The sequence below is a fragment of the Oncorhynchus mykiss genome, chromosome 12 (genome assembly GCF_057628025.1).
Source record: "Oncorhynchus mykiss isolate SJ-2025 chromosome 12, ASM5762802v1, whole genome shotgun sequence".
In the NCBI taxonomy this organism is placed as follows: Eukaryota; Metazoa; Chordata; class Actinopteri; order Salmoniformes; family Salmonidae; genus Oncorhynchus; species Oncorhynchus mykiss.
Genome location: NC_143033.1, coordinates 26,598,882 through 26,743,060, shown reverse-complemented (window position 1 = coordinate 26,743,060; position 144,179 = coordinate 26,598,882). Strand labels below are relative to the sequence as shown.

At 40.7% G+C, this 144,179-nt stretch overlaps 2 protein-coding genes, 1 long non-coding RNA gene and 1 pseudogene across 10 annotated transcripts in view; all 4 read right to left on the bottom strand.

Annotated features, from left to right (window-relative positions):
- rnf128a (ring finger protein 128a) overlaps positions 1–28,852 on the bottom strand; it is a 32,362-nt gene extending 3,510 nt beyond the window's left edge. Inside the window, exons 1-3 of one of the 2 annotated variants that reach the window (XM_021623184.3) lie at positions 27,530–28,852; positions 4,512–4,759; positions 879–950 (exon numbers count right to left, since the gene is read on the bottom strand). In XM_021623184.3, the coding sequence (XP_021478859.2) occupies positions 879–950; positions 4,512–4,759; positions 27,530–27,956 (747 nt within the window). In that variant the 5' untranslated portion in view covers positions 27,957–28,852. Of the gene's footprint in view, positions 1–878; positions 951–4,511; positions 4,760–9,669; positions 10,307–27,529 lie in introns of those variants that run through there. The other variant, XM_021623185.3, reaches the window with a different exon arrangement.
- A 16,218-nt stretch (positions 28,853–45,070) lies between these two features.
- On the bottom strand, positions 45,071–47,500 carry LOC149979110 (uncharacterized). Its single transcript, XR_016484960.1, has 2 exons — positions 46,059–47,500; positions 45,071–45,851 (listed from the first exon to the last, which is right to left on the bottom strand). It is a non-coding gene; the product is annotated as an uncharacterized LOC149979110 (long non-coding RNA).
- A 1,268-nt stretch (positions 47,501–48,768) lies between these two features.
- Positions 48,769–49,950, bottom strand: LOC118937880 (RPA-related protein RADX-like; annotated as a pseudogene). The gene is made up of 5 exons (XR_016484773.1): positions 49,660–49,950; positions 49,384–49,490; positions 49,142–49,233; positions 48,942–49,056; positions 48,769–48,783 (listed from the first exon to the last, which is right to left on the bottom strand). The product of XR_016484773.1 is annotated as an RPA-related protein RADX-like (transcript).
- An 8,447-nt stretch (positions 49,951–58,397) lies between these two features.
- On the bottom strand, positions 58,398–132,745 carry npas2 (neuronal PAS domain protein 2). 6 transcript variants are annotated; one of them, XM_036937284.2, is made up of 22 exons: positions 132,537–132,745; positions 103,156–103,360; positions 100,118–100,174; positions 98,401–98,555; positions 92,542–92,633; positions 92,236–92,325; positions 90,287–90,407; positions 83,004–83,117; positions 81,479–81,597; positions 71,983–72,065; positions 70,656–70,762; positions 70,221–70,368; positions 69,691–69,775; positions 69,238–69,367; positions 68,914–69,020; positions 68,714–68,800; positions 67,954–68,142; positions 67,476–67,685; positions 64,145–64,338; positions 63,480–63,572; positions 61,388–61,598; positions 58,398–61,263 (listed from the first exon to the last, which is right to left on the bottom strand). In XM_036937284.2, the coding sequence occupies exons 2-22, from the start codon at positions 103,209–103,211 to the stop codon at positions 61,066–61,068; spliced, it is 2,646 nt and encodes an 881-aa protein (XP_036793179.1). In that variant the 5' UTR covers positions 103,212–103,360; positions 132,537–132,745; the 3' UTR covers positions 58,398–61,065. The 6 variants fall into 6 exon arrangements, with proteins under 6 accessions (XP_036793179.1, XP_021478857.1, XP_090048231.1 ...); XM_021623182.3 differs by lacking the exon at positions 132,537–132,745 and adding an exon at positions 107,936–108,597; XM_090192105.1 differs by lacking the exon at positions 67,954–68,142.
- Between the last annotated feature and the right edge of the window lie 11,434 nt (positions 132,746–144,179).

Genomic DNA, 144,179 nt, shown 5'->3' with positions numbered 1-144,179 from the left:
ACGTTAAACACTATTCGAGGAGCTATTACTGGGCTATTCAAAATCATATACAAATTCACTATAATTGTAAGCCGCCTTGCACAATCAATGAACCAACAGCCTCGCCTAGGGCTTTACCTTCTCTCCCAGACTCATGGATAGAAAGTTTGGAGCCTAACATAAGGTAACCAGTCCATCCAGTATCGATAATAATACAGTCCACACTCATAGGCAATTACTAACATTTGGTGTAGCCTATACTCCCAAAATTAAACAATGTGCCAAAGACATCTTAAATCAGTTTTATTGTGTTTTTCCTGCCATTTGTAATGGGCTATGTATTGGATAACAGCACAACTTGGGCTCATAAGCCTATGCATAAGCTCCAATATGCATATGGGTGTTCTTTATGAATCACCACCTTACAAAGCGTTGTCCATTTTGTTGTGTTAGGCTTTAAAACATCCACAATGACCATGTTTTACACTCCGTTTCAAACTGATCATCGCAGTGAGGTGAGTTGATGATACTGTTTTGATAAGTGTTTGATGTGATTTTTGTTCAATTTTTGCAGTGATGTCAGAGTGGTTAGAGGGACAATAGAGCCCTGAGTACCAGGCCATTAGGACCTGATGGTCATTAGGGGAACAAAGACAGTCACTTCTCCATATGTAGACCAACAAAGTAAAATTGTTTAAAATGTGCAGTAGTCTGAGTAATGGGTTAAAACAGAAGCTTACAATACTCTGCATGTCCTCAGAACAATAACCATACAACACACATCAGTAAGAATTGCGTATGCCATATGTTACCAGTTTGAAACAACCATATTTTTCAAATTATCCTCAGTGATGCATAATAACCATCAACACATCTGTATTATACTTAAACATGTTAACCTCATCTCCCCGTTTCACAGTCCGGACTTGCAGCTGACCAATGGCTTTCTTGGCATCTGCCTTGAGACGTTTCTGTTGGAGAGAAGAACGTGTTCAGTATTAGACCGTGAGCAGGCTACTGTTTAAATGACATTCATCTGCTTCCTCTGACAACTAATTTAAATCAAACACATTCAGCAACCCACTACGTGGGTGGACAACTGAAAAACATCACTATGTAATAACTAGAATGCAACAACAAAGCAAACAAATAAAAATATTTCCTATACTGTGACCAGAAACAACTGAAATAACAAGGAGCAGGAGAACCGTATGCGACGAGGTCATGTTAGAGAGCATGGGTGATCTGGGAGAAGCAGAGCGTTCATTAGAGGAGCCCCTGCCTGTGTCATTAAGCCGTTCCTCTGAGATCATGTATTGGAAACGTTACATCAGCTTGCATATAGGATGGCAAAACAGCAGATTTACGTAGATCCGGGACTTTTCGTATTAGGCATAAATAATCCTGGAGGGACAGTCTTGACAGATTCAATTCTAAAACTATAATTTAGGAAATAGAATAAAATCATGCTTTGGACATATTGTACATACACAATTAAAGACTACTCTCTCTGTGCTCATGCAGCCTCCCCATGGCAACAAGACAAAATGTGCACAATTGTACACAGGAAGAATCAACGTTATGTAAGGGGATTTAGGAGACAGAGGATGAGTCAGGGTCAATATTGGCTTTGAGGATTCTCTGGAAAATGTCATTATGTAGATGTTTTCTGTGATATACACTGAACAAAAATATACTGAGTTACAGTTCATAAGTAAATCAGTCAATTCATTAGGCCCATAATATATAGATTTCACAACTGGGACTACAGATATGCATCTGTTGGTTACAGATACAAAACAAACAAAAAAAGTAGGGACATGGACCCAAAAATCAGTCAGTTTCTGGTGTGAGCAACATTTGCCTCATGCAGTACGACATCTCCTTCGCAGAGAGTTGATTAGGCTGTTTATTGTGGCCTGTGGAATGTTGTCCCACTCCTCTTCAATGGCTGTAATAAGTTGCTGGATATTTGCGGGAACTGGAACACGATGTAGTACATGTCGATCCAGAGCATCCCAAACCTGCTCAATGGGTGATACAGCTTATGCCTGCGCATACCATAACCCACCACCACAGGGCACTCTGTTTACAACGTTGACCTCAGCAAACCGCTCACCCACACAACACCATAAAACGCTGTCTGCCATCTGCCCCTGCACAGTTAAAACCATCCATGAAGAGCACACTTCTTCAATGGCCACTGGCATGCCGGAGGTGAGCATTTGCACACTTAAGTTAGTTATGACGCCAAACTGCAGTCGGGCAAGACCCTGGTGAGGATGACAAGCACGCAGATGAGCTTCCCTGAGACAGTTTCGGCAAAAATTCTTCAGTTGTGCAAACCCAGTTTTATCAGCTGTCCGGGTGGCTGGTCTCAGACTATCCCCCAGGTGTAGAAGCCGGATGTGGAGGTCCTGGGCTGGTGTGGTTACACGTTGTCTGCAGTTGTGAGGCCAGTTGGACATACTGCTAAATTCTCTAAAATGATGTTGGTGGCAGTTTATGGTAGAGAAATTAACATTCAATTCTCTGGCAACAGCTCCAGTGAACATTCCTGCAGTCAGCATGCCAATTGCACACTCCCTCAAAACTTGAGACATCTTTGGCATTGTGTTGTGTGACAATACTTTTATTGTCCCTAGCACAAGGTGTACCTGTGTAATGATCATGCTGTTTAATCAGCTTATTGATATGCCACACCTGTCAGGTGGATGGATTATCTTGGCAAATAAGAAATGCTCACTAACAGGGATGTAAACAAATTAGTGCACAAAATGAGAGTAATACGTTTTTTGTGAGTATGGAACATTTCTGAGATCTTTTATTTCAGCTGATGAAACACTGGGCCAACATATTCACAACAGGAAGTGTTTTTGTTCAGCATAGAAAGAGTTTGGTTTTGGATATCAAAGACTAACATGGCACAGATGGTTTCGATGCTTGACAACATTCTTCATAATCCTTAAAGGGGCAGATATTAAAGTGAATACTGTTGCATGTTCACTTGACCGATATGTAGATTTGAGGGAGGAAAGTTGCGGCCATTCTAGTTCACAGGGCAAGCACGAAGCTGGAGTTTTGCATATGATTACGGCCTGAACAATGGTGCCCTGTGCCCTCTGAGCATAAGGTCCTAGCTCAGTGGGCGAAGTCAGCTCTGCTCTAACTGCTCAGCTACCCACTCAAAAATACACTTCTCTGTATCAGTCTGTCTACCCAGCCTCCCTGCAGAAAGCATTGGATAATCAGCCACGTGAACAGACACCCCTTAGACCACCGGGTGCTTCAGACAACACACAGCTTCACTGCTTCTGGGAGTGATCATGAAGCAAGGACAATACGTGGTACACTGCTAATAAGTAAACAGAGCCTGCAAGCAAGCACTTGAGACCAGTCAGTCTTCAAAGTCAAGGTTACCCCCTATATGCAGGAGGAAACGGTGCTGAGAAAAGTACTGTAACTTTGAAAATCATGGGCCTGTTCACGTGAGTGGTTTTACCTTGCATAACAGCCCAGATCCAATCAGATGAAGTAGAAATACTTGTTGCGCAGCAGCAGGTTCAAAGGTTTTTTGGAAACGCTACCATTGAGTAGAACTGAGCATTCTTCCCATAGTAAACTTTTCTCCACCATATAAGCCTGACAGTTCAGTTACACTCAGTGAATACAATCTGACAAAACCTTTGGACAAAGAAACTTTTCCTTTTTCCTTCAGGGTTCTTGTGTTAAAAGAATATAAAGAGACAAATAAACAAGCTGCTTGGGACAGACACCTGCAGACAAAGAACGTGTGCAAAGCTGTAAGGGCAAAGAACTGTAAAAGACAAAACACAAGGTGGGATCTTGTCACCATGTGAAAGAAAACCAGTACAGGTCAGGACTCCTACCATGCCTTTTAGAAGGGAAACTCACTGCCGCTCTATCCCAACACAGATTTCAGAAAGAAGCTAAAGCACAAGATCCCAAAGGCAGAAAACAGGAAAACAACATAAAATATTATAATAAGATACATTGCTGTCCAGGGGTTCTCTGGTTGGCTGGATCCGTGTCATGCAACAATCAAGTGATTAACAGTAATATATATATATATATATATATATATATATATATATATATGAGTCACCTCTACATACACTGACTCAACAGGAAATGTTCTCTTTATTTTAGTTTCGCCTGACTCCCTCTGTATTGCTGAGGAATGCTGACACACCCCAAACTGTGTAGCCCAACTAAGTGTTCCATAATGTTTCAGGTTCGTTGAAACACACACATAAGAGAAGGCATGTTTGACGCAGGAAAGGAAAACAACTGTTTCCAGTGGAATTTCCCCAGTCATATTGTTCTACAGATCAAAAGGTGATAGTGCTGCAGTATTCTGTTTCATCACAAACCACTGAATTGTTTGATTTGACCTTTATTTAAAATAAAGAGAGTAACCATTGAGACCAGGGTCTCTTTCATAAGGGAGCCCTGCATATATAATTCAGGGTAAATAATTGTCATCATTGTTCGAGAGACTGGAGACTGACCTGTTTGCGGTTTTGTAGACGAACGCTGTTGAGGCGGCGAGCTGAGTAGAAGATGAAGTAGCCCACAGTGGCTGCTGTTACCACGAAGAAGGAGATGGAGACAAAGAAGACCGAGTAGTGGCTCATCCAGGGACCATGCTGCTTACCCACTTCAATAGTCATCGAGACCGGAATCCCTTGCCTGATTAGCTCAACAATCTCCATGCCCCGTCGGTGACCAATCATGATAGCAACCATACCTTCTGTTCCTGTAACCAGGGGGAAAACAAAGTATGAGGAAACATCACACTATCCTCACACATACAGGCTGGGCCTTAAATATGCCCCCAAGTGCCCTCAACTGAATTTCACTATAGGCCTAATGTGTCTATCAAAAATATTTAACGAGCAATGTATGAATATGGTGTAATTTAATGTCAAAACATATCTATTGCAAAGTATCCGTGTTTCCCATAGTTTTTTTCCTCCAGCAGTGGTGGCAATGGTGGGGGGTGCATTGCTTCTAGCGCAATGACATGCTAGCTGTTCCCATTGACTTCCAGTCATTGAGCCAATGACAACATACACTAAGTATTTGGTAGCATTGCCTTTAAATTGTTTAACTTGGGTGAATTGTTTAACTTGCCTCTCCCTTTTTCCTCCAAACATAACAATGGTCATTATGGCCAAACAGTTCTATTTTTGAATTGTCAGACCAGAGGACAATTCTCCAAAAAGTACAAGCTTTGTCCCCATGTGCAGTTGCAAACCGTAGTCTGGCTTTTTTATGGTGGTTTTGGAGCAGTGGCTTCTACCTTGCTGAGTGGCCTTTCAGGTTATGTCGATATAGGACTAATTTTACTGTGGATATAGGTACTTTTGTACCCGTTTCCTCCAGCATCTTCACAGGGTCCTTTGCTGTTGTTCTGGGATTGATCGCACCAAAGTACATTCATCTCTAGGAGACAGAACACGTCTCCTTCCTGAGCGATATGACGGCTGCGTGGTGCCATGGTGTTTATATTTGCGTACTATTGTTTGTATAGATGAACGTTGTACCTTCAGGCGTTTGGAAATTGCTCCCAAGGATGAACCAGACTTGTGGAGGTCTACAATTTATTTTCTGTGGTCTTGGCTGATTTCTTTTGATTTTCCCATGATTCAAGCAAAGAGGCACTGAAGGTGCTTTAGAAACTTCTAAAGCCCTGACATAATTTCTGCTGTTTAAAGGCACAGTCAACTTAGTGTATGTAAACTTCTGACCCACTGGAATTGTGATAGTGAATTAATTATAAGTGAAATAATCTGTCTGTAAACAATTGTTGGAAAAATTACTTGTCATGGACAAAGTAGATGTCCTAACCGACTTGCCAAACTATAGTTTGTTAACAATAAGTTTGTGGAGTGGTTGAAAAACGAGTTAATGACTCCTACCTAAGTGTATATAAACTTCCGACTTCAACTGTGTGTGTGTATATACACTGCTCAAAAAAATAAAAAGGGAACACTAAAATAACACATCCTAGATCTGAATGAAATATTCTTATTAAATACTTTTTTCTTTACATAGTTGAATGTGCTGACAACACAATCACACAAATGATCAATGGAAATCAAATGTATCAACCCATGGAGGTCTGGATTTGGAGTGACACTCAAAATTAAAGTGGAAAACTACACTACAGGCTGATCCAACTTTGATGTAATGTCCTTAAAACAAGTCAAAATTAGGCTCAGTAGTGTGTGTGTGGCCTCCACGTGCCTGTATGACCTCTCTACAACGCCTGGGCATGCTCCTGATGAGGTGGCGGAAGGTCTCCTGAGGGATCTCCTCCCAGACCTGGACTAAAGCATCCGCCAACTCCTGGACAGTCTGTGGTGCAACGTGGCGTTGGTGGATGGAGCGAGACATGATGTCCCAGATGTGCTCAATTGGATTCAGGTCTGGTGAATGGGCGGGCCAGTCCATAGCATCAATGCCTTCCTCTTGCAGGAACTGCTGACACACTCCAGCCACATGAGGTCTAGCATTGTCTTGCATTAGGAGGAACCCAGGGCCAACCGCACCAACAAATGGTCTCACAAGGGGTCTGAGGATCTCATCTCGGTACCTAATGGCAGTCAGGCTACCTCTGGCGAGCACATGGAGGGCTGTGCGGACCCCCAAAGAAATGCCACCCCACACCATGACTGACCCACCGCCAAACCGGTCATGCTGGAGGATGTTGCAGGCAGCAGAACGTTCTCCACGGCGTCTCCAGACTCTGTCACGTGCTCAGTGTGAACCTGCTTTCATCTGTGAAGAGCACAGGGCGCCAGTGGCGAATTTGCCAATCTTGGTGTTCTCTGGCAAATGCCAAACGTCCTGCACGGTGTTGGGCTGTAAGCACAACCCCCACCTGTGGACGTCGGGCCCTCATACCACCCTCATGGAGTCTGTTTCTGACCATTTGAGCAGACACATGCACATTTGTGGCCTGCTGGAGGTCATTTTGCAGGGCTCTGGCAGTGCTCCTCCTTGCACAAAGGCGGAGGTAGCGGTCCTGCTGCTGGGTTGTTGCCCTCCTACGGCCTCCTCCACGTCTCCTGATGTACTGGCCTGTCTCCTGGTAGCGCCTCCATGCTCTGGACACTACGCTGACAGACACAGCAAACCTTCTTGCCACATCTCGCATTGATGTGCCATCCTGGATGAGCTGCACTACCTGAGCCATTTGTGTGGGTTGTAGACTCCTACCACTAGAGTGAAAGCACCGCCAGCATTCAAAAGTGACCAAAACATCAGCCAGGAAGCATAGGAACTGAGAAGTGAAGTGGTCTGTGGTTACCACCTGCAGAACCACTCCTTTATTGGGAGTGTCTTGCTAATTGCCTATAATTTTCACCTGTTGTCTATTCCATTTGCACAACAGCATGTGCAATTTATTGTCAATCAGTGTTGCTTCCTAAGTGGACAGTTTGATTTCACAGAAGTGTGATTGACTTGGAGTTACATTGTGTTGTTTAAGTGTTCCCTTTATTTTTTTGAGCAGTGTATATAAAATGTATTCGATGAAACATTTCAATTTGGCCTTCAATTTTTTTTTTTTTTAAATGAATCACAAGTTAAATAAAGGTTAAATAAAAAATATGTAAAATTAGGATAAGGTTTTGAAGTGTCTGTTCTATATCCATGAGATAAGAAAACTCAGGGGGAAAGAAATACATATTTTAGAACCATGTTTGGTCATGTAATTTGTGGCACATTTTACCCCATATGAACCTCCTGCAATTTTTACAGCCCGGTACTGGGTTACTTTCGTCTGCATCATAGAGCAGAACAGACACCTTCGTGTTTGTGAGTCTTCCCTTTTGATATTGGTGACATGAGTTTGTAGCTCCAACGGTTTGGTCTAGAGGGTCAGTTTTGTGAGAAATGAGGACATCCGTGACAGAGTTCAGACGACTTCCTCAAGCTTGCGGATGTCGTAGAGCAGTGTTCGTGAGTCTCCTATCTTTAGATGGTGGTACTTATGAGTTACTAGGTCACACGGTTAGGGTTTTCCCAGACGATTTCGTGATGATTTTCTTGTCCGGATCCTCATGTGTAGACAAACTCCACTTGTTATGGAATATTAGTGTCAATGTGTATTGTTCTCTGTGAAAGCACATATCTTCAGAGTTTTAAACAATAGAATGATCCATTACACAGGTTGTCATCCAGTCCATCTCAGCAAGTGTTAGGACTTAATGTTAATTTCTAGTTGGATTCAACACAATGAAAATTATCTAAATTGGAAATGACAACTGGTGCATAAAGCTTACACCAGTCAAGCACAGATGAGCGACGTTGAACAAGACTCAATTGTTTTAGCCAACAATGTCAACTTGGAATATTTCTTACTTTTTTTAGGTTAACAAGTACTTCACTAGAATTTAATTATAATTCTGAGTACAGTACTATTTAGATGTTTACACACAGTTGACTTCAAACCTTACTTATCACACTAGAACAGAGGCCCCTCGTTTCTGACAACCATGTGACTCATCCAAACAGAAACAACATTTCATAAATGTTGTCCGTATTCCCTAAATTAGCAGAGTCACTGTACAGTTCATAGGGACTAAATATTACAAGGTTAATTGCGGTTTCAGTTCAAATCTAAAATCAACCAACTTGTCTTGACCATTAGGCTATGAGATCGTTTCATTTTAAAAAAATTAAAAAGTAGAGTGAATGAAGTGGAACACATGTAGAGTTGTTCTCCAGAACCCAAGGCATAAACAAAGCATTCTGCAATATTTAACTTTTTGGGTGACTGGATCATATTCACATAGAATAGTGAGTTATATAACGTTTCATTCTAATTGCAAGTAAGTTAAAAGAAGCTGTAGATATGTTCTATATGCGATATTTATATGCTTCCCGTTCTTAAGTTTCGTTTTTTCGTCTTGTACTTTCGGTTTTGTACACCAGCTTTAAACAGCTGAAATTACAATATTTTTGTCTATAAAAAATATTTCACAGCGGTTTAGATGGTACAATGATTCTCTACACTACACTTGCATTTTTTGTAAATCCGTTTGTGACAATTATAATTTTAGCAACCAGGATAATGCGGAGCGATTTTTGCATAGTGCATATTTAAGAGTTGTCAGTTAAACACCGATTCAGTGGGACCATGCTAACTACAATTCCGACGCTCTGTCGTTTAGAAACGTTAATAACAATCGCTTGTGATGTCACAAGATATCAGCGAGAAATAACAAGTTAAAAAAGGTACACTAACATGTTTGCACAGATCCATACACAAAGCTGACGAACTACACTTCCTCCCCAGTTACCCTTACACACAGGTGTTAGATCATGCTAGGTAATTAGCACAGGTGAGCTCTGTTTTCCGCCTGTTTTACGTAAACAAGCGCTGTAAACTGAGATATGACAGGGTGGAACATTAACCCTATAAAAATGTGATTAGTCATTTAACCTTTTGTTTGTATTATTATGTATCGCTTATATGAAAGATAGTCCATATGTTTCCAAAACCGTACCGCAAGCGATGCATTTTAACTTCCAGAACGAGTGTCGGGGCTCTTAATAACAAAACTCCACCGGATAAAGGAACCTTCGTGAAGACGCTCAAGGTAGTTAATAACGTCTATGGGCTAATAGTTGCCAATGTTGATGTAGGCTACATACCTGGGTGCGACATTTGGATGACTCGATTGTCTGTACCAAGATCATTAAAAATTACAGCAGCAATAGCTCCTTTACTGGCCGCAACATTGATCTTCTCTGAAAAAGAACATAGTTGGCCGCGTTGAATTAAGGCGATCCAGCCCTTTGACCCACTGGGTACATCATAAAAAGTATTACTTTCGCAACTGTAAATCGGATCAGGTAAATACACGTCGCCCATCACTGTGACTTTAGGAGATTGTTGTCCATATAGTCCGCTTTCCTCTTGTCGCCATACGGTTTCGTTGTTTACAGAATCAATAAACGACACATTCAGGTAGGCTGTACATATGTAAGTCGCATCCGCAAAATGCAAACTCGTCACCTGAAGACTTGAAGCCACAAACAGCCATGACAATAGATACCGTTTCGCTAAAGGTTCCATAATCCTGTTTACGACGTGGGTTTCTATAGTGCCTTTCCGCGTTCAACAGTCGATAAAAGGTATGAGGTTTATTTTTATTTTTTTAAGTTGCAGTGTAACTAGGAATATAATGTCAGACCCCGCTGACAGGTGAACTAGTTTGAAGTCTTACAGTCCTCTACGTCGAGGTCAAATTGAGTAGTACACTCCCATCTTCATGCTTAAAGGAGAAGCACACATTTAAACCAAACCTCGATGGTTATTTACGGCGAAATAACAATGTTAACGATAAAATGCTTGCAAATTTGCTGATGTTAGGCTAGGCCGTAGCCTATGTTGATGAAAGGACAGTAATTGATTGAACAGTGCAATAATAGGCAGGTTTCCATTGACCCACGTTTATTCGACAAAAAACAAAAAAATAAACATTGTGAGATGTGTAATGAAACGACAGAAAGGAGATATGTTCTTAAGATCGACAACATTTTTATTCGTTCGACAGGAGTGCATGTTTATTTGGTCGAACTTTCTTAATTGCGACAAATTATGATGGAAACTGTGTTTTCGAATAAATGATGATTGCCAAATAATTGATGTCATCACATTACTAACTATAAGGCTTCACTCAACATTTAATTATAAATACCTACTGCCTGAAAAATACATTTTTTTTGTTTGTAATGACTTTCAAAAATGCCTGAATTGCTTCGTCTTGCTTTTCTGGTTGGCTGGCAAGTTTAACTATCCAATTCTTTCAGATCTACAGGAGTACAAGATTCAACATGGCACTGGCCGTTGGCACGTGATAATTATTAGCATATGGCAAATATTAGTCCATTATTGTATTCTGTCCATGCTGACTTTCGCGGGTTAGGCCTACCTGAGACGTGAAACAGATAGGTGGGAGGGGCAAACAGGTAGGGAGGGATGTTATGTTTTATTTTTTATTATTTTTATTAACAAATATCAACAAACAAGAGGAATAGTCACATGCAAACAAGCATACATACAAACATTTACATTGCCAGGAATCCTAAACAAACAAATCATATTCATTAATTATACAACAAGTTTTAATTGCCTTTTTGTTTTTCATTTTAGTTAAAGTAGTGCCATATTAGGGATGTTATGTTTGACACCAGAGGCGCTCCGAGGCATGGGTCTAACGCTATAGTGCAGAGGGTGTCATCATATGCTGAGGCAGTGAAGAAAGTAGAAGATGGGTCAAGGGGGAGGGATCCTAAGAGGATTCGTGTGAGTAGTCGATCCAGTATAAATTTTAGCATGTACATCTTGGTTGGGTAAACTCCCGAAAAAGGTTTTTTAATGCATACCAGCAAAGCCAGTATACAAAACTAAACAATACATTAATTGCACTACAACGGGGACCACAAACTATTTAGGAACTACATAAAGCTGTCCCAACAGCAGAGATTTATTTTCAGCACCATGGGATGAATCCTTATCACTGCTACACCTGGTTATCAGCAGAGCCTTGTTTGGCAGCAAAACAGTTCATTCAGACTCATTTACTGCCTTTAAAAAAAACATTGCTGATATGGATGACTTGTTTAAACAAATTTGGTTTCTACTGACAATTGAGATGTACAAACTATGGCATAAGGGGACGACGAGTGGATAAGAGGCAATCCATAATTTTGATTAAGACAGCGAGCTAGGACCGACATAGTCGTAGTATTTGTTCAGCACTTTTGAAATGTACAGCGACAGAATTCAGAACATGGGCTGTTCTTACAGTATTCTCCCTGTACACCAAGTCAGAAACCTAGGATAAATAAAGGGGGCATATAAGCAGACAATGAAAGCTCTTACAATATTCGATGATGACATTTCTCTAAAACAGGCTATAGGCTACATGTGCACCACCAAGTCAGAGCAGTAAGCAAAATTAAGATGGGAAAATAGACCAAATTATTAGGGTGAGCTACTAACAGCTTACTACACAACGTACACTTAATATTACTTTATTAGCTACAGTATACATATCTCCCTGGCATATTACATAATTTATGCAGCAGCATACAAGACATTTTTGGACTCACCTTGTGCTGTGCTCACTTGAACAGGAAGGTGGTGCGGCGGTCTTTCTTGAGGGCAAATTCTGTCATCAAAGTCTGGCATTCTCTGGATTTATGGTGCTTTCAAGACAATTGGAAACTCGGAAAAAAATAAGGTTGAATCAAGACGTCAGTGATCTTCCGGTCGGAGCTCTAGAAAGAGGCCCGAGTTTCCGAGTTGGATGACCGTTCAAAATTATTTTCCCAGTCAGCCTCGTTTTTTTTTTTGTTTTTCTGAACTCACTGAATTCTGAGTTTTTAGTTTCCAGTTGTTTTGAAAGCGGCAGAAGTCATGCTGGATTGACAGCATGGCCAATGTATTCAACCTTTACTGTCCCATGGTGTTCCGTGTGAATGTTTATCCTTTTAAGCTTGGAAAAAAGAGACCCTTTCAGACAAATGTTTTAAATCCTTAAACCCAGACTTGGACCACACACCCTATCCACTGAATAGCAGGCAGGGGAAGCAAAATAGTGATTGCTTTGCGACGTTTGCCGTTAGCCACTGATTCCTACCAAACCATTCGTTGGGCTCCCGAGTGGCGTAGTGGTCTAACATACTGCATCTCTGTACAAGAGGCATCACTGCAGTACCTGGTTCGATCCAGGTTGTATCACATCCGGCCGTGATTGGGAGTCCCATGTGGCGGCGCACAATTGGCCCAGCGTCGTCTGGGTTTGGCCCGGGGTAGGCCGTCATTGTAAATAAGAATTTGTTATTAACTGACTTGCCTAGTTAAATAAAGGTTAAATAAAAAAGTATATAAATAAAAAATAAAAACATTTTAAAGTAGAATTTCTGACTTGTGAAATGTTTACGTCCAATGGCCGCTGAGCACCGACACGTTTTATCTATGATTTCTCTTCATATGACATATGAGAAGGATTTGCCAGCAGATTGTCAACATGATTCATGATGATGACTGCTTGCCGAGCTAAGATTCTGAAAGTATGATGTTGACATGATCAGTCCAATCAAAGCTAAGGTAGATATAACAGGAAGTATCAGTGACTCGCTCAGTAAGGAAGTGGTCAGATGACGCAGATGCTAAGCTACAGGACTGTTATGCTAGCACAGACTGGAATATGTTCCAGGATTCTTCCGATGGCATTGAGGAGTACACCACAGTCACCGGCTTCATCAACAAGTGCATTGATGATGTCATCCCCACAGCGACCGTACGTACATACCCCATCCAGAAGCCATGGATTACAGGCAACATCCACACTGAGCTAAAGGGTAGAGCTGCTGCTTTCAAGGGGCGGGACTCTAACCCGGAAGCTTATAAGAAATCCCGCTATGCCCTCCGACGAACCTTCAAAGTGGCAAAGCATCAATACAGGACTAAGATTGAATCGTACTACACCGGCTACTCGTCGGATGTGGCAGGACTATTACGGACTACAAAGCTGACCAGTGACAATTAGCCTACCAGATGAGCTAAATAACTTCTCTGCTTCAAGGCAAGAAAAACTGAAGCATGCATGAGAGCATCAGCTCAGATGACTGTGTGATCACGCTCTCCGTAGCAGATGTGAATAAGACCTTTAAAAACAGGTCAACATTCACTAGGCCAGGTGGATTACCAGGACGTGTACTCCGAGCATGGGCTGACCTACTGGCAAGTGTCTTTACTGACATTTTCAACCTGTCCCTAACCGAGTCTGTAATGCCAACAGGTTTTAAGCAGACCATAATAGTGCCTGTGCCCAAGACCACTAAGGTAACCTGCCTAAATGACTACCAACCCGTAGCACTCACGTCTGCAGCCATGAACTGCTTTGAAAGGCTGGTCATGGCTCACATCAACACCATTATCCCAGAAACCCTAGACCCACTCCAATTTGCATATCGCCCCAAAAGATCCACAGAAGATGCAATATCTATAGCACTCCACACTGCCCTTTCCCACCTGGACAGAAAGAATACCTTCGTGAGAATGCTATTCATTGGCTACAGCTCAGCATTCAACTCCATAGTGCCCTCAAAGCTCATCCCTAAGCTAACGATCCTGGGACTAAACACCTCCCTCTGCAACTGGATCCTGGACTTCCTGACGGGCTGCCCCCAGGTGGTAAAGGTAGGTAACAACTAGGGTTGCAAAGGGGATGGACATTTTCCATGGGAAGTTAAGCTTGGAATTTTGGGAATTTTGCTTAAATTCATCAAAAAAGTTAGCTTATAACAGTGAACTTTTTTTGTGGGATACACATAAGGCAATTCTAGGTCTTGTGGCATATTTTGGTGAAACTATTCCCAATTCATTGGAATTGCAACCCTCTGCATACACAATGCATTCTTCCATCACATGTGCAGCGAGTGCATTCTTCCATCACATGTAGAGCTGATTCTCAAGATCTTGCACACTAATGAGATGCTATTGAGCCCAAACTACTACACTGTCTGAGACAAGGACTACATGCTTTCTGGTAAGTTTTGATTACAATACTGGGTGGGGTGAATATATTTTATGACATGTTAACTAATACATAGTAGCCTACAGCAAAGTGTGTTTAAATAATTTCTAACTTGTTAACAATTTCTGCTAGTTAGTTTTGCTACCATGTGGGTTTTAGCTTGCTTGATCCTGCTAACTGAGGAGTGTTAATTTACCTGTTTCCATACATGTTTCATTTTAAAACATGTATCTTACAAGGGAGTTGTTTAATCTAACTACTTAACTATTTATCTGTACATGGAATTGTATTTAGGTTTTTTTTGACAATTGTTTTCTAATCTTTAGAGGAAAATGCCACGGCACTATCTGATGTGTGGAGACATTTCACTGCAGCTAATGTAAAAGGAAATGCTGTGTACATTTGCAAATACTGTGCCAAAACATATTTGAAGAATGCAACAACGATGCAGAATCATCTGGCCAAGTGCATAAAGTTGCCTCAGTGCTCACAACAAGCAACCTCTGACAAAAGTCCCTCTACTTCTATTCGAGGTGAAAATGTTGAATCAGACACCTTATCAATAGCAACAGCTCATGGTTCTCCTTGAATCAGAAGTTTTTTTTTACTCAATTGAGGAACGTAGTCAGAGAAATGCTGATGAATGTCTTGCACGAACTCTGTATGCAACTGGTTCACCTCTGATGCTCACAGGCAATGTGTATTGGAAGAGATTTCTGAATGTTTTTCGCCCAGCATACATCCCTCCAGCCAGACATGCTTTATCTACTCATTCGCTGGATGCAGAGTTCAACAGAATTCAAGTGAAGGATAAGCAAATCCTAGAGAAAGCAGACTGTATTGCAATCATCTCTGATGGGTGGTCAAATGTTCATGGGCAAGGAATAATTAACTACATCATCTCCGCCCCTCAACCAGTATTCTACAAGAGCACAGACACAAGAGACAACAGACACACCGGTCTCTACATTGCAGATGAGCTGAAGGCCGTCATCAATGACCGTGGACCACAGAAGGTATTTGCACTGGTGACAGACAATGCTGCGAACATGAAGGCTGCTTGGTCTAAAGTGGAGGAGTCCTACCCTCACATCACACCCACTGGCTGTGCTGCTCATGCATTGACTCTGCTCCTCAAGGACATCATGGCACTGAAAACAATGGATACACTCTACAAGAGAGCTAAGGAAATGGTTAGGTATGTGAAGCGTCATCAAGTTATAGCAGCAATCTACCTCATAAGAGCACCACATTGAAGCTGCCCAGCAACACCCGTTGGGGTGGTGTTGTCATCATGTTTGACAGTCTCCCAGAGGGGAAGGAGTCTCTCCAGTACATGACAGGGGCCAAACTTCCTGCCATCTAGGACCTCCATAACAGGCGGTGTCAGAGGAAGGCCCAAAAAATTGTCAAAGACTCCAGCCACCCTAGTCATAGACTGTTCTCTCTGCTACCGCACGGCAAGAGGTACCGGACCGCCAAGTCTAGGTCCAAAAAGCTTCTTAACAGCTCCTACCCCCAAGCCATAAGACTCCTGAACAGCTAATCAAATGGCTACCTGGACTATTTGCATCCCCCCCACTCACATTTTTACACTGCTGCTACTCTGTTTATTATCCATGCATAGTCACTTTACCTCTACCTACATGTACATATTACGTCAATTCCCTCGACTCTGACTCTGTACCGGTACCCCCTGTATATAGCCTCGCTACTGTTATTTTATTGTTGCTCCTTAATTATGTTATTTTTCTATTTTTCTTTATTTTAATTTAGTATTTAATTATTTTTTACTTATGTTTATTTGAGTAAATACTTGAACACTTATTTTTATTAACTGCATTGTTGGTTAAGGGCTTGTAAGTAAGCATTTCACTGTAAGGTCTACCTACACCTGTTGTATTCGGCGCATGTGACAAATAAAATATGATTTTATTGTTTTATTTTATTTGATCTCATTTTAGTTGTGGCCTTCTTGGATGGGCACTTCTCATGTAAATTTATGACAGCACCCAATGGGGCTTGAATTGCCTAGCTCTCCCTGTAGATTCTGAGGTGACGTAGTGTCCCCAATCAGTTACAGAACACCAGAGCCAATCACTGCACAACTAGAGAAGATTACCAACGCCTACACTCTATTTTCCACTGGCTGCCCCTTCACCACAGAAAGCGCTGAGCTAGGCTGAAACACCTGCATTTTGAAGCTGCCTTACTCAAGAAAGCAAGAAAGAGACCATGTTTGTATGTGTCTTTATTCATTCAATACATTCGTCTTTACATTGTTTGCAAACTGATATGCGACATGAATTAATGGCAAAATAACATACAATAACATTTTTAGCTAAACAGGTGGGGCTCAAAACGGGTTGCCACCTGTCAGTAGTGGAAAGACATAGGAAGAAGACAGACCATGATACAGAAAGCAGTGGACCAACTAATAAAGTAAGCATAAAAAGGGCCAAGGTAGGAAGCAAGAGTAATGATGTGTCGGAGTGAAAAGTTGTGATAGTGTTTGATGAAACCACAGGGGCTCATTTACACCCTATCCGACTATCTAATGCCGTAGCGTTGAGAAAGAGTTAGGTACACCACCGGTCAAAAGTTTTAGAACACCTACTCATTCAAGAGTTTGTCTTTATTTTTACTATTACTATTTTGCTATTTCAGTGCACTACTTTTGTTTTAAAAAAAGTATTTAAAAAACAAATATATATAATATATATATATATATAGATATTACAGTACCAGTCAAAAGTTTGCACACATTTACTCATTCAAGAGTTTTTCTTCATTTTTAATATTTTCTCCATTGTAGAATAATAGTGAAGACATCAAAACTATGAAATAACACATTTGGAATCCTGTAGTTACCAAAAGTGTTTTAAAAAAATCTAAATATCTTTGAGATTCTTCAAATAGCCACCCGTTGCCTTGATAACACCTTAGCACACTCTTGGCATTCTCTCAACCAGCTTCTTCTGGAATGCTTTTCCAACAGTTTTGAAGGAGTTCCCACATATGTTGAGCACTTGTTGGCTGCTTTTCCTTCACTATGCGATCCGACTCGTCCCAAACCATCTCAATTTGGTTGAGGTCGGGGATTGTGAAGGCCAGGTCATCTGATGCAGCACTCCATCACTCTCCTTGGTAAAATAGCCCGTACACAGCCTGGAGGTGTGTTGGGTCATTGTCCTGTTGAAAAACAAACGATAGTCCCACTAAACCCAAACCTGATGGGATGGAGTATCGCTGCAGAATGCTGTGGTAGCCATGCTGGTTAAGTGTGCATTGAATTCTAAATAAATCACAGACCGTATCACGAGCAAAGCACCTCCACACCATAACACCTTCTCCTCCATGCTTTACGGTTCGGAGTACACATGCTGAGATCATCCGTTCAACCACACCACATCTCACAAAGACACTGATCTAATGATCTAATGTCCATGTCTAATGTCCATTGCTCGTGTATCTTGGCGCAAGCAAGTCTCTTCTTCTTATTGGTATCCTTTAGTGGTTTCTTTGCAGAAATGTGACTATTTGGCGGGATTCACAATGTCTCCTCTGAACAGTTGATGTTGAGGTGAGTCTGTTACTTGAACTCTGAAGCATTTATTTGGGCTGCAATTTCTGAGGCTGGTAAATCTAATGACCTTATCCTCTGCAGTAGAGGTAACTCTGGGACTTCTTTTCCTGTGGCGGTCCTCATGAAAGCCGGTTTCATCATAGAGCTGGATAGTTTTTACGACTGCACTTGAAGAAACTTTAGTTTATTGAAAATGTTATTGAAATTTCCCGTATTGACTGACCTTCATGTCTTAAAGTAATGATGGCCTGTCATTTATTTTTGCCTATTTGAGCTGTTCTTGACATAATATGAACTTGGTCTTTTACCAAATAGGGCTATATATATGTATACCACCCATACCTTGTGACAACACAACTGATTGTCTCAAACGCTTTAAGAAGGAAAGAAATTCCACAAATTAACTTTTAACAAGGCACACCTGTTAATTGAAATGCATTCATTGTGGCTATTTGAAGAATCTCAAATATAAAATATAATTTGATTTGTTTAACACTTTTTTGGGGGTTACTATATGATTTCATGTGTGCTATTTCATAATTATGTCTTCACTATTATTCTACAATGTAGAAAATAGTAAAAAATAAAGAAAACCCCCTGAATAGGTGTGTCCAAACCTTTGACTGGTACTGTACCTCTACTGGTATGCAATCAAGCCCTTTTCCAGACTGAAATAATTGAATTGCCTTGAAGTTCCTACTCTGTAAGTTGGCCTTCACACAGGTATTTCTGTACAATTTGTTAATTTTACATTATTACTAGGGAAAAAATCCTTACTGTTATCATTCAGTGGAAATGGAGGAGACATTTGCTTAAAATATTTAGCTTCCTCATTCATACTATAATTTGGTGAATCAATTACTCCATAATTTGCAATGAGTATCTGTAAATTATTTTTCATAGCATTTCTATGTTGAAGATTTAAGACATTTTCCATCCAGTTCGCTTTATTTTTGTATTAAATTAAACTTCACAATGCACTCATGAAAAGCAAAGCACAACCTAAATGTTTTTTAAAATATTTTATTATTATTGGCTGCCACCTGTAGCGCCAAAACCGTAAAAGCTACCAACACCCAAACTACTTTTAAACGTCCAGACCGCCACTGGTTAGCGTGCTTGAATTTTTTTTTATACTACTAATACTTTTTACACTACAACCATATTTGGGACTCGTTTCAGTAAATTGGTCGTATGTCGCACGTCACTACTTCCCAGGAGAGGCATTTGAATGTAAACTTTTATTTTTGATCAAAATAATTTTTTCCAGATGCCTTCTGGAACATGTGAACTTTCATGTGCCTTAATAACAAACGTGTATGCCATCTGTAAATACAAATGTAATCGTTAAATTACGAGGCTAGTTGGTTTAGCCACGGAAAAAGACAGGAACATTCCCGCTAGGCATGATTGGCTGAGATAATGGATGGGCTAGACATGCTGAGACATGAGTTTGGATTGGTCTGCCATGCTTCTGTCTATAACATGAGCTGCTCAGTATGTCTAGGTAATCATTTCTAATGTGGCTTTTTTGAAAGATATCACGAAGAACTGCAAAAGTGATGCTAATGCTCTCCACTTTCAACAACTTAATCCGATGATGTGGCAATCCCTGATTTTAGGTAGAAATATTTTCATTGAACCAGACGTTGTAGAGTCTTCTAAAACAGCGATCAACAGTGTTGTTGTCACGGAAGAAGTTGACCTAGTTTTGAAATCAGTGCAATGCCCGGTCGAAGCAGAGTATGATAGTTAAGGAGATGGAGAAAATAATGCTGTTTGATTGCAAATATGCAGAGTGAGTCGAAAAGAGAACACTGTTGTATAAAACACCTGTCTCCGGATTACATCTTCAAACTAAAGGCAGCCATGGCATCCGTGACAGAGAGAGAGAAGCGTTCAGCCATGTATATGGGTAAGAGTGTCTAGCTAGCTACATTTTCAGATATTATAATTTTCTAATTTTGTCAAAGTCGTTTTCATTGGAATTTAAAGTGTGCTGTTAGCTAGCTAGCTAGCTACATTTTCAGATATTATAATTTTCTAATTTTGTCAAAGACGTTTTCATTGGAATTTAAAGTGTACTGTTAGCTAACATTCACTGGCTGGTTCGCTAGCTAACGTTACTTGTATGATCTGTGTAGTAATATTATTTGTATCTCAGAAAGAAAAATTCTTGGGTAGAATGCCCTGCTTTTATTTTGTCACACTCACAATCGTTAGCTATATTTTGTAATTTGCTTGCCATTAACTTTTAAATAATACTATTGTTGTGAGTTAATTTTCCTGTAATAATCAATAAAAATATGCTGAAGTTAAAACTTTGTCAGCTATGATATTGTTATTATTTGAACTACCTAGCGAGCTAACGTTTGCTAGCTAACAAGCAAGAAACGAACCAAAACATTGTTTAGAAAGTTACTTTTAGTTGCCTGGTTTGCTAGATTGACATATACTAAATTCATTTTTAAACGGATGGGTTTATTGGTGTTAAAATACAACATTAAAGCTATTATGGACCACCAGGCTGCTGATGTCATGCAGTCTGTCGTATTTGGGTTTATACTTTTTTATAATGATCATGACAAGTTTGATAACAGACAACAATAGATGTCTCTGCGACTGTCTACAGACTTGTGTATAATGTAGACGTATTATAAAACAGTCTTTAGTCTTGAAATCTTTGGTTGTTTATTACACTACCGTACTCACTCTGTTTAGCACATGGCCTCACGTATGAATCCTTAAAGAAATTGGTGGGGTTTAGGCTGAAGAGGGTGTGAACGATGCTGAATGGGCGTAGACCAGTGGTTCCCAAACATCATTGTAAGCCTGCCATACACATACTGTACGATACATTTATTAAACATAAGAATGAGTGTGAGTTTTTGTCACAACCCGGCTTGTGGGACGTGACAAAAAGCTCTTATAGGACCAGGGCACAAATAACAATATTATAGTAATCAATCATTTTGCTCTTTATTTAGCAACCTTACATATAAAACCTTATTTGTTCATCAAAAATTGTGAATAACTCACCACAGGTTAAGGAAAAGGGTGTGCTTGAAAGGATGCACATAACTCTGCAATGTTGGGTTGTATTGGAGAGAGTCTCAGTCTTAAATCATTTCCCACACACAGTCTGTGCCTGTATTTAGTTTTCATGCTAGTGAGGGTCGAGAATCCACTCTCACATAGGTACGTGGTTGCAAAGGGCATCAGTGTCTTAACAGCGCAATTTGCCAAGGCAAGAAACTCTGAGCACAGCCCTATCCAGAAATCTTGCAGTGGCTTCTAATTAAATTCAATTTTCACAGAACCGCTTGTTGCAGTTTCGATGAGGCTCTCTTGTAAGTGGACTGGAGGCAGGGCATGAAAGGGAAAACTAATCCAGTTGTTTGTGTCGTCCATTTCGGAAAAGTACCTGCATAATTGCGCACCCAGCTCTCTCCGGTGCTTCGTTATCACATTTGACATTGTCCGTAAGCTTGTTCATTTGCATAATTGCGCACCCAGCTCTCTCCGGTGCTTCGTTATCACATTTGACATTGTCCGTAAGCTTGTTCATTTGCACACAAAAAAATCATGCCATCATGGTGTGTTGTCCTTGTTAATGCAGACAGAAAAGACCTGCAACTTCTTAATCATAGCCTCAATTTTGTCTCGCACATTAAATATAGTTGTGGAGAGTGCCTGTAATCCTAGATTCAGATCATTCAGGAGAGAAAAAACATCACCCAGATAGGCCAGTCGTGTGAGAAACTCGTCGCCATGCAAGTGGCCAGACAAGTGAGAGAAAAAAACTTTAAGCTCATCTCTCAATTTTAAAAAACGTTACATGGTCACTGCCCATATCATTGCATAATGCAGAACATACAAGAGTGTTCAGGGGCCTTGCTTTAACAAAGTTAACCATTTTCACTGTCGTGTCCAAAACGTATTTCAAGCTGTCAGGCATTCCCTTGGCAGAAAGAGCCTCTTGTGGATGCTGCAGTGTACCCAAGTGGCATCGGGAGCAACTGCTTGCACGCGCGTTACCACTCCACTATGTCTCCCTGTCATGGCTTTTGCGCCATCAGTACAGATACCAGATACCAACACATGTTGACCACCAAAGTCAATTTGATGTCACAAAGCTGTCCAGTACTTAAAAAATATCCTCTCATGTTGTCCTTGTTTCCAGTGGTTTGCAGAAGAGGATGTCTTCCTTAATTGACCCCCCATAAATGTAACAGTCATATACCAGGAGCTGTGCCAGGCCCACCACATCTGTTGACTCATCCTGCTGTAACGCATATAATTCATTGGCTTGTATGCAAAGAAGTAATTGTTTCAAAACATCTCCTGCCATGTCCCTGATGCGTCATGAAACAGTGTTGTTTGATGAAGGCATTGTCTGTATAGTTTTTTGGGCCTTTCCCCCATCATTGTCCCAGCCATATCCGCGGCAGCAGGAATAATTAAGTCCTCCACAATAGTATGGGGCTTGCCTGTCCTAGCCACTCGGTAGCTTACCATATAAGACTCTTCTAGACCCTTCTTATTAATGGTATCTGTTGCTTTTATACATGTTTCACTACTCAAAAGTCGTCTTTATTCTCGCTCAAAAACCCCCGTGGCTTATTTTTCAAATGGTCATGTGTTGTTTCTAAATGTCTCCGCAAGAGTGAAGTTTTCCCGCGAAAGAGTAATGGTTATTGTGATTGGATGTTCATTATTTGACTACCTGTATTTGACATTGTGTTGTTATTTCGCTGAACACTAAATGGTTTAATTTTATTTTTGGCAGTGAAACGAGGCTACTCAGGCGAGAAAAAAAACTCACCCGAATGTATACCCCCGTTGGAAAATATAAATGTACTGTTTGAAAATGTGAATCCCATTTTTATCTGGCGTACCCCCGACGGCATTGCACATACCCCTGGGGGTACACGTACCCCAGTTTGGGAATACCTGGTGTTGACAAAAAAAGAGCTCTCCAGTAGGTGTGCTGTACCAAAATATTCAAGGGACATTTTCTCAAAAGTGGGGTAACAAGTTTATCAACTATCAAAGCAGAATTACCTTACCATTGTTCCTCAACTGTAATGTATTATATACCATTTTCTATCTCTGAGTCTCTACTTTTATCCAATGTAAAAAACACAATTCCAAATGTTGCTACATAAGACCAAATCGAGCAGGTTGGTAACATTTGCATAAATACCAATCCCAATGTGTTTACGGACATATTCAATCTCTCCCTATCCCAGTCTGCTCTCCCCACATACTTCAAGATGGCCACCATTGTTCCTGTACCCAAGAAGGCAAAGGTAACTGAACAAAATGATTATCACCCCGTAGCACTCACTTCTGTCATTATGAAGTGCTTTGAGAGACTAGTCAAGGATAATTTCACCTCCACCTTACCTGTCACTCTAGACCCACTTCAATTTGCTTACCGCCCCCAATAGGTCCACCTACGATGTAATCGCCATCACACTGCACACTGCCCTATACCATCTGGACAAGAGGAATACCTATGTAAGAATAATGTTCATTGACTATAGCTCAGCATTCAACACCATTGTACCCTCCAAGCTCATCATTAAGCTTGAGGCCCTGGGTCTCAACCCCGCCCTGTGCAATTGGGTCCTGGACTTCCTGACAGGCCGTCCCCAGGTGGTGAAGGTAGGAAACAACACCTCCATTTCGCTGATCCTCAACATAGGGGCCCCACAAGGTTGCGTGCTCAGCTCCCTCCTGTATTCCTTGTTCAACCATGACTATGTGGCCATGCACACCTCCAACTCAATAATCAAGTTTGCAGACGACACAACAATAGTGGGCTTCATTACCAACAACGACGAGACAGCCTACAGGGAGGAGGCGAGGGCACTCGGAGGAAAATAACTTCTCACTCAACATCAACAAAACAAAAGAGATGATCGTGGACTTCAGGAAACAGCAGAGGGGCACCCCCCTATCCACATCGACGGGACAGCAGTGGAGAAGGTGTAAAGTTTTAAGTTCCTCGGCATACACATCACGTACAAACTGAAATGGTAAGAAGGCCAAACAGCACCTCTTCAACCTCCGGAGGCTGAAGAAATTTGGCTTGTCACCCAAAACCCTGACAAACTTTTACAGATGCACAATCGAGAGCATCCTGTTGGGCTGTATCACCACCTGGTACGGCAACTGCACCACCTACAACCGCAAGGCTCTCCAGAGGGTGGTGCGGTTTGCACAATGCATTACCGGGGGCAAACTACCTGCCCTCCAGGACACCTACAGCACCCTGTGTCACAGGAAGGCCAAAAAGATCATCAAGGACAACAACCACCCAAGCCACTGCCTGTTCACCCCGCTATCATCCAGAAGGCGAGGTCAGTACAGGTGCATCAAAGCTGGGACCGAGAGACTGAAAAACAGCTTCTATCAAGGCCATCAGTGTTAAACAGCCATCACTAACATTGAGTGGCTGCTGCCAACAGACTGACTCAACTCCAGCCACTTTAATAATGTGAATTGATGGAAATTGATGTAAAATATATCACTAGCCACTTTAAACAATGCTACTTAATATAATGTTTACATACCCTACATTACTCATCTCATATGTATATGTATATACTGTACTCTATATCATCTACTGCATCTTTATGTAATACATGTATCACTAGCCACTTTAAACTATGCCACTTTGTTTACATACCCTACATTACTCATCTCATATGAATATACTGTACTCGATACCATCTACTGCATCTTGCCTATGCCGTTCTGTACCATCACTCATTCATATATCTTTATGTAAATATTCTTTATCCCTTTACACCTGTGTGTATAAGGTAGTAGTTTTGGAATTGTTAGGTTAGATTACTCGTTGGTTATTACTGCATTGTCGGAACTAGAAGCACAAGCATTTCGCTACACTCGCATTAACATCTGCTAACCATGTGTATGTGACAAATAAATTTGATTTGAATGGTAAGTATTTGGATACGCCACTGGTCTTTAACCGTTCAAGCTACCAAAACAACTTTATAATGTGCAGACGGGCACTGTTGCTTGACAAACCTTTTGATACTACTTATTATTTTCACACTACCACGGTATTTCCATAAATCCCAATGCATTTCAGGGACTTGAATGGTAAAAATTCCAGTCACTACTAGTCTTCCACCAGTTAACCTGAAAGTCTAAGCCTTTGTGAATTATTTTAAGGTGGTCATACCATGGATCATTTAGCTATTTGATTTAGAATTTTAGGACCCCTGTAGGTATCCCCCCAAAAATTGACCTTTACTACTATTGCCCATAGAAATGCATTAAATAACACATTCATAAATGGTAAAAAGACAGTTGCATTGTCTGTCCTGTATCTAGGATAAGAAAGCTCAGGAAATATTTTTTTGTTGTTGTCACGCCCTGGCCATAGAGAGGCTTTTATTCTCTATTTTGGTTAGGCCAGGGTGTGACTAGGGTGGGCATTCAATGCTCATTTTCTATGTTTTGTATTTATTTGAAGTTTGGCCGTGTGTGGTTCTAAATCAGAGGCAGCTGTCGAGTGTAGGTCTTTCGGAGCATGCAGTTGCATGGTTTGCTAACTATCTGTCTGATAGAACTCAGTGCACTCAATTTGATGGGCTTATGTCTGTTAAATTGTCTGTCTTGAATGGTGTGCCCCAAGGCTCTGTACTTGGTCCTCTCTTATTCACTATTTATATAAATGATTTAGACAAAAATGTCCAAAATGCACAACTTCATTTTTATGCTGATGACACTGTTATTTACTGTTGTGCCTCGTCTCTTACAAAAGCTTTCCAGAACATGCAAACTGCTTTTTACACTGTCCAACATACCTTGTGTCAATTGAAGCTTGTGTCAATTGAAGCTTATCCTCAATACTGACAAAACTAAACTAATGGTGTTTTCTCATGCAAGAAATAGACCTCTGAACCTTTCACCTGTAAGGGCAAGGAGATTGTGGTTGTAACCTCATATAAATATCTTGGAATTTTAATTGATCACGGCCTCTCTTTTAAATTGCATATTCAACAACTTACAAAAAAATTGAAGCTGAAATTGGGATTTTATTTTCTTGTTTTTCTTTTGAAGCCAGAAGGAGGCTAGTGTCAGCTACATGTATGCCTTTACTAGACTATGGGGATATTTTATATATGAATGCTTCCGCTCAGTGTTTGAGATCAATTGACACTCTTTACCATGGCACTTTGAGATTTATTTTAAACTGCAAAACCCTTACACACCACGGCACTTTATATACCAGGGATGGCTGGCCTTCTCTAGTCACTCGTAGGCTCAGTCACTGGTATACTTTTATTTACAAAGCCATTTTGGGTTTACTACCTTTTTATTTGTGCATTTTTATTGTTCAGAAATGTGGTGGGTACTCTCTTCGTTCGCTGGACTTTATCCTGCTAACTGTTCCAAATGTCTGAACTGAATTTGGTAAAAGAGCTTTTATGTACTCTGCGCCATAGTTTTGGAACACCTTACAAAATACTTTTAAACTGGAAGAACTTGTCCCGATTGGTGTTTTTAAATCACTGATGAAGGATTTTGAGGCTGATTCCCTGACCTGTCAATGTTTTTAATTTGCTGTTTTATACTATTGTGAATTCAATGGTTTTTACTAGATTACTTGTAGTTTTTCATGTTGTCTGTCTGTAATTTTTTTGTAATGACTTGGTGCTGCCTATCTTGGCCAGGGCGCTCTTGAAAAATAGATTTTAATCTCAATGAGCCCTTCCTGGTTAAATAAAGGTTAAATTTAAAAATAAATAAATAAAATAAAATAAGCTGTCTATCGTTGTCTCTGATTGAGAACCATACTTAGGTAGCTTTTCCCACTGTGTTTTTATGGGTAGTTGCTTTCTGTTTTTGTCTGGACCAGACAGAACTGTTTTGGTTGTTCTCTTTGTTGTTTTGCATTTTAGTGTTCAGCTTCGAATAAATAATATGAACATGTACCACTCTGTACCTTGGTCCTCACCTTCTTCCACCAATGGCTGTTACAGTTGATAACAAAACTACCTCAATTTTTTTTAAACTCACCACAGGTTAATGAGAAGGGTGTGCTTGAAAGGATGCACATAACTCTGCCATGTTGGGTTGTATTGGAGAGTCTCAGTCTTAAATCATTTTCCACACAGTCTGTGCCTGCATTTAGTTTTCATGCTAGTGAGGGCAGAGAATCCACTCTCACATATGTACATTGTTGCAAATGTGCATCAGTGTCACCACATTTAATTCAGTTTACTTAAGTAAATGGCATTTTCTAGTTAGTTATTAAGCTTGCAATTCTGTAAGGAATAGAAAAACAAAAAGGCTGAAGCACTACCAATTGGAAGGTAACCGAATTACTCACCATGGTGCACCATGGGGGTTACCTCGTCGCCTGTACCAGGAAGGTTGTAAATAACCACACCAGTGGCTCCACTTTCAGCAGCAGTCTTGATCTTCTCAGCGAAGGTGCAGTTCCCCCTCTGAATAAGGGCGATCCACAGCTCTGAGCTGTTAAAGCCTATCTGGAGACCACAGGCTAAGGGATTTGAATTAGGAAGAATCACCTCTCCGGAAACCGAGGTGACAGAAGAGTGGAGCCCATATAATCCACACTCACAGCTCTGTAACACCGTTTGGTTGTCACTTGTGTTAAAGTAACGCGTTTGAACGATCGCTTTCGTAAATATCATGTCCGCCCCAGCATGTTGAGCAGTTATCAGGCAGAGCAATGTGAGAAATCTCAAGCCAAATCTATGTGTGCCTTTCTTCTCCATTTTCCTCTCAAACATACTCGCAACTCCTGTAGTTCAGTCGAGCCCCGTCTTCCTGGTCAACGGCTGCCTGGAGCGCTGTACTATAGTGCAGTAAACTGATACCTCCCTTCTCTGTAACATAAACCAAGTCTACGTCAGTTGTGGTCTCTCTTATCTCAGTGGACCTTGCTCACAAGCTTTAAGTCCAGGTTTACCTGTGAGTGTTAGCCTGTTGATTTGACACATGCTTTTGTTTGCAATATTGCAGTGTTGTATTCCAACACACGATCTGTCTTCATTAGTTTCGGGCCAGTGCGCTATTAAATGTGTATAGGAGGACATGTTCTAGCAGGATTGAAAATGAGCAGTGTCAACAAACGCATTAAATGTCAATACAATACTGCTGCCATAAAAGTCCACAAGATAATGTGATACCGTAGGCTTAAAACACAGATCTAGCAAAAAAACTTTGGCAATTCTTTTGTACATATTTGCAGCAGCATCAATAATTGAAAAATGAATCCCAATGTGAAACCAGTTAAGGTGGTTTACTCTAAACATTTGAGCCATAAACTATATCCTCATTTTCAGGATGTTTACTCAAATATTCTACCTTCTGTATAGTTTTTCCAGAGCCCATGTAGCTTGTTTTTATCCTGTGGCATAAGGAAACATTAAGCATGTGCATATGGAAGACGAGTTGACAAGTCAAAACCCTTGCAATTTAAAACAAAATCCTCTTTAAAATGTGATTATTTTATTTAATGGTTTAATTATACTTAAAGTAAAATTCCACCCTGAAACTATATTTTGGTATTCATTTCATTAGTCCATTGTTGATATAGTCCCAAAATGGTTTTCATGTCAGCAATAAAATATTCAAGATATTTAACTTAAAAAATACAGAAATACTGCTGGTATGATTCATGCCTGCTGTATTTCTGTATTTTGGAAGTTATATATCTTACACTTGATTGCTGACATGCAGCTCAGAACAGCTGAATATGGATTTTAAAGAACTGATTGGGTCTTTGCTTGACACCAACAAACGCCCCATATTATCTGGCTCTGTGCCCCCCCTAAATCTTGACATTATACTTTTCAGGAGACTTTTATCCCTCCATAATTGGCTCTGTGGGTGTAACATTTATTGACAGTTTTGATACCTTCTGGAAACAAAGCTTGTTTCATAAGGAGGATGGGATCCACCCAAACAATTTTGGTTCCTGGATCCTTTCACAGCCTTATAAGGCTGCATTGAGACAATGATTTATCAATGACCCAAGCCCAGCTCAGTTAATCCCTACCATTGTGTCACTGAGTTATCATAATGCATCAGAAAATTTACATTTTTCAAGGGGCATTGGAAAACACAATGTAAGTAACCTAATTTATGTCCCTCTAACTGCCCTGAATGCCCCTGCTGGTCCTGCAACTATTGTATGCAGTAATAATTTGCCTATGAACCAGAGTTATACTGTTAGCACTAAGGCGGTGTGCCCTAGCAGGAAGTCCACTGTGTGCAGCTCACCCTGCAATAACATAAATCACATGAGCATGTCTACTTCTGCTTTGCTTCCAAGTAAAGCAATGAAAACAATCAAGCATCCCAGAAAAGTTCTGAAAATAGACCATGTTAACATACAGTTGATGTCGGAAGTTTACATACACTTAGGTTGGAGTCATTAAAACTCGTTTTTCAACCACTCCACAAATTTCTTGTTAAGTTAACAAACTAATTTTTGGCAAGTTGGTTAGGACATCTACTTTGTGCATGACACAATACTTTTTCCAAAAATTGTTTACAGATTATTTCACTTATAATTCACTGTATCACAATTCCAGTGGGTTTGAAGTTTACATACACTAAGTTGACTGTGCCTTTTAACAGAAAATGATGTTATGGCTTTAGAAGCTTCTGATAAGCTAATTGACATAATTTGAGTCAATTGGAGTGCGGATGTATTTCAAGGCCTACCTTCAAATTCAGTGCCCCTTTGCTTGACATCATGGTAAAATCAAAAGAAATCAGCCAAGACCTCAGAAAATAAATTGTGGACCTCCACAAGTCTGGTTCATCCTTGGGAGCAATTTCCTTACACCTGAAGGTACCACATTCATCTGTACAAACAATAGTACGCAAGTATAAACACCATGGGACCACGCAGCCGTCATACCGCTCAGGAAGGAGGAGACGTTCTGTCTCCTAGAGATGAACGTACTTTGGTGCGAAAAGTGCAAATCAATCCCAGAACAACAGCAAAGGACCTTGTGAAGATGCTGGAGGAAACAGGTACAAAGTATCTATATCCATAGTAAATCGAGTCCTATATCGACATAACCTGAAAGGCCGCTCAGTAAGAAAGAAGCCACTGCTCCAAAACTGACATAAATAAAAAGCCAGACTACGGTTTTCAACTGCACATGGGGACAAAGATTGTACTTTTTGGAGAACTGTCCTCTGGTCTGATGAAACAAAAAAATAACTGTTTGGCCATAATGACCACCATTATGTTTGGAGGATAAAGGGGAGGCTTGCAAGCTGTAGAACACTATTCCAACCATGAAGCACGGGGGTGGCAGCATCATGTTGTGGGGGTGCTTTGCTGCAGGAGGGACTGGTGCACTTCAAAAATAGCTGCATCATGAGGAAGTACAATTATGTGGATATATTGAAGCAACATCTCAAGACATCAGTCAGGAAGTTAAATCTCGGTTGCAAATGGGTCTTCCAAATGGACAATGACCCCAAGCATACTTCCAAAGTTGTGGCAAAATGGCTTAAGGACAACAAAATCAAGGTATTGGAGTGGCCATCACAAAGCCCTGACCTCAATCCTATAGAAAATATGTGGGCAGAACTGAAAAAGTGTGTGCGAGCAAGGAGGCCTACAAACCTGACTCAGTTACACAAGCTCTGTCAGGAGGAATGGGCCAACATTCACCCAACTTATTGTGGGAAGCTTGTGGAAGGCTACCCAAAACATTTGCCCCAAGTTAAACAATTTAAAGGCAATGCTACCAAATACTAATTGAGTGTATGTAAACTTCTGGCCCACTGGGACTGTGATGAAAAAAATAAAAGCTGAAATAAATAATTCTCTCTACTATTATTCTGACATTTCACATTGTGATCCTAACTGACCTAAGACAGGGACTTTTTACTAGGATTAAATGTCAGGAATTGTGAAAAACAGAGTTTAAATGTATTTGGCTAAGGTGTGTGTAGACTTCCGACTTCAAGAAACAAGGTTCATGAAATCAAAAATGTACTAGTAACAGATGACATTCATATTCTGACAATCTCTGAAACTCACTTAGATAATACCTTTGATGATAGTGGTAGCAATATGTTTATAACATCTACAGAAAATATAGAAATGCCAAAGGTGGAGGTGTTTATATTCAGAACCACATTCCTGTGAAGCTTAGAAAGGATCTCATGTTAAATACTGTTGAAGTGATATGGTTATAGGTTCATCTGCCTCACCTAAAGCCTATTCTAGTGGGAAGCTGCTATTCCAAGTGCTATCAGTCAGTATCTGGATAACATGTGTGAAATGCTTGATAATGTATGTGATATCAACAGAGAGGTACATTTTCTGGGTGATTTAAATATTGACTGGCTTTCATCAGGCTGCCCATTTTAGAGAAAACTTCAAACTGTAACCTGTGCCTGCAACCTGGTTCAGGTTATCAGTCAACCTACCAGGGTGGTTACAAACAGCACAGGAATGAAATTATCAACATGTATTGATCACATCTTTACTAATGCTGCAGAAATTAGCTTTAAAGCAGTATCCAAATCCAGCGCATGTAGTGATCACAATATAGTAGCCATATCTAGGAAAACCAAAGTTCCAAAGCCTGGGCCTAATATAGTGTATAAGAGGTCATAGAATACGTTTTGTAGCGATTCCTATGTTGTTGCTGTAAAGAATGTTTGTTGGTCTGTGGTGTGTAATGAAGAGAAACCAAACGCTGCACTTAACACATTTATGAAATTGCTTATTCCAGTTACTAATAAGCAGTGGTATTAAGTACTTCAGTAAAAATACTTTAAAATACTACTTAAGTCTGTACTTTACTAGTTATATTTTTTGACTACTTATAATCCACTACATTCCTAAAAAACATCATGTACTTTTTACTCCATATATTTTCCCTAACACCCAAAAGTACTCATTACATTTTGAATGCTTAACAGGACAGGAAAATGATCCAATTCACGCACTTATCAAGAGAACATCCTTGGTCATCCCTACTGCCTCTGATCTGGCGGACTCAGTGTGTTGGAGTGTGCCCCTGACTATCCATAAAATAAAATTTAAAAAAGAAAATGGTGACATCTGGTTTGCCTAATATAAGGATATTGAAATAATTTATACTTTTACTTTTGATACTTGAGACTTTTACTCAAGTCGTATTTTACTGGGTGACTTTCATTTTTACTTGAGTTATTCTCTTATCTTTACTTTTACTCAAGTTTGGCAATTGGGTACTTTTTCCACCACTGCTAATAAGCATGCACCCATTAAGTAAATGACTGTAAAAACTGTCAAATCCCTGTGGGTTGATGAGGAATTGAAAATGTTTATGGTTGAGAGGGATGAGGCTAAAGGAATGGCAAATAAGTCTGGCTGCAGAACCGATTGGCAAACGTACTGCAAATTGAGAAATCATGTGACTAAACTGAATAAAAAGAAGAAACTATACTATGAAAAAAAGACAAATGACAGAATGATAGTAAAAAGCTTTGGAGCACCTTAAATGAAATTTGGGCAGAAAGGCAAACTCTGCTCCATCATTCATTACAAAACCCAGTGATATTGCCAATTACTTTAATGATTTTTTCATTGGCAATATTAGCAAACTTAGGCATGACATGTCAGCAACAAATGCTCACACTACACCAGTATAACTGATCAAATTATGAAAGACAAGCATTGTACATTTTGAATTACCTACCGGGGTCTGACAACTTGGATGGAAAATTACTGAGGATAATAGGGGAAAATATTGCCACTCCTCTTTGCCATATCTTCAATCTAAGCCTATTAGAAAATGTGTGCCCTCTGGCCTGTAGGGAAGCAAAAGTAATACCGCTACCCAATAATAGTAAAGCCCCCTTTACTGGGTCAAATAGCCTTTGGAAAAAATGGTGTTTGACCAGACACAATGCTATTTCACTGTAAACAAATTGAAGAGACTTTCAGCACGCTTATAAGGAAGGACTTTCAACAAGCACGGCACTTACACAAAGTGAGAGAAATAGATAAAAAGATTGTGGGAGCTGTTTTGACATTATCTGCTGATGGAAAAACGTATGTGTTATGGCTTTACACCCCCTGCTATATTGTAGATAAAAAGATACCTGTCAAACAGAACACAGAGGGTGTTCTTTAATGGAAGCCTCCAACATAATCCAGGTACAATCAGGAATTCCCCTGAGCAGCTGTCTAAGCCCCTTGCTTTTTCAATCTTTACTAATGACATGCCACTGGCCTTGAGTAAAGCCAGTGTGGCTATGAATGTGGATGACTCAACACTATACACATCAGGTACTACAGTGAGTGAAATCACTGCAACACTTAACAAAGAGCTGCAGTTAGTTTCACAATGGGTGGCAATGAATAAATTAGTCCCAAATATATATATTTTTAAACTAAGAGCATTGTATTTGGGAACACACTAAATTTATTGGATAAATGAAATGTCATGTAATATTTTTAACTGTAAGTAAATGTCTTAATGTTGCTGGACTCCAGGAAGAGTAGCTGCTTCATTGGCAGCAGCTAATAGGGATCCTTAAAAAAAAAAAATACAAAACATTTTGGGACTATATCAACAATGGACTAATGAAACAAAAACCAAAAGTTTTCCTTTTTCTCCAGATACTCAGAAAAAAATGAAAATTGCCACAAACAATATCTACAAAAATATTTCCAGAATTTAACAATAAAATGTGACTGCCTAATCATGTTAACAAAGAACAAATTAATTTCAGACATATTGTGGTCCAATATATTATCCAAAGCCATGTCTGTCATTCTATACACCTTGGTGATGAGAACCTCTTCTTTCTCTTCTCCCAGATGACAGAGGTCAGGGATATGCACAAAATGTGTCTTTCAGCTCCACAGCAGTTGACAAAATTGATTCTGAATGAACAAAAAAGAAAAACCAGCATACACAAAGTAACTGTCCAGTTAAAATCTCACTTTTAAAAGTTGATAAACTGTTACCTCCATACCCAAATAATGTTGTTGACGCATTCTATACTCATATGTGGCCAAAGCATAAATTGGAGAAAAAAACATCTGAAAAACCCCACCTCAACCTTGTATCTCAAACAGACCGCTTCAAAAATGCTTGCCATTTCCTCAGAGGATGATGTCATCCTCCTATGGAGGATGAGCTGACCAATCAGAGGAATACTCGCATTAATATTTTTAATGACCGCTATACACCCACACCATTCTGTTGTTGGGGTACGCCAACACCACTCTAATACAGAAAATCTGCTTTTTAACATCCTTTATTACACTTTTTTTTGAAGAAAACTATTCTACTCTTAGTGTAATTAATTATAGGTCATATTTCATAGAAATCTGGAAACACTGGACAGTTACTTTAAGTTGTAGAAACATTATGCATACAGCCCTCCTGATTACAGTGTCTACATTTTACATAATTAATGAATCAATGCTTAATATTATGTGTAGACAGAATGTACCATGAAAATCATGTTTGATTTGAACCTGCACTGTACCATGTAATCAATACTCAGTCTAACCTCAGGAATGGACAGCATGTTTGCCATAACTGCTCTCTTAAGTGGACTCTTGAGTTTTAAAGTTGAAAGCCCCACTTGAAGGTCAACATTAGGAAATTTGATATTGTAAATATGCTTGTGAGCAGGTCATGAACCACGAATAGTTGTCGGCTTGAAAATCCGCCTCAGCTAAAAGCAGTGCCCCATATCTGGCTCCAAGGGGTGTGTCTTTATCCTCCCCTCCTGTCCCCCTCTACCAGGTGTGTTACCGGGTTCGCGGAGAGCAGCTTCACTCAGGCTCAGGGGGTCTGCGAGAGGGCAGAGTAAGCCTGCAGACAGACAAGACAGAAGTGTGTTGTCATGGGGGTCTTGAGGCAGACCTAAGGACCTGCGGTCCCCAGATGGCATCACAGGAACAAAAGCAGCATTGATGGCCATCCACTGGTTTATAGAGAGAGAGAGAGAGAGAGAGAGAGAGAGAGAGAGAGAGAGAGAGAGAGAGAGAGAGAGACATGGTAGTGTGTCCAACTCCTGTACTCACAACAATACAGTGAGTATAACATACACAATTATACATTCATGCATGTCCTACTTTAACAAAGGGAGATGTATAATGAATCAAATCAAACTATTATACTATTTAAAATAGTATACAATCAACACATTTTAGAGTAAAACAATGAAAGAAGTAAAAGCAAACAAGCAATAAAATATTAATAAAACAAAAACACGAAGGATGTATAAAACAAAATCCCTGATTAACTCAAGTCAAATGAAAGAAATGCAAATAAATGATGAACATTACCAAATATTGTGGTTTTATAGTATCCTTTGCAGGCTACTGGTGAGAAGGTGTCTGTGGTTTGCTCTAGTATTCACCTGGCAGCATGGAGGTTACTCTGCTGCAGCAGAAGGGTCTTGTCAACAAATCTGAATTTCTGAGAAAGGCAATCTGGGTAAACACAACTAGAATGTAAATGGGTCAATGGTTTGACGTGCATATTTTGGTGTCCGAATGAAATATTTTACAAAAATCAACAACCAATATATATACATTTGATGTTATGAAACTACGTTCTTTCTCTTTTACTTTGTCCTAAAAGAGTTAATGGTTAGATGTGAAAAGATTGTCATTTTTTCATTCTGTGCACCTGTCCCCAAAAAATTATACAATCTATAAGTGTTAATAAAACATCTTAAATCATAACAAAACCGTCAAAAGATTATTCTGGCATGATTTTATAATGGTCTACTGCACTACATTTTAATATGGGTAAGGCAGTTTAGGCAGAAAGGTTTTAAATACTTTAAATACTTTTGTCTGGAAAATTAGCCTTCATGATTATCATTCGTTGCAACTGACATAAAGTCACCATTTTGGATCAAATCACATGATGATATACTAGTGACAATATGTCACATCATTAAGATGCCTGTGAGGCACAATGTAATAAGTTCACATTTCCACTCCCTGTCAGGTTTTACCCCTCCCAGAAAACGCTAAAAAACAATAACATTTTTCAATTATCTGAAAAGCTTGTATATTATTTTGATACTCAAGATGCATACTTAAGGTAAAAGTCAAGTTCTCACATGGGTATACAAGCAGTTGCCTGTAAAACATGTTTACGTGAGAAAAATCATATGGTACAGCCAAAATTATCATTCAGTCACCAGAATTTCCAGTTGCACCATATGACTAAACAGTTATACTGAATGATATCAATCTCTTTGTCTTAAGTTATCTATTCATCTATTTAAAAAAAAAAATTGTACACAGAAATACATAATATTATTTACTTTTAAGTAAAAACAATTTTTTGAAGGATAAGGGTGTTTTATGTCTGTGTTGTACAGTTTTATAGTAGTGCACATCAAGAAGCTAATAATGAAAATATGTGTAAATAAAAAACTACTATCCTATTAATCTAGATATACATCTTATGTGTGTGCAAAGTGTTGCTACAATTAAGTTTCATTTGCTGAGACGGAGGAGACATCAGAGACATCAAATAGGCCTATCTATCTCCTGGCAACAGTAGAAGAGGGTGACAACTGTTGAGGAGAATGTATACACACATTTTGTGAAAGTGTCTCAACCTGGATCCCTTAAGGACCTGAAAGAGGTCTTCAACCAAAATCTATATGTTCCAGCAAAGCACCAGTTCAACTGGATCCACCAAGTAGAGAACTGTAGATTTCTGAAGGAAAGTCTCACAGAGGAAGAGGTGGTCGTTCACATAGATTTCTCTGAGAACTTTGCATGTAAATTGGCCACAGAAATCCAGGTGTTCCACTTTGGGGGAAGTAAACAGCAGGCTACGATCCATACAAGTGATGTGTACACATCAGAGGGAAGCCAGTCCTATGCCACCATATCTGACTCCCTTAGACATGATGAGAGAGCAGTATGGGCTCACCTGGAGCCTATCCTAAGAGATGTAAAAAAACAAGAATCCACAAATTGTGACACATGATGAGTGATGGTCCGGTTACCCAATACAGAAACGAGAAGAATATGTACCTACTCAGCATTCATATATCTTCGGATTCAAACAAATCACCTGGAACTTTTCTGAAAAGACCCATGGGAAGGGGTCACCAGATGGCATGGGCAGGGCTGTGAAACGTTGTGCGGACAAACACGTTCAACGGGGGGAGGATGTGCAGACTCCCAAGGAGCTATTCAAACTACTTGGGAAGAGTGGATCGAGCATAAAAATTATTTTGGATTGCAGATGTAACTAAATATGACAAAGCCGTGCCCAACAACCTCGCTGGAGTCAAAGGAACCATGAAATTGCACCAGGTCACCTCCACAGAGGCACGGAAAGTAAAACACTGAAGTATCTTTCTTCTGTAGCATACCAAGCATCTGCAACATCTGTTTCAGTCCTGAGGAAGTGAACTTCAATGAAGATCACGATCAAGAGGACACCATCACTGAGGTACAGCAAGATGAAGCTGTGGCCAAGTCAACACTAACTACAAGTCTAAGCAGATTTGTCATTGTCAGCTACGAACACCGCCCCTTTGCAGTGGCACGTATTCATGGACGCAAAGGGAAGCCAGGCTTCCTCAAATATTTGACAAAAAAAATAAAAAATTACAATATATATATAAAATTGATATTTCATCTCTGTGTTTTCATAATTTTCCATCAATTCGCAAGTGGCTGAATCTCACTGGAGAAATCATCAGTGTTGGCATTTGGATGGCATTTGCGGTCAACTTGTCTACAAGTAGGGCAGTTTTTTTTATATACACAGTACCAGTCAAAGGTTTGGACACACCTACTCATTCATGGGTTTTCTTTATTTTTATTATGTTCTACATTGTAGAATGAAGACATTAAAACTATGAAATAACACATATGGAATCATGTAGTAACCAAAAAAGTGTTAAACAAGTGTTACAAATACTCTGTGTCTCAAAGACACAGCGGTGGGAACCAAAAATATAAAATTTGTACTCATCAGACCGAAGGACAGATTTCCACCGGTCTAATGTCTATTGCTGTCATGTATTGTCATGTTGTGTGTTTCTGTCCTTTCCTTTCACCCTGTCTCCCTCTGCTGGTCGTATTAGGTTACCTTTTCTCCCCCGCTTTCCCCCAGCTGTTCCTTGTCTCCTCTTGACTACCTCGTCACCCCTTCTCCCACCTGTTCCCCTTTTCCCTCTGATTAGTCCCCTATATCTCTCTCTGTTTTTGTTCCTGTCCTTGTCGGATTCTTGTTTGTTGTGTTTCATGCCTGAACCAGACTATCGTCATGTTTGCTGTAACCTTGTCCTGTCCTGTCGGAATCTGCCGGTCTATCTGAGCCTACCTATGTTTGGTTATTAAAGAAGCTCTGTTTAAGTTAATTCGCTTTTGGGTCCTCATTCTCTCACCGTAACAGAAGAATCCGACCAAGAATGGACCCAGCGACTTCGGATCCTCTCCACTCAGCCGTCGAGATCCAGGGAGCGATGCTAGGCAGACACGAGCAGGAATTGTCTGCTGCTCGACATGCCGTTGAGACCCTGGCCACCCAAGTCTCCAACCTCACAGAACAGGTTCACCATCTCCGCCTCGATCCACCGGCCACTTCCAGGGCTTTCGAATCTCCGGAGCCCAGAATCAATAACCCGCCGTGTTACTCTGGGGAGCCCACTGAGTGCCGCTCGTTCCTCACCCAGTGTGATATTGTGTTTTCTCTCCAGCCCAACACTTACTCCAGGAGCACTGCTCGTGTCGCCTACGTCATATCTCTCCTTATTGGACGGGCTCGTGAGTGGGGCACGGCAATCTGGGAGGCAAGGGCTGAGTGTACTAACCAGTATCAGGACTTTAAGGAGGAGATGATACGGGTTTTTGATCGATCTGTTTTTGGGGAGGAGGCTTCCAGGGCCCTGTCTTCCCTATGTCAAGGCAATCGATCCATAACAGACTACTCTATTGAGTTTCGCACTCTTGCTGCCTCCAGTGGCTGGAACGAGCCGGCTTTGCTCGCTCGTCTTCTGGAGGGTCTCCGCGCAGAGGTAAAGGATGAGATTCTCTCCCGGGAGGTTCCTTCCAGCGTGGATTCCTTGATTGAACTCGCTATTCGCATTGAGCGACGGGTTGATCTTCGTCACCGAGCTCGTGGAAAGGAGCTCGCGTTCTCCGTTGCCCCCCTCTCCGCATCACTACCATCTTCCTCTGCCGGCTCGGGAGCTGAGCCTATGCAGCTGGGAGGTATCCGCATCTCGACTAAGGAGAGGGAACGGAGAATCACCAACCGCCTCTGTCTCTATTGCGGTTCTGCTGGTCATTTTGTCACTTCATGTCCAGTAAAAGCCAGAGCTCATCAGTAAGCGGAGGGCTACTGGTGAGCGCTACTACTCCTGTCTCTCCTTCAAGATCCTGCACTACCTTGTCGGTCCATCTACGCTGGACCGGTTCGTCAGCTTCCTGCAGTGCCTTAATAGACTCTGGGGCGGAGGGCTGTTTTATGGACGAGACCTGGGCTCGGGAACATGACATTCCTCTCAGACAGTTAAGGGAGTCCACGGCCTTGTTCGCCCTGGATGGTAGTCCTCTCCCCAGGATTCAGCGTGAGACGCTACCTTTAACCCTCACTGTTTCTGGTAATCATAGCGAAACCATTTCTTTTTTGATTTTTCGTTCACCTTTTACACCTGTTGTTTTGGGCCATCCCTGGCTAGTTTGTCATAATCCTTCCATTAATTGGTCTAGTAATTCTATCCTCTCCTGGAACGTCTCTTGTCATGTGAAATGTTTAATGTCTGCTATCCCTCCTGTTTCCTCTGTCTCTTCTTCACAGGAGGAGCCTGGTGATTTGACAGGGGTGCCGGAGGAATATCACGATCTGCGCACGGTGTTCAGTCGGTCCAGGGCCACCTTTCTTCCTCCACACCGGTCGTATGATTGTAGTATTGATCTCCTTCCGGGAACCACTCCCCCCCGGGGTAGACTATACTCTCTGTCGGCTCCCGAACGTAAGGCTCTCGAGGATTATTTGTCTGTAGCTCTTGACGCCGGTACCATAGTCCCCTCCTCCTCTCCCGCCGGAGCGGGGTTTTTTTTTGTCAAGAAGAAGGACGGGTCTCTGCGCCCCTGCATAGATTATCGAGGGCTGAATGACATAACAGTTAAGAATCGTTATCCGCTTCCTCTTATGTCCTCAGCCTTCGAGATCCTGCAGGGAGCCAGGTTTTTCACTAAGTTGGACCTTCGTAACGCTTACCATCTCGTGCGCATCAGGGAGGGGGACGAGTGGAAGACAGCGTTTAACACTCCGTTAGGGCACTTTAAATACCGGGTTCTTCCTTTCGGCCTCGCTAACGCTCCAGCTGTCTTTCAGGCATTAGTCAATGATGTCCTGAGAGACATGCTGAACATCTTTGTTTTCGTTTACCTTGACGATATCCTGATTTTTTCACCGTCACTCCAGATTCATGTTCAGCACGTTCGACGTGTCCTCCAGCGCCTTTTAGAGAATTGTCTTTTTGTGAAGGCTGAGAAGTGCACTTTTCATGCCTCCTCCGTCACATTTCTCGGTTCTGTTATTTCCGCTGAAGGCATTAAGATGGATCCCGCTAAGGTCCAGGCTGTCATTGATTGGCCCGTCCCTAAGTCACGCGTCGAGCTGCAGCGCTTTCTCGGCTTCGCGAACTTCTATCGTCGTTTCATCCGTAATTTCGGTCAGGTGGCAGCTCCTCTCACAGCCCTTACTTCTGTCAAGACGTGCTTTAAGTGGTCCGTTTCCGCCCAGGGAGCTTTTGATCTCCTCAAGAATCGTTTTACATCCGCTCCTATCCTTGTTACACCTGACGTCTCTAGACAGTTCGTGGTCGAGGTTGACGCGTCAGAGGTGGGCGTGGGAGCCATTCTTTCTCAGCGCTCCCTCTCTGACGACAAGGTCCACCCTTGCGCGTATTTTTCTCATCGCCTGTCGCCGTCGGAACGTAATTATGATGTGGGAAACCGCGAACTGCTCGCCATCCGGTTAGCCCTAGGCGAATGGCGACAGTGGTTGGAGGGGGCGACCGTTCCTTTTGTCGTTTGGACTGACCATAGGAACCTTGAGTACATCCGTTCTGCCAAACGACTTAATGCGCGTCAGGCGCGTTGGGCGCTGTTTTTCGCTCGTTTCGAGTTCGTGATTTCTTATCGTCCGGGCTCTAAGAACACCAAGCCTGATGCTTTATCTCGTCTCTTCAGTTCTTCAGTAGCCTCCACTGACCCCGAGGGGATTCTCCCTGAGGGGCGTGTTGTCGGGTTGACTGTCTGGGGAATTGAGAGGCAGGTAAAGCAAGCGCTCACTCACACTCCGTCGCCGCGCGCTTGTCCTAGGAACCTTCTTTTCGTTCCCGTTCCTACTCGTCTGGCCGTTCTTCAGTGGGCTCACTCTGCCAAGTTAGCCGGCCACCCTGGCGTTCGGGGTACGCTTGCTTCCATTCGCCAGCGTTTTTGGTGGCCCACCCGGGAGCATGACACGCGTCGTTTCGTGGCTGCTTGTTCGGTCTGCGCGCAGACTAAGTCCGGTAACTCCCCTCCTGCCGGCCGTCTCAGGCCGCTTCCCATTCCCTCTCGACCGTGGTCTCACATCGCCTTAGATTTTGTCACCGGACTGCCTTCGTCAGCGGGGAAGACTGTTATTCTTACGGTTGTCGATAGGTTCTCTAAGGCGGCTCATTTCATTCCCCTTGCTAAGCTTCCTTCTGCTAAAGAGACGGCACAAATCATCATCGAGAATGTTTTCAGAATTCATGGCCTTCCGTCAGACGTCGTTTCGGACAGAGGTCCGCAATTCACGTCTCAATTTTGGAGGGAGTTTTGCCGTTTGATTGGGGCTTCCGTCAGTCTCTCTTCCGGCTTTCACCCCCAGTCTAACGGTCAAGCAGAACGGGCCAATCAGACTATTGGTCGCATCTTACGCAGTCTTTCTTTTCGCAACCCTGCGTCTTGGTCAGAACAGCTCCCCTGGGCAGAATACGCCCACAACTCGCTTCCTTCGTCTGCGACCGGGCTATCTCCTTTTCAGAGTAGCCTCGGGTACCAGCCTCCGCTGTTCTCATCTCAGTTCGCCGAGTCCAGCGTCCCCTCCGCTCAGGCTTTTGTCCAACGTTGCGAGCGCACCTGGAAGAGGGTCAGGTCTGCACTTTGCCGTTATAGGACGCAGACTGTGAGGGCTGCTAATAAGCGTAGAACTAAGAGTCCTAGATATTGTCGCGGTCAGAGAGTTTGGCTCTCCACTCAGAACCTTCCCCTTAAGACGGCTTCTCGCAAGTTGACCCCGCGGTTCATTGGTCCGTTCCGTATTTCTCGGGTCATTAATCCTGTCGCAGTTCGACTTCTTCTTCCGCGATACCTTCGTCGCGTCCACCCGGTCTTCCATGTCTCCTGTATTAAGCCCGTTCTTCGCGCCCCCGCTCGTCTTCCCCCCCCCCCCCCCCATCCTTGTCGAGGGCGCACCCATCTACAGGGTCCGCAGGATTTTGGACATGCGTCCTCGGGGCCGTGGTCACCAGTACCTCGTTGATTGGGAGGGGTACGGTCCTGAGGAGAGGAGTTGGGTTCCCTCTCGGGACGTGCTGGACCGTGCGCTGATCGAGGATTTCCTCCGTTGCCGCCAGGTTTCCTCCTCGAGTGCGCCAGGAGGCGCTCGGTGAGTGGGGGGGTACTGTCATGTATTGTCATGTTGTGTGTTTCTGTCCTTTCCTTTCACCCTGTCTCCCTCTGCTGGTCGTATTAGGTTACCTTTTCTCCCCCGCTTTCCCCCAGCTGTTCCTTGTCTCCTCTTGACTACCTCGTCACCCCTTCTCCCACCTGTTCCCCTTTTCCCTCTGATTAGTCCCCTATATCTCTCTCTGTTTTTGTTCCTGTCCTTGTCGGATTCTTGTTTGTTGTGTTTCATGCCTGAACCAGACTATCGTCATGTTTGCTGTAACCTTGTCCTGTCCTGTCGGAATCTGCCGGTCTATCTGAGCCTACCTATGTTTGGTTATTAAAGAAGCTCTGTTTAAGTTAATTCGCTTTTGGGTCCTCATTCTCTCACCGTAACAATTGCTCACGTTTCTTGACCGAATCAAGTTTCTTCTTATTATTGGTGTCCTTTAGTTGTGTTTTCTTTGCAGCAATTCAACCATGAAGGCCCGATTCAGTCTCCTCTGAACAGTTGATGCTGAGATGTGTCTGTTACTTGAACTCTGTGTAACATTTATTTGGGCTGCAATTTTTGAGGCTGGTAACACTAATGAACTTATCCTCTGCAGCAGAGGTAACTCTGGGTCTGCTTCTTTTTCTGTGGTGGTCCTCATGAGAGCCAGTTTCATCATAGCGCTTGATGGTTTTTGCGACAGCATTTGAAGTAAATTTCAAAGTTCTTGACATTTTCCGCATTGACTGACCTTGACTGACTGTCTTAAAGTAATGGTGGACTGTCATTTCTCTTTACTTACTTGAGCTGTTCTTGCCATAATATTGACTTGGTATTTTCCCAAATAGAGCTATCTTCTGTATACCACCCTAACTTGTCACAACACAACTGATTGGCTCAAACGCATTAAGGAAAGAAATTCCACAAATTAACTTGTAACAAGGCACACCTGTTAACTGTTCATCCAGGTGACTACCTCATGAAGCTGGTTGAGAGAAAATAGTCAAAATAAAGAAAACCCTGGAATGAGTAAGTGTGTCCAAACTTTTGACTGGTACTGTATATGTTTTACTTGCGCACGCACACACATAAATCAGTTCCATGGACAGCAACATGATATTTGTCATCTTTAAGTTTGATTTCAGTGTATTAAACTAAGCTTGTTGATTTGATGATGTTTAAATGTTTACGTTGAAATGGTGCTGGAATTGCGGTGCTCCTGTTTTCTGCTGACTTACAGTAACTCTATGGTGATAAATCAGTAGTTGTTTAGTAAACTGTCAAACTTAAACTTTCTTGACCATGCTACAGGTGATAATTGCTACTGCCGGGGCGGCAGGTAGCCTAGTGGTTAGAGCGTTGGGCCAGTAAACGCAAAGGTTGCTGGCTCGAATCCCTGAGCCGACAAGGTAAATCTGTCGTCCTGCCCCTGAACAAGGCATTTAACCCACTGCTCCTGGGTAGGCTGTCATTGCAAATAAGAATTTATTCTTAACTGACTTACCTGATTAAATAAAATAATAAAAATAACTGTTTGTATGCTATATTTGCTTTGTGGACTTCACCACACAGATGTTGCTCTCCAGTTTTGTGATGAAATAAACGTATGTGTAGTTGAATTTATTCCGTGACTGTTGTCACGGCCTTATTGTATGGTGGCGAATTAACTAATGGGTTTGAGCAAACAACCTAATTATCACAACATAGGTTATAATATGATGTTTTTACTGGCTTGGCTTTCTCAGTGATTTTACTCACGCAACGCTACCGCCCCTTTGTAGGCCAGGTACTGAAGGTGATTGGGGAGGAGGTGCTGATCACTTCTATGCAGCAGTATGGAGTGAGGAATGTTTTTGTCTGGTCATCTGTGCCAGACATTACCTTGTACTATGAAGGAGATGTGAAGGCATCTCGGCTGTCCGACACAGACTGGGCTGCTTTCTTGTCACATTAGTGACATCATCAAACAAACTGAGGAATGCAAGTTTTGATAATTGTCAACTTGAGTTTCTGCAAAGAAATAAGTTGTATTTAAATGGTTGAACCTCATGAATTGTTTTCACATTTATCATTTTTTGAATTGTCAATTTTAATATTGCACTGTTCTGCACAAACTTAAAAACACATCGGTGGATGTTTTAATGGTACATTAATGTTTTTACAAGACATTGCACAGAGCAATTTCATTTGTTTTTAATCAAATGAGTAATTGATGTAATGTAGAAGAACACTTTCTTATACGTTTTGTATTTTAATGTTTGAATGTCATTACTGTACTTCAAGAACTTTACTATGTATGTATTACATTGATCATCTTAACTGTTTTAACATTGTTTGAACAATGTATCATAATGCAGAATTTTTAGCATTTTTAGAAGTTCATTGCCATGTTCATGATGAAATGTTTCTGCGTGATAAACATTTGAGTCACATTTTTTTGTAATTTATTACGCATTAAAGGCATCATTGTTGTTGAATAAGAAACCATACTGTTTATGTATGTGTGTGTTTCTGTAAGAGGGAAAGAGATCTGCCTAAAAAAATGACACTGTAAAATAAGTCATTCGGTGCAACCAGCAATGATCATTAGGTACTTAATGGTTAAAAACAATAACATTATTATATTGTCTAATAAAATGCAGAGAAGCTCAGTCTAAGAGAAAAATGCATTTTTTGTCAAATTGTATATGGTTTTAATTTCTCTAACAGAAGTTTCAGTTGACAGTCATTCAAAATGTGGGATCTTTTTTTAGGAGGTAAATTTAAGTTGCATAAAAAGCGACAAATCCTGAATGTGCATACACATTGTAGGTAACACTCAAGGGAGCATAAAAAGTGTTTTTCGAAATTAATATTTTTACCTTTTAAAATGTTTTTGAAAACCTTATTCGTCATTGACACAAATATTCTGACACTTCTCGTCTCTGCTTCAGCCACGAGCAGCTTTCCCACGATGATCCATCACAGTCCGTAACCACTTTCTCTTGGAGCGCCGTCACTCTTGTGGGATATCTTAGAAACAAAAGAATAGTAGGCATATCAGTGTCACTAGCCTTGTTGTAACACCCCTCATTAATGGCAAGCAGTTTCCATGGTTCCAGACAGACAGCATAGTTAATTTCTCAGGCTAGCCATGCTTAGTTCATAAAGAGAGGAATAGAAGCTAGGCCACAGATAAATGTTGAGATAGTATGTTCATGTGACACAGCACTCTTATACCTGATGGACTTTGTTGTCCACTGGCTCTGGTTTGGTCTCGGTTTCTATCTAGTGGACCAACTTCTTCCTCTGATTCAGAATCACTCTTCTCTTTCTGCCCCACTAGCTCCTATTCTGTAAAGCCACGGCCAGCTTCTCTGTGAACAGACCAAGCTCTCATAACCTGAGCTACTGGGTGGGTCCCTGATGGGCATAGAGAACTGATTATGGCAGATGATAGAAGTTGATTCAGTACATTTTCTCTTGCATCCTGGCCTGAGTGATGTAGCATTGCTTTATCACTCTAAAAGACTAAATACAATTATTCTAAAACACGCAAGTGACGTCATCATGACAATGTAAAATATACAAATACAATTTCAAATGCCGTAGTAAAGGGGAGTTACTAAACATTTAAAATTGTACTTGTAATGTTGACAGTCATATAGCCCACCTGTGTTTTGAAACTCACCTCTTCTTGGGTTGTTTTTCCCCCGTCTGCTGAGTGAGCTCTGCACACCAGAGGGCGCTGTTTCCATGTTTTTCTGCGTTTCAGTTACGTCTACAGTTTTCTGATCACCGTGTGGGTTAGGTACAGCCACAACAGTCTCACCCACAGACTGAATCGTATTCTAAACTTGACTTACCAACGGCAAATCATTCATGTACAGGTAACAGTTTTTTTTTTTTTGTCTTTCAATGTATTTCAATGTCTTTCAATGTATTTCATCGACTTTAGATAAAGATAATTAGTGTGTTAAAATAACATGAAATGTGTTATATACACTGAGTATAGCAAACATTAGGAACACCTTCCTAATATTGAGTTGCGCACCTCTACAAGGCGTCAAAACCATTCCACAGGGATGCTGGCCCATGTTGACTCCAATGCTTCCCACGGTTGTGTTAAGTTGGCTTGAAGTCCATTGGGTAGTGGATCATTCTTGATAAACATGGGAAATTGTTGAGCGTGAAAAACCCAGCAGTGTTGCAGTTCTTGACACAAACCAGTGTGCATGGCACCTACTACCATACCCTGTTCAAAGGCACTTAAATATTTTGTCTTGCCCATTCACCCCCTGAATGGCACATATCCACAGCACACCACCCTGCAGCACACCACCCTGCAGCACACTGCTGGCTTGCCAGATGCTGTTGGAAGTGGTGTTAGAGGGCCAGTAAGAGGCACCCTTTCCTTTGGAAAAAATATCCCAATTCCCCAGGGCAGTGATTAGGGACATTGCCATGAGTAGGATGTCGTCTTTCGGGTGGGACGTTAAATGGGTGTCCTGACTCTCTGTGGTCACTAAAGATCCCATGGCACTTATTGTAAGAGTAGGGGCGTTAACCCTGCTGTCCTGGCTAAATTCCCAATCTGGCCTTCATACCATCATGGCCACCAAATCATCTCCAGCTTCCAATTGGCTCATTTATCTCCCCTATAACTATTCTCCAGGTCGTTGCTGTAAATGAGAATGTGTTCTCAGTCAACTTACCTGGTAAAATAAGGGTTAAATTGAAATGTCTCAAAGCTTAAAAATCTTCTTCTTTTTTTACCTCCGCTTCATATACATTGATTGAAGTGGATTAACAAGTGACATCAATAAGGGATCATTGCATTCACCTGGTCAGTCTGTCATGTGTTCTTAGTGTTTTGTGTACTCATCTATCTAGAGTTATCTAGAGTTAGAGAAAAGTATTGACGTGTCACTCCACCATGATACTATAATACAGTTGTTTTTTTTAAAAACCACATTGTGGACCACTCAAACTGAGTTTTGAAACACTAAAAACAATCATAGGCAAACATGGTACAGGCGTAATATCTAATGCCTTACATAATCTATACACATTTATGCATAAAGTACAGCGGCTAAAAGGACAATTAGGCTCTTTTAAAAATAAAGTATCCGTTGGAGGATAAGGTGGCAGGCTTTGGCACAGGCATTTACATTATTGTTACCTGATAAAATGTCACATAATTGGTTATTTCATCAAGACTGTTAAAATTTAGATTTTGTCCAGACAGCTGACCAAAAGATCCTCCTTAAGTTCATTGTATAACCCACAGTAAAGCAATCAATAAAGCCTACCTGGTCTGACAGTGCCTCCTCTGGCCATGCCACATACTGCACAGCAATGATCTGACCTTGGATTGCCAGCTGCTTGTGCTAACGATAATGCAGACCCTCCATCTCCCTCTTTAGGTCATTTGCAGCAACCAGAAGAACTTGAGCTGGTGAATGGGAAATAAATATGAAAATGATTAAATGGTGATGTCTGCTGTGGTTAAAAAACAACAAACATACAAAAACCAGTGTTGCATATTACAGACATCTTTCCTTCATGAAAAGGTTCACCTCACTCATCTGCCACTGACTGTGTGAATATCTGAGGGGTGTGAGGGAAGCAATAATGGCCACCAACAACAGTCTTCTTCAGCATAATGCTGTCCTTCAGTCTTGGTCCACTGGTCGAAGCTTCACCCTGGGGTCTGACAGGTATGGCTGGCCCTTGTGATACCCTGAGGGAAAACTACATCAATCAAGTGAATCAATACATTCTAGATTATATTAACATAATGTCGCATTGTGTCCATATATAATTTTTTAAATACAACAGTTGTACTGTTTATCTTTTCTTTGTTTCTTTGCAAATGACAGCTGCACTTACCGGTATTAAATATATGTGTCTTGCAGCTGCTGGTGAGGTAAGGCAGTGAGTCTTGCTCTTAACACTTTCTCATCTGAGTGCACACCAGGTATGTTACAATGGGATATGGGGAGGGTACAGAGCAGGGAGAAAATTAGTACAATTAGGAGAGTTCTGTTGCCGTTTACCTATGGAATTGTTTGTATTATAGCTACTAACTGTTATAGCTATTACTATAGTAAAAATATTTGCTTGGTATATCCCATGGTATATTTATGGTTGTGAAGAAGCAGAAAGCTCCAAAATAAAATGACTATTGGATGTTCCACTGCATTTACCCAGCACTAAGTCCAGTATTTTTCTGGGCCTGCAACAGATGGAAACAAATCATGAGTATTTGTGTTACATTTTCAGAATAAATGACTAGTCCAAATCTAACGAACACCTCTGACCTGCGGACCCCTTACTCTTGACTCTCTCCACCCGACCCACAAAAGTTACCAAGCCAATGACATCACATGCAGAATTGTTCTTCAATTCTTATCTAGAAGAAAAACATTTATAAGAAGCAAGGAATGAGTAGTTCATGCATATGATAAAGACTGCTTAGTAATGTTGTAAATGTTACCCAGGGAAAGGCCTTTGTTTTTACATACAATCTCATTTAAACTGCATAATGTGGTTGTGAACTTACCTGGTGGTGAACTGATAGGAAGCCTTAGGCAAGCCCCATTGAGACTGCACACTTGGCTGGAACCACAGTAAGGAGTGCAGTGGGATTCCAAGGATTCAGACAGATTTCTACAAGGCCATGCATAGTAAAAACGAAGAGTTTCACAGTATTCAGTATACAGTGTTCAGACAGAATATTATTTCAAAATGACCAATCGGGAGTATCTGTCTGGCAATGTACGTTGATGTATGTTGATTTGCTAAGTTGTGAATCACTAGGTTAGGTTGAGTTCAGTACCTACTGAGTGAAAGCTCTTCATTCTGTGGTTGTCTATGTCAGGTCGAGACCTGTTTGGATGACTCTGCTTGAGGGTGTAGTTTTGGAGGTAGAGCACAGTTCCAACATTCAGTCTCTGGTACCACTCGGGCCACAGCTCATTCTACATGACAAGGGGCATGGTGACACTTTGGTCTGCTCCCTCAAAGTAAGTCTGGAGCATGGAGAAATACACAAAGAGCGCCAATCCTGATGAGACACTTCATAAAGACAACATTCAAAGAAACGTTAATTATATTGTCAGGGTTGAGTAGAGAAGAGATGGTATATGTGTAAAGTGTTATTATGATATAGATACTACTCACCTGGTTCAGGTAATCACCATTGTAATTACCACAATAGTTAGCAACTGAAATTCTCATTTGACCATCTAGAACCTATGCTCTGCTTTCAGGACCCTCATTATTCCAAAGAGACAGGTAATGTTTGTGGCCCATCTGCAGGGGTGCATCACTTTGCAATGCCACAATGTTTCTAAATCCATCCTTGGTAACCATGGGGAGGGACTCAAAGTCCTTAATCTTGCGCAAAACATTAGACTTCTTTGAACCATGTTCAATATCATCAGTGTAAACACAAACCTGACCAAATAATTTCTCATTGTAAACAAATGAGTCCTGGGTAATATTATTATAAATTCCACAGCGAAGGTTTTTGTGGACCAGATCATTTAAACTACGGTCAGAATACACGTGGCTTGCCAGACTCACTGTCGTGTCTTAGCTGTAAAGTTGTTGTTGTGTCAAATATCTATATAGTCAAATAACAGTATCACTTTTGTCAATTTGAAGTGTATGAGTTTTTGCTGTAAAGAACTGTCCCAAAATAGAGTGTAAGAAATATGTCAAATTAGATGTTTTCTCAACTTCTTCAGGTATGGTTAATTAATATGCATAACAGACCGTGCACTGGGCGAAATGGGTTTTAAAAAAGTATCTTGGTAGCTATGTAAACACAGTTTTTAAACAGCCATTTGCTGACTACTGTACAGCAGCTGACCACGCAAACAAGGGTTACCGTTAACCATTAACCCAGTGCTAGCTGTATATGTCTTGCCAAATCAAATCTTGCACAAAAACGCGACTGTAGTAACTAACTTTAGCTACATAGCTAACTCCGCTGTTAGTCAGCCAGATAGCTAGCATGCCAATGATACTGATATGATATCCGTTCTTCCGGTTTATGACTAGCTAGCTAGCTAACGTTGGCTACTTTTTGACTTACGAAAACGAAGTTGTTTGGAAAATTGGAGCTACAGTATACTTTCTGATAGTAGGCCGAATTTATCAGAGTTTAGCTTTTACTTCGGCGCCAGTGGATTTGAATATAGGAAGCTGTCATTCCACACATCAACGCTGCAGCACTGACTACGTAGCCTACTACATACACACACTAACGTTACAGGACCAAAAGTATGTGGCACCTGCCCGTCGGACATCTCATTCCAAAATCATGGGCATTAATATGGAGTTGGTACCCCCTTTGCTGCTACAACAGCCTCCACTCTTCTGGGAAGGCTTTTCACTAGATGTTGGAACATTGCTGCAGGGACTTGCTTCCATTCAGCCACAAGAGCATTAGTGGGGTTGGGTGATTAGGCCTGGCTCGCAGTCAACTTTCCAATTAATCCCAAAGGTGTTCGACGGGGTTGAGGTCAGGGCTCTGTGCAGGCCAGTCAAGTTCTTCCACACCAATCTCAACAAACCATTTCTGTATGGACCTCACTTTGTGCCATGGGGCATTGTCATGCTGAAAAAGGAAAGGGCCTTTCCCAAACTGTTGCCACAAAGTTGAAAGCACAGAATCGTCTAAAATGTCAATGTTTGCTGTAGTGTTAAGATTTCCCTTCACTGGAACTAAGGTGCCTAGCCCAAACCATGAAAAACAGCCCCAGACCATTATTCCTCATCCACCCAACTTTACAGTTGGTACTATGTATTCGGGCAGGTAGAATTCTCCTGGCATCCGCCAAACCCAGATTCGTCTGTTGGATTGCCAGATGGTGAACGGTGATTCATCACTCCAGACAGTTTAATGGCGGGCGAGCAATACACCACTCCAGCCGACGCTTGGCATTGTGAATGGTGATCTTAGGCTTGTTTGTGGTTGCTTGGCCATGGAAACCCATTTCATGAAGCTCCTAACGAACAGTTATTGTGCTGATGTTGCTTCCAGAGACAGTTTTGTGTTGCAACCGATGGCAGACAATTTTTACAAGCTTCAAGACTTGGCGGTCCCTTCTTTGAGCTTGTGCGGCCTACCACTTCGTGACTGAGCCGTTGTTGCTCCTAGACGTTTCCACTTCACAATAACAGCATTACAGTTAACGAGGCAGCTCTAGCAGGCTGGAAATTTGACAAACTGACTTGTTGTAAAGGTGGCATAAGTCACTGAGTTCTTCAATAAGGCCATTCTACTGACAATGTTTGTCTATGTAGATTGCATGGCTGTGTGCTCAATCTTATACACCTGTCAGTAACGGTTGTGGTTGAAATAACCAAATCCTTTCATTTGAAGGTGTGTCCACATACTTTTGTATATATAGTGTATTTTAACAGGACTGGACTCCTTTCAGAGTTACATCAGAGAGAATAAACTTCAGTTACACATTAATGAAAACATGCAGAATAAAGTGCACCAAATGCATGTTTTTTTTAATATTTATTTTTCAAGATACCACATTATCAAGATTAATTGATTTATAAATAATTCAATATCACATAATTAATATCCAAGCTGTTTCAGAATGTAAACTTTTTATTAATTTATTTTAAAACAATATTAACAATATGTTAAAGCTTATTTTTGATGGTATATACAGACAGAAAAAAAACAAGCCATACAATAGACTGTGAAACACCATAACACCAACTTGCTGAACTGAAGAAAATAATAACCTCACCTCCCCAAATAAGACACTTCAATAATCTGTTACAAAATACTTCTGTTTGTTTTACTTTAAAATCATGTAACATATATTCAATCTATTTGACATCTCATAAAATAAAGAACTATATAATCTCAACATGTTTTGTACATTCTATAATACAATATTCTCAATTAGTTTTCTGCAATGCAATGGCTAATATGTACCAGGTTCTGTTTTTGTTTGTCTTACTTTTTCCTGGCAAATGTTTTACAGTATGCATTGATTGACCCTCCACCCCATATGCTGCAAGGATGCACAGTCCATTCTAAAGGTCACAAATGCAAAAGTCAAAGTAACATGATGCCTTTAAAAAAAGAATGACACTTGATGAAGAATTCATGAACATAAAAATATAGTCTGAAACGGTGAAACAAAAAGTGCATAATCTACTGCTGGGGGAGACAGATTTAACAGAATCATAGAAAGAGCCAGTACCATTTGATCTAGCGCAGCAATCACAATGAAGAAACACACATACCAATAAACATGAACATTTGTATAAACTGAAGCAATACACAGCAAACACACAATGGCTCTCAGCATGACCTTAAATGTAGGAAATCATCTGTGGCACTGGGTTAATCGAAATTAATAACTGCCTCTGGTTTGAAATGGGGGCAACTAATGCAAATTCTTTACATACGATGGTTAGCTAGAGAGTACACTGGACACTTGTGAGAACATGGTTTACTGTTATTCTATGAGCTTGATAATTAAACATACACTACATGTTCCTTCAACCAGCATCAAAAGGCAGTTTACCTTATGATTGGACATTGAGCACACTGAACCAACAACAGTTTTTTTGAATGATAAGGTTGAGTGGAGGCCAACCTAGGGAGTCATTTAGCTGACAATCAACAAACAGTATTTTAAAATGATGCAGCATTAACAGGACAGTTGTCTAAACAAATCTGCATGTAGGTCTTGAATAGAGTCAATGTTGTGTCTTTAGAGTAATAACAAACTGACACAGTAATGATGTTGAAACAATGTGTTGCTCATATAACTTAAAACAATGTTTACGTTGGGCTGACCCCAGCAAGAGGCCAACACAAGTTCTACTGAAAAATAGAATGGCTCCCTTTTCCCTCATGCCAGCATCATTCTCAGACCAGTTGTTGACCTGCGTCTTTAGTGTGGATTAGTCATTCTAACAAAGTCTTCAGCAGATACAAGCTGTACCTCAGTAAAGCTACTGCTTATATTTATGGTTGAAGGAATGTTAAAGATATTTTAATACAAAAATATTTCCATTTCATTCACATAGTACATTGGTTTATAGTATACAACTATATCTCTATTTTACATGAGTACATACCTGCCTAGAAACGTTTATTTTCAAAATTGACATTGCACATAGTAAAAGGGTAAACCAGCACATACTCGAAGCATTCTACAACTTTCTTTAAGCATCTCTTCAACCAAAATGAACAGCACCAGTCTTCATGGGAGTGACTGTGACAGATGAAGTGACAGTGACTCAATGTACACAGCAGATTGCTAGGATTGTCATAAACATTGTACAATTAAAGATTCTTATTACTCCACAATGCATTTCTACCTTCACTTCATGTCAAAGGGCACATTTAGTTTGATTAGAATTCCAATATGGTGTTACATTTTGTTATGGCTATTGACATACTCATGGAGAGTAAAGGAATTTTGAGGCATACAGTAGGTCTGTTTGTTTGACGGATGTTTCTCGGAAGGACTTTCCCATTCAAATATTACAATATCTAATGAACGTGGGGGAACTCAAATCAGATACCTAATGATGTAGTTACTGAGCTAATGTAACTTTAAAGAAAAATAATAAGAAATATGTAGTATTATTTGATTGTCATTTACATTAGCAGGTAATTTATCTCTGGTTAGTATTTTGTTATTACAGTTTTCCTGAAATTACCAGAGTGTATGGACATAATAACTCATGCATGGATAAATCCACTAATAGACTCCCTCCTACCAAAAAAAATATATATATATATTAACTGACTAGCAAATATAAACCATGTAACCAGAAAATGATGACAAGTTGTTAATGTAATACTGAGAATAAATGTGTGATTATTAATAATTTGTGGTTATTTCCACAAATAACCTGAGAAGAAAGTTGCGTTACGAAAGCATACATAATCAATGTATGACAATTACAATATATTAGTGACATCTTCTTAATCATTGCAGCATCTGTTACATTTGATACAAAACAATAATAAAAAGAGTCCTTGGTTAGTAGTTTATGGTTGTGAGCCATTTAAGGCATTAGGACCCTACCCACTGGGCACAAACTGGTTGAATCAACGTTGTTTCAATGTAATTTGTCGACGTATTGTGATGTGGAAAAAAGTAATCAAACTGTTGTTCAGAGGCTGAAATTCCAACCACAGGATTATGTCAGCAAGTTAAGCAATTTTCAACATAGAAACCTTGTATAAAATGTCAAACGTACCCTTGACACAACATCAGATCTTCAACGTTATATCCACTATAAAAGTTTTTTTAAAAACATAGACTGGGCAGCAACTCCTACTGGAGAGTTGCTCCATCTACAGTACAGCTATTAATTTGGTCTCCCATGCAGGGTTTTAACCAAGCCCAGCTTTAATATTTGTCACTGACTACTACCAATGTGCTATCGTGAGAATGATTATTGAGACCTCTTAATAACTCAATATATTCACTGTTGCTATTGAAGTCATTCCAATGGGTAGGTTTAACAGATCAAATGAAATGTAACCATACTTTATAAGTCAGACAGTATATCATCAATGATACTAGTCAGGCACATATAGCATTTAAAAAGTAATCAGCATCTATTGTTTCAATTCAACCCAGAGTTCAACTAAATATAGACAATACATACAGTGCCTTGCGAAAGTATTCGGCCCCCTTGAACTTTGCGACCTTTTGCCACATTTCAGGCTTCAAACATAAAGATATAAAACTGTATTTTTTTGTGAAGAATAAACAACAAGTGGGACACAATCATGAAGTGGAACGACATTTATTGGATATTTCAAACTTTTTTAACAAATCAAAAACTGAAAAATTGGGCGTGCAAAATTATTCAGCCCCCTTAAGTTAATACTTTGTAGCGCCACCTTTTACTGCGATTACAGCTGTAAGTCGCTTGGGGTATGTCTCTATCAGTTTTGCACATCGAGAGACTGACATTTTTTCCCATTCCTCCTTGCAAACAGCTCGAGCTCAGTGAGGTTGGATGGAGAGCATTTGTGAACAGCAGTTTTCAGTTCTTTCCACAGATTCTCGATTGGATTCAGGTCTGGACTTTGACTTGGCCATTCTAACACCTGGATATGTTTATTTTTGAACCATTCCATTGTAGATTTTACTTTATGTTTTGGATCATTGTCTTGTTGGAAGACAAATCTCCGTCCCAGTCTCAGGTCTTTTGCAGACTCCATCATCTTCCAGAATGGTCCTGTATTTGGCTCCATCCATCTTCCCATCAATTTTAACCATCTTCCCTGTCCCTGCTGAAGAAAAGCAGGCCCAAACCATGATGCTGCCACCACCATGTTTGACAGCGGGGATGGTGTGTTCAGGGTGTTGCTTTTACGCCAAACATAACGTTTTGCATTGTTGCCAAAAAGTTCCATTTTGGTTTCATCTGACCAGAGCACCTTCTTCCACATGTTTGGTGTGTCTCCCAGGTGGCTTGTGGCAAACTTTAAACGACACTTTTTATGGATATCTTTAAGAAATGGCTTTCTTCTTGCCACTCTTCCATAAAGGCCAGATTTGTGCAATATACGACTGATTGTTGTCCTATGGACAGAGTCTCCCACCTCAGCTGTAGATCTCTGCAGTTCATCCAGAGTGATCATGGGCCTCTTGGCTGCATCTCTGATCAGTCTTCTCCTTGTATGAGCTGAAAGTTTAGAGGGACGGCCAGGTCTTGGTAGATTTGCAGTGGTCTGATACTCCTTCCATTTCAATATTATCGCTTGCACAGTGCTCCTTGGGATGTTTAAAGTTTGGGAAATCATTTTGTATCCAAATCCGGCTTTAAACTTCTTCACAACAGTATCTCGGACCTGCCTGGTGTGTTCCTTGTTCTTCATGATGCTCTCTGCGCTTTTAACAGACCTCTGAGACTATCACAGTGCAGGTGCATTTATACGGAGACTTGATTACACACAGGTGGATTGTATTTATCATCATTAGTCATTTAGGTCAACATTGGATCATTCAGAGATCCTCACTGAACTTCTGGAGAGAGTTTGCTGCACTGAAAGTAAAGGGGCTGAATAATTTTGCACGCCCAATTTTTCAGTTTTTGATTTGTTAAAAAAGTTTGAAATATCCAATAAATGTCGTTCCACCCAATGATTGTGTCCCACTTGTTGTTGATTCTTCACAAAAAAATACAGTTGTATATCTTTATGTTTGAAGCCTGAAATGTGGCAAAAGGTCGCAAAGTTCAAGGGGGCCGAATACTTTCGCAAGGCACTGTATAGGCCTAGGGTTTAAAGCTTGGTTGATTTCAAATGTCATCTTCATGTTAATCATTAATATGTTGGATTCACGTCTCCAAGTTAAAGAATAGGACTAAATCGAATCAAAAACTTTAAATGCACCTAAAATACAGTTTGATTTGATTTAGTATATTCTTTAACTTTGCGTCTTGGTTGAGATGGAGATGTGAATTCAACATATTCATTATTCATTTGTAGACATACTGGAATTGAAGCCAGACTTAGTCAGTGGCACCACTTTTGCAATAGAGTAAATGGCCTATTAACTTGTCGACAATTTAACAAATTATATGTTGGATTGACGTCTCCAATTTAACCAAAAATAAAAGTTAAAGAATAGGATTAAGCCAGTGGCTCAGATGAAACCATCCAAGCGTAAGATATCCTTTAAATGTTGATATTTGGTTGTTGTCCACCAAACACAATTCAATATTACTTTTGTGATACAGTAAATAGCCTAAAGTTAAGGCTATTTTACAAACTAATGTAACAGTATTTATTCAGCCTAAATGAGTAATGCATCCATGGCCACATTTTGAAATGAGTCTACTGTAACTCTAAATGTCTTATGTAATCATAGAAAGCTTGCATGTTCAAAATAGCATGCAAAGGTCGCAGGTCTGTAGAGATTGTTATAATAATTGCTATAATAATCTGTGCAGAATCTTGAACAGAATTGATCACTTTCACTATGTACTTTTAAATGTAACCTCAAATGCAATCCAGGTCATTGGGTTGTGCTATGAGATGAAGCACAGTGATAACACATTAAGTTGTTGTATAAATACAACATATCTGACATTCTATTCCCATTTGAACTTTGTTGTGCTTTTAAATGGTTGAAATCGCAGTGATAACACATTTAGACGACAACTGAACCAAAGATCAGACATTGTTTTTCCATTGGAATTTGGTTGTGTTTTTAGATGCTTGAAAGCATAGTGACAACACATTGGGAATTCAAAAAACTTCTGGTTGTCTTTTTGAGTGGGTGAATAAATGCTGAAATCTCATTGATCAACGTCTCAACCAAATATCACCCACATTTCCATATTAAAATGATGTGGTGTGCCCAGTGGGTATTGTTTTATATATTTAAATTCCCCAATAAAAATGCACACAGTAGAACAGCAAGACATAACAATAATGGCTGCCTGCTTACACTTGTTTTGAAATATATGGTAAATTAACAAACATGCTATGGTAGTCTACTAATAAGGTTTGCTCCGTCCATTAAAGTGTAAATAAAAAAATATGAAGCCTGATTTTTACGAATTATTTAATGAAAATGTTGGCATTAGTAATTGGTACTTTTCTTTAGTTTTAGAAAATTAAATGTCAACATATTTGATTCTATAGTGAACATAATAGGGTTATACTTGTATGAGGATAGGTTTCCAGTTGCTTTGTCAGTCATTTAAACAATATATTTTTTCAAACATGGACTAATAGTGTTGGGTGGTGAACATACTATAGTGTTTAATAATGATATCAATTACAGTATACAGTGCATTCGGAAAGTATTCAGACCCCTTGACCTTCTCCACATTTATTACGTTATAGCCTTATTCTAAAATGCATTAAATAACAATTCATTCCTCATCAATCTACACACAATACCTCATAATAACATAGCGAAAACAGGTTTTTAGAAATGTTTGCAAATTTATATAAAAAAAACTGAAATACCTTATTTACATAAATATTCAGACCCTTTGCTATGAGACTCAAAAATGTAGCTGAGGTGCATCCCGTTTCCAATGATCATCCTTGAGCTGTTTCTACAACCTAGATTGGAGTCCACCTATGGTAAATTCAATTGATTGGACATGATTTGGAAAGGCATACACCTGTCTATATAAGGTCTCACAGTTGACAGTGCATGTCAGAGCAAAAACAAAGCCATGAGGTCGAAGGAATTGTCCATAGAGCTCAGAGACAGGATTGTGTCGAGGCAAAGATCTGGGGAAGGGTACCAACAAATGTCTGCAGCATTGAAGGTCCCCAAGAACACAGTGACCTCCATCATTCTTAAATGGAAGAAGTTTGGAACCACCAAGACTCTTCCTAGTGCTGGCCGCCTGGCCAAACTGAGCAATCGGGGTAAAAGGGCCTTGGTCAGTGAGGTGACCAAGAACCCAATGGTAACTCTGAGAGAGCTCCAGAGTTCCTCTGTCTAGATGGGAGAACCTTCCAGAAGGACAACCATCTCTGCAGCCCTCCACCAATCAGGCCTTTATGGTAGAGTGGCCAGACGGAATCCACTCCTCAGTAAAAGGCATATGACAGCCCTCTTGGAGTTTGCCAAATAGCACCTAAAGAATCTCAGACGATGAGAAACAAGATTCTCTAGACTGATGAAACAAAGATTGAACTCTTTGGCCTTAAAGCCAAGCATTACGTCTGGAGGAAGCCTGGCACCATCCCTACGGTGAAGCATGGTGGTGGCAGCATCCGGCAGGGACTGGGACAATATTCAAGAACGAGGGAAAGATGAACTGAGCAAAGTACAGAGAGATCCTTGATGAAAACCTGCTCCAGAACGCTCAGGACCTCAGACTGGGGCCAAGGATTCACCTTCCAACAGGACAACGATCCTAAGCACACAGCCAAGACAATGCAGGAGTGGCTTCGGGACAAGTCTCTGAATGCCCAGCCAGAGCCCAAACTTGAACCTGATCGAACATCTCTGGAGAGACCTGAAAATAGCTGTGCAGCGACGCTCCTCATCCAACCTGACAGAGCTTAAGAGGATCTGCAGAGAAGAATGGGAGAAACTCCTCAAATACATGTTTGCCAAGCTTGTAGCGTCATACCCAAGAAGACTCGAGGCTGTAATCGCTGCCAAAGGTGCTTCAACAAAGTACTGATTAAAGGGTCTGAATACTTATGTAAATGTGACATTTCCTTTTATTTATTTCATATAAATTTGCTAAATGTCTAAAAACCAGTTTTTGCTATGTCATTATGGGGTACTTTGTGTAGATTGATGAGGAAAAAATGGATTAAATTCATTTTAGAATAAAGCTGTAACGTAACAAAATGTGGAAAAAGGGAAGTGGTCTGAATACTTTCCGAATGCACTGTATCTAGGATGACTGATTTGAATGTGTGATGAAATAACAACTGATGTCCAACATCAAAATGAACCCTTCCTTTACATTTCCTTCTGGGGAAAATATTGTTGTTTTATAGGTTTGTAAAACTGCTGTTTCATAACAAAAAAAGTATGCAACAACTGCACAACAAAACCATAACCATAACTCACAGACACAAAGTGTTTTTCATGTGAAATGAAGATGCAACTTTGAAGAAGTAAATGTTCACTGCTTGTGTTTACTCTCTGAACATCAGGACAGATGCTATGAACAAGTGCCGTCAGTGCACAACTAGACTCACCTAACAATAACCTATTTTTTTTGTTGAAAACATATCTGCATAAAAACACATAGCAGAACTGTTTTCCTTATGATTACTTTCATAGTTTTCTCCATCCAGCAGTGTCATGATGAAGTATGACGTGTAAGCATGGTCCCAGTAGCTTTGTGGAGTGGGACAGAGAGGCTGGTGGTGCAGTGAAGCACAAGCCTTCAGCACACGGACTCCTTTTTCATTTCTGGGAGAGCTGTCACATTGGGGGCCGCCACCGGTCCAAGCAGCCTCTGACTGTGGTTCACCCCAGCATGGGGTACAAAAACTGCTTTGTCTGAAAAGGGTGGCTCCTTATCAGAAGTAAGGTCACCACAGGCATATTTTCATTTTTTTTGTTGCTGTGGAAACAAAGCCACTTTGGCTTCTTAGACAGCGAATAACACTGCACAGCATGGCGCCAAATAGCCTCTGTCTCTTCTATGCATCCCATATAATTCTGCCACTGAACCTGTGACAATACATTTCAGGGGATAACTAACAACTCTGTTTGAGTCTTCGGTGCTACCGAGTGAGCATATTTCGGAAGTCTGAAAGGTTGCCAGTCTGGTTTTGGGAATGGTGGTGTTGTTGCTGCTGTTGTTGTGGTTGCTGCTGCTGCGGTTGTTGTTGAATATAACCCACAGTACCTTGCTGTGGGATATTAGTGGCGTGGAAGAACGCCTGAGTGGGTCCACTGTGTAAGAGTCCTTGGGGCTGCATCTATCAACAGAAAGGGATCAAGGCATAAGTGAGGTGATACTAGTTCTTCTACAGAGTGAGCCAAACCCCCGCCAGCCCAAGGCCTGCGATCACACGACTGCAAGTAGTAGGACTACTACTTTACCTGAAAGAACTGCTGTGGCTGCTGCAGCTGTAGAGAGTGATGGTTGGCCTGCTGCTGTGGGTGGTAGGTGGGCTGGGCCTGGTGCGTGATAAAGCTGTTGTGAGGGATCATGATGGGGGACGTGAATACAGGGGAGGGGACCAGGACAGCGTTGCAGTTCACCTGCTGCATGGGGAACGATGGGGTCATCATCTGCTGCTCCAGGGTGTATCTGGGGAGGGATGAGCGCAATCAACCGGTCAACTACATTTACTGTGTTCATTGTAACAGAATATGTTTATTTTGTCTTTAACGCTTAGATTTCTGTATGGTCTGATTATTTGCAAATACAGTTGAAGTTGGAAGTTGACATACACTTAGGTTGGAGTCATTAAAACTTGTCTTGCAACCACTCCACAAATTTCTTGTTAACAAACTATAGTTTTGGCAAGTTGGCAAATCTACTTTGTGCATGACACAAGTAATTTGTCCAACAATTGTTTACAGTCAGATTATTTCACTTATTACAATTCCAGTGGGTCAGAAGTTTACATACACTAAGTTGACTGTGCCTTTAAACAGCTTGGAAAATCCCAGAAAATTATGTCATGACATTAGAAGTTTCTGATAAGCTAATTGACATCATTTGAGTCAATTGGAGGTGTACCTGTGGATGTATTTCAAGGCCTACCTTCAAACTCAGTCCCTCTTTGCTTGACATCATGGGAAAATCAAAAGAAATCAGCCAAGACCTCAGAAAAAAATGTGTAGACCTCCACAAGTCTGGTTCATCCTTGGGAGCAATTTCCAAACACCTGAAGGTACCACGTTCATCTGTACAAACAATAGTACGCAAGTGTAAACACCATGGTACCACGCAACCATCATACCGCTCAGGAAGGAGACGAATTCTGCTTCTTAAGAGATGAACGTACTTTGGTGCGAAAAGTACAAATTAATCCTAGAACAACAGCAAAGGACCTTGTGAAGATGCTGGAGGAAACAGGTACAAAAATATCTATATCCACAGTAAAACGAGTCCTATATCAACATAACCTGAAAGGCCACTCAGTAAGGAAGAAGCCACTGCTCCAAAAAAGCCAGACTATGGTTTGCAACTGCACATGGGGACAAAGATCATACTTTTTGGAGAAATGTCCTCTGGTCTGATGAAACAAATATAGAACTGTTTGGCCATAATGACCATCATTATGTTTGGAGGAAAAAGGTGGAAGCTTGCAAGCCGAAGAACACCATCCCAACCATGAAGCACGGGGGTGGCAGCATCATGTTGTGGGGGTGCTTTGCTGCAGGAGGGACTGGTGCACTTCACAAAATAGATGGCATCATGAGGAAGTAAAATTATGTGGATATATTGAAGCAACATCTCAAGACATCAGTCAGAAAGTTAAAGCTTGATCGCAAATGGGTCTTCCAATTGAACAATGACCCCAAGCATACTTCCAAAGTTGTGGCAAAATGGCTTAAGGACAACAAAGTCAAGGTATTGGAGTGACCATCACAAAGCCCTGACCGCAATCCTATAAAAAATGTGTGGGCAGAACTCAAAAACCATGTGCGAGCAAGGAGGACTACAAACATGACTCAGTTACACCAGCTCTGTCAGGAGTAATGGGCCAAAATTCACCCAACTTATTGTGGGAAGCTTGTGGAAGGCTACCTGAAACGTTTGACCCAAGTTAAACAATTTAAGGCAATGCTACCAAATACTAATTGAGTGTATGTAAATTTCTGACCCACTGGGAATGTGATGAAAGAAATAAAAGCTGAAATAAATCATTCTCTCTACTATTGTTCTGACATTTCACATTCTTAAAATAAAGTTGTGATCCTAACTGACATAAAACAAGGAATTTTTACTTGGATTAAATGTCAGGAATTGTGAAAAACTGAGTTTAAATGTATTTGGCTAAGGTGTATGTAATCTTCCGACTTCAACTGTAAGTTTATATCATGTGTTTTAAGTACAATCAGGTCATATCAAGGATAAATGTTCTCATATTTCACTGCATGTACTACATATGGGTCAAATAACAGACCATGTAAAGAAAGTCAACATAATGATTATATACACACTCAATCACACACTTACTTGGTTTGCTGGATGGCTGTGTTGCACTGGGAAGTCTGGGAGCTCATACTGCTATCAGGTAAGAGGGTATGCATTGGCTGGTTGAGCAGCATGCTGCCAGAAAGAACGGTCTATGTCAGTGTCAAATCTGGAACTCCAACCTTTCTAAAAATGACCCCTGGGCCATGAGGGCTGAGATTGCACAAGCTGGTATTTTCCACCCTTGACATACTTATCCATCTCAAAAATACAGTGTGAGTCCAATAGACAAGACAAAAGGTTTTGTGACTCAAGGAGACTATTCCCTCTCCAATATCCCCCTAACCTTTTTCTTCTAATCATTTGATTTCAACCTGAAGAACTCAAATCTACTTTTATTTTCATTTTTGATTAAGTTAACAGAAGGACAAGACTTTCATATCAAGGTAAGCTGGTGTTAAGCAGGTGCTCTTTCATTCAGAATTCATACAATGTAGTCATGATTAACTTCAAATCATAAAGCTTTGTTTTGATAATATACAGCTTGCCATGTCAATGTTTCCCAAAATGTATTCCGTTACAAGTTGCTTCAATTCAGACCAAACTAAAAGCTGAGTTACACTGACCATGAAGAACAGACTCAACACGTTCTTGAAAGGAAATTGTGCAACAAGAAATCAGAGTGTTTTACTGTCTGTAGGGCTCACCGTAACTGTCCCTCTTGACTGAACTCGGTGTCTGAGTGTCTTTGGTTTGCGTCCTGCAGTGGCTGTGTGTTCATCTGCTGAGAGAACATCATGGGGTTGCTGTAAAAGGGCATGGTCAGGCTGGTGTGGGTGTGCACCGGGAGACTGACTGCCTGCATCTGCCCGCCTGCATTCCTTATCAATCTCTGCTGCACCTAAACAACAACAGGGACATTAACACCAGGTTGACTACAGTCATGAACAAAACACATCCTTGTATATTTGAAATCAAATCAAACTTTATTTGTCACATGCGCCAAATACAACCAGTGTAGACCTTACCATGAAATGCTTACTAACAAGCCCTTAACCAACAGTGCAGTTCAAGAAGAGTTTAAAAAATATATACCAAATAAACTAGAGTAAGGAATATTAAAAGTAACACAAAAAAATAACAATAGGCTATATACAGGTGCCGAGTCAATGAGTAGCAGCAGTGTACAAAACAAATGGGGAGGGGGGTTGTCAATGCAAATAGTCCGGTGGCCATTTGATTAATTGTTCAGCAGTCTTATGACTTGGGGATAGAAGCTGTTGAGGAGCCTTTTGGTCCTAGACTTGGTGCTCCGGTACCGCTTGCCGTGCGGTAGCAGAGAAAACAGTCTATGACTTGGGTGACTGAAGTCTCTGACAATTTTTTGGACTTTCCTCTGACACTGCCTATTACATACAGTTGAAGTCGGAAGTTTACATACACCTTAGTCAAATACATTTAAAATCATTTTTTCACAATTCCTGACATTTACTCCTAGTAAAAATTCCCTGTCTTAGTTAGGTCAGTTAGGATCACCACTTTATTTTAAGAATGTGAAATGTCAGAATAATAGTAGAGAGAATGATTTATTTCAGTTTTTATTTATTTTATCACATTCCCAGTGGGTCAGAAGTTTACATACACTCAATTAGTATTTGGTAGCATTGCCTTTAAATTGTTTGGATTGGGTCAAAGGTTTCAGGTAGCCTTCCACAAGCTTCCCACAATAAGTTGGGTGAATATTGGCCCATTCCTCCTGACAGAGCTGGTGTAACTGAGTCAGGTTTGTAGTCCTCCTTGCTCGCACACGCTTTTTCAGTTCTGCCCACAATTTGTCTACAGGATTGAGGTCAGGGCTTTGTGATGGCTACTCCAATACCTTGACTTTGTTGTCCTTAAGCCATTTTGCCACAAATTTGGAAGTGTGCTTGGGGTCATTGTCCATTTGGAAGACCCATTAATTAGCTTTAACTTCCTGACTGATGTCTTGAGATGTTGCTTCAATTTATCCACATAAGTTTACTTCCTCATGATGCCACCTATTTTGTGAAGTCCACCAGTCCCTAAGGCAGCAAAGCACCCCCACAACATGATGCTGCCACCCCCGTGCTTCACGGTTGGGATGGTGTTCTCGGCTTGCAAGCCTCCCCCTTTTTCCTCCAAACATAACGATGGTCATTATGGCCAAACAGTTCTATATTTGTTTCATCAGACCAGAAGACATTTCTCCAAAAAGTACAATCTTTGTCCCCATGCGCAGTTGCAAACTGTAGTCTGGCTTTTATATGGCGGTTTTGGAGCAGTGGCTTCTTCCTTGCTGAGCGGCCTTTCAGTTTATGTCGATATAGGACTCGTTTTACTGTGGATATAGATACTTTTGTACCTGTTTCCTCCAGCATCTTCACAAGGTCCTTTGCTGTTGTTCTGGGATTGATTTGCACTTTTAGCACCAAAGTACGTTCATCTCTAGGAGACAGAACGCATCTCCTTCCTGAGCGGTATGACGGCTGGGTATGACGGCTGCGTGATCCCATGGTGTTTACACTTGTTTACTATTGTTTGTATAGATTAATGTGGCACCTTCAGGCGTTTGGAAATTGCTCACAAGGATGAACCAGACTTGTAGAGGTCTACAATTATTTTTTTGAGGTCTTGGCTGATTTCTTTTGATTCTTTTGATGTCAAGCAAAGAGGCACTGAGTTTGAAGGTAGGCCTTGAAATACATCCACAGGTACACCTCCAATTGACTCAAATGATGTCAATTAGCCTATTTTTTAAACTTTACCCTTATTTAACTAGGAAAGTCAGATAAGAACAAATTCTTACTTTCAATGACGGCCTAGGAACAGTGGGTTAACTGCCTTGTTCAGGGACAGAACAACAGATTTTTACCTTGTCAAGGATTCGATCTTGCAACCGTTCGGTTACTAGTCCAACACTCTAAACACTAAGCTACCTGCCGCCCCAATCAGAAGCTTCTAAAGCCATGACATCATTTTCTGGAATTTTCCAAGCTGTTTAAAGGCACAGTCAACTTAGTGTATGTTAACTTCTGACCCACTGGAATTGTGATACAGTGAATTATTTGGGAAATAATCTGTCTGTGAACAATTGTTGGAAAAATTACTTGTGTCATGAACAAAGTAGATGTCCTAACCGACTTGCCAAAACTATAGTTTGTTAACAAGAAGTTTGTGGAGTGGTTGAAAAACAAGTTTTAATGACTCTAACCTAAGTGTATGTAAACTTTCGACTTCAACTCTAGGTCCTGGATGACAGGAAGCTTGGCCCCAGTGATATACTGGGCTGCACGCACTACCCTCTGTAGCGCCTTACAGTCAGATGCTGAGCAGTTGCCATACCAGGCGGTGATGCAACCGGTCAGGATGCTCTCGATGGTGAAGCTGTAGAACTTTTTGAGGATCTGGGGACCCATGCCAAATCTTTTCTGAGGGGATCTGAGGACCCATGCCAAAGCTTTTCAGTCTCCTGAGGGGGAAAAGGTGTTGTCGTGCCCTCTTCATGACTGAATTTGTGTGTTTGGAACATGATAGTTTGTTGGTGATGTGGACACCAAGGAACTTGAAACTCTCGACCCGCTCCACTACAGCCCCATCGATGTTAATGGGGGCCTGTTTGGCCCGCCTTTTCCTGTAGTCCACGATCAGCTCCTTTGTCTTGCTCACATTGAGGGAGAGGTTGTTGTCCGGGCACCACACTGCCAGTTCACTGACCTCCTCCCTATAGGCGGTCTCATCGTTGTCGGTGATCAGGCCTACCACTGTTGTGTCATCAGCAAACTTAATGATGGTGTTGGAGTCATGTTTGGCCACACAGTCATGGGTGAACGGGGAGTACAGGAGGGGACTAAGTACACACCCCTGAGGGGCCCCAGTGTTGAGGATCAGTAATAATTCGTGCAGGTTACCTTCACTTCCTTGGGCGCAGGGACTATGGTGAATATTTCCCTGCTAACTCTATACAAAGTAAAAGTCTAAAGCTATTGGGATAAGAGTATAGATGGAGAGCTGGGGTACCTGAGGGGAGGGTGTGCTGTGCTCTCTGAGGAGAGAGTGAGGGGACGAGTCGTGGGCTCCATGGAGAGGCTGTTTGGAGTGGGCCGAGGCCTGCCTGATCACCCTAGACTGGGGCTGATGCTGCTGGACCGGCCTCCCTGGACCCTGCTGCTGAGGCTGCTGCTGTTGGACCTGGCCAAAGTCACCGTGGATGGGTTGCTGTAACAACATCTACACACACACACAAACACAGGAGGGCTTAGCTACTGTATCCACTCTATGACAATTGGCTTAGGTTAGCATTTCCCAATCTCGGTCCTCAGGACCCCAAGGGTAGCACGACACAGCTGATGCAAAGCTAGATGATTAATGTATTATTTTAATCAGCTGTGTAGTGTTATGGCAAAAAACAAAACAGAGGACCAAGTTTGGGGAAACCCTGGCTTAGGTTAAGGGACTGCTTTAGGCCGGGAGTCTGACTAGCGGTAAGCAGGGTTACCTGGAGGTTAGCTAGCTGAAGCTTCTCCTTGATGTCATGCAGCTCCTGCTGCTGAGTCTTGATGTCCATCTGCAGGATGCGTGTCCTCTCCTCCAGCTGCTCCTTGAGCTGGTTCATCACACCTAGCTGAGGCTCTTGGGGCTGCTGTTGGTACATGGACTGCTGCTGCTGTTGTTGTTGTTGTTGTTGCTGCGATGGAAATAATAGGATACACAGCCATCATGATAACGGCGGTTCACAACAAAGTACCATGCATGGGCGATGCTCTGGCACAAGCCTTCACAGCTGCCTACACACATTTTCAGAGCCAAGGAGGACTCTGCTGTAGTTCAGAAATACAGCACTCAAGCACTTGAGGTCCACAGAAATCATCCTCACAATCATTATCGCTTGATTAGCACTCTTCAGCTCTTCTTGTTTCCAGCTCTTCTTCTTGTTTTCATGCAGATGTAGGAGATGCTTTTACTGGGCCTCATTTAACATGAGTTGAAGTGATCATCTTGAGACAATTTATACATACTTGAGAATAGTAGTTTTACATCTGGAATTTAATTGTCATCTACATTTACAGCTATAATATGATCATCCCCAATTACGTTGCTGTGGTCTAAAATCAAGTGGGAGTGGAGGCATTTCACACAAACAAACGAGGATGTCAGCCAACAGACAAGAGCAAGCTGTCATAATACTGGGAGACTACTAGACAAACAGTAAGCAGGCAGGCGACAGACAGACAGGAGAGATTAGACTAAACACCAACCATTACGGAGTGCTGGCTGCAGGTAGGAGAAGGGGGTAGGCTCAGTTGGGGAAGGAGGTCAAAGGAGTTTTGCCTCTGTACCAAAGTCTATAAGGTGAAGGACAACAAAAACAGACGGGGAGTTGAGCAGGATTCCAGGCTGATGTTTTTCTACAAGTATTGGTTTTTCCACTGGCTAGTTCTTAATGAGGTGAACTGACCTTTGCACTACTGGGTATGAGTCTGGCCAAATTCTTCTCTGTCCCCGCGACTGATGCAGACTGTCGTGATGGTGTGCAAGCGTCTGTGAACCGCAAGGACGTGTTGGCTGGTGGGGAAAATGATTCAATATGTAGAAGGTTACGCATACTTCATAATTAACCATTTAAATCCAAAATTGTATACAGTAAGTGAGTGTATGGTGGTGCAGAGTTTGGATTAGGGTGAAAGTGGTGTTGTATAGTACAGGGTTCAAGTCTAAATGGACTAATTCAGTATGGGGGTATTTGGGTTAGCTGGACAAAGAGAGCAACAGAGGGACTCACATGCCGAGTCGGACAGGGCTGTGTGGGAGGATTTCCGGGAGCTGTGGGAGGACACTGAGCATGCCCCGCTCATCCTGTCCTGTCCGGGAGGGTCCAGATTGGGACAGATGTCCAGGTACACCTCCTGAGCCTGGAACACACAGGATAGACAGAGGAGTATCAAGTACTGACAGCGCCAATAAGATCTGGGACATATTAGCTTTTACCCACTCAGAATACACACAACAATGCCTGACACTTGAAAGCTCTGTATTTGCATGGCATTTCACCATCCCACTTAGCTCTGAACACTGACACAGGATAGGGAAGTAGAGCACTACTGTACATGATTGTAATGTACATGATTGAACGTGGTAAAATGGCTGTTTATTGGGAAACTTGAATACTGGAAGTTATTGTAACATTCTTTATGATTCATTATTTATATTTGATCCTAGTTACTCTTCTTCATACCTTTATGGAGGACGAAGTGGCCATCTCAGGTGACGTCTCCTCCAAGCCAAACTCTCTCCTCCTCTCCGCTCTCACCTCCGCGTAACTTCAAGTCCGTGACAGAGTGCGATAGAAAGACAGATCAAATGTCAAATGATTTGCCCATAAGCCTAGCTTTTCCATCAACAATCAATCAAATTTGTTTTATAAAGCACTTTTTACATCTACCCAGTCTAAAGCTCCAAAGAGCAAGCAATGCAGATGCAGAAGCACAGTGGCAAGGAAAAACTCTCCAGAAAGGTTGGAACCTAGGAAGTAACCTAGAGAGGAACCAGGCTCTGAGGGGTGGCCAGTCCTCTTCTGGCTGTGCTGGGTGGAGATTATAAGAGTACATGGCCATTAAGGCCAGATCTTTCTTCAAGACGTTCAGATATTCATCCTCAATTTACAATATCTAATGACAGACAGCTGCCTGAGGGTTCTGACCCTCAGGCAGCATCAGAGTATATTTGACCAAACATGACAGAGAGAGACAGAGGAATTAGGTTTACCTGACGACTGTGTGAGTGCACACTATGAACTCTGGCTTGGAGTTCCACTGGTGGTATGTAATGTAGTAGTGTGTCTGGAGCCAGATCCACTGCTGACCCTTGGTCAGAAACCGATAGTAGCAGGATTTACCCTTCCCAAACTGCATTACTGTGAAGACAACACAACACAGGGACATTTTCAACAGAGCAGTCAGGCATACACAAATCACTACACTGCCCTTGTTCCCAAAATCCTAAAACATCAGGAGTAGCAAGCTCTAAGCCGTCTCAGAAGTCTCAGAAGGCTTTTTATGCACATTGGTGAAGTGGAAATAGAAATGTAACTACAGTGGGATGACCTCTTTCTTTGAAATGGCTGCCTGGATCCTGTGGTAGTGAGGGAGAGCGGGAGAGAGGGAGAGAGGGATGAAAGAGGTAGTGGAGAGAGTTGCTTACATTGCTTATGACACCGCGCTATAAGCTCCAAGTCATCCACATGATAGTAATCATAGCCAGAAGTCCCAAGAACCTCAAAGGGCAAGTAGCCAATGATTGGTGAAGCTCTGGAAAGAGAGAATAACCAAGATATTAGGCAGCTATGTTTTATAACAACAACAGACTGGTTAAACTGTGACATTATTTATTTTGTCAGAATGTACTATTTTGCAGCCTTGAGAGAATAACTTGATTGATAATGCCATAATTACCTTGACAAGTACATTGAAAAATGCATAAACATTATGATTAATAAACCTAAGTTTGTACTGCCTCAAGCACACAGGGCAATATAACTTCATATGATCCATACAGTTATGACACATTGACAGAATATCACCACTCTAAATAGGCTAGGGCTGAGCGAGTGCGATGTTGCGAATGCCTAAAAAATGCGTAAACATGGCAATGTCGTATAATCACAGCTATGATTATGACGTGATTTCATTCATGCATTTCATGCATTTCATTCATCAATGCTCAGTTAAATCCACTTAGCCTAGGCCCCCATAAGCCAAATTCAGAATGGCATGCAGGTCACATTATAGAGGGAGCCATTCTTGAGACCCAGCGCAGAGCACAGCAGTTTGGCAAGGAGCTGTGAATGTCCAATTATAGCTCAGCAGAGCACTGGACGTACAATTTCCTCCCTTGGTTTTACCTTCTTTACAGTTATCTAATAATCCTGGGGAGGTTGCCATCCTCCCTGGTCTGAATTCACAAGGGTCTTTGATTAGCAGGTACTAAGGGATTTGATTTGATACTGCACTGGTGGTGTCATGAATGATAGAATGTTGCAGTCTGGGCTGTTTCTCATTGGTCCTTTATTAGCTGTGACATTGCAGACTAATCTTGTGTCTCACTCTCACTATCCAGGGCAGGGCAGCAGGTCTAAATGCCTTACTTAGTGAGGACGCCAGGCCACACAGTGGAAACTAGCACAATCAGTCAGTCACGCCACTAGCACCAGCAGTCTGCTGAACACTGAGCCTGTTCACCCAAAGCCAATCAGATGGAACATAACCAAGGGACACAGCGGGGCAGTATGACACGCCAGTAGACAGAGTTTACAAACAACAATGTCATGTTAATGCCAAGATAGGGACAGGAGAGAACAGCAGTTGTCCTCTTAAATATATATGTTACTGTAGCGCCAAAGATGTGCAGCCCAGAGGATGTCAGTTGATGGGCACCGATGACAGTGTGGCTTTCCATCAGGATATGAAGCTACTCAATTAAAGACTGATAACAGATGTACAAAATGTACAGTTTTCTTTGCTCCTCTTACCTGTGATCTAAGAACAGGAACTTCCATTCAAGGCTGTGTCTGGATGTGAATTCATCACAGGGATCTTCCACATTACACAAATCCTGGTCAAAGTAACAAAAATACAATTTCAGGCACTAGAGAACCAATCCTTAAATCCCCCCCAAAAAACTATTGGTGACCATGTAATTATAAGGTTCTATCTACAAAAAGTCTAGATCTGAGTTATAAGTTTTCACGTCATATCTCAGAACTGCTTTGTAGTGAATTCCTCGTTCATAACTAATCAAGTCCCTCACCATAGAGGTACTTAAAGTGCAGAGTATCAAAATCCTGAGACTTGTGTAAATTTGTTTTTTTTTAGGAGGGTGTTGTAATTGTAACCTTGTAAGTCTCAAAAGTGGATCCGTGTTGTGTAAAAAGGTTCTTTCTGGCACTTAATGATACGATTATTTCAACGTTAATAGAAAAGTAAAGCCATTTAATGATTAAATGAAGAGAATAACCTTCCTTCCTTCAAACCACATGATGTAATACATCATTTCATATTCAACATCAATTCAACATTAATTCAAAATCACCAAACACTTGTCCTTGCATCAAAGCTAAGAACAGCTTCTATCTCAAGGCCATCAGATTGTTAAATAGCCATCACTAGCCGGCTACCACACAGTTACTCAACCCTGCACCTTAGAGGCTGCTGCCCTATGTAAATAGACATGGAATCACTGGCCAATTTAATACATACTACATACTGCTTTACTCATTTCATATGTATATACTGTAATGCCACTCCGACATTGCTCATCCTAATATTTATATATTTCTTAATTCCATTCTTTCTATTTTACTTTTAGATTTGTGTGTATTGTTGTGAATTTTTAGATATTACTGTACTGTTGGAGCTAGGAACACAAGCATTTCGCTACACCTGCTATAAAATCTTCTAAATATGTGTATGTGACCAATAACATCTTCTAAATATGTGTATGTATGTCACGTTCTGACCTCTATTTCTGTTGTTTTGTATTTATTTAGTATGGTCAGGGCGTGAGTTGGGTGGGCAGTCTATGTTTGTTTTTCTATGTTTTGGGGCATTTCTATGTTTTCGGCCTAGTATGGTTCTCAATCAGAGGCAGGTGTCATTAGTTGTCTCTGATTGAGAATCATACTTAGGTAGCCTGGGTTTCACTGTGTGTTTGTGGGTGATTGTTCCTGTCTCTGTGTTTGTTGTCACAGGATAGGCTGTATAGGTTTTCACGTTCCGTTTGTTGTTTTGTAGATTTAAGTTATTTCATGTATCGTTCAGGTTTCCATTAAAGAACATGAGTAACCACCACGCTGCTTTTTGGTCCGCTTCTCCTCCTACAGACGAACGTCGTTACAATGTAACCAATAACATCTTCTAAATATGTGTATGTGACCAATAACATCTTCTAAATATGTGTATGTAACCAATAACATCTTCTAAATATGTGTATGTGACCAATAACATCTTCTAAATGTGTGTATGTAACCAATAACATCTTCTAAATATGTGTATGTGACCAATAACATCTTCTAAATATGTGTATGTGACCAATAACATCTTCTAAATATGTGTATGTGACCAATAACATCTTCTAAATATGTGTATGTGACCAATAGCATCTTCTAAATATGTGTATGTAACCAATAACATCTTCTAAATATGTGTATGTGACCAATAACATCTTCTAAATATGTGTATGTGACCAATAGCATCTTCTAAATATGTGTATGTAACCAATAACATCTTCTAAATATGTGTATGTGACCAATAACATCTTCTAAATATGTGTATGTGACCAATAGCATCTTCTAAATATGTGTATGTAACCAATAGCATCTTCTAAATATGTGTATGTGACCAATAAAATGTAATTTGATTTTGATTTTGACAATAGTTCAATGAAATGACAACTACCCTACAGTGATTTCAAAAAGTATTCACACCCCTTGACTTTTCCCACATTTTATTGTTACAAAGTGGGATTAAAATTGATTTAATTTACATTTTCTGTCAACCATTTACACAAAATACTCTGTAATGTCAAAGTTAGAAAAAATATATAATAATAATAATAAAGAAAAACACTAATATATCTGGATTAGAAAAGTATTCAACCCCCTGAGTCTATACATGTTAACACCTTAGGCAGTGATTACAGCTGTGAGTCTTTCTGAGTGAGTCTCTGAGCTTTGCACACCTGGATTGCACAAAATTTGCTCTGTCAAATAATGTTGATCATTGCTAGACAGCCATTTTCAAGTCTTGCCATAGATTTTCAAGTCAATTTAATATTTTTTTAAATGTAACTAGACCAGTCAGGAACATTCAATGTTGTCTTAGTAAGCAACTCCAGTGGATTTGCCCCAAAGATAATGTTTTGTATTCAGGACAAAAAGTTATTTATTTTGCCACATTTTTTTGCAGTATTACTTTAGTGAGTTATTGCAAACAGGGTGCATGTTTTGGAATATATTTTTTCTGTACAGGATTCCTTCTTTTCACTCTGTCATTTATGTTAGTATTGTGGAGTAACTACAATGTTGCTGATCCATCCTCAGTTATCTCCTACAGTATCACAGCCATTAAACTCTGTTCTTGTATGTCTTCCATTCAGCCACCCCCTGAGGAGGGTCAAACTGTCAATCAACACAGCTCAGGTGGTGAATAAGCAAGCATCAAATTATAAGAAGAGAGTATTGCCATAATAGTTAAATATGCAGCTCAAAACAATGTTGGTGGTCAAAAATATGAACTGTTTACTTTACAAGCTCATCAGCAGAGGGGCAACCATTTTTGTATCTAACAATTGCTTGAAATTGATCATTTGCTTATGAAACTTGCATTTGGAATTTGTTTAAAATGAATTATTACCATAGGCACTGCTCTTCACTTGCACTCTCCAAACTCCAGCCAGTGGAAAGTGATTATTTTCTCTTGTTGAAATGTTTTCTCTTGCTTTCATATGTTTAAATTCATAGGCCCTATGTGGTATATCTATATTAAAATAATTGCTAGCGTTTCATCATTCCATCCCCATACCGTTTTTTGCAACACGTAGATATTTCTGTTACATGTTTGACAGGCCTACGATACATTTGCATTTAGCCAAACATTAATTATTTTATTTTATTTTTATTTCACCTTTATTTAACCAGGTAAGCTAGTTGAGAACAAGTTCTCATTTGTAACTGCGACCTGGCCAAGATAAAGCATAGCAGTTCGACACATTCAACAACACAGAGTTACACATGGAATAAACAAAACATACAGTCAATAATACAGTAGAAAAAAAAGAAAAAAAAGTATATTTACAGTGAGTGCAAATAAGGTCAAATAAGTGAGTTAAGGCAATAAATAGGCCATGGTGGCGAAGTAATTACAATATGGCAATTAAACACTGGAATGGTAGAAGTGCAAAAGATGGATATGCAAGTAGAGATATTGTGGTGCAAAAGGAGCTAAATAAATAAATACAGTATGGCAATGAGGTAGATAGATGGGCTGTATACAGATGGGCTATGAGCAGGTGCAGTGATCTGTGAGCTGCTCTGACAGCTGGTTCTTAAAGCTAGAGAGGGAGATGGGAATCTCCAGCTTCCGTGATTTTTTGCAGTTCATTCCAGTCAGTGGCAGCAGAGAACTGGAAGGAAAGGCGACCAAAGGAGGAATTGGCTTTGGGGGTGACCAGTGAGATATACCTGCTGGAGCGTGTGCTACGAGTGGCATGAGTTGGCATGATTTCTATTGTGCCCATGAACATTCGCAAGACTCATGAGGTAGAAGTACTGTTTATTTAATTAAATGTATGGTTTCCTTTGTTCATATTGCTTGAGTTATGTCTGGGTTCTGTGTGTCTGTCATTCTGGTCATTCTGGTTGTGCGTAATATCTGCACAAGCGCCTCAGTGTGCATAGAAATAGGCTACGTGGTCTGCTCTCCACGCTCTGGAGTCAGAACGTTGAACAAGATAAAATGACTGTTCCATGTATGCACAGTGTTGAAATATCATTAATAATCATTAAGTCGGATTAATACGAATGTAACAATGGATGTGGAATTTTCCTTTTAAATTGTAGAACCAGTTTTATTGGTTTTAATTGCCAATTGGATAATTGTATGGTCCTGGGGGCCAAGTGCTTATTATGTAGGCCTACCTGTTTGAGCTCCTGTTAGACAGATTTACTTTCTCAAAAGGAGGCTGTATAGTCTTGCCCTCTATCTGTGTCAGTTCAGATAGGACAGGTTAAGCCTGATACAGAGGCTATTTTGTATGATCTGGCGCTTTCACCATTGGATTACCAAGACCTGTAAATAAAATGTACACTCTGAGCACGTCAACCTGCCTTGTTTTCTGCTGATGTCATGCCCTTACGACTGCTACATGTCCCTATTTTACACTTACAAATGCTAATCAAAATAATGAAAAGTGCTGTCTGGTGGCCTCAATAAATAGACAGAGATTTGTAGTTGAACAAGTCGTTGCATGTATAGATTTTTTTGTTACTTGACTTGAGACTTTGCTTGAAAACTTGTGACTCGACTTGACTTGCTCTTAGAATGCACGACTTGGACTTGACGCGAGTCTTGACCCGTTCTACTTGGGACTCGACTTGAGACTCAGACCTTGTGACTTGAGACTTGCTTGTGACTCGAATAATAGTGACTTGGTCACACCTCTGATAAGCCGTAATGGGCAGTCATTACCATCATGGGACTTATATGAATTGTTTTACTCAGTGTTGTTGCAGCATTCAACCCACGTAAAGCATAGTTCATTTAATGTCTAAAACAATTATCGAAACCGAAAACCTTTTTTAATAATCGAACTGACCTCAAAAAGCATTAATCTCTCAGCACTAATCTACTAAATGTATAGTTCTGAGGTATGGAGTATTATTCAAGTCCCAGATCTCAGAAGTGTTTTGTGATGTCTTCCTCTTTCATGACTCAATGCATCCCCTTACACGCAAATATGTTTGATTGGAAACTCAGTAATGTGTGATTGGATTGAGATAGAACCTTTTAAGATCAAGTTCAAAGTTGCTGCGCAGATTTAAAAAATTATAAAAATGTCATCGTAAATAGATGTATTTTATTTTATTAAGAACACCTTCTCTTTTTATGACCAGGTAAATTGAGGTGAAAGCTATGATCCCTTAATGATTTAACTTGTTAAATCCACTTCAAATCAGTGTAGATGAAGGGAATAAGCATTGAGACAATTGAGACATGGATTGTGTGTGTGCCTTTCAGAGGGTGAATGGGCAAGACAAAATAATTAAGTGCCTTTGAATGGTGTATAGTAAGTAGTAGGTGCCAGGAGCACCGGTTTGTGTCAAGAAGTGCAACGCTGCTGGGTTTTTCACGCTTAACAGTTTCCCGTGTGTATCAAGACTGGTCTACCACCCAAAGCACAACTATGGGAAGCATTGGGGTCAACATGGGCCAGCATGCCTGTGGAATGCTTTCGACACCTTGTAGAGTCCATGCCCCAAAGAATTGAGGCTGTTCTGAGGGCAAAAGGGGGGAGGGGTGCAATGTATGTCACGTGATGGATCATCAAAAGAGCAACTATGTGAATAACAAACAAAAAAATCCCCAAAAAGTACAATTATTCCAAGGTCTGGTAAAAAAATATATATATATTATTTTCCGTTTGCAAGTGAAACATGCAACCCAACCAGAAGTGACAAAATAATAATATAATGATTCACAATACAAAAAACTATTGTTTTATCTTGTCATTCAAAGATGGCGTAGCAGTGCAGACGTGGTTTGTCGTCCTCTCGTTTACTTTTTGTATTTTTCGTCTGTTTTGTATATACAGTGCCTTGCGAAAGTATTCGGCCCCCTTGAACTTTGCGACCTTTTGCCACATTTCAGGCTTCAAACATAAAGATATAAAACTGTATTTTTTTGTGAAGAATCAACAACAAGTGGGACACAATCATGAAGTGGAACGACATTTATTGGATATTTCAAACTTTTTTAACAAATCAAAAACTGAAAAATTGGGCGTGCAAAATTATTCAGCCCCTTTACTTTCAGTGCAGCAAACTCTCTCCAGAAGTTCAGTGAGGATCTCTGAATGATCCAATGTTGACCTAAATGACTAATGATGATAAATACAATCCACCTGTGTGTAATCAAGTCTCCGTATAAATGCACCTGCACTGTGATAGTCTCAGAGGTCCGTTAAAAGCGCAGAAAGCATCATGAAGAACAAGGAACACACCAGGCAGGTCCGAGATACTATTGTGAAGAAGTTTAAAGCCGGATTTGGATACAAAAATATTTCCCAAGCTTTAAACATCCCAAGGAGCACTGTGGAAGCGATAATATTGAAATGGAAGGAGTATCAGACCACTGCAAATCTACCAAGACCTGGCCGTCCCTCTAAACTTTCAGCTCATACAAGGAGAAGACTGATCAGAGATGCAGCCAAGAGGCCCATGATCACTCTGGATGAACTGCAGAGATCTACAGCTGAGGTGGGAGACTCTGTCCATAGGACAACAATCAGTCGTATATTGCACAAATCTGGCCTTTATGGAAGAGTGGCAAGAATAAAGCCATTTCTTAAAGATATCCATAAAAAGTGTCGTTTAAAGTTTGCCACAAGCCACCTGGGAGACACACCAAACATGTGGAAGAAGGTGCTCTGGTCAGATGAAACCAAAATGGAACTTTTTGGCAACAATGCAAAACGTTATGTTTGGCGTAAAAGCAACACAGCTGAACACACCATCCCCACTGTCAAACATGGTGGTGGCAGCATCATGGTTTGGGCCTGCTTTTCTTCAGCAGGGACAGGGAAGATGGTTAAAATTGATGGGAGGATGGATGGAGCCAAATACAGGACCATTCTGGAAGAAAACCTGATGGAGTCTGCAAAAGACCTGAGACTGGGACGGAGATTTGTCTTCCAACAAGACAATGATCCAAAACATAAAGCAAAATCTACAATGGAATGGTTCAAAAATAAACATATCCAGGTGTTAGAATTGCCAAGTCAAAGTCCAGACCTGAATCCAATCGAGAATCTGTGGAAAGAACTTAAAACTGCTGTTCACAAATGCTCTCCATCCAACCTCACTGAGCTCGAGCTGTTTTGCAAGGAGGAATGGGAAAAAATGTCAGTCTCTCGATGTGCAAAACTGATAGAGACATACCCCAAGCGACTTACAGCTGTAATCGCAGCAAAAGGTGGCGCTACAAAGTATTAACTTAAGGGGGCTGAATAATTTTGCACGCCCAATTTTTCAGTTTTTGATTTGTTAAAAAAGTTTGAAATATCCAATAAATGTTGTTCCACTTCATGATTGTGTCCCACTTGTTGTTGATTCTTCACAAAAAAATACAGTTTTATATCTTTATGTTTGAAGCCTGAAATGTGGCAAAAGGTCGCAAAGTTCAAGGGGGCCGAATACTTTCGCAAGGCACTGTATATTTCAATATATTTTAAATATCTTTTCAATTTTTAAATTAAATATACCTTCCGGTAACCTGCCTCACCCAATGTGACACGGATCCGCTATTTTTTAGACCTTATAGCCAGAACCTCCATCAGAAGCTAACCAGCTAATTAGCTACTAGCTATTGAGTCATTGTTAGCCACTGCTAGTTGCATTTACCTTCTGCACAGACACCAGTTGCTTTTTTTTGCCTGGATAATACTTGCCAGCCTGCCAGTATCGGACTGTTTTCTCCACTACAACACCGGATTCATTTCAAATCCCACCGTATCTTCTTCACTGTGCAATCCGGTTTTCGAGCTGGTCATGGGTGCACCTCAGCCATGCTCAAGGTACTAAACGTAATCATAACCACCATCGATAAAAGACAGTACTGTGCAGCCATCTTCATCGACCTGGCCAAGGCTTTCGACTCTGTCAATCACCTCATTCTTATCGGCAGACTCAGTAGCCTTGGTTTCTCAAATAACTTCCTCACCTGGTTCACCAACTACTTCTCAGACAGAGTTCAGTGTGTCAAATCAGAGGGCCTGTTGTCCGGACCTCTGGCAGTCTCTATAGGGATACCACAGGGTTCAATTCTCGGGCCGACTCTTTTCTCTGTATATATCAACGATGTCGCTCTTGCTGCGGGTGATTCCCTGATCCACCTCTATGCAGACAACACCATTCTGTATACATCTGGCCATTCTTTGGACACTGTTAACAAACCTCCAAGCGAGCTTCAATGCCATACAACACTCCTTCCGTGGCCTCCAATCGCTCTTAAACGCTAGTAAAACCAAATGCATGCTTTTCAACTGTTTTCTGCCCACACCCGCCCGCCCAACTAGCATCACTACTCTGGACGGTTCTGAATTAGAATATGTGGACAACTACAAATACCTAGGTGTCTGGCTAGACTGTAAACTCTCCCTCCAGATTCATATTAAACATATCAAATCCAAAATTAAATCTAGAATCGGCTTCCTATTTCGTAACAAAGCCTCCTTCACTCACTCACGCCGCCAAACATACCCTCGTAAAACTGACTATCCTACCGATCCTTGACTTCGGCGATGTCATTTACAAAATAGCTTCCAATACTCTAGTCAGCAAACTAAATGCAGTCTATCACAGTGCCATCCATTTTGTCACCAAAGCCCCTTATACCTCCCACCACTGCGACCTGTATTCTCTAGTCGGCTGGCCCTCGCTACATATTCGTCGCCAGACCCACTGGTTCCACATCATCTATAAGTCTATGCTAGGTAAAGCTCCGCCTTATCTCAGCTCATTGGTCACGATAACAACACCCACCCGTAGCACGCACTCCAGCAGGTATATCTCACTGGTCATCCCCAAAGCCAACACCTACTTTGGCCGCCTTTCCTTCCAGTTCTCTGCTGCCAATGACTGGAATGAATTGCAAAAATCGCGGAAGCTGGAGACTTATATTTCCCTCACTAACTTTAAACATCAGCTATCTGAGCAGCTAACCGATCACTGCAGCTGTACATAGCCCATCTGTAAATAGCCCACCCAATCTACCTACCTCATCCCCATATTGTTTTTATTTACTTTTCTGCTCTTTTACACACCAGTATTTCTACTTGCACATCACCATCTGCTCATCTATCACTCCAGTGTTAATTTGCTAAATTGTAATTACTTCGCTACCATGGCCTATTTATTGCCTTACCTCCTCACGCCATTTGCACACACTGTATAAAGACTTTCTTTTTTTCTATTGTGTTATTGACTGTACGCTTGTTTATTCCATGTGTACCTCTGTGTTGTTGTTTGTGTCGCACTGCTTTGCTTTATCTTGGCCAGGTCGCAGTTGTAAATGAGAACTTGTTCTCAACTAGCTTACCTGGTTAAATAAAGGTGAAATAAAAAAAATTAAAAATTAAATACATGGCTTTTCAAAATATATTATTTTCTTCTTCCTCTTTACAAGGTAATATAAAACATCTGTATGTTCTCAAATGGAATCAGCAAAGATTTAGCAAAAGAAACATGATCTTACCTTTAAAAACTGCGGAGTGACTAATCGTACAGTGGCAACAAGGCAGACCTGCTCTTCCAGTGATGACTGCAGGGTTCTTGGTAATGTCAACTCAAACCCGTTACAAGAGGAAGTAGGCACTGAGTCAAACAACAAAAACAGTCACTCAATACCTCCCCAGAGGATGAATGTAGGCATAGCAACAATTCATTTGGTGCATTACAACAGTATAGTATAGACACGAGGAGTGATTATCATCAACCCCAAACAGGTATATCTGTTACAAGAGGAGTGTGTGCTGGGGATTTTGCCCTTTAATCACACACTCATTTGAGAAAGGAAAATCAGAAGGACTGTGGCCCCTGAAGACTGTGGTAGTGATCCCCAGCTGAGGGTCGGGGGCAATGGCAAATCAGGCAATAAATCTTTGATTAGCAGTGACTGGAGTTATTCTACGAGTGCCAAATAACTTTACATAACCGTTCCATCTCACCACACTCTGCATTTCCATCTCACCACACTCTGCCTTTCCATCTCACCACACTCTGCCTTTCCATCTCACCACACTCTGCCTTTCCATCTCACCACACTCTGCCTTTCCATCTCACCACACTCTGCCTTTCCATCTCACCACACTCTGCATTTCCATCTCACCACACTCTGCATTTCCATCTCACCACACTCTGCCTTTCCATCTCACCACACTCTGCCTTTCCATCTCACCACACTCTGCCTTTCCATCTCACCACACTCTGCCTTTCCATCTCACCACACTCTGCCTTTCCATCTCACCACACTCTGCCTTTCCATCTCACCACACTCTGCATTTCCATCTCACCACACTCTGCATTTCCATCTCACCACACTCTGCCTTTCCATCTCACCACACTCTGCCTTTCCATCTCACCACACTCTGCCTTTCCATCTCACCACACTCTGCCTTTCCATCTCACCACACTCTGCCTTTCCATCTCACCACACTCTACCTTTCCATCTCACCACACTCTGATGACCTTACTACGTCATTATGCCATTCAAACGACTGGAAGTCCAAAATTTAAAAAAGTATGGAAATATCCAAAAGTCCGAAGCATAATTTCAGACGAGAGGGAAACATTTCCTCATACGTCTAATTTTCCAGTCATTTAGCCAGGTATTTGAATAGTGATCAACAATGAGATATGCAGTTCTGAAACGGTTTTATAACCTGTTTGATTTTCTGTCCTGTTTTATGTTTCAAGTAAGTTTTTATGACATAACATCTCCATTCTAATATTCAATAGAATGCAGAGTTTGGCCTTATTAATATAACTAGATGGTTTACTGTCCATTCATCAGGTTGAAGCTCGGTCAGTAGTTGTAGATGTAATGGCACCTAAAATACACATGATCATAGAACAATAGTTCTGGCAGTTGAAAGGGAAAGTCATTTCTGTTGTTATGCAAGTATGTCAAGGAAACAAAGATTTGGGAACTAAAACATTGCAAAGTATTGCACAACTTTAAAATGTCAAGCGAGCTCAGGATAGAATAACAGAACACTCACCATTGTTATGAAACTTGAAATCTCCTACAAATTTCACGTACTCATATGTAGGGGGTTCCTTTGGGTCGATGTTTCCTCTGGCTAAATGACAGCAGAACTCAATGTGTGTCTTACCTGTAAAAAAAATACCAAATGGAAGTTAGCTGCAGTGTCCTCAACAAAACAATGCTTTTTCCATCATCATGAAGAAAAATAAAGTAAGAAAAATAATTTACTGACAAAGCGAATAACCCATTTTCAGTGTGTATTTACACATACTCTATTGGCACATCTTTTTCATATAAATCATCTTGAAGTCTTCATGGTGCAACATGATAAACTCGTTTCAAATAGGTTGAAATTTTATGTAAGAGCCTTGGATAAAACTCTGACAGAGTAAATCTCAGAGAAAAGAATGATGACAATAATTATTTTGCCATTACAACTTCTGCTCCTAACAACCACTGACAGCTCAGACGTTTTGGCTTTTCTCTCATGGCTGGAAATCAGCACACAGCTCCCAGTAAATGGCATTGAACCCAGCATAGTTTGTCTCAGTTGTCATGGGATGGCTCAGCAGTGTTGTTCCTACAGACGAGGCTTCACTTGGCAGGGGAATGAGACCAGTGGTGGGAGAGGAAGAGGGGGAGTATGTCACTGAGCAATCGACACACTAAAACTGTGCACTGATGATGTTCTAAATACTCCTCAATCAGACACAATGTCACAGTCACACAGAATGTCTGACAGTGTCAATACATGTCAATACAGTCATCCCATTTTCTACAGAATCCATGGCTCCGTTTAAACGGGTTACCTTTGCGGAAGAGAATGCCTCCGCGGACTTCTGTCAGAGCACTAGCTCAGACATACTGTACACACTGAGGGGACTCACTGTGTTAATGTTCTACTAATCCTCCAAAGCCAATGTGTGGCTCTTCATTACACTAAAAATAGAGCATTGTGGCGTTGTCAGGAGGCTGGGAATACCAGTGGCCCTGTGCCATTCAAACTGAGATATACAGTGCATTCGGAAAGTATTCAGACCCCTTCCCTTTTTCCACATTTTGTTACGTTACAGCATTAATCTAAAATTGATTTATTAAGAAATTGTCGTCATCAATTTACCCACAATAACCCATAATATCAAAGTGAAAGCTGTTTTTTTAATAGAAATTTTAGCAAATGTATTACAAATAAAAAAAACTGAAATATATTATTTACATACAGTACCAGTCAAAAGTTTGTACATACCTACTCATTTAATGTTTTTTTTAATATTTTACTATTTTCTACATTGTGGAATAATAGTGAAGACATCAAAACTATGAAATAACACATATGGAATCATGTAGTAACCAAAAAAGTGTTAAACAAATCAAAACATTTTATATTTGAGATTCTTTAAAGTAGCCACCCTTTGCCTTGATGACAGCTTTCCACACACTTAGCATTCTCTCAACCAGCTTCATGAGGTAGTCACCTGGAATGGATGAAAACGAACAGGTGTGCCTTGTTAAAAGTTAATTTGTGGAATTTCTTTCCTTCTTAATGTGTTTGAGCCAATTAGTTGTGTTGAGACAAGGTAGGGGTGGTATACAGAGATGGTACTTCACCAAATAGAGCTAAGTCCATATTATGCCAAGAACAGCTCAAATAAGCAAAGAAAAACGACAGTCCATCATTACCTTAAGACATGAAGGTCAGTCAATACGGAACATTTTAAGAACTTGAACGTTTCTTCAAGTGCAGTCGCAAGAACCATCAAGTGCTATGATGAAACTGGCTCTCATGAGGACCGCCACAGGAAAGGAAGACGCAGAGTTGCCTCTGCTGCAGAGGATAAGTTCATTAGAGTTACCAGCCTTAGATTGCAGCCCAAATAAATGTTTCACAGAGTTCAAGTAACAGACACATCTCAACATCAACTGTTCATCAACTGTTCAGAGGAGACTGTGTGAATCAGGCCTTCATGATCGAATTGCTGCAGAGAAACCACTACTAAAGGACACCAATAATAAGAAGAGATTTGCTCGCGCCAAGAAACACGAGCAATGGACATTAGACTGATGTAAATCTGTCCTCTGATGAGTCCAAATTTGAGATTTTAGATTCCAAACGCCGTGTCTTTGTGAGACAGACGCAGAGTAGATGAACGGATGATCTCCGCATGTGTGGTTGCCACTGTGAAGCATGGAGGAGAAGGTGTGATAGTTTGGGGTGCTTTGCTGGTGACACTGTCAGTGATTTATTTACAATTCAAGTCACACTTAACCAGCATGGCTACCACAGCATTCTGCAGCGATACACCATCCCATCTAGTTTGCACTTAATGGGACTTTCACGTGTTTCTCCACAGGACAACAAACCAAAACACCTCCAGCCTGTGTAAGGGCTATTTGACCAAGAAGGAGAGTGATGGAGTGCTGCATCAGATGACCTGGCCTCCAAAATCACCCGACCTCAACCCAATTGAGATAGTTTGGGATGTGTTGGACAGCAGAGTGAAGGAAAAGCAGCCAACAAGTGCTCAGCATATGTGGGAACTCCTTCAAGACTGTTGGAAAAGCATTCCTCATGAACCTGGTTGAGAGAATGCCAAGAGTGTGCAAAGCTGTCATCAAGGCAAAGGGTGGCTACTTTGAAGAATATGAATAATATAAAAATAATATAGAATATAAAATATATTATTAACACTTTTGGTTACTACATGATTCCATATGTGCTAATTAATAGTTCATAGTTTTGATGTCTTCACTATTATTCTACAATTTAGAAAACACTAAAAATAAAGAAAAACTCTTGAATAAGTGTGTCCAAACTTTTGACTGGTACTGTAAGTATTCAGACCCTTTGCTATGTGACTCGAACTTGAGCTCTGGTGTATCCTGTTTCCATTGATCATCCTTGAGGTATTTCTCCAACTTGACTGGAGTCCACCTGTGGTATATTCAATTGACTGGACATGATTTGGAAAGGCACACACCTGTCTATATAAGGTCCCACAGTTGACAGCGCTCGTCAGAGCAAAAACCAAGACATGAGGTCGAAGGAATTGTCCGTAGAGCTCTGAGACAGGATTGTGTCGAGGCACAGATCTGGGGAAGGGTCCCTGGGAACACAGTGGCCTCCATCATTCTTAAATGGAAGAAGTTTGGAACTAGCAAGACTCTTCCTAGAGCTGGCCGCCTGGGAAAACTAAGCAATCAGGGGAGAAGGGCCTTGGTCAGGGAGGTGACCAAGAACCCGATGGTTACCCTGACAGAGCTCCAGAGTTCCTCTGTGGAGATGGGAGAAACTTCCAGAAGGACAACCATCTCTGAGGCACTCCACCAATCAGGCCTTTATGGTAGAGTGTCCAGACGGGAGCCAGTCCTCAGTAAAAGGCACATGACAGCCTGCTTGGAGTTTGCCAAAAGGCACTGAAAAAGGCGCTGAAAAACATCCCCACAGCATGATGCTGCCACCACCATGTTTCCCTGTAGGGATGGTGCCAAGATTTAACTATTTGGCCTGAATGCCAAGCGTTACATCTGGTGTAAACCTGGCACCATCCCTATGGTGAAGCATGGTGGCAGCATCATGCTGTGGGGAGGTTTTTCAGAGGCATGGACTGAGAGACTAGTCAGCATCAAGGGAAAGTTTAACAGAGCGAAGTACAGAGAGATCCTTGATGAAAACCTGCTCCAAAGCGCTCAGGACCTCACACTGGGGTGAAGGTTCACCCTCCAACAGGACAACAACCCTAAGCACACAGCCAAGACAACGAAGGAGTGGCTTTGGGACAATTCTCTGAATGTCCTTGAGTGTTCCAGCCAGAGCCCGGACTTGAACCCGATCGAACATCTCTGGAGAGACCTGAAAATAGCTGGGCAGCGACGCTCCCCATCCAACCTGACAGAACTCAAGAGGATCTGCAGAGAAGAATGGGAGAAACTCCCCAAATACAGGTGTGCCAAGCTTGCAGAGTCATAGCCAAGAAGACTCGAGGCTGTAATTGCTGCAAAAGGTGGTTCAACAAAGTACTGAGTTAAGGGTCTGAATACTTATGTAAATGATATAATTCCGATTTGTATTTTTAATACATTTGCAAACATCTGTATAGAATGACACACACATTTGGGATTTAAAGTGCAAAGGAAAAAAGGTTCCTTATTAAACCAAGAATGATATCATCACTCCATTATTACACATATCTAACGGGATTAAATTAAGTAAAATGCTTCCTCTGTGGTACCATAAGCTCCGAGTCAAGTATCTGAGTTCACTTATCCAAGAGTAGCTAGGCGTTCATAAGTACCTGAGAGCTCCTTTGTCCTCAGGTGGGAGTGCAGTGCACATAATGTATGTATTATTGATGAACACTCAACTCAGCGCAACAAACATTCCCATAGCTCTTCTTCAACAGAATGATAGTAACACGTCAACCAAGAAGATAGCTGACTTCCAAAACTATTTGTGTGTTGAGCAGGAGAAGCAGTATTGTTTTTAACGAAAGAAAGGAGATGAAAGATAAATGCAGGAACTGCCTGTTAATGAGGCTAGGAGAAAATTATGATTATTCCAGACACAGTAGCGTCTACAATAGTTTTCTATGCTTTGTATTCCTATAGTTCTAAACATAGACCTAGATGATTCCACATCAGTCTCTTTCTCAGAAGAGAACAATTGTAGCATGGGATTAAGCTCAGTGTCTCGAGCCCTAGATACAGTATTACTGAAGCTACAGTGATTAAAACTCCTAACCACACTGCTAGGCTAACTACTATTATTAGCTAAAGGACTAATCATAGGACCACAGTGTCCAGCAATCCAATAAACTGGCAGCACCAAACATGGCAACCTGCCCTATATTCACGGTCAATTCAGTATCAGGACTGCAGGGCAGAGGTGTGAGGTTCAGTACAGTAGAGTGTGAATTCCTAACACACAGAGGAATTAGTCATGTAAATACAATAGAACTGGATGAATGCCTACAGGAGAGATTTAACACTTTGTCAAACAGAATCTTTCCCAATGTTGGCATAAAATCGCTGTTTGTTTTGAAGGCTGTGGCGTGTGACTGTTGGGCCACTGCATGGTTTGATGTATAATTCATGGGGATATCGCTCATAAAAGTGAAATAGCCAACATCAAAAGAAATAAAAGGTCACCACAGCCCTGTTCATTGCTGTAGTGCATTCAATTAAGCAAAACAAAGCACAGCTACAGGACAAAATAGGAGGCTGGTACAAATGCTTATGAATAATTGTTCTGCAACATAATGCCAATAAGAAAAACAAAGCATTACTAACTTTCATTCAGTGACCCTAGTTTAGACCTGTGGATGAACAACAATATAATTAAAGTGTAAATGTTGGTTAAATGCCACCCATAATATTTATGTAAAATCTAATTAATATGGTGATGGACTGACTCTCTGATTATACAGCACAGATGACTTGGATTCTTGGTGTCATCACCAAGAGTGATGCCCACCTATAATTTGGCCCAAACAACTACCTCTTTCCCTTCTGTATTTATTTTATTTTATTTATTTATTTATTTTGCTCCTTTGCACCCCATTATTTTTATTTCTACTTTGCACATTCTTCCACTGCAAATCTACCATTCCAGCGTTTTACTTGCTATATTGTATTTACTTTGCCACCACCTTATCTCACCTCATTTGCTCACATCGTATATAGACTTGTTTCTACTGTATTATTGACTGTATGTTTATTTTACTCCATGTGTAACTCTGTGTCGTTGTATGTGTCGAACTGCTTTGCTTTATCTTGGCCAGGTCGCAATTGTAAATGAGAACTTGTTCTCAACTTGCCTACCTGGTTAAATAAAGGTGAAAACATTTTGTTTAAATACAAGAGTCCAAGACACTCGGAGATAGGTAAGAACATTTCAAACGTCTCATCAAACAACACTATTGTGAAATACACAGACATCTCTATCCAGACATCTCCTAAGCTAAGCATCCCTGGTGATGCCAGAGCTGGAGATCGACCCAGTACTGATTGACTGACAAGGAAAAATGGGTTCAGACCTGAGGGAGTGAAGAGGAAAGATGGGTTCAGTACTGAGGGGGTGAAGAGGAAAGATGGGTTCAGTACTCAGGGAGTGAAGAGGAAAGATGGGTTCAGTATGGAGGGAGTGAAGAGGAAAGATGGGTTCAGTATGGAGGGAGTGAAGAGGAAATATGGGTTCAGTACTGAGGGAGTGAAGAGGAAAGATGGGTTCAGTACTCAGGGAGTGAAGAGGAAAGATGGGTTCAGTACTCAGGGAGTGAAGAGGAAAGATGGGTTCAGTATGGAGGGAGTGAAGAGGAAATATGGGTTCAGTACTGAGAAAGAAAGATGGACTTAGTACTGATGTAGAAAAGAGTTAAGATGGGTTCAGACCTGAGGGAGTGAAGAGGAAAGATGGGTTCAGTACTAATAAGGAAAATGGGTTCAGTACTCAGGGAGTATAGAGGAAATATTGGTTCAGTACTGAGGGAGTGAAGAAGAAATATGGGTTCAGTACTGAGAAAGAAAGATTGGTTTAGTACTGAAGGAGAAAAGAGGAAAGATGGGTTCAATAATGAGGGAGTGAAGAGGAAAGATGGGTTCAGTATTGAGGGAGTGAAAAGGAAAGATGGGTTCAGTACTGAGGGAGTGAAGAGGAAATATGGGTTCAGTACTGAGAAAGAAATATGGAATTAGTACTGAGGTACAAAAGACGAAAGATGGGTTCAGTACTAAGAAGGAAAGATGGGTTCAGTACTGAGGGAGTGAAGAGGAAATATTGGTTCAGTACTGAGGGAGTGAAGAGGAAATATGGGTTCAGTACTAAGAAGGAAAGATGGGTTCAGTACTGAGGGAGTGAAGAGGAAATATGGGTTCAGTACTGAGGGGGTGAAGAGGAAATATGGGTTCAGTACTGAGGGAGTGAAAAGGAAATATGGGTTCAGTACTGAGAAAGAAAGATGGGTTCAGTACTGAGAAAGAAAGATGGGTTCAGTACTGAGGGATTGAAGAGGAAAGATGGGTTCAGTACTAAGAAGGAAAGATGGGTTCAGTACTGAGGGAGTGAAGAGGAAATATGGGTTCAGTACTGAGGGAGTGAAAAGGAAATATGGGTTCAGTACTGAGAAAGAAAGATGGGTTCAGTACTGAGGGATTGAAGAGGAAAGATGGGTTCAGTACTAAGAAGGAAAGATGGGTTCAGTACTGAGGGAGTGAAGAGGAAATATGGGTTCAGTACTGAGGGAGTGAAGAAGAAATATGGGTTCAGTACTGAGGGAGTGAAGAGGAGGACTAAATACTCACTGTCTAGGAAGTCAGCAGAGATGGGGTCAGTCATCAGCATGTGGGATGATAGCAGCTTATAGACCTCCCCATGCTCACGCTCAGGGAGAAAGTTCAAGATATTTTGGTCCACCATATCTGACTGATACAAAAGGATAAAAGGTGGGAAGAAGTCAGTGTCTATGGCCCATCATTGTCCATGCATGCACATGTCATATCACAGTCATATTATAAGATACTGTATTACATACCATAGTTAGTGTCCCAATTGCAATATGGTATACACTGATTTGAATTAGTATATTTAGATCATAAAGTAATTTTTTGTGGGTACTTTTTTTACCCCTTTTTTCTCCCTAATTGGTAGTTACAGTCTTGTCCCATCGCTGCAACTCCAGCATGGCCTCAGGAGAGTCGAAGGTCGAAGGCCTCACCACCCCGCCAAGCCGCTTTGCATCTTGACACACTGTTCACTTAACCCGGATGCCAGCCGCACCAATGTGTCGGAGGAAACACCGTACAGCTGGCGACCGAAGTCAGTGTTCATGCACCCAGCCGCCACAAGGAGTCGCTAGAGAGCAATGGGACAAGAACATCCCAGCCGGCCAAACCCTCCCCTAACCCGGATGACGCTGGGCCAATTGTGCGCCGCCTCATGGGTCTCACGGTCACGGCCGGCTGCGACACAGCTCGGGATCGAACCCGGATCTGTAGTAACGCCTCTAGTACTGCGTTGCAGTGCCTTAGACCTTTGTGCTACTCGAGAGGCCTTGGAAGCTTAACGTTTAACGCATGATACAATCAGAAACATGGTGGTTGCAAGATTTAATCTATATCCTTGTTTACTGTGCAGCTCTTTTAATATACAGTGGGGAGAACAAGTATTTGATACACTGCCGATTTTGCAAGTTTTCCAACTTACAAAGCACGTAGAGGTCTGTAATTTTTATCATAGGTACACTTCAACTGTGAGAGACGGAATCTAAAACGAAATTCCAGAAAATCACATTGTATGATTTTTAAGTAATTCATTTGCATTTGCATTTGCGAGTTGAGTTTAGACCAAAAAGCTCTATTTTTGTCTCATCAGACCACATGACCTTCTCCCATTCATCCTCTGGATCATCCAGATGGTCATTGGCAAACTTCAGACGGGCCTGGACATGCTTGAGCAGGGGGACCTTGCGTGCGCTGCAGGATTTTAATCCATGATGGCGTAGTGTGTTACTAATGGTTTTCTTTGAGACTGTGGTCCCGGCTCTCTTCAGGTCATTGACCAGGTCCTGCCGTGTAGTTCTGGGCTGATCCCTCACCTTCCTCATGATCATTGATGCACCACGAGGTGAGATCTTGCATGGAGCCCCAGACCGAGGGTGATTGACCGTCATCTTGAACTTCTTCCATTTTCTAATAATTGCGCCAACAGTTGTTGCCTTCTCACCAAGCTGCTTGCCTATTGTCCTGTAGCCCATCCCAGCCTTGTGCGGGTCTACAATTTTATCCCTGATGTCCTTACACAGCTCTCTGGTCTTGGCCATTGTGGAGAGGTTGGAGTCTGTTTGATTGAGTGTGTGGACAGGTGTCTTTTATACAGGTAACGAGTTCAAACAGGTGCAGTTAATACAGGTAATGAGTGGAGAACAGGAGGGCTTCTTAAAAAAAACTAACAGGTCTGTGAGAGCCGGAATTCTTACTGGTTGGTAGGTGATCAAATACTTATGTCATGCAATAAAATGCTAATTAATTACTTAAAAATCATACAATGTGATTTTCTGGATTTTTGTTTTAGATTCCGTCTCTCACAGTTGAATTGTACCCATTATAAAAATTACAGACCTCTACATGCTTTGTAAGTAGGAAAACTTGCAAAATCTGCAGTGTATCAAATACTTATTCTCCCCACTGTACATGAATATTAAGTTACAAAGAACAATGCTGTTACGAGCTAGATCAGCCTAACTCTCACTCACCGGTAAATGGGTAATGAGTGAAGACACGCTGTCGGACACATATATAATGTTTCCATCTGTAGTTAGTGCTATGAGGAAACCGTCTAAAGCCTGTGGAAGGAAAACAAAGTGATTATTCTAATACCAGCAACTATAATTGTTGTGTGCTACATTTGTTTCAGAGGTGCATCATGGGTAATGCTGGTGCTGGCGTACAGCGGTTCATCAGGATGTCAAAATACAGTATTCCTTCCAGTACAAGTGAAGGATGTCCTTTGGCTTTATTTAATATCTGAGGAGATTAACGTGGTGCTAAGCTGATTTTACCTCCAGCATCAACTGGGTGAACTCCTCATTACTGAGGAACGAAGGCTTCCAGTCCTGCCGGATCTCACACGACTCGGTCTGTGCTGTGATTTCTGAAACAGAGGATAAGGCCAAGTATAGGGGTTAGATAGATCTGTTAGCACGACACTACTGCTGTCCCCAACAAAAATAAATCTTGGTCGACCAAAAATCATCTGTTTTTTCAACCAATCGATTTGTTGAAATTTTAAAATGTGTATTTTTAGACACATCCTATGTGTTTTAATCAAATCAACTATATGCACTGAGCTTGTCTGATGCTTTAAGCAAACTGTTTGATTCAATAATTAAGACACACTCGTGACTCGTTTGACCGCAGTTGATTTGAATGTGCCGGGCCTGGCTCAGACTTGCTGAGCCGTGTTAAAAAAAACTGTGAGTGACTGTGTGACTAGCACCTATTGTCTCTTTCTCCTCCCTGCTGCAGCGACCACCACAGAACATCAACAGTGTGTATCACGCTGTTCGTGTTGCTGAAGCTGCAACATAATTACATCCATTTCTGACTGAAAAGTTATGTTACCAAAATCTCTCATTGGTTTAGGAAAAACATTCCCTATTCCCTCAACCGTTGCTCTCTTTACGTGACACATGTACGCATCACATGCACGTAACCAATAGGACCTGGCCTATAACATATCATAATCACATCAATAAATTGGTTAATACACAACTCTGAACACAGTAACAAGTGACAGCAAATCAGATGCAGAGGATGTGACAAATACACTCGAATTGAGGGAATGTTTACTGGTTGCTCAGGAGGAAGTCTGAAGAGTGGAATACATTTTACTAGTTGTGGAAAATACTGGAGATCAAGAAAAATAAGCTAAGGAGCAAGTTCCACATGCATATTATGTTTGCCAAACAGTATCTATTAGATGACAACATCATTTTTCTGACTGTTTGGAACAATGTAAACAACACTGAATAAATAAGCGTACCAGAGGGTCTGTTGTAATTGTGTTTTGTAAAGCCTTTATTACAGCAAAGACTAAAAACAGTCGCATTCATTTGTGAATGCAATTTTCGAATTGGAAAGGTTTAGGCCTATTTATTGTTTACGCTAATTATGTAATGTCCCTTTGTTATTTTATTTTAAAACTAAAATGCTTGATTGCATTTCATATCATGAATGACTCCTATGCTGTGTGATGACATGAACAAATAAATTATTGATTGATACAGTAGCCTATAAAAGTATTGAAATATAGGCCTAAGTTAGTTAAGCTACTAAGACTAAACAGGATGAGCTCTTAGGCTTATAGCTCGATGATGGTATACAAGGCTGCTATACGAAGCCTACTAATGATAATAACATGACTTATTATTATAATAATGATGATCATAATAATAATAGTAATAATAACAAGAAGGACATCAAGGAAAAAGGAGGATTATTATTATAAATATAATTTTTCTGACAATTTGGAAGAGTGTAAACAACAGCAAATAAATGATAAATAATACCAGAGAGGCTGGTCTAACAAAAAAAGTGTAAAGCCTTTCTTACAGCATAGCAGAAATTAAAAACAGCCACATTTGTGAAATTGTTTATCTGACATGTTGTGGTTGCTTGAGGATTGGTGATCAGTAGGTTATTAAACAAACACTCACAGGCAACAGAAGCAGCATCTGTCTTATTTCTGTAGATATACAGTTCATTTGGAAAGTATTCAGACCCTTTGACTTTTTCCACATTTTGTTACGTTACAGCCTTATTCTAAAATAGATTAAATCGTTTTTTCCCCCCATCAACAATCTACACACAATACCCCATAATGACAAAGCAAAAGTTTTTTTAATTTATTGCAAATGTAATAAATTATAATAAAGGGAAATATCACATTTACATAAGTATTCAGATATTTTACTCAGTACTTTTTTGAAGCACCTTTGGCAGTGATTACAGCCTTGAGTCTTCTTGGGTATGATGCTACAAGCTTGGCGGCACACATGTATTTAGGGAGTTTCTCCCATTCTTCTCTGCAGATCCTCTCAAGCTCTGTCAGGTTGGATGGGGAGCGTCGCTGTACAGCTATTTTCAGGGCTCGCCAGAGATGTTCGATCGGGTTCATGTCCAGACTCTGGCTGGGCCACTCAAGGACATTCAGAGACTTGCCCTGAAGCCACTCCTGCATTGTCTTGGCTGTGTGCTTAGGATCGTTGTACTTGACCGTTAATCATTCCCTCAATCCTGACTTGTCTCCCAGTCCCTGCCACTGAAAATCATGTCCAATTATTGAATTTACCACAGGTGGAATCCAATCAAGTTGTAGAAAACATCAAGGATGATCAGGTGAATCCTGTTTTCATTGAGCTCAATTTCGAGTCTCATAGCAAAGTGTTTGAATACTTATGCAAATAAGGTATTTCTGTAACAAACAAAAAAATATACAGTGCCTTGCGAAAGTATTCGGCCCCCTTGAACTTTGCGACCTTTTGCCACATTTCAGGCTTCAAACATAAAGATATAAAACTGTATTTTTTTGTGAAGAATCAACAACAACTGGGACACAATCATGAAGTGGAACGACATTTATTGGATATTTCAAACTTTTTTAACAAATCAAAAACTGAAAAATTGGGCGTGCAAAATTATTCAGCCCCCTTAAGTTAATACTTTGTAGCGCCACCTTTTGCTGCGATTACAGCTGTAAGTCGCTTGGGGTATGTCTCTATCAGTTTTGCACATCGAGAGACTGACACTTTTTCCCATTCCTCCTTGCAAAACAGCTCGAGCTCAGTGAGGTTGGATGGAGAGCATTTGTGAACAGCAGTTTTCAGTTCTTTCCACAGATTCTCGATTGGATTCAGGTCTGGACTTTGACTTGGCCATTCTAACACCTGGATATGTTTATTTTTGAACCATTCCATTGTAGATTTTGCTTTATGTTTTGGATCATTGTCTTGTTGGAAGACAAATCTCCGTCCCAGTCTCAGGTCTTTTGCAGACTCCATCAGGTTTTCTTCCAGAATGGTCCTGTATTTGGCTCCATCCATCTTCCCATCAATTCTAACCATCTTCCCTGTCCCTGCTGAAGAAAAGCAGGCCCAAACCATGATGCTGCCACCACCATGTTTGACAGTGGGGATGGTGTGTTCAGCTGTGTTGCTTTTACGCCATACATAACGTTTTGCATTGTTGCCAAAAAGTTCAATTTTGGTTTCATCTGACCAGAGCACCTTCTTCAACATGTTTGGTGTGTCTCCCAGGTGGCTTGTGGCAAACTTTAAACAACACTTTTTATGGATATCTTTAAGAAATGGCTTTCTTCTTGCCACTCTTCCTTAAAGGCCAGATTTGTGCAATATACGACTGATTGTTGTCCTATGGACAGAGTCTCCCACCTCAGCTGTAGATCTCTGCAGTTCATCCAGAGTGATCATGGGCCTCTTGGCTGCATCTCTGATCAGTCTTCTCCTTGTATGAGCTGAAAGTTTAGAGGGACGGCCAGGTCTTGGTAGATTTGCAGTGGTCTGATACTCCTTCCATTTCAATATTATCGCTTGCACAGTGCTCCTTGGGATGTTTAAAGCTTGGGAAATATTTTTGTATCCAAATCCGGCTTTAAACTTCTTCACAACAGTATCTCGGACCTGCCTGGTGTGTTCCTTGTTCTTCATGATGCTCTCTGCGTTTTTAACGGACCTCTGAGACTATCACAGTGCAGGTGCATTTATACGGAGACTTGATTACACACAGGTGGATTGTATTTATCATCATTAGTCATTTAGGTCAACATTGGATCATTCAGAGATCCTCACTGAACTTCTGGAGAGAGTTTGCTGCACTGAAAGTAAAGGGGCTGAATAATTTTGCACGCCCAATTTTTCAGTTTTTGATTTGTTAAAAAAGTTTGAAATATCCAATAAATGTCGTTCCACTTCATGATTGTGTCCCACTTGTTGTTGATTCTTCACAAAAAAAGACAGTTTTATATCTTTATGTTTGAAGCCTGAAATGTGGCAAAAGGTCGCAAAGTTCAAGGGGGCCGAATACTTTCGCAAGGCACTGTATGTTTTCGCTTTGTCCTTATGGTGAATTGTGTGTAGAGTGATGAGGAACATTTTTTATTTCATGAATTTTAGAATAAGGCTGTAGAGTAACAAAATGTGTAAAAAGTCAAGGGGTCTGAATACTTTCCAAATGCACTGTGTATGGATGATATATAAAGCCAGGCACATTTAACAGTTACTGTAGGCTATTGATTACAGACCAAATTAAGTTGGGGTTTCCTCTCTCATCGTTTTTCTTAGACAATTATAGCAAGGGCTGTTTTCTCGTCTCCTAACTCCGGTGTCTTGTACACCATGATCAAAAAAACATTTTTTTCTACTGCTCAACTAAAGAAATCATGGTCGACCAACAGCCTATCGACCAAACAATCGGCCAGTCGACTAAACACACCAACATCCAGGGGACCATCGCTGCTAAATCGGCTAGTAGCAGAAGGATCCTGATGAATACCTCTGAATAGACCCAACTGATCAATCTCTCAGATAAAATAGGAGAAGCATAACAGAAGTGGAAGAGCGGTTAAGAAATATCCCAGATCGGGACTGTTTCTGTCTAAAAGCCATCTCGTAAACACTGACAGCTGTGACCTTGATTCTGACAGGAGACTGACAGACTGACTACACTGCTCGCGTCACGTGAGCGAGCGTTGCAAAATAAATTGAGAAATGTATATTATTAAATTATTGTACCCACGCGCGCGCCAATGAGCGTCTGCGTTGCCAAGGGCTAAAATAGAAGTCAGTTCTATTTGTGACGCAGATCGCGCTGCAAGTCCTACCTCTCCCATCTCCTCATTAGTTTATAGAAGCAGGTACCCATGTGCCATCTCCTCATTGGTTATACCCACGTGGGTGACTGAAAGATAAACAAGGTCGGTGGCGGTAATGCACCTAATTTATGAAAGTTGCCAATCACAATATAAAGTCAAGAGAAGAAAAGGCCTGGAAGGAGGAGAGATGACTAGAAACGATTCGGTTGACCGTTTTATGTGTGGATTAATTGGAGGAGTAGAGGATTTTGTGCATTTCAGGTAAAATAACAACTCAATGTTTATATCCCAGGACAAATTAGCTAGCAACAGCAAGCTAGCTAAATAGGACAAATTAGCTAGTAAGCGCAAGCTAGCTAAATAGGACAAATTAGCTAGTAAGCGCAAGCTAGCTAGCTAATTTGCCATAAATGTTTAACGCTTTTCGACCTGTCCCCAAATTAATATAATTGGTTCAGAGTTTGTTTTGATATTTTAACCTGCGTGTCGTGATCGCGTTTGGTGTGGGGGAACAAAATACATGTATGCACGATGGCGCACGCACACAGCCGGTTTGGGTTCCATGTGAGTTGAAGTTCTGTCTGTCTGGGCCAAGCTTGGTAGGGAAGTGGAGAACTCCTCTCTTTTCTCTATGTTCCTGTCCAAACAAATACTATACTAGACAGCTAATGCCCTCCACCCTCCTAGTTCCTTCCTTCTTTTCCCACCCGTTCTGGGAGCAGTGATGTTCTTTATGTAGGGCAGGACACAAGTGCCTCATGCACACGCATTTTACATTTGAGTCACTTAGGAGACAGACGCTCTTATCCAGAGCGACTTACAGCTAGTGCATTCATCTTAAGATAGGTGGGACAACCACATGTAAGTACATTTTTCCTCAATAAAGTAGCTATCAGCAAAGTCAGAGCTTTTAGGAAAAGTTCAAGTGTTGATGTTTTCTGGTTGTTTTTTAGACGCCACACACACAGGTCAGCAGGTGGCCAACGTCAATGTGAGGAATGACGCAGCCGACTACATTACACGTTCCTACCTTTCTGTGTCTGCAGGAAGTTGATCGTTCTCTGCAGTATGGTGGACTTGTCCATCTTGCGCGGATGACCTTGGCCCTGCAGCATGGTGCACAGCTCCTTGATGAGCACATTGAATTGGTCTCTTCTTTTCTTTTCCGATTTGTTACGAGATGCCCTTTAATAGAAAACATGATAAATGTACAGGATTACATTTCTCACCCTTTACACTGAGTGTACAAAACATTAGGAACACCTTCCTACTATTGAGTTGCAGACCCTTTTGCCCTCAGAACAGCCTAAATTCATCAGGCAAGGTGTCGAAAGCATTCCACAGGGATGCTAGCCCATGTTGATTCCAATGCTTCCCACAGTTGTGTCAAGTTGGCTGGATGTCCTTTGGTGGTGGATAATTCTTGATACACTAGGGAAACTGTTGAGCGTGAAAAACCCAGCAGCGTTGCAGTTCTTGACACACTCAAACCGGTGCGCCTGGCACCTACTACCATACCCCGTTCAAAGGCACTTAAATATTTTGTCTTGCCCATTCACCCTCTGAATGGCACACATACACAATCCATTCCTCAATTGTCTCAAAGCATAAAAATCCTTGTTTAACCTATCGTATCATCTTCATCTATGATTTACCTAGTTAAATAAAGGTTAAATAAAGGTAAAATAAAATAAAAATCTACACTGACTGAAGTGGATTTAACAGGTGACATCAATAAGGGATCATAGCTTTCACCTGGATTCACCTGGCCAGTCCATCATGGAAAGAGCAAGTATTCCTAATGTTTTGTACACTCATTGTAATTTAAAACTTTGAACATATACACTTTATAAATGATTTATAAAGAAGTGCATTTGAGGACAGTAGCTAATGCGCAAAAGATGCAGTGGAAGTTGCGAGCTCAACGATTCGACATACAGCTTCTTATTTATTAAACACACTCAAGCTAAGAAGTGACAGCTGCAAATAAATAACCACCATCACAATTCACTCATTCCTCAGCCACCATAAAACAGCTTGCAGGATGCTAAGAGAAGGATGACAGTCTAGTGAAACCCAACCGTATCCCTTCTGATATCACAAGCAAACGTTTCTGAAGATTCATCCCATATGGACTTATTTTTTATGGAAAACACTCTGATATCAACAGCAGAGCATGTACAAAATCTACCATTAAAACAAACAAACATATCTTTTTTTGTGCTTGTAGTTTTTGCTGCCATTCTCCCCACACAATCTGACCCCAGCTGAACCCACCAGAAAACTGATACACTGACTAATGGTTTAAAAGTCTACTTTCAGTCAGGCTTGTATGCATCATAACTGAAAAGCAAAAAATGGCTTGACCTTGTTGACTATATTTAACAGTTTCCTATGATATTTTGTAAACTGTCTAGGCACAGAAACACTTGTCTTTGTGCTGAAAGTGTTGAGGTTTATAGAGCTGAAAGTGTGAAGAGTCTTCACATCAGGAAAGCAAACACCTTCACAGATGGAATGTCAAAGTAGGGCCATGCCAAGAGGACCTTTCATTAACACATACAAGCTGAAGTAGGGAACTTCTCCGTCTGCCTCGTCTCTCGTCCTTACACTCAACCGTCTGTCTCTCATTGGACACACACACTCACACACAACCATTACAAACAGACACACAACCCACACACAACTATTACACACAGACACACCACCATTAAACACACACACACACACACACAGTGGTGGAATACCTTTTTGCCCTGTCTTTCTCATCTTCATCCATCAAATCGTCCACACAGCTGCTGGTGCTAGAGGGAGAAGGGAGAGGGGAGGGGGAAATCAGTTGGAATGCTGTTTCTCTGAATTAACACCAAAGTCATCAACAGATAGATACAAAGCAGATACAAATCCCCCTCTCCCATACAACATTATGAACAGAGATAGACACCCTTGGAATGTAAACCATTCTTCAAAATGTCATCTTATACAACAGCAGTCTCCAACTATGGTCCAAAAGTGCCCAGATGCTTTATTCTAGGGTGTTCACATAGTACAGTAGTCGACCAAGTATATCCCTGCATACAGTGCATTCAGAAAGTATTCATACCCCTTGACTTATTCCACATTTTGTTGTGTTACAGCCTGAATTCAGAATGGATAAAATATCATTTAAAAATAATAATCACCCATCTACACACAATACCTTGTAATGACAAAGTGAAAACATGTTTTAGACATTTTTGCTAACTTATTGAAAATGTAAACATAAATATATAATTTACATAACTATTCACACACCAGAGTCAATACATGTTAGAATCACCTTTAGCAGTGATTAGTCTTTCTGGGTAAGTCTCTAAGAACTTCGCACAACTGGATTGTCCAATATTATTCTTTTGAAAATTCTTCAAGTTCTGTCAAGTTGGTTGTTGATCATTGTTAGACATTTTCATGTCTTGCCATAGATTTTCACGACGATTTAAGTCAAAACTGTAACTGTAACACTCTGGAACATTCAATGTCGTCTTGGTTCGCAATTCCAGTGTATATTTGGGCATGTGTTTTAGGTTATTTTCCTGCTGAAAGGTGAATTTGTCTCCCAGTTTATCCTAAAAAAAAACTCCCAAATCCTTGCCGATGACTAGCATACCCATAACATGATGAACATACTGTATGAAGAGTGGTACTCAGTGATAAATTAACTTTATTTGACACATTTTTTTTCAGTTTTACTTTAGTGCCTTATTGCAAACACGATTCATGTTTTGGAATGTTTTTATTCTGTACATGCTTCCTTCTTCTCACTCTTTCATTTAGGTTAGTGTTGTGGAGTAACTACCATCCTCAGTTTTCCCCTATCACAGCCATTAAACTCTGTAACTATTTTAAGGTCACTGTTAGCCTCATGGTGAAATCCCTGAGCGGTTTCCTTCCTCTCCGGCAACTGAGTTAGGGAAGACGCCTATATTTTTGTAGTGAATGAGTGTATTGATACACCATCCAAAGTCTAATTAATAACTGCACCATGTTCAAAGGGATATTCAATGTCTGTTTTTTTTATTTCTTATTTGCTAGGCATTGGAAAACTGGTCTTTGTGGTTGAATCTGTATTTGAAATTCACTGCTCGATTGAGGGACCTTACATGTCATTAATTGTATGTGTGGGGTACAGGTGAGGTAGTCATTTAAAAATTGTTAAACAATATTATTGTACACAGATTGAGTCAATGCAACTTATTATTATGACATGTTTACTCCTGAACTTAATTAGGCTTGCCATAACAAAAGGGTTGAATAATTATTGACTCAAGACTTTTCACATTTTTTGTTTGTAAACATTTCTACAAAGACAATTCCAATTTTACTTTATGTGGTATTGTGTGTAGGTCGGTTTAATATTTTAAATTCAGGCTGTAACACAATAGAATGTAGAAAAAGTATATGGGTGTGAATACTTTCTAAAGGCACTGTATATTGTTAGAATGTAGGGTATTCCGGTAAGTCATACACTACATGACCAAATGTATGTGGACACCTGCTCGCCAAATATCTCATTCCAAAATCATGGCCATTAATATAGAGTTGGTACCCCCTTTGCTGCTATAACACCCTCCAATCTTCTGGGAAGGCTTTCCACTAGATGTTGGAACATTGCTGTGGGGACTTACTTCCATTCAGCCACAAGAGCATTAGTGAGGTTGGGCACTGATGTGGGGGCGATTAGGCCTGGCTCGCAGTTGGCGTTCCAATTCCTTCAAAAGGTGTTCAATGGGGTTGTAGTCAGGGCTCTGTGCAGGCCAGTCAAGTTCTTCCACACTGATCTCAACAAACCATTTCTGTATGGACCTCACATTGTGCACGGGGGGATTGCTGAAACAGGAAAGGGCCTTCCCCTAACTGTGCTACAAAGTTGGAAGCACAGAATCGTTAAGAATGTCATTGTATGCTGTAGTGTTAAGATTTCCCTTCACTGGAACTAAGGGGCCTAGCCCGAATCATGAAAAACAGCCCCAGACCACTATTCCTCCTCCACCAAACTTTACAGTTGGCACAATGCATTGGGGCAAGTAGCGTTTTCCTGGCATCTGCCAAACACAAATTGGTCCGTCGGACTGCCAGATGGTGAAGCATGATTCATCACCACAGAGAATGTGTTTCCATTGCTCCAGAGTCCAATGGCGGTGAGCTTTACACCACTCCAGCCGACACTTGGCATTGCACATGGTGATCTTAGGCTTATGTGCGGCTGCTCGGTCATGGAAACCCATTTCACGAATCTCCTGATGAACAGTTATTGTGCTGACGTTGCTTCCAGAGGCAGTTTAAAACTCGGTAGTGAGTGTTGCAACCAAGGACAGATGATTTTTACGTGCTACGCGCTTCAAAATTCGGCGGTCCGATTCTGTGAGCTTGTGTGGCCTAGCACTTCGCAGCTGTTGTTGTTTCTAGACGTTTCCACTTCACAATAACAGCACTAACAGTTGACCGGGGCAGCTCTAGCAAGGCAGAAACTTGACAACCTGACTTGTTGGAAAGGTGGCATCCTATGACGGTGCCACATTGAAAGTCACTGAGCTCTTCAGAAAGGCCATTCTACTGTCAATGTTTGTCTATGGCGATTGCATGGCTCCAATATTTGTTTACGGGTATGGCTGAAATAGCCAAATCCAGTCATTTGAAGTGGTGTCCACATACTCTTGTATATATAATGTATTTCTCCATACAAACACATGTATTTAGCAGTGACAGAAAACACAACAAAGACAATAAAAGTAGCCTAGATACTCACTCCCATTCCCTCCGGCTAGACGGACATAGGGACCCAAAGTCGGAAAGGTTGTCCATACTTACTCCCTCTCCCAGCCAGGCCCTATCTGAAGTCTGATGTATCCCATTCGCGCTAGCTGCACTGAAACTCCCAGGAAAAATCTAGTGATCACCTGCTGCTGCTGCCCACCTCCTCCTCCAGGAGTCCGCCACAGAAATACAAAAACCTGGGGAGGATAATAAGACAGAAAGTGGGCTTGAATTAAGGGGGGGGGGGGGAGTCTACTGTAGTTATGGCATATCTATGTCAATTACACATACATCTGATAATTACTGTGTCTTAATTAATCTGCAGTAGTTTAATTCAAGTATCATAGCTGTATTATGCCCAGCAACAGTACTGCCCTCAGTATTTTCTTATTCACACTCAAGCAAGTCCCCAAACCTACTTGAAAGTCATCCTATTTCCAATTATTTTCTGAACAGGTGTACTTTTTAATGCTTCCTTTTGAGCTTTCATTGGAGCTAAATCAATCAAATGTATTTATAAAGCCCTTTTTACATCAGCCGATGTCACAAAGTGCTATACAGAAACCCAGCCTAAAACCCCAAAACAGCAAGCAATGCAGATGTAGAAGCACAGTGGATAGGAAAAACTCCCTAGAAAGGCAGGAACCTAGGATGAAACCTAGAGAGGAACCAGGCTCTTCTGGCTGTGCCGGGTGGAGATTTTAACAGTACATGGCCAAGATGTTCAAACGTTCATAGATGACCAGCAGGGTCAAATAATAATAATAATCACAGTGGTTGTAGAGGGTTCAACAGGTCAGCAGCTATGCTTGTGAAAAACAACAACAATAAATGCATACAAAAGTATTATGTTTATTGTAAAATACAAGGAGAACTATTATTTATCCACCCAGATCCTGTGCATTTCTCAGTGAATATAATATCCGTGATTGAACACATTACCAGAAAAAAACAATTATTCATTGTTAGCCATGATTTCCAACAGTGAACAGCATGTATTAAAGGAAGTGTGGTAAACATAAATTACCACCTGGACACAGCAATTCAACACGGAGGACGCAGCATTACGTGCGGGAGGAGCTCTACTGACCTAGAAAAATCCCAGAGGCAGAGACACCTCTTTTGTTAACAAAGAGAATGGAAGAGTTACCTCATTCAACCCATCACGAAATATAAAGAAAAACTTGAGTAACATCTCTGGGAATTCAAACAGCATTTGTCCATTTGCAAATGTAACCCTAATAGAAAAGTAAATCAGAAGCCATCAAATCAAATACAACCGAGGAGGAACCATTAACCATGTGTTTAAACGAGAGGAATGTGATTGACATGTTGAGGTCAGATGAAAGAGTTAATTAGCCATGTACTATTAAGCCCCATGATTGAACCCCGTTCATCTTAGCTTCAGGTCTGCAGTGTCTGAATCATAGCCTAGAGGTTAAGAGCATTGGGCTAGTAATTTAGAGGTTACTGGTTCAAATCGTTGAGCTGGCAAGGTGGGAAAATCTGCTGTTCTGCCCTTGAGAAAGGCAGTTAACAACACCTGCTCCCCAGGTGCTGATTATGTAGATTAAGGCAGCCCCCTGCACCTCTCTGATTCAGGGGGGTTGGGTTAAATGCGGAAGGCACATTTCTGTTGAATGCATTCAGTTATGCAACTGACTAGGTATCCCCCTTTCCCTTCTTTAAAATCTGAGATACCCTCCTTTTCCATCTTCCACTTTCAGATGTAGTAAACTACAGCAGGCACCAACCTTTTCGATCAAATTCAATGAAACCAATGAACCAAGATCCACTCTTACACCAAGATAGTATTCCATGCAAAAATCTTTCCAATAATCTTGAGTGGGGGAACAACACATCATTCTTTCCTTTACTCCAATTAAAAGAATAGAGGTCTGTGGGCTGGAAATGTTTAAAATATATATATATATTATGTCTGTGTAATTATGACAGTTGGTGGCCATTTTCCGTTCTTTGCGGTTCAGGATGTCTGAGAATGGTGACTCTGTGCCCATTTCCATTGGGCCGAGACCCAGTTCTTATTCCATACGTTCACTGACTGACATACAGAAGCGGCCTGAGAAGGGGCCAACATGGATATTACATTTCACATAGCTCTCTTCATCTAAATGAAATCCATGCGCTCAGGCGAGGAAAACTGAAAGGAAAATCCAATAAGAGTTGTAAACTGTGATAAAATGATGAGCCATAAAAAACACATTTTTTTCTCATAATACATTTCAAAGCTCAACAAATTAACCAAAACACTTTATGGTATTTATGACACTGACATGAAAATGGTTTCTTGATGGTGCCTGCTGCTTGTCACCATGCCCAATAAGATTATGCACAATAAATCTTTACTATGGCTCCCTTCATTACTCAGAGGGTTCGCTTAACTCAAAGATTATATTTTAGGCACAATTGATACCTACTTCAGCTTTAATCTTCCCTTTTGTTGTTGAGGGGTTTTTCAATCAAGTCTCGACTTTACCTCATGCCTGTGTCAAAGAATGAATCAATAATTCCGTATTTCAGGTTGTTTCCTTAAAGGGAAACATCACAATTTTGAACTTCATATTCATCATCTCCAGCACCACCCCAACATCAACATATGTGAAAATGGTGCATTTCTATGTTTTGTAGTAAAAAGATGGAGAAAGATAAGTGTTTCCAATTGTGATGTTTCCCTTTATTGAAAAGCCATGCAATAGTATATTCACACTGTCAATGGTTCACCTTCACACAGACACACATTCAGAGAGTTATAATTTCTATTGAAGCAGCCATCTTTAATCTTACAATGTTTTAACTCTTACACCTGTCAAGATATCACTGCTGAGAATGGTTTGGGCGGGAGCTGCTGGTCATAGATCTGAACCCTTTCATAAAAAAGGTGACGTATTTAAGTCTTCATCAAGGATGTAATTCCATGAGAGGTGAGAGGTGGCCAAGATGGCATAAGGTTAGTAAATCTAGGCTGAAGTGTCAGTGACACATACGGTGAAAACAGGAAAAGAGAATGTGAGACTAAACACATATGACATGAAGTGTTTCGGGCTGATGATATATACTTTAAGGGTCGAGGGGGTGATTTCATTGTACTTGACTCTCAACACAAACCAATCATAATGTGATGTTTCTGCGATATGTAATGCCAGTGTTTTCCCCAATCTACATTACCCCGGTCTAAATTATATTAGGCTCATATTTTCTACTTGTCTTCAGCTTTGTTTTTGGACAAGCCTACGTGGCCTCATGAATAATAGATTCAAAGCCATAATTTACTCCTCAACTAAGTAGGATTCTTGTAACACTTTTACTGTAATATTTAAATCTTGAATTAGTGTAATTTGAAATGTAAAAAAAACTCAACTTGGTCATGATTTGTGATAAATGTAGAACTAGCCTATAGGGTGCCAAATGTTCTTTAGAAACACAACATAATATGCCCAGGGTTTTTTTCTGGCTCACGATCATTTCTTATCATAGATTCACTTAGCCTTTACAAACCAATACCGCCAATCAATCTGGGTCGTCATTAGTTACCACAGCTACAAAGTAATCATTATGGCTAAACCCTGCATAGTATTTCTACAATTTATTTTCTTAAATTCTGACTTTAAACCTAACCCTAACCCAAACCCTAACCTTAACCACACTGCTAACCTTATGCCTAAGCTTAATGTTAAAATAATACCAAAAAAGCTCATTTTTTGTAGTGACAACCATCAATCTGGAAAGAGAATTAATCGTTGACTTTACTTCCTGGATCAATGTGCGTCTCCATGATTAAACTAGTCAACTAACTAAACCCTGTCTTGAGTGAAAAGGAAACAACATCAGAGAGATTCACCTCCATTGGCTCCCTAAGCCAAACAATGGGAGGGACATCTCACGCACTCACTGACCTTCTCCTCCAACCAACATCCACTGAGGTGAAGAAATAATAATGTCCCCTGACTAAACTGGGGGAAAATTACATTGGCAGATAATTAATTCATATGGTTTCATACACTAGGCCTACTTAGCTAACCATCTACTTAGGCTGCTGACAGAAGAAGACAAATTATTATATGGAAATGTCAAATGACAGATGTCAAACCTTTCAAATCATGATGTGAAAATTCATCAAAATTTAAATATTTGCAAATGCAACATTTACATGAAGTATTGTACAGCAATTGTAGGTACATTTATATTACACTCCTCAGATGACAAGTCACTGAGCTATATTCAGAGCTTGCTAAAAGCCCTACTGGAAGTTCCCAAAATACATCATTTAAATAACTTCAAGATTCCTCACTTGATTAATTGACCAGACATGATTTGACAAGGCACTAAGCCTCCTCAACCAATCAGTTACCATGCAAGTGCCAAAAGCACTATGTTCTAATCAACGTAAACATGGTTTTAAAACGATGTTTCTCAAAACAGACAACTCATACACTTGCAAGGACACGCTCTACTCGTAAATCTATAGGCTACCAGTGAGCTGAACTGTCATGGAGCCTGTTAAGAAAATTAATAACTACGTTGGGGAATACACAAAGGACATATAACAATTCTCTATGAAAACGACATATAATGCATATAAATTAACATTGATAATAGTTAGCCTACTTTATTTGTATTTTGACACCGTTAGTTAGAAGCAGTAGCCTACAGATCTATTCATCCAAAATGGAAGCAAACCCAACCGGTAAACGTTTTCATTATCACAAGACTAGAGTGACAAAAAATGCAAAGGACATAAACATTTTACATACCTTGAAAACAAGACTTTAGTTGACATAAAGATCCATACTTTACTTTTGTCGGTACTCATTTTCCCACATAGCCTACCGTGCAATTCACTGAGCCAAGTAGACTATCCTAAGCTTGACTCACCACAAACGCATCGCGAAAAGACCATAAATTATTGCATACATACGCTGCCTAAGTATCATTCGAAATCCGATTCATGTAACAATCCCTATTCGGTACATACACTGTACAAGATTTCGGGAGTAATCGTTTTCAGGTCTATGCTCTGTCTGTTTTCCTCTACCACTCAACCTCCGTTGGCAGTCCCTTGTAAACAGGACTGAGCCGCTGCGAACAGGGAAAGTAGGTCAGTCGGTAGCTCAATACTTAGCTAAGGACATCATTAGCAACCGGCTGTACAACACACGACTAGGAGTATACATAGTGAGAAAAATAATAGTTCGGATAATACTAACACTTGAACGGCATTTAGGTCACATTATTCTGAATTCGAACGTATGTATTCTTTTCAGTGCCGAGTTTATTCCATTAAACGTTGTAGCCAACATCATGGGGTAGAGAGCGGGACATGTAGTATCTCTGATAGGTTCGAGGTTTGCTCTCAATGGTTTTGGCTCCCGATCACTGTAATAACGTTTATAGTAACGTTGCTAATGACGTATACAATTGAGGCCTCACCTTCGTGTTACCTGTTTCATGTAGCCTGTAGGCTGGAAATTCATGACATGGTGACAAATCAGGTTAGGTTGTCTATCAAATATTGTAATTACAATTTGATCCTGAAAAGTTCTGAGATGAAGATGAATGACATTTTACCAGTCTTTGCAGTAGGCCAACATACTGTACAAGGGGAAATTATTTTCACAATTCTTAGGTCTATTCTAATAAAATATCTTGCCCTAACTGCAGTAGAGCTACAATACAGAAAAAAGCCATATTACAACATGTCAAAATTGCATTGTTTGCTCTATAGCGTGTTAGTTCATATGCCTTGCCACCGTGATATAAAGGCCTAAGGCCGAGATAAAAAGGCCTAAGGCCGAGACAATAAGAAGACCCAGTGGCAGAATAAATCCACATCTTTGTTTCATCACAAAACCGGAGAGCAACCACTGTCCGGTGAAGTCCACAAAACATATTGCATGTAACAAAGAGTTACATGACCTACAGCTTGGTTAAGAAAGTTCATGTTCCCGAAATGTTCTGACTTCTAAACAACTATTGATTTAGAACCACAGAGAGTTACTGCAAGTTGCAAAGAAAACAGGAGCTGCTGCCACTATTTCAGCACCATTTCAACTTCAACATTTCAACATCAAATGCCATATGCAATGGCTCTAATACAATGACAACTAAATTACAGCAAAAACAATTTAGTCCAATCAACGTAAGCTAAATACAGTATGGTGTTGCTGTCCATGGTTCTGATTTGTGTGTGTGTGTGTGTGTGTGTTCGTACAAGTAGAAAAAACATGAAAAAACATGCCATCCTCCTCTCTTTCATGTTGATTAAATGGTCTATGACTCTGTCATACAGTACACACTTTTATTTTTTTGTTGTCCTAGGCTACCTGGCTAAAATGCTTGCTCGCTAGCCAAACTTTATTTCATGGGCACCGTTAGATACCTAACATAAGGCTTCTACATCTAGCTACATATTGTCACGACTTCCGCCGAAGTCGGTCCCTCTCCTTGTTCGGGCGGTGTTCGGCGGTCGACGTCACCAATCTTCTAGCCATCGCTGATCCATTTTTCATTTTCCTTTGTTTTGTCTTGTCTTCCTTCACACCTGGTTCCAATCCCATCAATTACATGTTGTGTATTTAACCCTCTGTTTCCCCTCATGTCCTTGTCGGTGATTGTATGTTATGTTCAAGTTATGATTTGGTGTGCGACGGGTTTTGTACCCACTTTTATTATTTTGTATATTATGGTTTTCTGAGTTTTGTGAGCACTTATTAAACAACTCCGTTTATACCAAGTTCGTTCTCCTGCGTCTGACTTCCCTGCCATCAGCAAGCACCCATTACACATATTGAACTTCCATCCTCTCAGTCCAGGGGCACAATGTATTTTATGCTTGGATCAGAATTGCCGGTATAATCATTGGCCAGTACGGAGAATTTAGTAAAACCACAAGTCCAAATCCCTATCTCCATCCATGGCTAATTTAGTAAAGGGACCATTTTAGCTAGCTGGCTAGCCACCGGAGGACAACAACATAACAAGATGCAACAATTCAAGTTGTTTCTATCGATGATGTATTTCTCTTTAATAGGAGTGAAGCCAAATCCAAACTGGCTTCCGTTGACACTTGTTTGGGGTGTGGAGTTGAGCTCACTCAGTTTAGCCCAATGATGATTGGCTATTATTTTATACTTTTTTAATCAAGTGAAACCATATGCTCACCATATGCTTCTCTTGCATTCCATGCTACTGGCAGCAACAACGTCATACTCTTTATGACCAGACCGCATCAGATAGATGGCCTACACATACAGAGACAGAGGGGCACTGTTTTGTTCGCTCGGATGCTTTCTCCATTGAGATACTGTATATACACAACCCAGTTATGGGAAATAGCCCAATATCTGATAAACTGTCACAACCACACACAAACCCACATTTACAGTGCACACATGGTGACACACAGATTCAGATTCTACATATTGTATTTTTTTTACAAAAACATTATTCAGTAAGGTCAGTGTCCAGTTCCATGAATACCCTGTGCATGAAATGTCCCTTCACCACTAGCCTCGCTTGTTAACTTCTGCTACACTGGAAATATTGATATATCAATAAATGTGTTTGGAAGCTGCTCTTATCTATTAACAAACACATGTTACTCAATGCTTTATGAGTATCAAAACGCAGGCTACTGTACACATACACAAAATGCAGGCTACTGTACACATATATGTAGTGATATATCACACACATGCAGCCACCTGTGAGGGACATGACAGATGGAAGGACTACTCATGCCAATCACAACTGAGTCACACACAGTCTAAGCACTGTATCACATACACTCTCAATTTAACAATGATATTCAAATTTATTAAAACACCTTTCTGTCCTAGGTTAAGTCTGTTCCCATAGAACTGTTCCACAGTTTTTGTCTGTAGCATCAAAATAATTTGAATCCCTCATCTGTATTTTATTTTTATCTTTTAAACTAGACAACTTACAATTTGCATTTGTTGCCGGGGTCCAGGTGACATTTAGTCCACAACACACAGCTTTCGACAACCTCCTCATGAAAAGAGAATCATATGAATGAGAAAGCTTCCCAAGCCATAACAGCCGTAACTACCTAACTGGCTGCAATAAAACCTTATTACGTTGTTTGTCTATGAAATTGAACATCAGGACACATATATTGTGCACGTTTCAACTTTAAACTTGTCAGTAAATGAATAACTAATTACAGCCATAAGCTTCCTGTAAAAAATGTAAAATGTCTGCAGCTAAAGTCTCAAGGGTGGAAATATGTTCTTTCTATACAGGCTTCAGCTCCAAGACCTGTCTACGAACTCACACTGGATAAAAAACAGGACTGTTTCTTTCCTTTTGAGACCTTTGGAAATACTGTGAAGCACAAGCTGGATAATACAAGGCTTGGTTTTCAATGCCAGCAATAGTCAAACCGATAGAGCAAAATCAGATTCAAAAGTCCCTTAGTACTTAGTATGCACATTCACACCAGGGGAGTCACTTCTACACTCACTGATGGCAAGACATGCTCTCTCTTCTGTAATCAAATCCAATTTTATTGGTCACATACACATATTTAGCAGATGTTAGTGTGGGTGTAGCGAAATGCTTGTGTTCCCAGCTCCAACAATGCAGTAGTATTTAACAAGTCACACAAATCTAAAAGTAAAGGAATGGAATTCAGAATTATATAAATATCAGGACGAGCAATGTCGAAGTGGCATTGACTAAAATACAGTAGAATAGAATACAGTATATACAGTGAGGGAAAAAACTATTTGATTCCCTGCTGATTTTGTACGTTTGCCCACTGACAAAGAAAGTATCCGTCTATAATTTTAATGGTAGGTTTATTTGAACAGTGAGAGACAGAATAACAACAAAAAAATCCAGAAAAACGAATGTCAAAAATGTTATAAATTGATTTGCATTTGAATGAGGGAAATAAGTATTTGACCCCCTCTCAATCAGAAAGATTTCTGGCTCCCAGGTGTCTTTTATACAAGTAACGAGCTGAGATTAGGAGCACACTCTTAAAGGGAGTGCTCCTAATCTCAGTTTGTTACCTGTATAAAAGACTCCTGTCCACAGAAGCAATCAATCAATCAGATTCCAAACTCTCCATTATGGCCAAGACCAAACAGCTCTCCAAGGATGTCAGGGACAAGATTGTAGACCTACACAAGGCTGGAATGGGATATAACACCTTCACAAAGCAGCTTGGTGAGAAGGTGACAATAGTTGGTGCGATTATTCGCAAATGGAAGAAACACAAAAGACCTGTCAATCTCCCTCGGCCTGGGGCTCCATGCAAGATCTCACCTCGTGGAGATGCAATGATCATGAGAACGGTGAGGTATCAGCCCAGAACTGCACGGGAGGATCTTGTCAATGATCTCAAGGCAGCTGGGAAAATAGTCACCAAGAAAACAATAGGTCACACACTATGCCGTGAAGGACTGAAATCCTGCAGCGCCCGCAAGGTCCCTCTGCTCAAGAAAGCACATATACATGCCCGTCTGAAGTTTGCCAATGACCATCTGAATGATTCAGAGGACAACTTAGTGAAAGTGTTGTGGTCAGATGAGACCAAAATGGAGCTCTTTGGCATCAACTCAACTCGCTGTGTTTGGAGGAGGAGGAATACTGCCTATGACCCCAAGAACACCATCCCCACCGTCAAACATGGAGGTGGAAACATTATGCTTTGGGGGTGTTTTTCTGCTAAGGGGACGATGAAAATGGTTTGGGCAATGAAAATGGTTCGTGGATGGGTATTCCAGCATGACAATTACCCAAAACACACAGCCAAGGCAAAAAAGGAGTGGCTCAAGAAGAAGCACATTAAGGTCCTGGAGTGGCCTAGCCTCGAAACCTTAAAGACTTGGAGAAGATCTGCAAAGAGGAGTGGGACAAACCTGGTGGCCAACTACAAGAAACGTCTGACCTCTGTGATTGCCAACAAGGGTTTTGCCACCAAGTACTAAGTCATGTTTTGCAGAGGGGTCAAATACTTATTTCCCTCATTAAAATGCAAATCAATTTATAACATTTTTGACATGCGTTTTTCTGGATTTGTTTTGTTGTTATTCTGTCTCTCACTGTTCAAATAAACCTACCATTAAAATTATAGACTGATAATTTCTTTGTCAGTGGGCAAATGTACAAAATCAGCAGGGGATCAAATACTTGTTTCCCTCAATGTACATATTAGATGAGTAAAGCAGTATGTAAAGATTATAAAAGTGACTAGTGTTCCATTATTAAAGTGGCCAGTGATTCCATGTCCATGTATATAGGGCAGCAGCCTCTAAGGTGCAGGGTTGAGTAAGCGGGTGGTAGCCGGCTAGTGATGGCTATTTAACAGTCTGATGGCCTTGAGATAGAAGCTGTTTTTCAGTCTCGGTCCCAGCTTTGATGCACCTGTACTGACCTCGCCTTCTGGATGATAGCGGGGTGAACAGGCCGTGGTATGGGTGGTTGATGTCCTTGATTATCTTTTTGGCCTTCCTGTGTGCCCCCGGTGATGCGTTGGGCCTCTGGAGAGCCCTGCGGTTGTGGGAGGTGCAGTTGCAGTACCAGGCCTACAGGATGTTCTCAACTGTGCATCTGTAAATGTTAGTGAGGGTCTTAAGGGCCAAGCCGAATTTCTTCAGCCTCCTACTTCACCACACTATCTGTGTGGGTGGACCATTTCAGATTGTCAGTGATGTGTACGCCGAGGAACTTGAAGCTTTCCACCTTCTCCACTGTGATCCCGTCGATGAGCATATGAGCGTGGTCTCTCTGCTGTTTCCTGAAGTCCACAATCAGCTCTTTCGTTTTGTCTCCTGCATTGCCATGTCCTGTGTATCTAAATAATCATGAGATCATTTCCTGTTTTATTCTATTTAATTATATTGTATATACTTTTGCCTATTGCAGTAGTAATATATTAATAACACAATAATAACTCTTAATCTCGTAATGACAAAATGCAAGTTGATGCAGAAATTCTGGCAGGTTTTAGATGCCTGATTTCCCTTCAACAATCATTCAGTCAGACACACAGAGACACACCACCCCCTATTTGTCTAGTTCAAGACACAATCCTAACCTGAAATGAGGAATTTTGCCCTTACTTTTAGAACCTAGTACACCTTACATACTGTATATGTATGGCACTTGCATCTACACACTTGCGTCATAGACCATAATAAGCAAGGTTACAGTTATGAACAACCTACAATTTTCTCTCCCTCTCTCTGTCTATTAATTTGCTTTATTATCAGACTAATGTTCTTTCATTAAAGCCGTAAGCTACACTAGGCCTAGCTCATGATGAATGGTAAATGAACATTTACATGTGGGTCTATTGTATAAGAGGAGATGAGGAAAGTCTCAAACTAATTAAACAATGTAGGAGCCTATAATTAAGGTGACCTGTTTTGAATTTAACTACGAGCCACTTTTTTATCACACAGAAAACCCAAATGACAGCTCAATTAAATCAGAGGCTTGCAGGCTGTGAAGAGCATTTGTGTTACCGGCTACAGCAATTGCTTTCCATATAATCTCTGAGTAGTGAAAAAAATGACTGACAGTTGACTCATTAACCACTGTTCTTACAGGTCTGCGAAAACAACGCTGCTCAAAGGCATAATTAAAGAAATATAACTATTTTCAGAGTCCCATGCTTAATTAATATCAAGGGAATATGGTTAATTGCAAGTATGTTTCATTAATTACAGTACCCTTTAAAAAGTTGTTGTGCATGTGGTTTCATTCATCTACATACAGTATAACAGACTAATTTACTCATATGGCAAATAATATTGCTGACTTTACCCTTGCTATTTTGCAAGCATTTGTGATAATGTTAAGCTATGGTAACTATGCCATATTCTTGGTCGTGGCTCTTAGAATTATAGTTATCCATTCAATTAGGAAAATGATTGATCTTTCAATGAACCATGATGCCATCATTGTAATTATATATATTTTATTAGATATAAAAATGTGCCCGTATTGGTGTTGACGGGGCCAGTTTTTAAATCAGAATTATTCAAAAACACTATATAACCAAAAGTATGTGCTCGTCGAACATCTCATTCCAAAATCATGAATATTGACTTGGTCCCCCATTTTGCTACTATAACAGTCTCCACTCTTCTGGGAATGCTTAACACTAGATGTTGGAACATTGCTGTGGGGACTTCCATCCATTCAGCCACAAGAGCATTAGTGAAGTAGGGGCACTGATGTTGGGCAATTAGGCCTCACAGTACGCATTCCAATTGATCCCAAAGGTACTCGATGGGGTTTAGGTCAGGGCTATGTGCAGGTCAGTCAAGTTCTTCCACACCAACCTCGACAAACCATTTCTGTATGGACCTCGCTTTGTGCACGGGGCATTGTCATGCTGAAACAGGAAAGGTCCTTCCACAAACTGTTTCCACAAAGTTGGAAGCACAGAATCGTTTAGAATGTATGCTGTAGTGTTAAGATTTCCCTTCACTGGAATTAAGGGGCCTAGCCCGAACCATGAAAAACAGCTCCAGACCATTTTTCCTCCTCCACCAAACTTTACAGTTGGCACAATGCATTCGGGCAAGTAGCATTCTCCTTGCATCCACCAAACCCAGATTGGTCCGTCGGACTGCCAGATGGTGAAGCGTGATTCATCGCTCCAGAGAACACGTTTCTACTGCTCCAGAGTCCAACGGCGGCGAACTTAACACCACTCCAGCTGACATGTGGCATAGCACATGGTGAACAATTTTTTTATTTATTTTATTTTTAGTGAGTATTAAAACATAGAATCTACTTGCAGTGAAACCATCCAGCATTTACATTACATTCAGTCATCTAACAGACTCCCATCCTGAGCGACCTGACGTGTTTGATAGGTGGCATCCTATGATGATGCCATGTTTAAAGTCACTGAGCTCTTCAGTACAGGACATTCTACTGCTAATATGTGTTTATGGAGATTGCATGGCTTTGTGCTCGATTTTATACACCTGTCAGCAACGGGTGTAGCAGAAATAGCCAAATTCACTCATTTGAAGGGGTGTCCACATCTTTTTGGCCATGTAGTGTATATTGACCATAGTTTTGATTCAAATAAGGTTATCTGAGTAAAACCTAAAAAACATTCACTCATGCTTGTCAAAAATGTACCCTTATTGCATGATGATCCCAGAGTGAACTGATTCCAGGATGATGATGCTGTATCACACTGAAATAACCATCCTATGCCAGCGGCCAACAAGTCTGAGGCATTTATGATTCATAAAGATCACCCACATTTTACTGCATTATTCACCATCCGCCTACGTAGAGATTAGTTCCTCTGTTATGTAGGTCAGGCGATTGGATAATGGGATGACACTCAGTGTTCATAAATGGTCCCCTTCTACGTAATAAATTGAGGGACTGCAGCGTGTGTCACTCCCCTGTACCTAAAGCCTAGCTGTTACCCTCAGATCTTAGGAAAAATAAAGTGTCTTTTAACATTGCAATCAATGAGATGTTGAGCCAAACTACCTCTAGCAGGCATCTGTGATGCTGGTGTCGTGATGTCATCACAGTCGTCATTTGATGCACTGACTGTCATTAATTACTGGGCTCATCTGCATGATCCCTGCCAAAATAAAAGTTAAATCAAATAAAATGTATCAGGCTGTGGTACTTCGGTTCTCTCTGTGTTCCCATGGAAACATTGTGTGGTGGAAACGCATGCGGTCCTCTCTTTTCCATCAGCCAACGCAGTTCTTCCCCTCAACTCACTGACTCAAAGCAGAGTCCTACCATAGGTACACAATTATTGGAAGTTAGTCTCAGAATGGCCTCGTTTCCACAAGACTAAGGACTGGCTTTCTCCTGAGGACTGGCTTTCTCCTGAGGACTGGCTTTCTCCTGAGGACTGGCTTTCTCCTGAGGACTGTCTTTCTCCTGAGGACTGGCTTTCTCCTGAGGACTGGCTTTTTACTGAGGAGTGGCTTTCTACTGAGGACTGGATTTCTACTGAGGACTGGCTTTCTACTGAGGACTGGCTTTCTACTGAGGACTGGATTTCTACTGAGGACTAGCTTTCTCCTGAGGACTGGCTTTCTACTGAGGACTGGATTTTTACTGAGGACTAGCTTTCTCCTGAGGACTGGCTTTCTCCTGAGGACTGGATTTTTACTGAGGACTGGCTTTCTACTGAGGACTGGCTTTCTACTGAGGACTAGCTTTCTACTGAGGACTGGATTTCTACTGAGAACTGGCTTTCTACTGAGGACCAGCTTTCTACTGAGGACTAGCTTTCTACTGAGGACTGGCTTTCTACTGAGGACTGGCTTTATACCGAGGACTAGCTTTCTAAAGTCTGATGCAATCCTAACCTAAACCTTTTAAATGTAGCCTCATCATCCTTGTTGGCAAAACTAAGAGTAAATTGTTGATACATTTTTCATGCAATTGATGTTCACAAGGCTTAACATTGTTTAACATAGCTTTTCTTTCTTTGCAAAATGAAACGCCCCATGTCCCATCTCATCTGGCAAAAAGTCATCCTGTCCTTATGACCGTTTGAGATGTATTGTGTAGACAATGTTTCCAAATGAGACACCTTTGGAGGCCTTGAGGCAGCAGGTATCATGTGAGTGGAGAGCAGCTGACAGGTCTAAAAATCACAAATCAAATATAGACTGTACCTCAGAATTCATTTCATGCCATGCATGCAGGAACTGAGTATGCTCAGTATGTTCACATATTCCACATCGAGATAAAATGAGGATATCTGATCTTATCAAGCAGCTTAACAGAAAGTAACTGGATGGTTTGCTTAAGCTTAAACTGCATTTGACACTAATGGACCTTACAATAAGTAAACAAGCAGCCTACAAAGCATGCATCAATGTATTTGTTATCTTCAAAATGATGAGTGACATGAATATAGTGATTGACCAAGAAATGAACAATCATTAGGTGACAAATAAATAAACATCCAAAGGTGAATATTCTTAAATAATCCATTGGTAACAGCAAAACCATACATTTTAGTAGACACTCTTATCCAGAGTGACTTACAGGTGCAATTAAGATTAAGTGCCTTGCTCAAGGGCACATCGACAGATATTTCACCTAGCCGGCTCGGGGGAATCAGTGGCCTTTCAGTTACTGGCCCAAACCTCTTAACAGCTAAGCTACCTGCCGCCCTATATAATTCAGATAACTCTAGGGAATGCCTTATTCGGAGATGTTTGATTGTACTAATCTGGTTCAATCAATTAATACAAGTTCAGATTCATCAATCATTCGGAGAGCGAGCAAATAGAGTCCTTGTACAAATGTTATAATTTATAAATGAACATCAGGTAAATCAATTAATCAAAGGGTTTCATTATGAACTGGGCCTAAAGCAAATGTCTTTGCAACTTATGAATTACGTTAAAACTACCAGGGGAATAAACATAAGTTAAATCATTTATACCAACATTCAATAGACTCTGCTGTATTGCATTTATTTAAAAGGTGAACGTTTGAATAATACTCAACCTAAAAACTAAATATTATTATTTATGTAGCTTGGTAAAGATGTTTTTGTTTTTTATTAAATACTTATTCACTATTACACTACATAGATTTCAGACATTTATTACAGTTTAACAAACTGCTAAGCATACACCACAAAATAAATAAATCATCAGTCCTATGATTGAACAGGCCTCTTATACCGTCCTGCTCAGGAGCAAAAGACATGATCTTTGCGGCCTACATGATGACAATTACCTAAAGCAGTGTGTGAGCAGATACAGTATGTAGGTCATGATTCTAGGGCACGGATGGAAGGACCATGCAGCTCACACTTTGTGCACACAAGCTCTGAGAGGAGGTTACATCTTTAATTCAATTATTGGCTGCAGAAAGGCACTGATTATGTTACAATACCCTGAAGGGATACTTTAGGCGAACAAAGTATCATCATCGTCACCATCATTATAATAAACCACATACATTTAAGAGGTGCAGCTGATACAGTTGGAAGCAAAGCACACTGGAACAGCTTTGAGAGTGAAAGCAAACTACCCATGAAAAATATGATCCTATTCCTGTCAATTGCTACCTCATTTTCCTCATTGTGTAAGAGTTTAGCACATCTCCCTATCCTCCCTCTAGTCTGGTCTGGGAATGCCAATGCTTTCACCAGAAACTGCTTAAGATATATATATGTCTCACTCTTGACATGTGTACACAGAATTTGCACACTTTTGACATTTTAACCCATGTGAGTAAAAGTTTATAACCTGTAAAAAATGACATGTACAGTATCCTGATCCATTCAAATGTATGAACAGGTGTAAATACTTTTTTCTGGTTCATACCAGGGAGTTGTCAGACCTACACTCTACTGCAGTGGTTCCTAAACTGTGGGGTACAAGGGGTTGGCAGAGAGGTAGGGGCTTTTAGGTGTGGCATGAGTGAAAACATTTGGGAAGCACTGCTCTACTGTACAGTGAATTAGACATTTGCAAATGTATTAAATGTTCAGGGAGTGGCGCCTCAGACAATCCACGGATCGTCTGTACATTGTAGTATTCCGTAACACAAACAAATTATTACGTCAGTAATAGAGACGCACAACCAACACCCTGAGAACAAGATCTGAAGGGCTGGGCCTACTCAGATTGTGAAACCAAACTGTCTTCCTCTGAGACACCAGTGTAGCCACACCCAACCCTTGACTGTGACCTTTTGCCTTGGGAGACTCCGGTAAAGCCTGAGCAGTCAGGATTATCACAACAAGACATGAGAATAGACACTCCAGAAAAAAGGAATAGCCCAGATATACAGAAGGCCTCCCTGTCTTGCACACGGTCAAGGATTAAAATACACCCAGATTGAAGTAAATTTACCTCTAAGTTAACTAGACTCATTATGTGGGAGGACACTTCCATGAACAAGCTGCACTGATCACAGTATGTTTGAGGATTCCAGGTCGTCTACTTACAGTAACCACCCCACAGCTTACTGTGCTATGGGGAAAAACAATGCTGTGAGAAACGTTATGCCATTTCCCCTAACTAATTTCCATGGATTCTCTGAAGCGAGATGCTGACACACAAAACATTAATCATATTTGAACAACCGGAAGAAAGGAACATAAAAGGTAAAGCAATTAAGTGTCTTGTCATGCCCTAGTAGGTCTCTGCCTGTAGCTAGTGAGTACAAAGACAGTGTGCTGTGGACCAGAGATGAGCGACATCAGCAGAGAGGCTAATGACGTCTGTACTGGCAGTTATAACCCGAGCTGAACATTTCGTCTGTCACAGTAAGAAGGTTAAAGAGGGTGACATGAATACCAGACATACTCTCAAGGGTCATGTGCAACATAGTTCCACTGGGTGAATGAAGCCGCCGCCAAGTATACCAAGGAATGCTACAGTACTACTACAGCACACAGGATCACCAGGATTTTCTGCTTAATGACATACTGCACCACAAGCTACCTGATATACAGTCCCTTCGGAAAGTATTCAGACCCCTTCCCTTTTTCCACATTTTGTTACGTTACAGCCTTATTCTAAAATTGATTAAATAAAAACATTTCCTCAATCTACACACAATACCCCATAATGACAAAGCGAAAACAGGTTTTAGAAATGTTGCAAAATGAACCATAAAAAACAGAAATACCTTATTTAGATATTATTCTATTCAGACCCTTTGCTATGAGATGCGAAATTGCTCTCAGGTGCATCCTGTTTCCATTGATCATCCTTGAGATGCTTCTACAACTTGGAGTCCACCTATGGTAAATTCAATTGATTGGACATGATTTGGAAAAGCACACACCTGTCTATATAAGGTCCCAAAGTTGACAGTGCATGTCAGAGAAAAAGCCATTAGATCAAAGGAATTGTCCGTAGAGCTCCGAGACAGGATTGTGTCGAGACACAGATCTGGGGAAGAGGACCAAAAAAGTTCTGCAGCATTGAAGGTCCCCAAGAACACAGTGGCCTCCATCATTCTTAAATGGAAGAAGTTTGGAACCACCAAGACTCTTCCTAGTGCTGGCCGCCTGGCCAAACTGAGCCATCGGGGTAGAATGGCCTTGGTCAGGGAGGTGACCAAGAACCCAATGGTAACTCTTGAGTTCCTCTGAGGAGATCGGAGAACCTCCCTGAAAGACAACCATCTCTGCAGCACACCACCAATCAGGCCTTTATGGTAGAGAGGCCAGACGGAAGCCACTCCTCAGTAAAAGGCACATGACAGCCAGTTTCAAGTTTGCCAAAAGGCACCTGAAGGACTCTCAGACCATGAGTAACAAGATTCTCTGCTCTGATGAAACCAAGATTGAACTCTTGGCCTGAATGCCAAGTGTCGCGTCTGGAGGAAACCTGGCACCATCCCTACGGTGAAGCATGGTGGTGGCAGCATCATGCTGTGGGGATGTTTTTCAGCAGCAGTGACTGGGAGAGTAGTCAGGATCAAGGGAAAGATGAACGGAGCAAAGTACAGAGAGATCCTTGATGAAAACCTGCTCCAGAGTGCTCAGCACCTCAGAGTGGGGCGAAGGTTCACCTTCCAACAGGACAACGACCCTTAGCACACAGCCAAGACAACACAGGAGTGGTTTTGGAACAAGTCTCTGAATGTCCTTGAGTGGCCATAGCTGTGCAGCGACGCTCCCCATCCAACCTGACAGAGCTTGAGAGGATTTGCAGGTGTTCCAAGCTCGTAGCGTCATTCCCAGGAACACTCGAGGCTGTAATCGCTGCCAAAGGTGCTTCAACAAATATTGAGTAAAGGGTCTGAATAGTTACGTAAATGTGATATTTCAGTTGCACAAATCTAAAAACCTGGTTTTGCTTTGTTATTATGGGGTATTGTATGTAGATTGATGAGGGGGAAAAATATGTTTATCCAGTTTAGAATAAGGCTTTAACGTAACAAAATGTGGAAAAAAAATCAAGGGGACTGAATACTTTCCAAATGCACTGTATTTAGATTATCATGTCAAGCTTTCTACCTCTAGATTTGAATGGCTATATTTTCACCATATGTTTAATATGTTAGGTGAGTTGTCTGACAGTAGCAGGAATGCCTATTTGTTGCTTATATGACAAGCACTAAGTAGTACATGTCATATAATCCATAGTTTGATAGGATTGTGTTGTGTCATACTTGTAGTTTAGTCTGTCATGTCTTATCAACTGGGGTAATTATCAGCATGTGAACCTTGATCTCATCTTTGTTACACTTCCTTTTCAAAACGTGAAACGCAAAGAATATTCCCCACTGCTGAAAGAAGTGGAGGTGCCATGAATGACTTTCCAAAAATGCTTGGTTGGTTATGATTTATTTTTTATCAAAATGTTATCACTATGCATTGGGACATAAAAGAGTAGGGGAAAGATACTTTACTCTCTATAATATATCACTGTTCAAGAGGTTTATACAAGCTATCAATTCACCTAAATTCAATTCAAGGAATCTACAAAGAATGAACTGAGGTTGCCGTAGTTCAGTTACAAGTAATTGCCAGTAGAGGCAGCTTTCATAGAAAATCTCCAGTTCATGCTAGCTGTTATTTTAATCACTCATCACACTGGTGACAGATGCAGCCTGGGCCCACTGCCTCAAAAAAGGAGGTGTGATTAATGAATCATGTATTCCAGATGTGACCTAATTATAACAGATCAATACAGATGTGGGATCTTAATATGAGCAAGTTTGCTACAGCAGGAAAATAATAAGCAACAGAATATGTTAATTATTATGTGGATTATAATTCATGGATATTTTTGTAGGGGTTGATACATTTTTGTAACTGAAAATCAAGTCTGAAATTTCAAAGTGGAAATTACAAACTTGAGAACCCTTTTTAAACCTCAAATACACTACAAGATAAAAAAAAAATTATCCTGCAACTGGGTGATCAAATTAAGATCCTACATCTGTAGTTGTATCCTCAACCTATCCCAGCAGAGGACACCAAAATCACAAGACTATAATTTCCATGAGGGCATTTCCATCGAAAAGGACACATGAGCCCCAACCTGTGAAGTTCATAAAAGCATATCATTTTGGGTGTCAAATGAAAGCTAAGAGTCTATATTTTGGGGGAAAGAAGGCATAGATAAATTTGTCAACTATTTTCAATCTTAACAATTAGGCATAAGTAAAGGCTTTATTTTGTGGATAAACAGATGGAAAATAGGTTTTAGAAAGTATCTACCAGAAAAAGTCTTAAAAAGGTATGAGAAATACATTTTAAAAAACAATGTTGATGTAAAGACTAGAGGTCAATGGTCGATTAGGGCCGATTTTAAGGCCGATTTCAAGTTTCCATAACAATCGGTAATCAGCATTTTTGGATGCCGATTATGGCCGATTGCATTGCAATCCACAAGGAGACTGCGTGGCAGGCTGACAACCTGTCACGCGAGTGCAGTAAGGAGCCAAGGTAAGTTGCTAGCTAGCATTAAACTTATCTTATAAAAAACAATCAATCTTAACAAAATCACTTGTTAACTACACATGGTTGATGATATTACTACTTTTTTGTCCTGCATTGAATATAATCAATGCGGTGCCTGTTAATTTATCATCAAATCACAGCCTACGTCGCTAAACGGGTGATGATTTAACAAAAGCTCATTCGAGAAAAAAGCACAATCGTTGCACCAATGCACCTAACCAAAAACATCAATGCCTTTCTTAAAATCAATACACAAGTATATTTTTTTAAACCTGCATATTTAGTTAAAATAAATTCATGTTAGCAGGCAATATTAACTAGGGAAATTGTGTCAGGGTATATGGAGCAGTTTGGGCCTCCTGTCTCGTTGCGAACTTTGTGAAGACCATTTCTTACTAACATAGACCGTAATTAATTTGCCAGAATTTTACATAATTATGACATAACATTGAAGGTTGTGCAATGTAACAGCAATATTTAGACTTAGGGTTGCCACCCGTTCGATAAAATACGGAACGGTTTCGTATTTCACTGAAAGAATAAACGTTTAGTTTTCAAAATGATATTTTTCCAGATTTGACCATATTAATGGCCTAAGGCTCGTATTTCTGTCTGTTTATTATATTATAATTAAGTATATGATTTGATATTTGATAGAGCAGTCTGACTGAGGCAGCAGCAGGCTCGTAAGCATTCATTCAAACAGCACTTTACTGCGTTTTCCAGCAGCTCTTCGCAATGCTTGAAGCACAGCTCTGTTTATGACTTCAAGCCTATCAAGATTAGGCTGGCAATACTATAGTGCCTATAAGAACATCCAATAGTCAAAGGTATATGAAATACAAATGGTATAGAGAGAACTTGTCCTATAATTCCTATAATAACTACAACCTAAAACTTCTTAACTGGGAATATTGAAGATTCATGTTAAAAGGAACCACCAGCTTTCATATGTTCTCATGTTCTGAGGAACTTAAACATTAGCTTTTTTCACATGGCACATATTGCACTTTTACTTTCTTCTCCAACACTGTGTTTTTGTATTATTTAAACCAAATTGAACATGTTTCATTAATTATTTGAGACTAAATTGATTTTATTTATGTATTATATTAGGTTAAAATAAAAGTGTTCATTCAGTATTGTTGTAATTGTCATTATTACAAATATAAAAATAAAAATTGTCCGATTAATCAGTATTGGCTATTTTGGTCCTCTAATAATCGGAATTGGTATCGGCGTTGAAAAATCATAATCGGTCGACCTCTAGTAAAGACCCCTGCCAACTAATATCAACAGTTGTATTTTGTTTGAGACATTGTTTACCTTAAGTTTAAGAAATATTGCCTGGTGCCTTATAATTCCATTACTAAAAACCCACATATCTTTAAGATAGTTTCTAATTTCTGTCCCTCATGAGAAGGGAGGATAATAAAAGTTTACAAAAGTAACAAGCAATGATAGACCTACCAATTAGTTAGTGATTTTACTGATATGAACTTTTTAAAATGAATTATTAAGTGATTAAAACTCGTAATTCCGTTACCAAATTGGTAATGGAATACCCAAAAAAGTCAGTAACCGAATTATTACAACTGAATTGGCTACAATGGGAAATCAGAATAGTCTCAACCCACAGTTGGGTCACCTGCTACTGTCCTCCCTTCCACTGCCATACTGTTATGTTGAGCTCATAACTGTTTTCTTTGTCTTTCTGTCATCTAGTGGTCAAACCAAGAATGTTAAAACAGTCTAAGTCTAGACAACCCCTCCCTCTCTCTCTCTCTGCCTTTTCACTCTCACTCTCCAGTTAATGTCACCGGTCCTAGCTCTTACTGACACCTACCCATGAGCCTTCTACCTTTCCATTTACATTAACCAGCATCCTCGCCCAATGAGCACCTACCGACACCGGACATCCATTGATGTTGAAAAGTAGTTTACATTTGATCAGCCCAACCTGGTATTGATGTTAACGTCCACAGACGGACCGGACAAGTTTGGTTAGCACAGTACAGTACAGCACTGTACAGTGAGTAGAGCACAGTGGAGTACAGTACAATACAGTAGTACAGTACAATACAAGGAGTACAGCGCTGCTACACTGTGATGTCCACACTTGTGAAACATGAGGAGAATGACATTCATATCCATAATTATGCATTTCTGGGTATTAGAGATCAGGGACCCATGATGTAATTCCATTACCGGCTGTAAATCCACTTTTTATTGTAGTTCAATAACTCAACGTGTCATGTCATAGCTGACACCCCATTCTTTCTGCAGACATCTTTGAATCTTAATATGGAGCAGATATTTGAGAATTTTTTGAAAACGTGGTCGCATAAAAACCTGAGGGAGATTTTACCATGATTCCATTACCAAAGTTTGTCTCTGCACAGTTCTTCCACTAAATACGTTTTTGTAAATGTTTCAGTGGAAATTGTTAAAAGTAGTCTTTGTGCATAGATTTGTATGGTTTGTTAAACTTTCAAATCAATGTTTTTTATTTGACATACAATTTCAAGTGAATAAACTGAGTCAAAGCGTAAATCCGTTACCATGGAATTGCTCATGAGGTGATTATAAGTACGTCATATTCTTATCCTGTTGATAGATGCATCACACTTGACTGTCACTTCAGTACAGAAGTTACATGTTAATTACTGCTCTTACATCCATTCCAATTAGGTGCCGAAAGTAGGGCTTAGCAATCCCCTTCAAAAATGAATTAAATAAATATTTGACTATTCAACAAATTTCCAGGAAACAAGCACCCGTTGTCCAGGTCAATTCATGTCAGTCACTGCTTGAGGACATAAGCCGCAGGAAACCAACCATCAAATGCATGACGTTGGTGATGGGAGGCATGTTTATGTTGATATCTAATGTGGAACAGTGCAGCTGACACCCATGTGACATTCCATTGTCAGTGTCCCAAAGAAACATACTACAACCACTAGGTGATTTAACAAGTGAAGAGGGGCCCGTAAATAGATGCTTGCTGTGCAACAGCTGTTCACTGCCAACGTGACTGCCTTTATTTTTACTTCAAATTCTAGAGGTATAAGGAGGTTAAAAATGTACTCAAAATCACTAACTATTGACTTCTACTGGCCTGTGAAGCTATGATAACCCCTGACATCTGCTATCTTTCAAACCTCCTGTTCCCATACAAACACACTAGACAATTGACGACTAACGCTACCAGGCATTTAGCCCCCCAAATCAAACCATCATAGTTTTGGAGTTAAACGCTTTTCTCGGCTTGGCCCTGACCTGTCTGTGACATAAAGGGTCATGGCACAGTCTCGGTCTGACCACAGTCTGGCTGATTTAATCAAGTGAATCCATTCCGAATCATTCTCTGGATGTATTTTTTTATCTAACACTTGCATTTACACTGGATTAGGAGCATTGCTATTTCTCTGCAGAGTCACTTTTCTGAAGTGCAGGTATGATTAGATTGTGTCCTGAATTGCTGCTGAGCAGAATGCACTGTCCAATCAGAGCCACTGACGATGATTTGGTGGTCCTCAGAACGGAAAAGGTTGGGAACCGACACAGTAGGCTAAATCCTCACTGATGTCCCAAAATAGAGGAGTTCACCTGGGTGTCACAATGCTAAAATGTCGCTTCATAAAATTGAAGTTTTCGGTAATATAAAACTGCCCTTTAAAAAGAAAAACTCCAGCCAGCACACTTGAGTTGAGCTTGATGCTTCACTTTAACAACTACACCTAATAACAAAATAATAAAAACACTTCAGCAATAGACATTCTTCTCAGGTTAGCCTTCATGCAATGAAAAACGACCAGCAGGTACATTCCATTGAAAGAGTTCATAATGAAACATTCTCAGGTACATTATAGAAACAGGAAATGGTGTGGTGCGATCGATCCTCACTGCTCACAGCTAGACCTAACAATAAAGTGAATTCACTGCTCATCTCGAGACCTCTATGAAATAAACCTGTAGTCATGTTTCACTAATTTATTGTGTGCTTGAAATGAACCATCATGAGTTGAACATTCATCAAAGCCTTGAAGAGAGTCTTTCTTAAAGGGACAGAGCACAGGGGGAAAAAATGACTTTGCTTTTACACGGACCTGCTCCATTTGTGCATGGCTAGTCACACTTAGCATCCCCAGCGATATTCCAACTAGCGTTCAGTTTAATCTTGCAGGACATGGCCCAGTAACCTACTTTCCCTCCAGCAGGCTCCGTAACAGCAGAGGCTGCGTGTCATGAGTTACCTAACATTCACACAGCATATTTTCAGGCAGAGAGACATGAAAACCCTCTACAGCATAAGGAGGGGGCAGAGACCCCTATTTCCTCTCTGTACACCTTTCGATTAAAAACAAACACTTGTCAAGGAGCTCTGTGAAAGTAAAGGTTTTGGCATCCTCTTTAACAGAGCTCACTGCATCTGTTCTAAAAGCTCATAAAAAGCATGTTGCATATTTTCAACCTTTATAGGGCAGCAGGTAGCCTAGTGGTTAGAATGTTGGACTAGTAACTGAAAGGTTGCAAGATCAAATTCCCAAGCTGACAAGGTAAAAATCTGTTGTTCTGCCCCTGAACAAGGCAGTTGACCCACTGTTCATAGGCTGTCACTGAAAATAAGATTTTTTTCTTAACTGACTTGCCTAGATAAATAAATAAATAAAATAGCCAAGGCTTGAACTGACCCTCTATACTGCCATGACACAGCTTTGCTAAGAAGACCTTATAGAGCCCCACAGTGGATGTGTCATAATACTCACATAACCTAGCTGTAAAACAGGGAAATTGTTCCAATTGTTTTTCCACCATTCAATTTTCCAATAGGGTATTTTAGAAACACTTAAAATAAGGGCTGTGTTTGGTGTAGGCTTACCCTGCTGTGACGTTTTAATAACCATGTAAATCTCTCTTGGACAAGGTGACTTTTATCAATGCAGTACCAGTCAAATGTTTGGACACACCTACTCATTAAAGGGATATTCTTAATATTTACTATGTTCTATATTGTGGAATAATAGTGAAGACATCAAAACGATGAAATAACACATATGAAAAGATGTAGTAACCAAAAAAGTGTTTTATATATATATTTTATATTTGAGATTTTTATAAGAAGCCACCCTTTGCCTTGATGACAGCTTTGCACACTCTTGCCATTATCTCAACCAGCTTCATGAGGTAGTCACCTGAAATGCATTTCAATTAACAGGTGTTCCTTGTTAAAAGTTCATTTGTGGAATTTCTTTCCTTCTTAATGCTTTTGAGCCAATCAGTTGTGTTGTGACAAGGTAAGGGTGGTATTCAGAAGAGAGTCCTATTTGGTAAAAAAAACATATTATGGCAAGAACAACTCAAATAAGCAAAGAGAAATGACAGTCTATCATTACCTTAAGACATGAAGGTCAGTCAATCTGGAACATTTCAAGAACTTTGAAAGTTTCTTCAAGTGCAGTCGCAAAAACCATTGAGCACTATAAATGAAACTGGCTCTCATGAGGACCGCCACAGGAGGGGACGACCCAGAGTTACCTCTGCTGAAGAGAATAAGTTCATTAGATTTACCAGCCTCAGAAATTGCAGCCCAAATAAATGCTTCACAGAGTTCAAGTAACAGACTCATCTCAACATCAACTGTTCAGAGGAGACTGCGTGAATCAGGCCTTCATGGTCGAATTGCTGCAAAGAAACCACTACTAAAGGACACCAATAAGAAAAAGAGACTTGCTTGGGCCAAGAAACACGAGCAATGGACATTAGACCGGTGGAAATCTGTCCTTTGGTCTGATGAGTCCAAATTTGCAATTTTTGGTTCCAACCACTGTGTCTTTGCGAGACACAGAGTAGGTGAACGGATGATCTCTGCATGTGTGGTTTCCACTGTGAAGCATGGAGGAGGTGGTGTGATGGTGTGGGGGTGCTTTGCTGCTGACACAGACGCATTCTGTCTCCTAGAGATGAATGTACTTTGGTGCGAAAAGTACAAATTAATCCCACAACAACAGCAAAGGACCTTGTGAAGATGCTGGAGGAAACAGGTTCAAAAGTATCTATATCCACAGTAAAACGAGTCCTATATCGACTTAACCTGGAAGCCACTGCTCCAAAACTGCCATAAAAAAAGCCAGACTACAGTTTGCAACTGCACAAAGGGACAAAGATAATACTTTTTGGAGAAATGTCCTCTGGTCTGATGAAACAAATATAGAACTGTTTGGCCATAATGACCATCATTATGTTTGGAGGAAAAAAGGGGAGGCTTGAATGCCGAAGAACACCATCCCAACCGTGAAGCACGGGGGTGGCAACATCATGTTGTGGGGGTGCTTTGCTGCAGGAGGGACTGGTGCACTTCACAAAATAGATGGCATCATGAGGAAGTCAAATTATGTGGATATATTGAAGCAACATCTCAAGACATCAGTCAGGAAGTTAAAGCTTGGTTGCAAATGCGTCTTCCAAATGGACAATGACCCCAAGCATACTTCCAAAGTTGTGGCAGAATGGCTTAAGGACAACAAAGTCAAGGTATTGGAGTGACCATCTCAAAGCCCTGACCTCAATCTTATCAAAAATCTGTGGGCAGAACTGAAAAAGCGTGTGCGAGCAAGGAGGCCTACAAACCTGACTCAGTTACACCAGCCCTGTCAGGAGGAATGGGCTAGAATGTACCCAACTTATTGTGGGAAGCTTGTTGAAGACTACCCAAAACGTTTGACCCAAATTAAACAATTTAAAGGCAATGCTACCAAATACTTATTGAGTGTATGCAAACTTCTGACCCACTGAGACTGTGATGAAAGAAATAAAAGCTGAAATAAATAATTCTCTCTACTATTATTCTGACATTTCACGTTCTTAAAATAAAGTAGTGATGCTAACTGACCTAAGACAGGGAATTTTGTACTAGGATTAAATGTCAGGAATTGTGAAAAACTGAGTATAAATGTATTTGGCTAAGGTGTATGTAAACTTCCGACTTCAACTGTAAAATATATTTTGATTTGTTTAACACTTCTTTGGTTACTACATGATTCCACATGTTTTATTTTTTAGTTTCGATGTCTTCACTAATTATTCTACGAAGTAGAAAATAGTAAAATAAAGAAAAACCCTTGAATGAGTAGGTGTGTCCAAACTTTTGACTGGTACTGTATATTCGGCTCGATTTACTCTCATATTTGAAAATGCTAATTAGAATCAAAGTAGACATCATGCAAAACTACAATTCCCTGCAAGCTCCTACAGGTCATCTCTAGCTGACACCTTTTCTAACAGGTACTGTGTCAATTTAAAACTCGTACAAGACATTTCACAGAACTGTCCATTTAAATACATTTGGCCAATTTATTCATTACTACATTTATATAACATTAGATAGTTAATTCAGAGATTCGTACCTTTGCCTTGATTCGGCAGTCTCGTCCAGATCATCATGGCATTTGTAGTTTTTTATGATAGCCACATTAGTAGCTAATTAGCGTTTCATTTATAAGATAAGTCACCTTATCCTAGAGAGTTTTACACGGTTATAAAAACATCACGCCAAGGTAAGCCTACACGACACATAACCCTTATTTTATGTGTTTCTAAAATCCCCCGAGGGAAAAATAAATTGTGGAAATACCGATAGGAACCATTTCCGTTTTGGTATTATGACTCATACTGTGGTACTCTATAGTAGAAGTATCTATCGATGGAAGGGGAAGTTACATGAAGAGATAGATAAAAATGGGCAGATGAGTGAGGAAAAGAAAGAGAAAAGGAGATGTCAGCCAGTAGAGGGCAGACAGTGTATCTCTTGAGTTAAAAGTCTAACTCTTAGTGGGTTGGCTCAGTGAAATAAGCTTAGCTACCTCACTTCACCATTACTTCACCTCACCTACTCGTGGCAACCAAAAACCTGACCACATAGGACCAGCCTCATCACAGACCAACTGAACAATAGTAAAACCATCAACATAGGCTTCCAATCCTTGCTCCTTGAACACTTTATCAGGATCATTGTGAGCCAAAAATCATCAAATCGTCAGTATCAAGGCAAATGGAAACTTAAATAATGTGATGTCTTCAAAATAATGGCTCACATGATTGTAGTGTGTGTTGAATAATTCAACGATGACCACAAACTTTTTGCCATCATAGATTGTTTTTGTGAATAATATCCATTATCTGAACTAAGCCAGCACTATTTCTGCGAGTCTGATATACATTCAGGATCGGTGTGAGTGGAGAAGAGTCCCCATCATCATCATCAATCGTACCACGCAATCATAGGCCTACATTTTCTCATAAGGATGAACAGCTTTCGTTGCAAATATTTTCTCCTGGCGCCCAGAACAACTGCGCAGCACGGGTAAATTTAGTTTCCCTTCTTTAATAAATACATCTGAGGCGTGACGTCACTGCAACTGGCTCTGGCTCATGCTTCTTCATGAGTCATGAGTTACATAACAATGTCTCTTTTAGTGATTAACCTACATAAATTAGATGTTGTAAGGAGTGCTCTCCTGACAGTGTGGTCACGATCAACCTTTCAGAACGAAGTAACTTTTATATAGGACCAAAACTATAATTCCACGACTGGTCTGGCTCGCATGGATAGCCTACTGTATTTCCAAAAGACTACAGGCTATTCAACACATCCAAAACGTGCAGCCTTATTCTTAATACTGGATGAAAATAAATTAAAATAACTTGGTCTAGCCTGTCAAATTAGGTAATCTAATAGAAAACCGTGAAATCACCTGGAAGTTCCCATTTCCGACAACTGCACGACTATAAAACCATAGACTATCATGCACCGGCATATCAATGGAACATCAACTTTCGATCAACCTTAGCCAGATGTCACTCAGTCCGCTCAATGTAGGTTACGCGTGAACTTGCTGTAAGCGAGTAAAAGTAATGCATTAACTTACTTAATGTAAAGCAGCAACGAGGGGACGATTCCGATATGAAAATCCCATCGAGAAGTACAACAAGGCTTTTAGACTCCTATTCCTACCATGAAATAGTGTTAAGTAACTGGCACCGTTTCTGTAGGCAATGAGATACTTCGAAGTGTTTTCACTGCTGATGTTCATTTTCCAAACCACACACCTCACAATTTACATCATCAGCCGTCGTCGCACCTTAAAAGGAGCTACAGGGAGTGACCTAACCAAGCGCGTCGTGTCCAGATTCGCTACAGTAGGGGAGGGAGGAGGAGCGTCCGGCACGAGCGCATATCCTCAGTTCATTGCCATTGAAGCGTAGCCCGCCAACGTCATCGCCTAAAATTATGGACAACATTCACTACTCAGCCAATTCGTTCACAGTAATGATCGAGGCCATCTGGCATCTAGTGCTTCAGGACGACCTCATCCCATTTTTATCACATTGCTATTTTTCCGATTTATGCATGCATCATAGTGCTGTAGCTTTAGTTCTATTGTCGCATTAAACAACTGGAAACTCGAAAATCTCCGACTTCTAACTTCAGTGCGTTCAGGACAACTGGGAACTCCGATTGGAAAAATCGTTTTGATGGTCATCCAACTCGGAATTCCAATTTTGGGCCTCTTTTTAGAGCTCCGACTTTGCACTTGAAGATCACTGACGTTATGATTTGGTCTCGAATTTTTCTGAGTTCCCAGTTGTCTTGAAAGCACCATAAATTGACGTGTGCCCAGCAGCCAACTAAGTTACACAACAACCATTATTTTGCAAGTACAGGGCTTCTGCTACTTGCAACCTTCCATCGCAGTAAATTATTGAAATTGCAGAATGGACTGATATTGTGTCACTACCTTAACACTCATTTGCTTTTTATGTCTAACCTTATTGCCTATTTCAAATAATCGCCTACCATTGGCCTATTGACATGTGGTGCACATATTGGACAAAACTACATAGGCATATGCTACAGCTCAAAGTAGCCCACTATAATTTGAATAAAAGGGTGGGTTAAACTGGGTCATACATGGTCTTTACAGTCTCTGTACAGGACAGATAAAGGCCACAGTATTGCCATCTGGTGACAGACATGATCATTGGCAAATTATGATTTTCCCTCAAAAAATCAAACCCAACTCATAATAGAAAATAAGTATGACTTTTGTATCTACAATGATTTAGAAATCCCATGAGACATTCACATTATCTACAGTATATCACTGAAACATTCAAATGTCATTCAAATTTTACACATTTTATGATTTCCACATTTACATGGATTAACAGGTAGAAAATACATTTCCAGATAACTGAATTTGTGACATAGTCTATCATACTTACAAATTAAATTCAAAATTTGCATCAACATGATCACTTAGCCTATGTGTGAGATATTTTCACATTTGCATAAGCAATGGTGTGGCATGGCTAATCTTATTCACCAGCAGATTATCAAACCTTGTGGCAAGTAAGGTTTTGGTGTGGAATGTTTAAAGCTAGAATCCTTAGTTGCTACATCCATCTTTGGACTTTAATGACATATACCCATTGATTCTTGAAGAATACGACCTATCAATGCCTGATGAGCTTAGTTCAATTGTTGTGCCCCATCAGAACCCAAAATATAACCTTGTTTTACTCCAATGTTTGTAAACATTACTGTAAATGTAAACAAACATTGTATAGTCTGAAAACATGGTTAAAAATATAATTTGCATCCTCTGTCTATGAATTTGAGAGTGGTAACATTTCTCCAGGCACATCTGTCAACTTTTTACAGAAACAGAGGTGGGGTGTCCACTTTGTTTTTGTTACAATTAAGGATTCTAGCTTTACTTTCTTAATACGTCATTGTTGTTTTGCTTGCTTGAGTTATTTGTCTTGGTCAGAGACATTCACATCCAGAATCCTGGCCCAAGAAGGGTTAGAATTTCTATATTTTATAGTGCATGTATAACCTTCCTATTTGCTATTTTGACCTATTTTCATTCACTTCAAACCAACATGCTTGCAATACATTTTCTACCCTGGGTGGGTATCTACATTTTCTACCCTGGGTGGGTCTCTACATTTTCTACCCTGGGTGGGTATCTACATTTTCTACCCTGGATGGGTATCTACATTTTCTACCCTGGATGGGTATCTACATTTTCTACCCTGGGTGGGTTTTAGGCATTTATATAGTTCCATGCTTCATCATCATTCATACAAAAAATATACCATTATTTGTGACTGCTTTATAAGCAAGCAATACATGAGCTCTATTGTTTTAATAGAGCTCATGTACTGCTTGCTTATAAAGCACTCACAAATAATGGTATATTTAAAAAAAATGTGGTGTACAACCAAACATATTGAGAGGGATTTCAAGAGTCCTTGCTGTTACACATATGCACTCCAAAACAACTTTGACCTGAAGTGAATTGATTTGGAAATCTGATAATAGCACAAACTTTATGGAAATCACTTCTCTTTGGTGAATCACCCTTGGTTACATTGCATGATCACCTTACAGGATATGAGTTCAATGTGTGTCCATGGCGACAGGGTGACTTCATTCTATTTCAGAAGAGGAGAGAGAGCAAGCGATATCTCTTAGCCATTACCTAACCCTTGGACTCTTCCCTGTTCTGTATTCAGGGGAAGTAGGGGTGCTGAGGGTGTTGATAAATCAAAATCAAATAAAAAGTAAGGGTGCTGAGGGTGCTGATAAAAATATATATGCAAAAATATATATACAAAAAATATCCCACCAAATTAGTACACTAGGCGTTTATTACTCCTGTATGATTAATTACATTGTCTGAAAGTATTAAAAATACACTAACAACATCACAAATACATTATCTGTACAGCTAAAAACAACAATCCAATGTAAAAACAAGTTGACATTGAGGTTAAAGAAAGTGTGCTTTCTCAATTTACCTACTTTTTTAAACTCTTCATTTAGACAAAATCAAGACATCAATATATCAATGTTTTTTGTATAAAAAAATCTTAAATTACAGCTTAATTTGAGCCAATTCAGAACAAATCCTGCGATTAACTGAATTACATGTTTTCTATTGTTTGATAGCACTACATAAAACATGACTATTATAACATAAAAAGCCATCACTACAGTTAATGCCTACACAGACATGTATTAGGGGTTGTCCTAGTATCCATGGTAGCAGTTGCATAAATGATAAACTTCCTTATTAACAATTGACATCTCACACACCAGTGGAGTCATCATGGTATATCTTCTTTCATCATTAGTTGACCAGGATCCATGAAGCAATGGCAAGTAAATTAAATTAACTGTGTTATACAACTCCCATCTACCTTACAGACCTGGCAACCTGAGGTTATGCCATCATGGTGAGTCAGAGAAGAGTGAAGAAATAAAGTGAGAAACACACATTTACACGCACACATTTACACACAAATGACAATCAATTAACGCAAGTGTCCAGCCAGTCACATACGTTGTACTGCTGTGATTTAGTAGTTCCGCATTTCTCCCAAGCCAAACAAGAGATCTTCACATACAGACACAGACAGCCTACAGTATGTGATCAATTCTCTTTCCTTAAACATATATTAGCGCAACAGTATTTTAATGTGCAGTACATTGATTGATTGGATTTTTATTTATATCACTAACATTTAGGAGACATTTAGGAGACTTGTTCAAACAAGTTATGTTGACAACGGCTCTCTCTATTCGATTCAGTTTGTCAACTAGACCTAACAGAACTGTGTGGGATTGAGACAAACATGAATTCAAGTTTGAAAACAGGCTGAAAGAGAGCTGCCTTTATATGAGGAATATGCTGGTGTAATTGTCTGTTTCAGTCTTTCATTCAATCCATTGAGACAGTTATACAACCCTCCAATCCAGTGGTGACCCGTCATTCAGGGCATGTGGGGCAGAGCCCCACTTGTTTTGAGCCCCACATTTGTAGCTATGTTTTTGCATGTTATTTTGGCATTAATACGTGTCACATATCAGTTTGCAAACTATGTAAAAAATATATATATATATTTCCTTGAGTTAATAATGCTGCTTACAAACATGATCTCTTTTTATGCTTTCTTGAGTAAGGCATCTCCAAAATGCAGGTGTTTCAGCCTAGCTCAGTGCTTTCTGTGGTGGTGGGGCAGCCAGCAGAAAATACGGAGCATAGGAGTTGGTAATGTTCTCTAGTTGCGCTGTGATTGACTCAGTGTTCTAAGGGTAGAGCTCGAAAATTCAAACCCCTTGGGTGCTGCCATAGAGTTACATTAGAAGTGCCCATCCAAGAAGGCGCAAGGTCATTGGCCATAGATACAATGACATCAAATCACATTTTGTATTTACAGTAGCTTTGAATGGACGGATCAATCAATCAAATGTATGTATAAAGCCCTTTTTACGTCAGCCGATGTCACAAAGTGCTGTACAGAAACCCAGCCTAAAACCCCAAACAGCAGGCAATGCAGATGTAGAGGCAGATGTAGAAGAATGGTGGCTAGGAACAACTCATTGACTGATCATGTCAACATCATACTTTCAAAATCTTAACTAGCTGTCATCATGAATCAAGTCGACAATCTACTGGCAAATCATATAAATCATATCATATCATATAAAGAAAAATAATGAAGAGAAATTATAAATAAAACGTATTGGTGCTCATCGGCCATTGGACATTACAAACATTACACAACAAGTTGGAAATCACAAATTCAACAATGAGTAGTTTGGAAGGAATCAGTGGCTAACTGCAAGCATTGCAAAGCAATCACTAGCCTGCTATTCAGTGGAGTGGCTGTTGAAGAGTCTCTTTTTGCCAAGCTTAAAATTATAAACATTCAACATTGGCCAATGCAGTCAATGAAGCGTTATTTGTTCCGTGCTCAAAACAACTGTTAATTAAGCCTACCCCCTACTTTTTCGAACATTCTGTTAAAAATCGCGCAACATTTCAACGTCCTGCTACTCATGCCAGGAATATAGTATATGCATAGGATTAGTATGTGTGGATAGAAAACACTCTGAAGTTTCTAAAACTGGTTAAATAATGTCTGTGACTATAACAGAACGTGAACAGCAAGCGAAATCCCAAGAAAAACCTGGTCACAAAAACCACAGAAAAGTATTAATCCGCCAGTCTCTGAATTGTTTATTGCAAGCAAAAATATATAACGGTGAGCTTGCAGTTCCTACAACTTCCACACGATGTCGCCAATACTGGCATTTTCGTTGGTAAAAATCTTTGTGGAATGAGAAGTAGATCCTTCCTTTCGTCCAGTATACAGGAAGAGACTTTTGGAAGAGAGAGAAAGGACAACGTTTTCTATAGTAGCTGCTATTGAATACAGATCGCCCAGTGATCAATTTGATCGATTATTAACGTTTACAAATACCTAAAGTTGGGTTACAAAAGTAGTTTGAAGTGTTTTGTCAAAGAATATAGGCAACTTATTTAGTTTTAAAAAATGACGTTGCGTTTTGGAACAGAGCTTTTGGATGGATCAGACGGGCTATATAAATTGATATTTTGGGCATACATGGACGGATTTAATCGGGAAAAAGACCCAATTGTGATGTTTATGGAACATATAGGAGTGCCAACAAATAATCTCATCAAAGGTAATGAATGTTTTATATTTTATTTCTGCGTTTTGTGTAGCGCCGGCTACGCTAATTATTTTGTTTACGTCCCCTTCAGGTATTTTGGGGTGTTGCATGCTATCAGATAATAGCTTCTCATGCTTTTGCCTAAAAGCATTTAAAAAATCTGACATGTTGGCTAGATTCACAACGAGTGTAGCTTTAATTCATGTGTGTTTTAATGAAAGTTTGAGTTTTATCGAGTACTATTAGCATTTGGCATTGCGTAATTCCATTTCCTGTTGCCTAGGTGGGACGCTAGCGTCTCACATGGCTCTAAGAGGTTTTAACTCAGGAACTGGGAAATCTGACTTCAGTGAGTTCAAGACAACTGAGAACTCGGGTTAAAACGAGCTCCGACTGGGAAAATACATTTTGAACGCTCATCCAACTCGGAATTGTAAGTCAGGAACTCGGGCCTCTTTCTAGAGCTACGACCTGAAGATCACTAACGTCATCATGATTCGACCTCGTTTTTTTTCAAGTTCCAGATCTCTTGAAAGCACCATAAATCAACAGAATGCTGGACTTTGATGATAAAGTTTGATTACAAAATTTGCACACGAAGGACCGTCACTCCACCTTCCTGTTCAAGTGAGCACAGCACAACAAGGTGAGTCCAAAAATGTATGGTATGCTGCTGCATAAATTATGTAATATGCCAGGGAGATATGTATATTGAAGCTAAGAAAGTAATACTAAGTGTATGTTGTGTAGTAAGCTGTTAGTAGCCCACCCTAATAATTTGATCTATTTCCCCTCTTAATTTTGCCAACTGTTCTGACTTGTTCTGACGAACGAATTGACTGTTCTGACTTGCCTACTGTTCTGACAGTGCACATGTGGCCTATAGCCTGATTTAGAGAAATGTTATCAAATATTGTAAGAGCTTTCATTGTCTGCTTATATGCCCCCTTTATTTATCCTCCAGTTCTGACTTGGTGTACAGGGAAAACATTGTAAGAGCGGCCCATGTTCTGAATTCTGTCGCTGTATACCACTGCTCCACCTGGCTATCAGCAGAGCCTTGTTTGGCAGAAAAACAGTTCATTCAGCCTCATTTACTGCCTTTTAAAAAACATAGCTTATATGGCTGACTTGCTTAAACAAATGTGGTTTCTACTGACAATTGAGATGTACAAACTACGGTATAAGGGGACGACAAGCACATAATTAGGATTAAGACAATAAGCTAGCTAGGACGGAGGTAGTCAATAAAACTATTTGTTCAGCATGTCATGGCTGTTGAAAGGAGAGCACCAAGGTGCAGCGTGGTGAGCATACATTTTCCTTTTATTAATCAAAATGACGCTGAACAAAAACAAATAACACTACAAAAACAAACCGTGAAGCTCAAAGGCTATGTGCCCTAAACAAAGTCAACTTCCCACAAAGAAAGGAGGGAAAAAGCTACCTAAGTATGGTTCCCAATCAGAGACAACGATAGACAGATGTCCCTGATTGAGAACCATACCCGGCCAAAACATAGAAACACCAAATCATAGAAAACGAAACATAGAATGCCCACCCCAACTCACAACCTGACCAAACCAAATAGAGACATTAAAAGGCTCTCTACGGTCAGGGCGTGACACAGCACTTTTGAAATGCACACAAAAAATTGGGGTTTCAACAACGGTTCTTCTAAGATCCTCAAAGTTCTTCAAAGAACCTTAGGGTTCTTGGCACTGAAAACGATCCCGAAAAGGTTCTTCAAGAACCCCATAGGAGGTAGGGTTTATCGAGGAACCTCCTTAGTTGGTGGGGGTTCTTGCAGGAACCTAGCTGCCCAACTGAAACACTTGGATTTGAATTTAAAAGGACAACAGGTGCAGACACTTAACTGAAACATGTAAAGGTCTCCTCAATTTAAGGTAAGGTTTATCCCTTGTATGATCTAAATGTATATTATTTTATGATGATACCATCTTTTCATATTTGTGCAAATCTTTCTAAAACAGAGAATAGGCACAATTCAAAGGATATGAATCAACAAAGAGGTAAGAATATGTAGGCTATAAGAATATGTTGAAGGCTAGCTGTATTGGGTGAAGATGACAGAACTGCTCCCTTTTGTGTCTGTGTCTGCAGGTATACAGACAAGGAGGCATACAAAGGTATGTCAGTTGGTATTGGTATGTTATGCAGATCACATGTACCATCCTCCGCCCTTACCTCTTCAATGAATATCCCATAGGCCTCTACATTATCGACAAGGTATGTGATCAAGACAAAGGAGATTATTGTGGACTACAGGAAAAGGAGGACCGAGCATACCCCCATTCTCATCGACGGGGCTGTAGTGGAGCAGGTTGAGAGCTGATGTGGACGTAAAGTTCCTTTGCATCCGCATCACCAATAAACTAACATGGTCCAAGCACACCAAGACAGTCGTGAAGAGGGCACGACAAAACCTATTCCCCCTCAGGAGACTGAAAAGATTTGTCATGGGTATTCAGATCCTCAAAAGGTTCTACAACGGCACCATTAAGAGCATCCTGATGGATTGCATCACTGCCTGGTATGGCAACTGCTCAGGCTCTGATTGCAAGGCACTACAGAGGGTAGTGCGTACGGCCCAGTACATCACCGGGGCCAAGCTTCCTGCCATCCACGACCTCTACACCAGGCGGTGTCAGAGGAAGGCGCTAAAAATTGTCAAAGACTCCAGCCACCCTAGTCATCGATTGTTCTCTCTGCTACCGCACGGCAAGCGGTACCGGAGCGCCAAGTCTAGGTCCAAGAGGCTTCTAAACAACTTCTACCCCCAAGCCATAAGACTCCTGAACATCTAATAAAATGGCTACCCAGACTATTTGCATTTCCACCCCTTCCACCTTTCCAGAAACAAGTCTCTCACCGCTTGCTATAGACCACCCTCTGCCCCCAGTTGTGCCCTGGACACTGTAGGTGAATTGATTGCCCCCCATCTATCTTCAGAGCTCGTGCTGCTAGGTGACCTAAACTGGGACATGCTTAACACCCCGGCCATCCTACAACCTAAGCAAGATGCCTTCAATCTCACACAAATTATCAATGAACCTACCAGGTATAACCCCAAATCCGTAAACACGGGCATCCTCATAGATATCATCCTAACCAACTTGCCCTCCAAATACACCTCTGCTATCTTCAACCAAGATCTCAGCGATCACTGCCTCATTGCCTGCATCCGTAATGGGTCTGCGGTCAAATGACCACCCCTCATCACTGTCAAACGCTCCCTAAAACACTTCAGCGAGCAGGCCTTTGTAATCGACCTGGCCTGGGTATCCTGGAAGGATATTGACCTCATCCCATCAGTAGAGGATGCCTGGTTATTCTTTAAAAGTGCCTTCCTCACCATCTTAAATAAGCATGCCCCATTCAAAAAATGTAGAACCAGGAACAGATATTGTCCAGATATAGCACAAAAACATCCTGGGGCGTACCGCATTAACATCGAATAGCCCCCTTGAAATACAACTTTTCAGGGAAGTTAGGAACCAATATGCAGGCAGTTAGGAAAGCTAAGGTTAACTTTTTCAAACAGAAATGTGCATCCTGTAGCACAAACTCAAAAAGGGTCTGGGACACTGTAAAGTCCATGGAGAATAAGAGCAGCTCCTCCCAGCTTCCCACTGGACTGAGGCAAGGAAACACTGTCACCACCGATAAATCCACTATAATTGAGAATTTCAATAAGCATTTTTCTAAGGCTGGCCATGCTTTCCACCTGGCTACCCCTACCCCGGTCAACAGCCCTGCACCCCCCACAGCAACTTGTCCAAGCCTCCCCCATTGCTCCTTCACCCAAATCCAGATAGCTGATGTTCTGAAAGACATGCAAAATCGGGACCCCTACAAATCAGCCGGACTAGACAATCTGGACCCTCTCTTTCTAAAGTTATCTGCCGAAATTATTACAACACCTAATACTAGCCTGTTCAACCTCTCTTATCGTCTGAGATTCACCAAAGATTGGAAAGCTGCCACGATCATCCATCTCTTCAAAGGGGGAGACACTCTAGACCCAAACTGCTACAAACAGATATCTATCCTACCATGCCTTTCTAAGGTCCTCGAAAGCCAAGTTAACAAACAGATTACCGACCTTTTCGAATTCCACCGTACCTTCTCCGCTATAAAATCTGGTTTCAGAGCTGGTCATGGGTGCACCTCAGTCACGCTCAAGGTCCTAAACGATATCATAACCGGCATCAATAAGAGACAGTACTGTGCAGCCGTATTCATCGACCTGGCCAAGGCTTTCGACTCTGTCAATCACCTCATTCTTGTCGGCAGACTCAACAGCCTTGGTTTCTCAAATGACTGCCTCGCCTGGTTCACCAACTACTTCTCTGATAGAGTTCAGTGTGTCAAATTGAAGGGCCTGTTGTCCGGACCTCTGGCAGTCTCTATGGGGGTGCCACAGGGTTAAATTCTTGGGTGGACTCTCTTCTCTGCATACATCAATGATGTCGCTCTTGCTGCTGGTGATTCTCTGATCCACCTCTACTCAGACGATACCATTCTGTATATTTCTGGCCCTTCTTTGGACACCTCCAGACGAGCTTCAATGCCATACAACTCTCCTTCCGTGGCCTCCAACTGCTCTTAAATGCAAGTAAAACTAAATGCATGCTCTTTAACCGATCGCTGGCCGCACCAGCCTGCCCGTCCAGCATCACTACTCTGGACGGTTCTGACTTAGAATATGTGGACAACTACACATAACTAGGTGTCTGGTTAGACTGTAAACTCTCCTTCCAGACTCACATTAAGCTTCTCCAATCCAAAATTAAATCTAGAATCGGCTTCCTATTTCGCAACAAAGCCTCCTTCACTCATGCTGCCTAACATACCCTCGTAAAACTGACCATCCTACCGATCCTCGACTTTGGCGATGTCATTTACAAAATAGCCTCCAACACGCTACTCAACAAATTGGATGCAGTCTATCACAGTGCCATCCATTTTGTCACCAAAGCCCCATATACTACCCACCACTGCGACCTGTACGCTCTCGTTGGCTGGCCCTCACTTCATACTCATCACCAAACCCACTGGCTCCAGGTCATCTACAAGTCTTTGCTAGGTAAAGCCCCGCCTTATTTCAGCTCACTGGTCACCATAGTAGCACCCACCCGTAGCACGCACTCCAGCAGGTATATTTCACTGGTCACCCCCAAAGCCAATTCCTCCTTTGGCCACCTTTCCTTCCAGTTCTCTGCTGCAAATGACTGGAACGAACTGCAAAAATTCCTGAAGCTGGAGACTCATATCTCCCTCACTAACTTTAAGCACCAGCTGTCAGAGCAGCTCACAGTTAACTACACCCATCTGTAAGTAGCCCATTCAACTACCTCATCCCCATACTGTATTTATTCATTTATCTTGCTCCTTTGTACCCCAGTATCTCTACTTGCACATTCATCTTCTGCACATCTACCATTCCAGTGTTTAATTGGTATATTGTAATTACTTCACCACCATGGCCTATTTATTGCCTTACCTCCCTTATCATACCTTATTTGTACACAATGCATTTATACTTTTTCTACTGTATTATTGACTGTATGTGTGTTTATTCCATGTGTATCTCTGTGTTGTTGTATGTGTTGAACTGCTTTGCAATATCTTGGCCAGGTCGCAGTTGTAAATTAGAACTTGTTCAAAACTAGCCTACCTGGTTAAATAAAGGTGAAATAAAAAATATATTTAAAAAAAATTATATGCTGCTGCTACTCTGTTATTATCTATGCATAGTCACTTTAATAACTCTACCAACATGTACATATTACCTCAATTACCTCGACTAACCGTTGCTCCCGCACATTGACCCCCTGTATATAGCCTCGCTATTGTTATTTTACTGTTGCTCTTTAACTATTTGTTACTTTTATTTCTAACATTTTTATTTTCTTAAAACTGCATTGTTGGTTAAGGGCTTGTATAAGTAAGCATTTCACCTGTTGTATTCGGCGCATGTGACAAATAAACATGC

What these genes read in the sequence shown, in the direction of transcription:
- npas2 (XM_036937284.2), bottom strand. Translation starts at nt 103,211, where the DNA reads ATGGACAACCTTTCCGACTTTGGGTCCCTATGTCCGTCTAGCCGGAGG. An exon ending in TGCACTCACACAGTCGTCAG is followed by an intron (nt 69,776 to 70,220) that starts GTAAACCTAATT and finishes ACGGACTTGAAG; the next exon opens with TTACGCGGAGGTGAGAGCGG. An exon ending in AGCCACAGCAGTTCTTTCAG is followed by an intron (nt 61,264 to 61,387) that starts GTAAAGTAGTAG and finishes TTCTGTTGATAG; the next exon opens with ATGCAGCCCCAAGGACTCTT.